We start from the raw sequence: 121,896 nt of genomic DNA, 5'->3' as shown, positions 1-121,896 counted from the left end.
TCCCCCAGCCCCTGCCCTCTTCCCATGTCCCTGCCCTCTCCCCATGCCCCTGCCCTCTCCCGCAGCCCTGCCCTCTCCCCAAGCCCCTGCCCTCTCCCCCACGCCCCTGCTCTCTCCCCCAGCCCCTGCTCTCTCCACCACGCCCCTGCCTTCTCCCCCACACCCTGCCCTCTCCCCCAGCCCTGCCCTCTCCCCATGCCCCTGCCCTCTCCCCCAGCCCCTGCCCTCTTCCCATGTCCCTGCCCTCTCCCCATGCCCCTGCCCTCTCCCCCAGCCCTTGCCCTCTCCCCCAGCCCCTGCCCTCTCCCCCAGCCCCTGCCCTCTTCCCATGCCCCTGCCCTCTCCCCCAGCCCCTGCCCTCTCCCCCAGCCCCTGCCCTCTCCCCCAGCCCTTGCCCTCTCCCCCAGCCCCTGCCCTCTCCCCCAGCCCCTGCCCTCTTCCCATGCCCCTGCCCTCTCCCCCAGCCCCTGCCCTCTCCCCCACGCCCCTGCTCTCTCCCCCAGCCCTTGCCCTCTCCCCATGCTCCTGCCCTCTCCCCCATATGCCTGCCCATTCCACAGTCCCTGCCCTCTCCCCCATGCCCCTGCCCATTCCACAGTCCCTGCCCTCTCCCCCAGCCCCTGCCCTCTCCCCATGCCCCTGCCAGATTCAGCCTGGATCTACCTTTCCCTGGCATCACATAGTCCTCTCACACTTCCAGATTTGCTCTGCTGACTCATGCAGAGCCAGAAACACCCATAGACAAGTAATGATCCCTTCCCTGGGCTCTGTTTTCCCATCTGTACAATGGTGCAATACTGGAGAAGCCAGTGGCTAAACGCCCCTGGAAACATTTGGAGCTCCTTGGAGTCTGTCTTGAGTGACTCACCAGTGCACCATCCGGAAGGGTGGTCCCAGCCTGCGATGCCCTGACGGGGAGAGGAGCGCTCCAGAGGCCTGGACTCGCCGTGTGGAGAAGCGGGCTTGGAGGCTTCTCATCAGAACCCGCGTTCTCCGCCCCAGGTTCGGCTCTGCTCCCCTCGCCGTGGCACAATGTACGCCCTTGAGACCAAGCCCCCGCCCGCCTGATTACCCCAGGGTGACACAGTGATGCCCCAGGTCCCATCCCGTGCCCTGCCTGGGGTACAGGATCGGGCCAGCCTCGGGGTGGAGGTCCCTCAGGAGAATCTGGCCACTCCTAGGAGGGAGGGGTGGCCGCTGGGGAGGGCGCTGGCTGTTCGGCTCTGGGGCCACGCCTGTGTCCTGCCTTCACAGGTGCTTTTCGCACGACTCTGTCTCCTCTGGGCTCCACCCTGCTCTGGGGAGGCGGGCTTGGAAAGAACCCCTGTTTGCAAACTGCAGGGGGCTCCAGGCTCCATCGCGACCCTGGCTGCCTGCCAAGACCACCGGCACCCACCTCCTGCCAGCATCCAGGGGCATTTATTGAGCACCTATTGTGTGTAGCTCGGCCAGGAGCCCAGAAAGCAATGTTACTCCTGTAGCCTGTGAGTGGCTGGAGGTGCCCGATGGCTTCGTCTCTCGTGGTGCCCTGGCTGTGGGACTCGCGGGCAGATCGCCCTCCCCGAGCTGGGGCAGGTCTGGCTGAGTCCCCAGCACGAAGCCTCTTCTCAGCACCTTTGCCTCTTCCCCAGAACAAGCCCGACCTGCTCACCCAGCCTGCCACCCTGCCTGGAGGGGACAGAGCCACCCAGCCTGCTGCGTGCATGAACTGGAGAGGCAGCACCTGTGGGCCCTGATTCCTGTACCTTATCTAGGGCAGCTGCAGAATTTGCGGGGCCTCGCGCAAGAGAAAAATGTGGGCCCCTCCCCAGTAATGAAGAATTTCAAGGCGGCCACGGCGGGGCAGTGAATTGAGCACGGAGCCTCGCCTGACTGCACAGGTCGCACAGGGCACAGTCCTCCATGAGCCACGAAGGCAGGCCTGGGGCGTGCCTGGCACACTGTGGCCAGCTGTCCCCTCCCCTCCCCTCCCCTGCCTTCACCTCCCGGGAATGGCATGGAGGGGGCACGCTGACCCCCAGAAGAACCTCAAATGCCCAGTGTTTCCTACCCAACACCCCCACCCCCACCTGCTGCTGGTGCCCCTTTCTCCTGCTTCTGCCCACCCTGCTGATGCCCCGCACGCAGACGCACCACACCCCTCCTGCCCCACGTGGGCCCCTAGGAGGGGTGGAGAGAGAAGGGGCAGGGCCCAGCCGCCCCTCCCCTTGCCCGCGGTCCCCTCTGGCCTCCTGGAATCAGGGCCTCCCAGTGGCACCACGGAGCCAGCACAGCAGGTGGTTGACAGGTACCACAAGGAACCGCCGGCCTGAAGTCAGGGCACCGCCAGGAAGGGGGCACCCACAGGCCCACGCTGAGCGCTTCAGTGTCTGGGGACACTGAGCATCCCGCCAGGCACAGGCACAGGCCATGGGTCCTCTGTTTTGTTCAGGCTGGCCATGCCCTCCGCTAAAATGCTGCTGTCCCACCAAGAATGGCGTGGGACGCAGTTCTGGCCACCGAAGAGTGAGCAGAAGTGCCTGGAGCTTTCAGGGGCCGATCCTCAAATGGGGCCGACTCACTGTGGGGCAGCACTTCTGCCCTTCTCTGCCTCCTTCTTCCTGGCCAGATATGCATGAGATGCCTGGAGTAGCAGCAGCCATCTTGGGCCATGAGGTGAACCTGAGAATGGAGGCTGACTCTAGAACGGCGACACGATAGGCTGGGGCGTGGTCCTCGATGACCCATGGCTCCCCGCCAGCCCTGGACAGCTCGGGCTGTGTCCCGTGAGACAGGACACTTCTGCCTTGCAGAAGGCTCTGTTGTTCTGAGTTTCTATACATGCAGCTCCAGCTGACCCTGAAGGGAAGGCAGCTGCGTTGGTCCGAACGTCCCTGCCCCCAGCAAGGTAGGGGTCCCTCCAGCATCTTGCAGGACACTCCATGGAAGAAAAGCTCCCAGTTCCAGCAAATCCTGGGTCTGTAGGTGGGTCCTCCGTATCCCAGAGGCTCCCACATAAACCAGAGTGAGCAGGGCCCTGGGAAGCCCTGCATCGGAGAGGACACTTGTTGGCCTAGTTTATTTATTTAGTTATGATTTCATTTATTTATTTATTTTGAGAGAGAGAGCGCACGCACACGAACGAGCGGGGGAGGGGCAGAGAGAGGGAGGGAGGGAGGGAGAGAGAGTTCCCAGCAGGCTCCACGCTCTGTGCTCTGCTCTCTGCACTGAGCTCCACATGGGTCTTAGGGCTCACGGACCGTGAGATCATGACCTGAGCCGAGATCAAGACGCTTAACTGACTGAGCCACCTGGGTGCCCCCTCGTCGGCTTCATTTACATAGCTTTCCCAAACCTACTTGGCCACGAAACCCTTTCTTCCAGAAACACCTAATAACAGCCACAAGGGACTGGGGATTGCATGGCACCTGGTTTGGGAAAGCGCCCTCAAAGATGCTCAGCCCACTGCTGGGTACACAGTAAGTGCTCAATAAATGCTAGGGCTGCTACTGAAGCTAGAAGTGGGGCCTATGTGACCTCTGTGGGTGTGGAAGGCGGGGCCCCGCCAACCCCCGCGTGCCTGCCTGGCCCTCTCTCTCGGCCCCCCGGGGTCAGCTCACCCCCGCGCGTGCCTCCAGGGGACACGCTGACCTCAGGGCCAACTCCCTCCCCCAGGGATGGGGGTGCCGCTGAGTCAGGCGGGGTCGCGCCGGGAGGAGCTGGCTGGCGGAGCCGCAGCGGGGTGGAAAGTGGGTGAGAGGAAGGCACTGCTTTTTCTTTGGCAGAATTTAACGGGTGCAGATTGCTCAGGCCCCAAAGCCATGGGGAAAAAAAAGAAAAAGCCCTTTGCCGCTGCTATTGATAACTTGTCTCTCTTCACGTGGTGGGTTCAAAACTAAAAATACCCTCCTCCGACGACGGGGAAGCCGAGCGCTGTCACGTTGCAGAGGAGACGAGAAGGTTGCATGGGGAAGGATCCGCTTGGGCCACGTGAGGGCCAGGGCCAGGCCGCGGTGGCCAGCGCTCTCCGGCCACCCAGGTGGCATCCTCAGAGGAGACGCCCCAGCATCCCACAGAAGAGAGCGGAAAGTGTCTCTGCAAAGGCCCGTGGGCGGCAGGGAGAGGGCTGAGCCTCGGGCCCCGCCCCGCCCCCTTCCAAGGCAAAGGCCAGGCCAGCAGTGCGGGCATCGGCACTCCTGGACGCCCAGCCCAGTTGGGCTTACGGGGTGGCTCTGGCTGCCGGCCGGCTCTGCAGCGAGCGGACAGCCTGCTCTGCTGCCTGAGCCTCGGTTTCCCCATCTGAAGGAGGCATCATCCGTGTTCTGCGTCCTCACGGGGAGACAGCCAGGAGGGTAGTGTGTGTGAACGTGCCTCCTGACGGCACAGCAGGGGCACGCGTTCCCACACATTTGGGGCTTCCGGGCACCGGGCCCACAGGTCGGCCAGCTGCTGAGGGGAGGCTGGGCAGCCACCCACAGGGCTGCTGGGTCACGATATCAACTGAGCCTCGTGCGGGACGTGGGACGGGGAGGTTCTAATTCTGGGGCGGTGAGGGACACACAGACACTCTTGGGGTTGGCCTGGTCGGAGAACAGTTCCTGCAGGAACAGGCACCCTGAAAGTTACATACCAGCCGAGCACATGTGGATGGACCCCCGGGATCCCGAGGGGACCCTGGGAGCCAAGCCAGGCCTGAGCGCTCAGGATGGAGGAGACTCTGTGACAATCCCTTGCCAGTGGGTAGGTCAACAGTAGTTGATATGGTGACCCATATGGAGTCCCACAGGGCCCCAGCCACCCAGGAACAGCTGGGCATCTGGTTCAGGGGCAGACCTGGTGGAGAGGTCTGGGCAGGTCTCTGTCTTTCTGACAAGCTCCTGGGCCGCTTCCTCAGCACAGGCTCAGTCTGCTCATCTGCACAGTGGGAATCACACATAGTATCTACTCGGTTGGCCGTCGCAGGCATGAAACTGGACAAGACATGTCACCCACTGGATGATGTCAGCCATCACCACCATCATCGCATGGCCCCAAACCCTCTGTCTCCTTTTCCGCTCCCATCTTCTGTCCCATTCTTAGAGAATTTTGCCTCTGGAATCGGCCTCTTGACCTACTGAAGATCAGGAAAAATGCTCCTGCGTTGGGTCCCAGGTGTTGTCCTCCCAGCCATCAGCCAAGAGGGGATTCTCACTCAGTCCTGGCCTCGGGGACCAGGAAGGACCAGCACCTGATCCTTGGAGCTCAGTTTATTGCATCTGTTAAAAGGGGGTAAACTGATATCCCAGCCGCAGGGCCCACCTGGGGTCAGACCCTACCCCACTCCAAGGCCAGGGCAGAGGTGGTCAAGCTCAGCCCTGGTGTGGCCCGTGGGCAGACAGGAGACTCTGTCCATTCCAGCCTCTCCTCTGGCCCTAGCTCCCCGATACCGCACTCACCCCAGAGGTCATGGCCACGGGGTGGGCCGGCAGGTTGAATCCCTCGGGGCGTGTCCTTTGCCCTAGGTCAGAATCGCAAAGCCCTGTCTTCGAATGAGGGGTGGTGGTTTCGGGACCCTGCACTGGACTTTGGCCAGGCCCACAAGGGAAGCTTTGGAGCATCTCCATGGCAACAGGCCTTGTCCTTGTCCTGGCTTGGGGGCCTGCACACACCTCCCTCTTCTGCTGGGGTCGGTTTCTTCAGGGGTAACCATGGCAACGCCTTTGTTTCGGAGGCTTGGCCCCACCCCCTCCTGGTTTCTCTCTACAGCAGAGGTTGGGAGAGCTCCTTTTCAGTCCCAGCACGTCGGCGGGCGGCAGTGACAGGACCCACCAGTGAGCTGGGCCAGTCTCTAGGATGGGGGATGACGGGATCTCTGGGCCCCACCCCTGCCGGAGACCCCATCCACTCAGTTGAGGCCGGCCCCTGCCCTCAAGGCACCCTTAGTCCTGCTGGGGGTGACCTGTCAGTACCTCCTCCTTGCTAGAGATGGGGAATCACATTCTGAGGCGGCAGCACGGAGACCAGCATTGGGGGACAGGAGGCCGGGTGGGGCATGGTGGGGGTGGGGTCCGGCTTTGTGGAAGAGGCGGCCGTGAGCGGGACTGTCTCCGTGTGCCATGTGGTCACGACTACTCTGTCAGTACTGTTGGGGGTGCAAGACCCAGTATTCCTTTGTACTCAAACTGGCTTCAGCAGAAAAGAAAATACAGTAGCTCCTGTAACTGAAAAGTCTAGGACAGAGCTTGCTTAGGGTGTAGCTGTTCCAGGTGACCCAGGACGTGTGCTCTTGCTTCCCTCTGGGCTGGCCTCATTCCCGGGCGCCACATCCCTCACGGTGGCAAGACGCCCAGTAAGTAGCTCCAGACAGCGTCTTTCTCTCAGCCGGCCCAGTTCTGGAGAGGTCTGTGGGCAGATGGGAGAGTCATTTGGCCTCAGCCTTCCTTCTGGCCTGAGCTCTCCGACCCCCAGCGGAAGTCTCAGGGCGGACCCTCATTGGCCAGGACAGGGTCACTTGCTCACCCCTGAATCAATCACTTTCTGAGCAACCAGCCTGGTTCCTGTTACTCCACTCACCCAGACCTGTGATTCAAATGGGATGAGGGTGGGAGAAACCTAGTTTGCAAAGGAAAAGCTGGGTGCTCATAGGCTCAGAGAGGTTAGTTAACTTGCCCAAGGCCACACAGCTGATAAGGATGCAAGCTCGGGGTCTGACTCCAGAGCTTCTGGGCTCAATCGCGGAGCCGCTACAGATTAGTGAGTTTTAAACAGGGGAATTAACTGCCAGGGATACGGCCGGAGGGTAAATTGGCGCAGGATTCTGGTGAGCGATGAATGGTATGCCAAGGAGGGTGGACAAGGGGGAGCCCGCAACATGTTTGAACTGAGGAAGACAGCTTTGAGAGGAGGACTCCCGCCGCCGCCCGTCCCCTGGGGGTCGGGAACAGCGGAGCGCAGAGCCACCAACCGCCCAGCACCCCCGCCACCTGACTCGCTGTTTGTAAACTCAACCCGTCCAGCCACGCCCCTTCCTCCCTCTCTCCCACCCACCTAGGGTCAATATCTGCATAACCCCGCCTCTGCCTGCTGTGACTGGCTGTCCGTGGCGTCACTCCTCCGCGCGGGCGGGACTCCCGAGGGGCAACGGGGGTTGCCGCTCCCGCAAATGATTAGCATAGTCCCGCCTCCCGGCGCGGCCCTCGGGCCGGGCGCGGATTGGGCGGACGGCCGCTGACGCTCCGGCGCCGGGCGCGGCGAGTGGAGAGCGCCGGCTGTCAGTCTGCCTGGCGGCCGGCCGCACTTCCGCCTCGGTGTCAGCGGGTCGCGGGCCTGTGGGGCGGGGGCGGGGTGGGCGGCGAGGCTCGGCCGGCGCCGGAGGGACCGCGGTCCAGGTGAGCGGCCCGGACCCCGGCCCCGCGTCGCCGGGGGCTCGGGCGGGCGTCGGGCGGGCGGGAGGCCCGGCGGGGCGGGGTGGTGGTGGGGAGCGGGAGCCCCGTGCTCACCGACCCGCCGGCCAGGCCTGGACCCGGCCCGACCCCGGCCCGACCCCCGCCGCCCGCCCGCCCGTCAAGCCCTGCGGCCCCGGGGAAACTTGGGAGGAAAGTTGGCGGCGGCGGGCGGGGGGCGGCGGCGGAGGCCCCGCGTCGCCGGGCAACCGCGGCGCCGGAAGTCGGGAGGGCCGGGGGCGCGGGCTGCGGGTCGGGGCGGGCTGGGCTGCGGCCCCGGGTCGCACACGCGGGCCGCGCGGAGGGGCAGCGTCCCCGCCGGGGACCCCGCCGCCCCGGGCGACCACCTGTGGGAGGGCTGGTGCGCCCGCGCCTGGCTCGCCGTCCGTGTGTCAGCCGTCGCTGCCCGTCGTGCCGTGGGGCGCCCTGGACCGGACACCGATGTCGCACAGGTCGGACGTGTTTCCTCTTTCCCCGCTCCCGCGCAAGCCGTCGGACTTACCGAGCGCAGCCTCGCAGAACGGGGCCTGGGGCGGTCTCCAGTCGGTACCCCCACGTGTGCGGGAGGAGAAACCAGGTGCTGGCCCGGTGTTCCCGCTGCTCCTGAGTGTGAGGGTCACCTCCCGGGAAGCCGTGCTCACGTCCCGGGTCTGTATCCTGAGTGTCAGTCCGGGACCAGCTGCCCACCTGGGCCCGCAGCTGCGCGGCAGCATTAGCCCCTTTTCTGGGACTGCCTGCCTGGGCACATCTGGAGACCTGGCCTCGCTCCCTCCGTTCATTTCTGGAATGCAGGCAGCAAGCTGCCTGACCCCTCCAACCCACTGGGGATGTGGGAGGGACACAGCCCTGGGGGCTGGTGCAAGGACGGTGTCCCGGAGGGCGTCCCTCCAAGTAGAAGGCTCTTGCTGACCGTCAGCTGGGTGGTGTTTTCCCATCTCCCCCAGCCTCAGCTCCTTCCTCTGTGCCATATGTCATTTACCTGCAGGGCTGAGGAGCAGACGACCCCATCACCCCCAAGTCCCCGGCACATAGTAGGTGCCCCAGATTATTAGTTCCCTTTCCTCTTGTTGAGAACAGGAACCTTACCGGCTCCACTTCCTCCTTGTCCAGCGCGGGGCCTGGCATGGTGTTGTCACTGAAAACATGACCATGCATGGACTGACTCTCCCGGGTAGATTTGCTTTTCCTGTCTGCGTCACATGCCCTTAATGTTAATAACAGCTCCTACCTCGGGTGGTGATACTGTGTAACAGTTGTCTTCCCAGGACTGCAGCGAGCCTATTATATTCCCTTTATTCCTGTGTTTGACATCCTTAATGTGTTCATGAGTGAGCCAAGGAGCGGAGAGGTGGGTAACTTACTCTGAGTCACACAGTAGTGGATGATGGAGCAGGGATTTGAACCCAAGTAGGCTGGCTTCAGAGTTTACACTCTTAAAGTGCCTCTCCCTATGGCCTTTTAAAAAAAAAAAAAATTTTTTTTTTTAATGTTTGTTTATTTTTGACAGAGAGAGAGAGAGACAGACAGAGCATGAGCGGGGGAGGGGCAGACAGAGAGGCACACACGGAATCTGAAACAGGCTCTAGGCTCTGAGCTGTCAGCACAGAGCCTGACTCCGGGCTCGAACTCATCAACCATGAGATCATGACCTGAGCCGAAGTCGGACGCTCAAACGACTGAGCCACCCAGGCGCCCCTCCCTATGGCCTTTTAAAACCAAAATTATTGTTTACAATAGCCCCTTAACGTTTTCTTCTGGAACATTCTACATGTGCTGTATTACAGTGTGTCAGAATTGTATTTCTTACAGCATATGCACCTGAGAGATTTTCATTTTTTTGTGAGCATGAGTGTTTATAGAACCATTTTATTCCTACTGAAATAAAGGAATTCTCCATCTGGCTATCCCAGCTTTTCCTGAAATATCCCACCTGCTGCCCAGTTGCTTCGTTGGCAGCAAGGAGGTTGATGTTCACCGCTCGGAAGGCTGAATTGTAGGAGCGGGGCGATGATGGAGGTCCGTGCAGGTCTGACGTTGTGGCTCGCAATTCAGTTCTGAGCAGACTCGCTGCATTACCGCGAAGCACGCCCAGGGCATTCCTTGTCTCAGAGGCGTTTCGGGGCATCAGACTCCCGTTTTGTCTAGCATTTTGACCAACGGGGTTATTGTAATGTTTAAAAAGTGCCACTTGACTTTCATCCTAGTGCCCTCAGCCATGCCCTCCAGGAAATGCTAGCAAATGAGGCTTGCACGTGCACTTAAAGCTGGCTGGACTGCTAACGTTTTGTTACATTCAGCTGATTACAAAAGGACATTTGGTTTTTTAGTGGGGAAGTTTTCCAACCTTTTAGGCACTCAGTACTGTCTTCAAACGGGGCTAGTTGTCTCGTACAAATGGTTTCTTTAGTATTTCTTTGAAAAGCCACGGCCTCGTCTTTTCCTGGGAGTTTGGCTGCGGCGGATACGAGGCACGTAGGGCTTACATGGAGTGAGAGCCGGGAGGACGGTGCTCCAGGTGGCTGACATGCTCCAGAGTTGAAGAATCATTCCGAAAGTGGTGGGGGCAGCAGGGAGAGCGCGGGCGGGGGCCCTCGGGCTCCAGCCGCAGCCCCTTGACTTCGATGGGGGCAGAGTTACTTCTCTCTTCTCGCGTCCGGGGTCTGTGGCTGCAGCACAGGCTCCTGTGAGGACTGTCTGTGAAAATGTAACGGAAGAGTGTCCAGTGTCATGACGGGTGCCGGGTGCCCCTCGGCTGCCCCTTCCGTTCCGGCCAGAGAGTGCTGAAGTTGGCCGTGACACAGACAGGCGCAGATGCGGTTTCGAAGTGAAGCCAGGACATCTTAGGTGGGCAGCTCTGCCTTCTGCTGAGATGAGTCACGGGGGTGCCTTCAAGTTCCGACTGTTCGCATGGGGTTGTCCGGTGCTTACGGAGACACCGTGCCTCAGCCGAGGGCCCTGGGCGCGGGGACAGCCAGCGCGTGGTCGGGGCCACTGCCGTGTCCTCCCGGTGGAGGCTGACTCCTGACTTAGTGCTCGGCACGCCGTCACGCGTGCAGCTTCCCCCTGAGCTTGGCGCACTTTACAGTTGAGTCGTAGCGGAGTGAGACCGAAAGGAAGTTAGTATGTGAACTTGACTGATCAATAACAAGCGTTAGTGTCTTGGGTGGCACTTGGATACTTTAAATGCGCTTTCCGCGCGCGGTGATTAACTTGTGTCCCTGCCGTCATTTCTTTTTCTCAAAGTGCTTGGTGTGACAGCCGCGTCACGCCCGGGTTGGGTCGAGCCCGGACTGGGAGACGCGGTGTGGAGTGCGGCCCGTACCCGCAGCTCTCCTGGGGACTGTGCGATCAATGGCCACTCGGGCAGGCCTGCGAACTCGACGGCATTTCTTCCTCTCCCTTCCAAACTCAGAAAAGAACTTGGGGCCGTTGGGCAGAACCCCAAACCAGGTCTCTCGCCTGGACCTTCAGGTTATGCAAACGTCGTGATCTTTGTGTGGAGCCAGAGTAGAAGTAAGCCTTTACAAAGGGCTGTCTTGGGGCGCCCGGCTGGACTGAGCCAGCCAGTAGGGCGTGCGACTCTTCATCTTGGGTTGTAAGTTTGAGCCCCACGTTGGGGGTAGAGAAGACTTACAAGTAAAAAAAGAGCAAGGATTGTCTTGAAGAAGCAGACGTCTGAGATCCGGGCGGCACTGCCTGCAGGCGCTGTTTGGAGACCCGGACTTTGGGATCAATCCTGGCTGAGCGGCCCCTGGCTCCACAGCCTTGGGGCCCGATGGGGGTGGGGGGTGGGCGTGTGCGTGGCGCTCTTCTGGGCCTCATCCCACCGTGCCTGGGAGTCTGTTCAAGAAACCCTGGGTCCCTGGGTGCTAGGGTCTGGGGCTGTCCCCAGGGTTGAGGCCTGTCAGCGGTGGAAACCATCTGGGCCGCTCCTGGGTGGCCAGGCCTGTCTGATGGTGAGCGGTGGATGGGCACTGGCCTTAAAAGGTGCCCGGAGACAATCTTGGTCCAGGCTGGTGCAGAGGTTCTTGGGAGAGAGCATGACATACACGAGAATGGTCTGTAGGGAAGCTGTACTGAATCCAGATTCTGGAAAAAACTGTGGCAGCCATGGGGCAGGGAAGGCTGTGAGTTTTATTGGACAAACAAAAGGCTGATCGCGAGAAAAGATCAGCTGAAGTCTGACACACTGAGCCACTGTGTTGGCCAGAAAGTGACTTCTGCCATTGCCTTAAAACCAGGGTGACTGTATGATTTGATGTCCACACTGGAACCCTTTGGTGTGTAGAGAAGCACCAGGAAAAAGGACAGTGGTGACAGATGTCACACTGTCACACACTGGACAGGGGAGAGAAGGGCCGGAGCCATGCTGTATAATCCTGTATAAGTTAGGACCAAGGACCTGTCTTCCAGAGTCCTTGACCGGGTTGGGGGAGCAGGGCAGGTCCCCAGGACAGAGCAGGGTGGGAGGGGTCCCCGTGCGGGGAGCCAGCCTCTCAGTGGTGCTGTAGGTGCTTGTCTGTGCTAGCTGTGCTTTGGGTTGAATGCCGATGCCTGTCAGGGCGGAAGGCTCTTTGGTTAGCGACGGAGGGATTTTAACCCTGGCTTCTCATCACAAAAACCCGGGGAATTTTCTGAGAAGTGCAGGTTCCAGGCCCAGCCCCAGATCTACTGGATCTGGGCTTCCGGGATGTGTGTGTGACCCGCTCCCATTGTTCTCAGGTGCCTGGTGTGCTCACTGGCACGTGGGGCCCACACGTGGGGTCATAGCCCAGTTTTGGATGCAGAGCCCTTTGGAGAACTTAGTGGAGAACCTAGTTACCTTCCTGAAGAAAAACAACGAACACAGAGTTTTACGATTTTTCCCCTTTTGTTTCTCTCTCGTATTTGGGACGTTGGTTACAAATTCATCCCTGACACCGCCCGTCCCCACCATTAGTGTTCAGGAAGTGTAGCTGGGAGTAGCCAGCAGGTCTGATATCAGCGCCAGTGAGAAGGGCGTCCCTGGAGGTGAGCGGGAAGGACGTGGGACAGGGAAGGGCAGGTATGGCAGACGGGACTCTGTGCCGTGACGGAGATGGCATCTGAAGCATCCTGCCGGACGGAGGCTGGCAGCAGGCTCTGTGGGAGTGGGGTGCCCTGAGGATGGCCGGGGCACCCCCTTTCGCTGCTCCCGCACCGCGCCCCGCATCCCAGCTGCCACGGTCGCTCCTTGCTGGTCCGCGGCATTTGGTTCTGCTCATCAAAGGCTACCAGGCAGCGCGGGGGGGCTGGCCCTGCGGACTCTCAGGGCTCTGCACGGCACCCTCTGGCGTGGTGGCTGCTCGGCGGTCTTCTGTGAACACAGACCACAGGCCGTGGACAGAGTTCCCGAGTGTTCTCACGCATTCTCTCGAGCTGCGTTGGAACCGCTTTTTTCTGGTTCGCAATGATGAGGTCGATTAAAACAAACGTGTGTACGTGAAAAAGCTTGCGTTCATCCCGTGCATGTTTGGAAACACTTGGTGCTGGGTTCTAAGCTCTTGTTCCTTGAAGTGTGTGATGTATTCCTGGCACTCGTTGAATGAGAAGGAGTTTGGTTCAATGGAGGCGGGGATCTGGAGGGGGCACAGGGAGCTAGAAGGAGTGGTCCTGGGTGGTGGAGTGCTTCACTCCCACTTGCCGAGCCAGCCGGCCGGCCCAGTCCCACCAGGAAGTGTGGCTCCCCTGCTCTCCTCCTCCGGGCCAGGCAGCTTCACCCTCTGCCTGCCTTTCAAGGCCACCCTGTTGGCCCGGAGAGCGGTGAACAGTTAGCGATTGACAGAGCATGAGAGGTTCGTGTACCTTCCTCAAGCCCAGAAGCCCTCCGTTTCTTGAGTGGACTCCTAACCCCACCCACCAGCCTTTGCACAGTGGCTGGTAAACCGGCTCGGCCGGTCTGGAAGCGAGGTGGTGCCTTCTGAGGGTGGCGCCAGTGTGTTGGAAGGAGCCCACAGCTGCCCGTCGGGGGAGAAGCCGTAAATTCTGCAGTGTCAGGAGGCCGGCTTTTGCGATGAAGATGACGCAGACCCGGGCAGGGACACACACAGGGACACACACAGGGACACACGGCTCACCCGCCGTGGCCTGGAAACGGCACTCGGTGGAGCGTCGCGTACAACCGGATGGAATCACATCCCGCACGGGTGGAAGGACGCAGAGCCCAGCGGTCAGTCCCTGCTCCCGCCCCTGGTCCCGGAGGCCCGAGTGCGCGGCGCTCCCCGGGAGGGAGGCAGACGGTCTGTGCGGCTCACCTTGTGAGACAGGCTGTGTACGCCCCAAGCAGGTCGCTGACCGCCCCGGCTGTGCGGCTGTGGGAACGGGCGGGCCGGAGGGTCCCTCAGCGGGTGGCCCGAGGCGTGTTTCCGTGACTGCGAGTTGAGCAGTGCAGGCGGTTTTGGGAAGGAGAGCGAACGGCGGGCTTGGCCTGATATCCTTACTGGCTCGCACCCGGCGGCTGGGTCTTGGCAAGGTCGACCGGCCCCGGTGCTTCGGCGCCTCCCTGCTCTGCCGACCGCCTCCTTGTGTGTGGCGGGATCCCGGGAGCTGGCCAGGGCTGCCGGGTGGGCAGCGGGAAAGGCCCCCGCCCCGTGGTCTCAGCCCCATTCCGGGGGCTCAGAGTCCCCGGCAGCCAGCGGCCCCGCGCCCGACGGAGCCCGCGAGTGCGTTTCTGGCGGGCTGGAGCCTGTGCGGGTGGGGTGTGTGCCTGCATGAATTTTTGAGGCTTTACGAAGGAGGGAAGCGGGGCTGTGGCATAGTGGGCATCCGGTGACGGGTGGGCCTCGTGCACAAAGTGGCTTCGAGGCACCAAAAGTACGAGCGGCCCCAAGCACGGTGTCCCCCCACAGGGGCGAGGGCTCCAGAGGCACAGGACGGGGTGGCTCGGGGCCCCTCACTCGAGCCTGTGGAGCTGCCTGGTGGAGAGAGCCCGCGAGCCGGGGGCCGCCCCTCCGCCAGGGCCAGCGTCCCCCTTGCCACGCGTTAGCGTCACCGAGAAGCCTTGGCTTCCCTGTTCCTGACTTCTCGCTCCCATCTCTGCCACCCTGTTCCTCACTTCCCGCCCACGGCTGATTGTCCAGTGTGTGCTGAGCCGTGCGGCTTCCACGCTCGGAAGCGACAGTGTTTCCTGCTCCGGGGCCCCTGGGGAACCGCCGAGCACTCTGGTAACTTTCAGTGTTACTGTAACGTCTCTCCAGGGGTCTCACGCCCACGGGGACCCGGGGGAGGGGGAGAGGGGGGGCTCTGGTTTGTCGCCTCCCTAGCCTGAGGCTCATCGAGTTCTCTGCACTGTGGACGGGGCATCTGTTTCTAGATCGTTTGGCCTTGACCTTAAGAGCTGGGGCCATGAGAGCCTTGCCATGAACTGTGCCCTAGAAGGTAGAGCTTCTGACTTGTGCTGGATGGAAACCCAGCCGTAGGCAGTCGGCGCCTTGAGCGCGGGCCCAGTTCCCGAGGCTGCTCTCCGTGCGGGGCCTCCCGAGTCGCCCTGGCGATCTTCTGGGACCGCCCTGCGTTCCGGCCTGGGGTCCGCGTCCGCCTCCCTCCCCGTGCCAGCGCCCGACCTTGCTCTGCAGGTCCCCGATTTCACACGGCCACACGGTTTCCTGGTGAGAATGAGCCACCACTTTGAGCCGTCAGAAGGAGAAACATTCCCCGAGGTTGGAGTGTGAGATGAGGTTTTGGGGTCCCTCCTTAGCAACAGTCCCATCGCTGGTGATAATGGCAGCGTTTCCCTTTTAGGGTGAAGCTGAGTAGGCTTAGCAGCCAGTGCGTTTGAGCTCTGTGCATAATCGTTTATTTTTTGTTTGCAGTGCTAATGTACTTTTTGCAATTTTTACAGTTGTGGTAGAATAACATAAAATTTACCATCCTAACCATTAAAAAAATAATCTCTATACCCACGGTGGGGCTGGAACTCACAACCCCAAGATCAAAAGTCGCGCGTCCCACTGGCTGAGCCAGCCGGGCGCCCCCATCTTAACCGTTCTTAAGTGTGCGTTTCAGTGGTAGTAAATCATTCATAACCGTGTGGAACCCTGATTGCCACCCCTCGCTGGCACCGTTGTCGTCTTGTAAAATTGAAACTCTGTCCCCATTAAACGCTAATCCCCATTCCCCTGCCTCCGGCTCCTGGCAGCCATCGCCTGTGTCTATGAATTTAAGCACTCCGTAAGTCCTCATGTAAGTGGAATCAGACAGTGTTTGCTTTTTGTGCCTGGCTCACTTCACTGAGCACAGTGTCCTCAAGGTCCCTCCACGTGGTGGCGGGTATCAGCCTTTCCCTCCTTTCCGAGGCCGGGATGGTCCATTGCGCGTATAAACCACATTTGGTTTCTCTGTTCACCCGCCAGCGGGTACCGGCTCACTTGCACGTTTTAGCTGTTGTGCGTAATTCTGCTGTCAGCCTGCGTGTGCAAACATCTCTCCGGGACCTTGCGTTCCGTTCTTTTGGGCAAATGCCGGTAGGTGGGATTGCTGGGTCATGTGATAATTCTGTGTTTAATTTTTGAGGAACTGCTATCCTTGCCTTGTTCCTGATCTTAGAGGAAAAAGCTTTCAGTCTTTCGCCTTTGACTGTATTTGCCGTTGGTTTTCATATTTGGCTCTGCCTAGGGGGTGGTACTGTTCTTCTATTGCTAGCTTTTGGAGTTTTTATCACGAAAATGTGTTGAATTTTCTCAGATGATCTTTATGCATCGACTGAGAAGGTCATGTGTGTTTTCCCCATGATTCTGTTGATGTGACCTATTATATCAATCAGTTTTCATATGTTGAACCATCCTTGCACTCCAGGAAGAGATCCCATCTGGTCGTTGTGTATGGTCCGTTTAATGTGTTGCTGAATGTGTTTTAATGTGTTTATTTTACTGTTATTTTGTTGAGGACTTTCGCCTCTGTGTTCTTTTTTTTTTTTTTTCAACGTTTTTTATTTATTTTTGGGACAGAGAGAGACAGAGCATGAACGGGGGAGGGGCAGAGAGAGAGGGAGACGCAGAATCGGAAACAGGCTCCAGGCTCCGAGCCGTCAGCCCCGAGCCTGACGCGGGGCTCGAACTCACGGACCGCGAGATCGTGACCTGGCTGAAGTCGGACGCTTAACCGACTGCGCCACCCAGGCGCCCCTCGCCTCTGTGTTCTTAAGGGACATTGCAGTGTAGTTTTCTCCTCTTGTAGTGTCTTTGTTTGGCCTTGGTTCAGGGTCATGCTGACCTCATAGAATGAGTTAGGAAATGCTCCCTCCTCTTCAATTTTTGGAAAAGTTTGAGGAGAATTGGTCTTAGTTCTTCCTTGGATGTTTGGTAGAATACACCAGGGAAGCCATCGGGCCTAGGGCTTTTCTTGGCTGTGAGATTTTTTTAAGTGAAATTTTTAAATTTATTTTGAGAGACACAGAGAGAGAATGTGAGCAGGGAGAGGGGCAGAAAGAGAGAGAGAATCCCGAGCAGCCTCCATGCTGTCCGTGAGGAGCCTGATGCAGGCCTTGATCTCACGAACCGGGAGATCATCATCTGGGCCAAAATCAAGAGTTGGACGCGCGACTGACTGAGCCACCCAGGCGCCCCTGCTGTGAGAGTTGATCCTTGGTTCAGTCTCCTTACTAGTCACAGATTTTGTGTTTCTTTGTGAGTTCGTCTTGGTGAATCTTGTGTTTCTGGGAATTTGTCCTTTTCAATCTAGGGTATCCAGGTGGTTGGCGTATCATTGCTCATAGTTCGTAGGCTCTTACGAGTCCTTTGTATTTATGTCGAATCGGTAAGAATGTCCAATTTTAGTTGCGTACTCTCTCTCTCTCTTTCTTAGTCTACCTAGCTGAAGGTGATCATTTTGTTGATGTTATCAGGGAACCAACTTTTAGTTTCATTGATTTTCTCTGTTTTCTCCTTATTTCCTTTTCTCCTTATTTCCTTTTCTCTGTTTTCTCCTTATTTCCTTCTTTCTGCTAACCCTGGTATTTGTTCTTTTTCCTCAGCTTGGAAAGTCGGGTTGTTGATTTGAGTTAGGTTGAGAGTTTTTGATGCTGGTGTTGGTAGCTATAAGTTTCCCTCACTTCAGCATTTGGCTTCACTGCGTCTCCTATGTGTGGGTATATTGTGTCTTCATTTTCATTTGTTTCTAAGTATTTTCCCATTTCCCTTGGGATTTCTTCTTTGACCCGTTGTTTGCTTAAGAGCCTGCCGTTGGATTTCCACAGTTTGTGACTATTCCAGTTTTCCCTCTGTTATTGATTTCTAACTCGTTGCCTTACGGGGAAAGGAGGTGATTTGCGCGAGAGTTTTTGGTAAAATCTGTTGAGATGTAATCCGTGGCCTGACATCCGGTCGCTGCTGGAGACCGTGTGTCCTGTTGCTGCTTCGGGGCGTGTTCCAGGTGTGTGCCATATTTTTGCTTGGTTTACTGTGTCAGGCGGGTCCTCTGTTTCCTTCCTCCCCTTCCATCTGGTTGGTGCCTGCCAGCACGTTTTTAAAGTGTTAGATAGGACTTATGTTAGTTTGAACAATCTAAAAATCCAGAATTGGTAATTTAACTGCAGAAGTAGGTTCAGTGCTTTCATTTACTCGTGTCCCTGTCTTTCCCTGTGAAGATCACCTCTGGGTGGCCTTGCCTGGTGTTTATAGAGAAAGAGAGATAACTCACAGGTCTCCTCTTGAGTCGACCCTGGAGAGTAACCTCCAGGGTTCCTTAGCCACTCACTCAGTCCTAGACGAGCAGATCTGTTTTCCTGAGAGAGTCGTGCAGATGGATGTGTAAGGCTTAGGCACAGGGACTTGTACAAGTGGTGGAGGAACATTTTGCGTTTTGAGCCGGGGTCCTGGACGCACGGACGGCAGTCAGAGGGCGCCCCTCAGAGAGAGCTGGGTGAGACTCCTCTCAATGAGGGGAGGCGTCTTGTGGGAAGCCGGGAGGACTGGTGGTGTCTCCCGGGCTGGTGTCCCCCCGGAGAGGCCGGGAGTGAGTATCCACTGCAGCCCGTGGTGGGGGATCACCGCACGGACGGGTCAGGACTCCCGGCCCCTTCGCCTCTCACACACCCTCATCCCATGGACCCGCTGGAAACTGCTCTGTAGCAGCGCCCACCCTGGTTACCTGCCCCTCCCCCCCCCCCCCCCCCCCCCAGCGGTGCAGAGAGGCTGCGCCCAAGAGGAGACAGGAGGACTCCTGGTGCTCCCGTCGTTGACTGGTTTTTCAGAGCAAGTCGGCTGTGCTCGCTGCGGCAGCACGGGCACAACATCAGAGCGACACTGAGGAGATCGGCGTGGCCCCTGCTCCGGGACGACCGGGTGAGCCGGCATCATCCGGGACGGCCGCCCCGTCTCCTTCCGGCATCTTCGCGAGCGAGGACCCAGCTGTACCCGATGTGTCTCAGTGTCTTGGAGCATCCTGGTGCTCAGACGGTTCTCCTGTTGCAGAGGGAGCCTCTGCAGGCCCATCCTGCATCTTGTGCCGGGACCCCCAGCTTCTTGCTGCCCTGGAGGGTTGGTTCCCAGTCCTGGATTCAGCCATTTCTCCTCCAGGGACCCTGGGTCCTTTGGGTGGCTTCTAGCGGGGCAGAGTAAGTTGCTACGTGTTGTAGAGGGGACACATTTTGTCCCAGAGGAACTGGAAGTAAGTAATAACTTCTCTAATGTGCACAGGCAACGAATCCCGGACTTGTGAGCGAGGCTTTGTATGGGTGTTTCCAGAAGCCGCCTGGTGCCTGGTTCCGCCGGTGGGAAGGGAAAAGGCGTCTCTGAGAGAGCCTTTCAAGGCAGGAAGAATGGAGGAACTTAATGCCAGTTTGTTTTCTAGTGTGGGAGCTCGTGTAGCACCGGACGGGGCCAGAGATGACTCGCTCTGGGGACGTCACCCAGTGCTGTGTCTCCACTCAAGGACAGAGGGCATGTCCCTCCCTCGGGACCGGCTGCTGCTTCACCACCCTCAGAACTCGCAGGAGGGCTCTGGGGGCCCAGATCTGTGTTAACTAACATAGTGAGATGGACTCAGCTTGTTTTTGTAAAAAGTCAGACCTTCTGGGACAAGGCTAATCTTTTGCTCAGTCTCTTCCATTTATAAAATCCTGTTCTTCCGGGTGCCTGGGGGGCTCAGTCAGTTGAGCGTCTGACTTCGGCTCAGGTCACGATCTCGCGGTTCGTGGGTTCCAGCCTCGCGTCGGGCTCTGTGCTGACAGTTCGGAGCCTGGAGCCTGCTCCGGATTCTGTGTCTCCCTCTCTCTCTGCCCCTCCCCCTCCTCTCAAAAATAAATAAACATTAAAAAAATTGTTTAAGTTGGCGTGAAACAAATACTTGAAAATCATTCTGTACATTTGCCTATAACCACCTGTTGTAGCTTCCGTGTGGGTATGTGGTGACCTTCAGTGGGACGTCTGGGGGCAGGTTTGAGCCCCAGACATGTGAGTGAACACCCAGCGAAACTGACCCGCCTTTCCACCTGTACAGTAACTCTCTCCGAATCTATCATTTCATTGTTTTCTTTTTAAAAATTTGTAATTATCTTTAAAAAGTGGAAGTACTGTATAAGGGTGCCTGGGTGGCTCAGTTGGTTAAGTGTGTGACTCTTGATCTCGGCTCAGGTCAGGATCTCACGGTTCGTGGGTTCGAGCCCCGCGTCGGGCTCTGTGCCGACAGCTCGGAGCCTGAAGCTGCTTCGGATCCTGCGTCTCCCTCTCTCTCTGCCCCTCCCCTGCCCGCTCTTACTCTGCCTCTCTCTCAAAAATAAATAAACATTAAAAAACCACTAATAACTTCAAATAATGATTACTTCTTGATCTATTATTCATTGATGGATATTTATATTATGGATGTTTTCATACTTTTTGAAATCCTGCATTTGTTAGATCACTCATGTTATTTCTTTGCTTACGTTGTAATTGAGATTGATTTCAAGAATGGTGGATGGGTATTTTCTAAATGTTTCTGAACCATAAAACTTCTGAAAGCTAAGTGTACTGAAATGTTTTCTCCCCTTAGATTTCCAGTGCCTGTTGGGTTTTCACCAGAAGGAAAGTTCACGGTGCACGATTACTTACGCTGTCGATGTAGGTCCAGTACAATGGTTCAGTAGAAGAGCCAAGACCGGGTGGCGAGGGAGCCGGGCTACGGCAGGATGAACGGCGAGGAGGAATTCTTTGATGCTGTCACAGGTGAGCGGGGCAGGAAGTGACTCAGAGGCCACGGTGTGGGAGCAGGAGCTTGGGTCCGGGTCCTGGACTCGGCCTTGGGATGTGAGGCCATGCAGGAGAGAGACGCGACGTGTCCCCCGGCGTTGACTCGCATGGACCCTATCGCAGCTGCGGGGGAGAAGCTCAGCTTTGGGCCACAGGTGATAACAAGAAGGGGCAACTGGGTGTTAGTCTTTAGAAGAGTTGCCCTGGAGCGTAAATACTGTTATTTGGATCCTAAGTGAGACGGGCAGTTCTCTTATGTTATTTATACGTAACGATCAAAGCCTCGCTGTCCTCTGTTCTAACCGGATCTTGTTTAGTGCTGCGTAAAGTGTTCCGAGGCTCGTGAGTGTGCGTGCTTCCGCGACACCTCTTACCGTTTCAGAGTTCGGCTACGTTTCGCTTTTCCTGTGACCGTTTTAAGGACTGCTGCGCAGCCTGTAGTCCGAAAGACAATAGTGTATGCCTGACGGAAAACAGTGTGTTGAGGGCATGGGGATTTGTGCGGGTGCGGGGGGCGGGAGGGGCAGGGGAGGGGAGGCTGGGCTGGGTCAGCCCGCACTGGCTCAGCTTGGCTGCTCGCCATCACCGGGAAGGAGCCCTGAGCACCTGCAGGAAAGTGACAGGTAGCCGTATGAGCCCGAAGACTCTTCAAGTTCAAGACGGCCCTCCATTCTCTGTGGTCAACAATTGGAACGTCCTTTGTCATCTGTTGAGGACTCTTACTGGTGGAAAGGGACTTCGAGAAACTATTCTAGTCCAATTCCCTCTTCCTTAGGCGGAGGAGTATAAAAATAGCAACTTTGAAATATTTCTCCAGACCAGGTTTTCAGTGACAGTCTTTCAGGTGTGGCCAAAGGGGCTACTTCCGTAGTGACTGCTGTGACTGTCCCCTCTGGACACGCTTTGCTGTGTGAATGTCTGTCTCCTGGAGCCCGGTCAGTGTGCCCGGGGCGTTCGTCACTCACCGGCCAGACTGGCCCCTCCTCCCAGACCAGGTTGATGGACCGACGGCCCGACTGTTGACTTATTCTTGTTTGAGATGCAGGCAGCAGGAGGGGCTGAGCTCAGTTACTTGAGTCGTCTTTCCTGGTCTCGTAGCCGCGGTCTTCCTCGAGACTGTGCGCCTAGGAAATGCGCTTGTTCGCCTAACCTGCACGGTCCTCAGTGACCGCTTGTGTCGTCCAAGACGTGCTCTGTGGGCCTCCTGGCCCTTGCGGGGCGACCAGGCCTCTAACCAAGAGAGCCGGCCTTGACGTGCCCTTCCCTTAGGACTCAAGTGGGCAGCTTCCTTCTGCTTGGGACCAGTGGACCTGGACCCCTGAGCGTCTCCAGACTCTGCCTGGAGACTTTTCCCCAGATTGCACCTGAGCTTTGTGTAGCCCGCCGTTTAGAGAAGCGCCCCCCACTCCCCCTGCCCCCGCCTCCCCGCACGGCTGCACTTCTCTGCACGTCTCTGAGACCCGGGACGCAGCTGTCCACGGAAATGATGGCTCACGTCAGCTCTTTGGTCTAAACCAAATAGTGGGAGACAAGCAGCAGGGCCCCAGGGAGGCACCGTGGAGGACGCAGAATCCCAATCACTTCGCCACAGGACTCACCTTCCTGTGTAATCTAAGGGGAAGTGTCTACGCCCGGCAGTTATTAGAGGAATGGCTTCGTGGGCAGTTACTTCCTCCAAGAACCGGCACTATTAAGAGGAAAGTTTTCAAAGTACATGAAAAACTTGTACAGATTAAGGGCTACGGAAACAGACCTGTTAACAGCGTGTACCTCTGGGTGATCAGATGACAGGCGATTTCAAGTTTCTCCTTTGTTTATCTGTATTTTTTTTCTGTAATAAACACGTGTTGTATGTTAAAATGTTTAAACCGTTTATGTCGCGCCGGCTTAATGTGAGAAAGGACCTCAGCAGGGTTCTCAGTGATGTGTCGCCCTGTTTTCCCGGGCGCGGGTTCGGGCAGTGATTTAGGTGCACGTTTTCCTTCACAGCTGCCGCCTGCAGCCTCTTAGCGTTGACGGGGGGTCCGTGGGGACAGGGACACACAGAGGAGGGCGGGCAGGCCCTGCAGCACGGGGGTCTCCTTAAGAAGCCAAGTTTGGACTGGGGATTAAGTAGATGTTGCTTTTGTCTCAGTGAGATCAGAGGTGACAGGCTGTTTCAGAAAATGTTCATCGTTAAAGAGGCTTGTTTTTAACGTGTCCTCTCAAAGCCACCATGTGATGAGTGTGGACACTCCATCTTGGGAACCTGTCAATATGGAAAAGTACAAGACAGGACTTTTTTGTGTATCCTCAGGAAAGTGTCGCAGCAGGTTTCTTTATATTTCGGGCCTGACGGCGTGCTCAACCCGCCTGGCCTTATGCCCTGGGCCTCCCCCTGGTCTGTGAAGTGAGGGGCCAGCGGGAGCACTGAGCTCCCTGTGAGCCCGCGTCCTCCCGGAAACGGTCACTGTCATGGCCAAGCGCCGTGGTCCGGGAGCCCCTCCCTGGTGGCTGCGGCTCACCGAGCTCTTTGTGGCTCTTTGTGGACGTGGACGTGGGGTGTGCTCTGAGCTCCAGCTGGTTCCGTGCTTGGGTTCTTGCTCATGGGTGTGAGAGTCTGGAGGTGTGTTTGCGTGGTGCAGGTTCTTGTAGCATCAGTGCTGTGGCTTGTATTTTATTTTATTTTAAAGTTTATTTTGGCGGGGGGCGGTGGCTCGCAAGCTGGAGAAGGGCAGAGGAAGAGGGAGAGAGAATCCCAAGCGGGCTCTGCGCTGCCAGGATGGAGTCCCGTGTGAGGCTCGATCTCATGAACGGAACCATGAGATCGTGACCTGATCTGAAATCAAGAGTGGGACGTTTAACCAACTGAGCCCCCCAGGCGCCCCCACGGCTTGCATTTAGAAGAGGCGGGGCTGACTGCAGACCTTGTGCAGAGACAGGACATTCTGCAGCCTAGAGGTGGGTCTGAGTGCCCGAGACGCGGCCTGCCCCGAAGGGCGTGAGCCCGGCCTGAGACCCGGGCACACCGCGCTCCCCGGCCTCCCAGCCAGACCTCAGGTGGCGGCCAGGCTGCACCGGGTGCACAGGGCACCCGTGCTGTCTGAGCTCCTGGGGAAGCCCCCAGAAGCGTTCCTACCTCCGCCTCTGCCTCGGGTTCTTGGGGACCAGAGCGAATTGTGGCAAAATGCGCCCTTTAGGAATGAAGTAGAGCTTCCGGTATTCTGCGCTCAGAGCTCCTGGAGCTGGGCTTCCGTGTCCCCCCGGCCCTGCAAAAACTACCACTCTGCTTGTGTGCAGGCTTCGATTCTGAGAGCTCTTCGGGGGGATTTTCAGAGGCAAGTCAGAGAGTCGCTGCGGTGATGTGTGTGGACTCCGGCAGAAGTAACGGGGTCGGAAAGGCCGGGGAGAGGCCCCCTCGAGAAAATGGAATTCAGAAGCACAGGTACGTCATCGTGCGCGCGTTTTAGAATCTTCCGCTGTATCTGTGACGCCCTGGCCGTGCCACAGGGCGCCCCTTCAGCTCTCCTGAGTCCCGAGCCCAGGGGTGACCCAGCCATGGTGCCCCCGGACAGCATCCCCTGGTGCCCTGTTCAGCCACAGATTCTGAGACCCGACGCCACTCTCCTTGGCTCCTGGAGGTCAGTGATGGCACTGCCTTGACTGCTGATTCCGGTCCCCGCCCCAGGACTTGCAGGGTAGACCGGCAGGAGGGCCGCCCTCCTGCTGCCCCCTGCAGACCGCCTGCCTCTCAATGTCGCACTGCCTGTCTGCCCTACGGTTTGGAAATGGGTGTTTAGAGCAGCAAGTCCCCCTTTCCTTTTCCCCACATTTCCTTTTCCTTCCGAGTTAGATTCTGGAGACGGTGACCTAAGTCTTCCCAGCAGAAGTGAGGACAAGGGCAAGACAGGCCCCGCGAGGCGGTGGCGGTGGGCAGGCGGCCTCTGTCCCCCACCACGCTGACTTGCTTTGCAGCTTGAGGGAGCCCTGCAGCCTTACCGCAGCCCCTGCTCTGGGCCCTAGACCCCAGCGCCTGCTAGATGCACGCAGCGGGGGACTCGGGCGTCCCGCCCCTGCCTGTCGGCTCGTTCTCCCGGCAGGCGTCGGAGCACCTCTGCACGTGTGCTCCGATGGCCTGTCCTAGAGTGGGTCATGCTCTGCTGTCCTCCGCTCAGCGCCCCATGAATCTGGTTCGCGCGTCGGCCTAACACCGTCCTCCTGCCCCCGCGCATCGTCGCCCGGCTCTGACATGTGGTCCCATTACGCACGTCTGGGCTCCTCAGCCCTCCCGGCTCCTGTGTCACATCCCAGTCCGGCCGCCTCTCCTGCGCCCCTGTAGCGCCCGTAACTGCCTCCACACCCTCCCCGTCTCCTCTCCACCCTACGGGCACTAGACAGATCTGAATGCACTGCCTCTGCCTCTCGGCCAGTGTCTGCGTGGTCCCCAGCGATGGTGAACAGAGCGCCTTGGCTGGGAGAGGGGACCGCAGGGTCACTCTCCTCTTGGGATGAGGGCCGGCCCTCTGTGTTCCTCTGGCTCCGGCCCCGGGGCCCGTTGTCACTGGTCCCAGCCGACAGGGGCCTCTTTGGAGCCCTCAGGTGCATCCAGCCCGTTCCCACAGCGGAGCCCCATCTGCCCTGCTACCTTGGCCCCCGGCCCCCTCCTCCTGCTCTTCCCTCCTGACCCTTGCCAATGGGTCCAGCACACCGCCCCCCAACTCTAGCTTCACAGCCCGCTCAGGCACCCCTCTTTCCCAGGTGGAATAGTGTCTCATCCCAGCCCAAGTCCTGGGAGGGAGACTGCCTAGGCCTCCCCGGGAAGCTGGCAGGAAGAGAGCCTAGAAAGGAATGAGCCTCAGGAGAACAAACTTGTGTTTGAAAGGGACTCCCGGCAGGCTCCCGGCAGACTTCCGAAAGGTTTTGTTAACGCGGCTCTGTCTTGTGCCTTCCTGGCCCGGCCTCTGCCGTGGTCGCCGTCCTTTCCCGGGAGACCCTCCAGGATGCCTGTGCAGAAACGTTTCTTTAGGACTTAACAGCACTCAGGCTGCCAGAGCAGACACGTGGCCGGTGTTTGCATCTAAAAACTAAACAAAAATGGTCCCTGGGCAAAATCATCAGTTGTAAGTGAACCTGGTGCTGGAGGGACCAACCCGTGTCACTCTGGTCGTTCTTTCATAGGACGTCACTGCCTGCCCCGATGTTTACCAGAAGTGACTTCAGCGTGTGGAGTATATTAAAGAAATGCATCGGCCTGGTAAGTTCAGAGGGACTCATTTCAGGGCCTGAAGCTGAAACATTTTCAATTCCTGGTATCTGCTGCACTGCTGATAGTTTAGGGAGATGTGCTCTGCACATTTGTAGCACGAGGACGATAAGATAGGACAGGGACACACGTGGGGTGGGGGAGAGAAAAGGCGCGAAGGCCAAGGTGTTCGCAGCCAGCAGCAAGCCTCCTGATGTGAGACGCATCACAGGGGTTTACGTTGACCCTGGCGTTCTGTGACGGGCTCACAGTCGGCTTTGGACAGTCCGCACGACGTGGGGAGCTTCCGTGGGCTGCTCGACACAGGCTGAGGGCGAGCCACGGGCAGGAGTGCGGGACCTGGGGCACAGCTCAGATGCTCAGGGTTTGCATCAGGGTTTGCTCAGAGGAGGTGGTTGGATAATCGGTGTCCCGGGGCCGCAGGCTTCTTTTCTCGTGGTCCTGCGTGACGGGACTGTCACCGTCTGGGAATGTGAGCTGTGCCCCCCCTCGGGAGGGCAGGGCGCACCGCAGGCCGTGGGTTGTACCAACAGCGTTGTACCGACAGGCACGCGGCCCTGTCCCCCGTGCCTCCCATGCGTGCTGCCACCACCGTTTATTTCTAGCCTCGTCTCTTTCAGCCCCTTTCCCAGAGGAAACTGCTTCTTTTCTCCCACTTTTTATTTTGAAGTAACTTTGGACTTCTAGACGGTTGCGGGTGGTACTTTGAGCTGTTTGCCCTTCACCCGGCTTCCCGTCGTGGTGACGTCTCATGTAGCAGCCGGGGCTCGGTGAGCGAGACGCCAGCGTTCCTGTCGGAGCGTCACTGCTCACCACGCACTTGACCTGGCTTTCCTAGTACCCCCTGCTGTCTTCGTACTGGCGGCTGGTGTTTAGGCACCAAGGGCTGGCGCGGGACGTGCTTGGCGCTCCTGGGGTGACCCTGCCCCAGGCCTCTCGGCAGACAGAGCTGGAAAGCCCAGGCGTGCCTTCTGACCCTGCTTCTGCACACACGGGCTTGTGTACGCACCTGTTTGGCTTTTTTTATGTTTTAATTTTTTAAGATTTGTATTTTCAAGTAACTGCACCCAGCAATGGGGCTCCAGCTCACAACCCGAGACTAAGAGTCACTCCAGCTAGGCGCCCCACGCGTCTCTTGTCTTCTCAAATGGCACGCTTGGGATTCTTTTCTCTTAGCAGTGTTTTCTCCTACGTTTCTGGCTGTGTGAGCAGGTCAGGTCTAGGTGGGTGTATCTGTCTGAAGATAGGTGTCGAACTTGACTAGCTCCTTGGTCGGGCGCCTGGGGGGCTCTGTCGGTGAAGCGTCCAACTTTGGCTCAGGTCACGATCTCGCGGTCCGTGAGTTCGAGCCCCGCATCGGGCTCTGTGCTGACAGCTCAGAGCCCGGAGCCTGCCTCGGATTCTGTGTCTCCCTCTGTCTCTGCCCCTCCCCGGCTTGGGTTCTGTCTGTCTGTCTCTCTCTCTCAAAAATAAATAATAAACACTGACTAGCTCCTTGGTCCTGCAGCTTCTTGTCATAAAGCGACACCATCACATTGCCTTCCCCAAGGACCCGCCGTAGGATGCATTCGGATTAACACGTGGGTCGGCGCGTCCCCGGGCTACACCGGCTCGGCACCCACGGGCTTCGCCTCTGGGGTGGCACACGGCCCTCTTCCTCCTTCGCCCGCTGGGACGGCGGCCCCGGGCTGGCCAACGGGCCGCTGAGGCAGGCAGGGCCGGGGAACACCGCCGCGCCTCGCCGCTGCCCGCCTCTCCTCGTATTTTGAAGCAGACCCCACTCGTGAATACTTTTCGTGTTGCTCTTTACCACCAGCACGGCCACCCTCACACTTCAGAAGGCCACGCGTTAGCACCATCCGCTACCCACCGGGTCCAGTCCCCGGCTGTCGGAGCACCGTGCTGTCTGTGCTTCTGCCGTCTGTGGTGTTACCTCCCTCCCGACTAAGAGCTCCTGGCGCTCGGGCCGGTGCTGTCACTCTTCCTTTATTTCCTGGGACGTTTCTGTGCCGAGAACGTGCCCTTCTGCGGCCGCCAGTGCGGTTTGCAGAAGAAAGTCAGGGTCAGTGAGTGATTCTCACTTTATCACCGTCGCCACATGATGTGGTTCACTAGCATGACCCAGCATGGCCAGTGTAACCAACTAGCTTGTCTGTGTTTCTTTTTTTTCAAACTCAAGGAGTCAGACCTCCCCGGTGCATTCCAGCCCCCGAGCCACTCCCTCTTTGGCTGCTAATAGCCTCTTCGGCTTGGCCGTGATCCCTTATAGACGAAGCTCTGGCTCATTCTGTCCCTTTCTCGTCCAGGATCTGGAGTCGGCCGCTTGTGCAGGGAGAGAGAGGACTCAGGACCACAGCTGGGCCCTAGGGGTAGGGGGTGGGCTATGAATTGCTGTTCTCGGTCTTTCCGGGGGGAGAGCTAGGAGCTGTTTGGATTTGTTTCAACGACGGTTGAAATCTGGGATGACGGGATTACGCCAGCCCCCTCGGTCGAATGTCTGTGCCTCTTGCCCCCACACCGACGATCCCAGTTTCTAACGACAGTGCAGGTGACCGATTTAGACCAGCACTCAATTAATGACTCACCTGCTCTATCCCACACACACACGACGGTTCCGGAGGACAGGACCACTTCTGCCGCCACCAGCGTGTGTGCTGACACGTGCGAGTTGGTTGCCTTTTGCGGGTCGTTTTGTCCGGAGGGCGTGTCTCCGGTCACCGTGCTTGGAGTTACCTGCCGTGGTCCCCGTCCACGTGGCTGGGCCCCCAGAGCTTGCGTGTGCTCCTTTGTTTCTTTTGTCCTCGATGTTTGGACGTTGCTTTCCCAAATTACTTTTGTTCGAAGTCGTAAACCTCAAGTCAGATCTCTGGGCTGAGGTTCCAAGAATTGCCCTTCCTGTCCCTGCCCTCACGCTGCGCTGGCCCTTCCCCTCGAGGAGACCATTCCCACCCTCCGTGGTCTGTCTTCCCGTGCCTCATGAGGGGACCGTGTGTCATCTCCTCCCTCTTTCTTCAGACGAACCAGAGGCTTTTCCGCCTCTGTTTCGCTGCGTGGTGCCACAGCCACGTGGAGCCACTGCTTAGGCTTACGGTCCCCTCGCGGTGCCGTGCCTTCTGGCCGCCTATCCCTGTCAGATGTCTGCTGTGTGTTTGCCACAGCATCTGTGGGGCGGGCTCCCGGAAACGGGGCCGCGGGACCAAAGGGCAGGTGCGCACGCGCTTCTGCCGTGGTGCCCCGTCTCCAGGCGGCCCCCTGCTGCACCCCCACCGGCTGTGGGGGCCTCTCTCTGACCTGCCCTGCCCTGCCCGTGGCCCGTGTGCAGTGCTGCTGCTCGAGCAGGCGAGCAGGCCGGGTCTCCACGGGGTTGACTTCCTTTCTCCTGACGAGCTAGACGAGCATCTTCGTGCGCTCGGAGCGGGGCGCTGGCGTGGGCTCGGGTTCCTGGGGACGGTCCCGTGGTGACGAGTCTTCACTGGCTCCTTCCAGGAGCTGTCCAAGATCACCATGCCCATCGCCTTCAACGAGCCTCTGAGTTTCCTCCAGCGGATCACGGAGTACATGGAGCACGTGGACCTCATTCACAGAGCCTCCTGCCAGCCCCAGGCCCTGGAAAGGATGCAGGTGGGCGGTGGGCCCCTTCTGGGGGCGCCAGACACGAGACTGTGGTATTCAGTGAGCATGACGCCACGTGAGTGGCCCCGTGGTGATCGGCCCGCGTGGCTCCCGCCGACTCCTGGGTGCCGTCCTGCCCTGTGCCTCGGCTCCTCCTAGGTCCGCTCGGGACCGGCCCCCCTGCCCCCCCCCCCCCCCCCGTTCCCCCCACCGCATGTGGGTGCGGCCACCCCGGCCGACCTGGCGCGGGGCCTCGGGGCCGCCCGGGCTGGGGAAGGGGGGCACACGGTTCCTGCCCGTGTGGTTTGAGGAAGTGCTCGTGCTGAGGGGTGTTTCCCCGGAAGTTCCGTAATCTCAAAACACGTGACAAGGGAGACTCGGGCCACCAGGAGCACATCTGGCGCGGAGAGGTTGCACGTCCCCCCCGTGGCCCCCCACTCACCGTCCTGTGCGCTGTTCCCAGTGCGTTGCTGCCTTTGCGGTGTCGGCGGTGGCTTCCCAGTGGGAGAGGACCGGCAAGCCCTTCAACCCGCTCCTGGGAGAGACTTACGAGCTGATCAGGTAAGGGGTCGGGGCCGCGGGCGCCCAGCACGTCCGCGCAGGGGTGAAGCGGAGCGCCGGGCTCCGGAGAGGAGGGGAGGCGACAGGCGACGGAGGGGCGCTGGCTCGCCTGGAACCCACGTGGACACAGGCCCTCATGCGTGAGGCCGGCCCACGTCAGCAGGGCATCTGGTGACTGTCACCAGGGCAGGTGCAGCTGCGGGCAGTAGCTCCCGTGTGCTGGCGAGGGGCCGGGTGGGGTTTCTGCCGGGTGGCTCCCCGTGCTGCCCCCCCGACCTGGTCTTCTGACCTGGTCTTTGAGCCCCGCACACGCCCCAGAAACGGCACGGCCTGTGGCGGTCCTGGCGGGGGCCCCACGAGGGTGGACCGGGCCTGTTTGGGGTGCTCTTTCCCGACCCCGCTGCCCGCGTGAGGTGCCCACCCAGACCAGCAAGTAAATCAGCGGACGGAGGCGCTGTGCTCCCCGCCGTCTGCTCAGCCCGGCTGGGGCTCCTCTGCGGGGCCGTTTGGGGCTCCCTCCGGGTCCTGTAGAGAGTCTGTGGGGGTGTCTTAGTAAATGAAAGCGTAACTTCAACGATAAGAGCCCACCCTTTTTAGAAGACGTGTGAGTTGAGAAAAGCGAAAAGGGAGACGTCATCCCACGGGAGACCGTGAAGGTTGTGGTCGATTTCCTCGAGGCGTGCACGTGCGTGGTCTGTCATTTAGCATCGTGCCATCGTCATTTCCCCACGGTGTCACAGGCTTTTGCTAAGTTACGCTGCCACGTTTTGTGTCTGGCGTTTGCGTGCGCCCCAGCTTGACGCACGCACCGCCCCCTTGCGCCGCGGAGTCGTGGCGGCGTGCTGTGTCGTCACGGCATCTTGATCTCAGGGAGCCCTGCGGGTTGTGCTTCTCGGGCCGTTTATTGCCCTTAATGGCCGAGTTGTTCATGATGAGAGTTTCTCAAAGGTGAGTAAGTGGTTGTGGACGGGCGGTGGGGGGTGGGTCTGCCTGAGTCAGCGCGCCGGGCGCGTGTGGCTCAGGGAAGCGTGTGCCAGGGTGTGTGTGTCAGCACTGCTTTCACACCTTTGCGGGAGGAGTCGGCAGTGTTAGCAACACAGGCGTAAATCACCTCCCACTCGGGACGGTGGCACAGATGTCCGGGTCCAGGCTCTGACCTGTTTCTGGCCGCCCGGGGCGGCCCTGCCGCTGGCCCCTCTGCGTGCCGCTGGCCTGGTTTTCTCACGGACGGAGATGTTGGCTGCCGCTCGGTGCGCGGGCACCTGCTTTCGGAACCCCGCTGCCTTTGAGGCAGCCGGGCGGGTTAGAGGCACGGTGCTGCCGTGGGGGTCCGTGCAGGCGACCCTGGGTGACCGTGGCAAGTCCCTGCTTCTTCAGTCCAGAGATGGGGGACCTGAGGCCCAGGTGAGGGAAAGACCTGCCCCGAGACTCACTGTTCAGAGGAACTTTTGTTGTGAGTTCCCAGAGAGCGCTTTCTTTATCAGCCACGCCTCTGCTGCCTCCCCACGGTGCATGTGTCCTGGTGCCGGGGTGGGTGGCTCTGACCTTGTCTAGCCACCAGGAAATTATTGGCGTTTTCGTTATTAAAAAGCACCATTAACATATTTTGAAAAGAGGAATTAAAGCTGATACGAAAGAAGTTCCAGACGACGGGAAGTGAGCACGTGGGTTCACAGACAGCATGACCCACGATCCACGACCCGTGGTGCTGACGGCCACCCCTGATCATCAGTCACTTCCAGGATTCGGCTGAGGGGTTGAGGCGAAGCCCCGGCCTGACTGAGAAACGAGCATCTTCCCGGGGCGTGCAGGCCCGTCTTCGGGTCCAGGTCGCACTGCGGCCGCGTCTGCTGCACGCGGGGCCCCGAGGGCCCTTCCGGTCTGAGGAGCTTTGTAACTAAACCAAGTCGTTCTCCAGTGTCTTCTTCCCTACAGATTGCTCCTCAACGGCTAAAAATAGCACTTTCTTTTCTTAGACAAGTATTCATTTTGTAAATTACATACCTTGGTTGGCAACCTTTTAAAATCTAATTTTTTAACTTTCCTTCCTCTGTAACGATTGGAAATTCTGATTCCAGTTAAGTTAGTAATTATGTGGTTTAGCTTTTATAATTTTTAACGACTACAACTGTAGGTGTATTCACAGTTCCGGAACAATTAAAAACTGACATTTTTATTGAAAGAGAGCATGTACTAAAAATCCCGTTTCCTGGCCCAGGAGTATCTTGGGGCATCAGACATGGCATGTCGCAGAACTTCCAGGAGCCCTAGCAGGGACTAGAGGGGGGCCCCCTTCGGGAAGGCCGCGAGCTCCCCACTCTTGCGGGTCTTGGGTGCTGGGTGCCCCTTGAGGGCTGAGGTGGCCACGTCTAAATCACTGGCTCTGGGAGTTTTCTTCTAGGCCTGCACGTGCTGGGGGCAGCGTGAGTGGAGGCCCCTCACACTCTTTCTCCCTCCACGCGGGGTTCAGATTTGCCCAGAGGCGGTGGGTGCACGTGCAAGTGTCTGTGTGGTGGGGGGGGGGGGGGGGCGGTCAGCGTCAGGCCAAGGGTGGCCTGAGAGAGCGAGTGTTGAATATTTCTGTCACTCAGGGTGGCCAGGGGCTGCGGGGCTCCCCCAGGAGGTGTGCCGAGCCAACCTTTGTCGGATTTCGCTGTCACTGATGTGCTCTCTCCCTCTTGTTTTTGTGCCTAGGGAGGATTTAGGGTTCAGATTTATATCCGAGCAGGTGAGCCACCACCCCCCGATCAGTGCATTTTATTCAGAGGGCCTCCACCAGGACTTCTTGTTTCACGGCTCCATCTACCCGAAGCTGAAGTTCTGGGGCAAGAGCGTGGAGGCCGAGCCCCGGGGCACCATCACGCTGGAGCTGCTCAAGTGAGTGCGGAGGCCGGGGGCCTGGCGGGCGCCTTTCTTGAGTTCCAGCGGAAGGGTCTTTCCCCCGGCAGATACTCCTTCGAACGGGCAACGCCTCCCAGACCCCTCATCGGGACTGGGTGTGATGTGGGCGTCTGGGACAGCCCCCGAGGACCTGGATGGCTTTAGTCACTGCCTGTGGTAGTCCTTCCGCTTGGTGACGAGCCGCACGTAGCACCTTACAACAGCCACTCTCTCCTCTGCCACGTGGTTTCCGAGGGCTAGGGCCGGGGTGGGGGGCGGCGTGGCGGGCGCTCTGGCTCGGGGTCCCGTGAGGTGGCGGGCAGGACGCGGGCCGAAGGCGGCCGGTGGGACATCTGGTTGTAGGCCCCCTTCCGTGGCCGTTGGCGGGAGGCCTGGGGGTGCTCACAGTGGGGTGCTGGCATCCACCAGAGCTGGGGACCCAAGGGGGATGGAGCCACGGTGTCTCTTAGGACCTCATCGCAGAAGTGGCCTCACCCTGACCTTAAACCCTCGTTGGTCACGAGGACCACGCTGCTTGAGGGTGGGAGGGAGACACGGATGAAACCTGGGAGGTGGGGGACTTTGAGGGGCGTCGTGGAGGCTGCCCGCACACCCATGAAATCTCAGTCCAAACGCTCCCCAGTGCGGTGTTGTTCGGACCCCTCGCAAAGCAAAAGCCCAATCTCTAGCAGTCGCGTGGACGTTGCAAAACCAGCGTAGACTCGGTCTAGGCCACGGCGTGCCGCAGGCTCCCTGAGATGCACGTCCTGCTAACCGTGGCCCGCCGTGATGAAGCACGGGGTATGATTTTTGTTTCACGTTGGCCCAGCCTGGCTGGTTGCCGGAGAATACCAGCCCCTGACCCCCGTGTACCTCAGGGCTGATGGGGTCACCAGGTGCAGTGAGGGTACCCCATTTCTGGGGAGCATGTGCGTCTTGCGGCGGTCCGTGCTTTCTTGGGGCGGGGCATGCAGAACTGAAAAGTGGCAAATCTTACTGATTAACGCATTTGAGTTTCCCCTGGAAATTTGAGGGGCCCCGAATACTTGTCCTGAAATACTTCTGCTTTGAGCGAGTCTCTGCCCTTGATCATGGCTCTTTGACACGGCCTCCCTCGAGACACGGGTCTCATGAACTTGCATCACATCCGTGGGGGTTCTTTTCTCCTTGGGTCAGGCCACTGGGGGAGGATGAGGGATACGAGCAAAGGCGTCTGGGAAGGCGTTCCAAACGGAGCTGCTCCCTGGACCTCGGGCGGGGTGTGGGCCGTGCGGCTCCCGCAGGCGCCGGCTGAAGAGGCCATTGTGTGGACAGCTTCCCGGGACAGCCTTTTCTCTTTGTCTCGGTGGTCTCCTGTTGCTTATTAACTTGTCTTGACATTTAAGTGGAAAGCTTTGTTGATGCTACAAAGGAAAGCAGAAATAAATTTCAAACAAATGCTAAATAAATAGCGGCTGTTCGAGGGAGTTCAAAGCGATATTCTACTCCGGCACAGGTTTTAAGGCAATTACGGCTTAATTCTGTCTGGTATTTTGCTTTTTAGGGTCACGCGGTGCTTTTGTTTGCTGGCGTCTGACTTGCGTGTTTTCTGGCATCTTTCACAGACACAGTGAGGCTTACACCTGGACCAACCCTACCTGCTGTGTGCACAACGTGATCATCGGGAAGCTCTGGATAGAGCAGTACGGGACGGTGGAGATTGTAAACCACAGGTAACGGCACCGGTCGCGCGCCAGTCGGGGACCGCGCCGAGCTCTAGACGCGCTTGCCGTGAGCTCGGGGACGCGCTTCCGGCCTGCTCCGGGCTGCCATTCAGGCTGTCGGGGTCCGGCGCGCCTGCGGGAAGAGCCAGGCCTGGGGGTGGCCGCCACGGCGCTGGTCGGTGGTGGCATCATCTTTGTGCCCCTGCTTACCTCTTGTTTTGGTTCGAGTCGCAGTAGTGAGTTGATTTTGAAATTTTAGATGACACTAAGGAATGATGGGATTCCCACGTGACACATCCTCAAATGCTGACCTCTGTCCACCCTCGAACCTTCCTCCTGGAAGTTCGTGACATAGCGGCTTTGTTTTGCAGCAGCTTTCTTGAGATACAACTTGCATACCGTAAAATTCACGCATTTAAGTGAGTTTCGGTGTACCTACTGAACTGTACCCTTGCCACCAGGCAGTGTCAGAGCATCTCCGTCACCCCAGAAAGGTGCCCCGCGCCCATCGCGGTCACTGCCTGACGCCCCAGCCCCGGCCACCCGGGTGTCTCGGTTCACGTTTCCCAGACATTTCGCGTCGTACGACGGAAGCCTGTGTTTGTTTTTCCCGCAGAACTGGAGATAAGTGTGTGCTTCATTTTAAACCATGTGGACTGTTTGGAAAAGAACTTCACAAGGTGGAGGGGCACATCCAGGACAAAAAGTAGGTCTGCGTCCGGTGGCTCACCGTGGGCGGCGCGTGCGCCCCTTGATGGCGATGTAGTCGTGCCAGTGACGTTTGTTCACACTAGAAAAGATTATGACTCTGTTTGGTTTAGAGAAGACGCTCCCTCGCTGGGTCTACAGAGAGACGAAGGGTTAGTTTTAAGTGTCATTTCCGGGCGGTGAGTGATCGGGGTCTGTCTCGCCCTCTCCGGAGGGAGAGAGGTCTGGGTCTGACTCCTTTGGCTAAAATGGACGTGAGGAGATGAGGTGCTCTCACTGGGAGGAAACGCTGCGCTTTTGCCAACAGAACTGAGGTGGAAGACGTGACCACGCGTCTCCTCCGTGGCGGTGTCTGCTACGTGTGGCAGACACAACTCAGACCGTGGTGGGAGCCTCCGTTCCACGGGCCGGCTCGTGGCACTCTGTGAGTTAGAGACTTTTTAAGTGTTGGACCAGAGACACGGTCAGAAGTTCCCAGTAGATTTTCCGGGGTTCTCTCTCCTTTGGGTTATTTCAAAAAACATTTTTTGTAGTGTTTACTTATTTTTGAGAGAGAGAGACAGAGCGTGAGTAGGGGAGGGGCAGAGAGAGGCGGAGGGTCGGGCGGGGACACAGAATCCGAAGCAGGCTCCAGGCTGCGAGCCGTCAGCACAGAGCCCGACTCGGGGCTGCGAGACCGTGACCTGAGCCGAAGTTGGACGCTTGACCGACCGAGCCGCCCAGGCGCCCCGACCTTTGGGTTGTTTTATCTTATGTTTTTGGCCTCAGATTTCTCACTTTTTATTCCCCAGTCAGGAAATTGGGATTTGTATAATGTCATGAAACCCCTTCCACCTCCTAAAAACTAGACATTTTCTTTCTTTTTCTTCCTTCCTTCCTTCCTTCCTTCCTTCCTTTCTTCTTTTTTTTCTTTTTTTGAAGTAGCCTCCATGCGAACATGGGGCTTGAACTCACCACCCTGACATCAAGAGTCAGGTGCTCTACCCACTGAGCCAGCCAGGTGCCCCACCTACGTTTTAATTAGAAACAAGTTTTCAGTGTAAAACGGTGGGTGCTGTTTCTTCTTCTGCTGAGTACCAGAAAGTCACCTGTTCAAACAGCCTGTCAGATGCTTTTAGACTTTAGACTCTGACCGCCATGCCCACTGAAGTGAGCCGGGGCTCAGCTCGGAGACCTTGCAGGACAGCAGCCCTCTTCAGGACAAGGGCACCGGCCAGTGCCCCGAGCAGCCCGTCCCTGGTGGTGGAAACAACCCAGAGAGAGACCGTGGTCCGGGTGAAACGGGCCTGCAGAAACGGGCCACTCCTCACTGCCACGCGAACCGTCCCGGAGGGTCTGCAAACCCTGTTCTGATTTTTTGATTTTCCATCCCAAACTGGAGTGAGCTCTTGCCTAACGCCGTGCCTCTTGGGGACAGAATATGTCGGCCAAGGTGACTAAGTCCTGAGTGAGGACTGGCCGAGTGTCCCCCGCCAGTCCCCGCGTGGCCGCTTTCCGGGCTGAGCCCGAGGCAGGGGTGCCCGCCCTCCCAGAAATGTCACACGCCTGGCAGAACAGCATCTCCAGGGGGTGCGTGGCCACCGTGCTTTCCCCACAGGAAGACACAAAAAAGACAAAAAGAAAAAACAAAAAGCAGTCCAGCGCTGTTGGCGTTGTTCCTTTTGGAGTCCGGCAGAGCGCTCTGGTGGTTGATCTGGACAGTTTCCAGAGGTCGTTAGGAAATGAAGCAAGCAGACGGGTACTGATGTGGGCATCCGATCTGTGGATATGAAGATAAAGCAGACAATGCCAGCTGAAATTGCGAGGGCTGTTGATGTGATTTGTAGGAAAGGGAAGGACACTGTCTTGGAGGTTCATGTATTTCAAGGGCAGTGGCCAGACCAGCATGTGGGTTCCAGCGAAACCTTCCCTTTTTCTCACCTTTTCTTGTCCACACTCGTGGGGGCTTGTGCCCTTATCTTCTTTCTGCTTTGGCAAATTAGGCCCGAGGGGGGACCCTCAAAGGCAGATTTTCCTCTTCGCGCCTCTGTGCAGAGAGGTTCTAACATTTACAAGGAGACAAACCAGAATGGGAGTGTACTCCACAGTCACGGTCACAATCGAGGTGCTGCCTGTTTCGATGAAGGGTTTATAATTGCTGTAAACATGGTTTTAAAAATTCCCTTTGATGGGACGCCTGGCTGGCTCAGTCAGAAGAGCACACGGCTCTTGATCTCCAGGTCGTGAGTTTGAGCCCACGTTGGGTGTAGAGATTACTAAAGGTAAATAAAAAAACCTAAGCAAAATAAAAATTCCCTTTGGCTACAGCAAAAAGAAGCTCTTTATGATCTATGGAAAATGGACAGAGTGTTTGTGGGGAATAGACCCTGCTGCGTACGAGTCCTTCAAGAAGCGGGAGAGGAGAGGCGACCACCTGAGCAAGCCGCAGCCGGTAAGGTGCTGCCCCCGGGGCGGGGGGGGGGGGGGGGCCCGAGGCGGGGAGGGCTTCAGAGTCGAGTGCGGGGGGAGTCTGCCTTCCCTCTGCTGGGCCTGTGGGGTCCCAGCTGGAGAGGATGAAGGCCTGGAATCCGCCCGTCCGTCTGTGTGCTGCTCGGGGCCTCGGTTTACCTGCGTCTCTGTGTGCAGAGGCTGCTGCCGTCAGCCGGGCTCGGGGGCCACTTGGTACGCCATGTCCCCCAGGCCTGGCAGAGCCCAAGTGCACCTACGTTTCTTTCTGGGAACGCCATGCTCCGGGTTCTTCTTTGTAAACCTCCTGTCTCCCAGCACCTCGTTAGCTTAGACCTATTAAAAAATCAAGACTGTCATGTCTGTGTTTTCAGTTCTGAGCACCAGGTAATATATTCCACAGTTGGGAAGTTTTGGCAAAGATACTTTCCCCCCAGAGCTTTGGAATACTGATGATCTCAGGGCTAAAACTAGAAGTTAGTAGCTCAAAGGAAGGGTCAGGTTGTTCGAGGTCAGAAGAGAGAGTGGGCCGGGCCCAAGGCGTCCAGCCTCCCCCAGGGTGTCAGTGGTCCGGCCCTGTGGCATCGCCTGAGTGCTGCTGGACACCTTCCAACGTGCTCTTTGACTTTAAAAAGCAAAAGGAACGTTCCATGTGAAGACCACACAGACTTGGAATGTGACATTCCCGGAGGGGTGGCTTTTGGTGCCTTAGTTTAGCTTCGTTGTCCTCTGGGTGACTCGACATGAGACAGACTTGTGTGAGCACTTGCCTGGGAGCAGCCTTCTGCAGCTCCTGGCACCGAACCCCGTGGCCCGCGGCCAGCGGTACCGAGCCCCGTTGGACGTCGGCCGGGAGGGTCCCGAGGCCGCGTCGTCATGTCCCCCCGTTCTCCCGCAGCAGCTGCGGGGGTGGCCGCTGCTTCCTTCTCCGGGTCCCGCTGCTTGGGAAATGCGAGGGTGGTTGCGTTTCGTCTTCAGATGTGGTCTGCAGGCGGGGTTCAGTCTAGAGGTGCTAAGGGTCCATGAGGTCGCCCGGTGTGAGCAGTTCTGGCGGAGGGCCGTGCTGCAGCGTGTGGGGACTGGCTCCGGCCGGGGAGGGCCGCACCCCGCCTGGCCGCCGCTGTCGAAGGCCCAGCCCCCCAGCCCCACCTGCCAGCCGGCGGCTCCCTAGGTGTTGGTGTGTGCTCTCCCCGGGGGGGGGGGGGGGGGGGCGGGGGGGGGCACTCCCGTGCTGCTGACTTCCTGCCCTCTGGGGGAGCCCCAGCACGGGGAGCCCCTGCAAAGAGAACATCACGGCATCTTCTCCCTTACCAGAGAGCCCATCTTGCCCTGCCTGACAGTCGCTCCGAGAGTAGCTGTCCCACCTGGCCGGCCGGCCCACGGTGTTCTGTGTTTCAGGACGACAGCTCCCAGAAAGCTGACGGCGATGTGGCGGATGCCGTGCCCGAGGTTCAGGAGACTGTGCAGGTCATTCCAGGCAGCAAGCTACTCTGGAGGGTCAACACTCGACCCCCCAACTCTGCCCAGGTCCGTACCCCCGACCCCCGCCCCTCTCCGCACCCCTGACCCCTGGCCAGGCGAGACCCCTCAGCGGTTCCCCGTCCCCGTGTCCGCGCCGCCTAGGACCTTGCTTCCGCAGAGTGAGCCTCCGAGGGCTCCCCGCCCTCCCGGAGCCCCAGTCAAGCCTTGGCCACGGCCTGGCCTCCCCGGGGCAAAGGCAGTGCTCCGCCAACATGTCGTGTGGGTGTGCTGCCGTGCCCCTGACACGCGGTGAGACAGGTGCCCCGCGTGCACACGGTACCTTCTCTAGGCGGCCTGCACCGACTGGGTCTCACTGAAAGGGGCTTCCAGACTGCTTTTGAGAGATTATTTTCCCGACTTGTCGGTTTAGATGCTTAAATGCATTTTGGTACTTGTGCTTGAAAATTACGCTTATAATTTATATTGCACATGATAAGCTTATTACATCCTGTGTGATAGGGTGCAGTATAGAGGGTGACTGTATAAATGTAATAATTTTGTGTAGTAACTTTTATTTTAATATCTATCATTACTTATCTCGTTCATACGTAAAACAATACGGACTACATGTGAAGTATACCTTCACTCCTATCACCCTACCAGACCACAGTAAAAAGGACACAGAACCCCCACCTACACGGACGTCACCTCGACGCAGCCACTGCTGGCTCCCAGCAGAGTGTAAAATAGTCCGACCCAACAGGGCAAAGGTGTACTTCTTGCCAGGAATTCCTCTTACAAACAACACTAGTTCCTCCTCCCTGTGGTTCGTGTCTGTGGACCCAGGAGTGGAGCTGGAGGGCCGGCAGGTGCGGGACAGTGAGGAGGTGCTGGGGCCTTCCCAGGACCTGACGGGCGGGGGGGAGCGGGGAGGGGGACGGGCGGGGCGGCTGTGGGGCTGTGTCCGCACAGACTGTGGGGCAGAGCGTGGACCGGCAGGAGTGGCCAGGACCCAGCCGCCCCGAGCGGCCTCGCTGAGCGGAGCGCGGAAACATGCCAGCGTGGTGACGGGTCTCCGCGCCTCTCCCCCCAGATGTACAATTTTACCAGCTTCACCGTCAGTCTCAACGAGCTGCAGAGCGGCATGGAGAAGACCCTGGCTCCCACGGACTGCCGCCTGCGCCCCGACATCCGCGGCATGGAGAACGGCGACATGGGTGCGCTCGCGGGCCGGTGGGGGCGGGGGGCGCCCGTGCTGCAGGTGGACAGACAGGGAGACCGAGGACAGTGCATCTCGCACTCTCCGAGGTGGAAGAGGTTTAGAAATCCCAGCCTGCTGCAGACCAGTCCCCTTGTGAATAGGATACGATTAAGTTACTAGAAAAATGAAGGACAACGCGTGCGGAACACGAGTCCCCCGGTTCTTCTTATCAGCGAAATTGGGGTAACGTTTCCAAGGTTGGACGTGTTCTCCGTCCAAAGTCAGTGTAGGACCGCATCCCAGGCCCAGGCTGCTCGCGCACCGTGGATGTCTCCGCGTGACGAGGGAGCGGCCGCTCGCCGGCTCACCCGTCCACGTCAGCCGTGCGGTGGGCCGCTGGCCAGAGGGCCGTCCCAAGCGGTCCTGGGTTTTGTGGACATAATCGGTGTCGAGTGGAGGGACTGCACGGGGCAGGGAGACCCCCACTCTCCAGGACCAGTGTCTGCACCCGCACCCGGGACTGGGCCACAGAGCCCCGAGGGTCAGGTTACACGGGACGGTCCTCTGTGGGAAGCAGCCCCCGCTGGCCCCGGCCCTGCCCTGAGGGTCAAGTCGCCCGTGAGCCTGAGCTTGCCCTTGCGTGGTGCTCCTTCCCGAGCCCTGCTGCGCCCTCCTGCGGTACAGGGGAAAGGCCTGCCTCTCCCCGCAGCCACACTGGGGTCGGGGCGCTGCTGTAGCCTCGTGACCGGGTGTGGTTTGTAGACGACGACGTTTCTGACCAGCGTGACTTCTCACCTAGGGTCTGGGGGTGGGGGCGCTGCCGCATCTGTCTGTTTCCTTCCACCCTCGCCTCCGTTGGTTGTAAGCCGGGAGCCTCACCGTCAACTCTGAGTCCTTACCCACGCCGTGTGCTTGGCCCCCAGATCTGGCGAGCCAGGAGAAGGAGCGGCTGGAAGAGAAGCAGCGGGAGGCCCGGAGGGAACGGGCCAAGCAGGAGGCCGAGTGGCAGACCAGGTGAGGCCTCGGTGGCTGGGAGAGGGCAGTGGCCAGGGCCCCACGTGCACCTGTGGCTGAGCAGAAGCTATTTTGGGGTCCCATTAACGCGGGGCCGCAGCCCCGGGTCTGGCGTGGGTTCCGTGACACAGACGGGCCGAGCGTCCCCGAAGGTGAGTAGGCACCCTGCCAGTGCAGGGACAGGTCCCCTCCGGCCCGGGCCTGGCGGTCCTGCCCACAGCGCATCTGACCCTGAGCATTCCTCTCAAATAGGACACAGTTTAAAACAAACCGTAGTCTGAGGACGACACAGCTTGTGGAAAGGCAGTGCTGTGGAAGGAATGGTGTGTTCAGCCATCGCCCTTTGGCACTGCTGCAGGCTGCTCTTGTCCACGTCACCTGCCACGTGGCACAGGTGGCCGGATAGGCCCCGGCCGGCCCCTCGTGGTAGCGTGGAGAGGGAGGGTGTGGAGAGCGGTGCCCGGGGGCATCGCAGGTGGGGACACACCTGTGTTCAGACCAGGTGAGAGGGTCACAGACACACAGAGACAGACAGAGACAGATAGAGACAGGGAGCAGACCCTGTGGGCCCGGGGCCTCCTGCTGTCTCACTGGAAAAGCGCGGTTGGTTTGTCAGTGGTCGTAATTACGTGAAAACAGCCCATTTGGTGAGGATTCAGTCGGGTAAGTACCGTAATACTTGAGCATAATTAAAAACATATGTCCGTTAAAATGTTAGTCCTAGCAAAATCTTGGGGTGCATGGGGCACCTGGGTGGCTCAGTCGGTGGAGCATCTGACTTCGGCCCAGGTCATGATCTCACACTCTGTGAGTTCAAGCCCCACGTCGGGCTCTGTGCTGCCAGCTCAGAGCCTGGAACCTGCTTCTGACTCTGTGTCTCCCCCTCTCTCTGCCCCATCCCCACTCATGCTCTGGCTCTCTCTGTCTCAAAAATAAATTAAAAAAAACCATAAACAATTAAAAAAAAAATCTTGGGGTGGCTTTGAGCTGTTCACTGAGTGTTTTTTCCAGTCCAGCTTGATGCGCTGTAGGCATTGTTTTCTAGGCCTGGTCACGGTCGCCTCCTGTGGCTGTTTTGTGACTAACATTTTTAAAACCATTTCTTTGTGCTCGGGCTTCCGACCTGATTTAAGTGTGCGCTTTCAGTCCTTCCAATATTTGGAATTGGCTTCATTCCAGAAAAAGCTTGAAAAGCATCCACCCTCCTTCATCGTCTTTAAGGAATCGATTTAAAAAATACATTGCAGAAGTAGCGATATCTGGTCCTCAGATGACTCCTACTTTGTGAGCCCCAGGTCCTTCGTCGTCTTCAGGATGCGCGCCGGCAGTCGAGGGTCCGGGGGGCTTCCCAGGGCACGTGCCACACACGTGCCCGCGGTGGCGGCCCCGTTGCCTCCCTGCCCACAGGTCGTCCCCTTCCCCAGTTAGACACACCAGGCCTGCTTCCAGGGAAGGAACCAGCACTGTGCCCGTCCTTCCCTCGGAAGCGATAGTGGCCGTTCTCCGCGAACAGCCTAGCGTGTTTCTGTGAAGGCCTTGAGGGTCTGCTGGCGAAGCCCACTCTGGGCTGTTCGCGGGGACAGCGTTCAAGAGAAAACGTGGTTAATAACTCTCAGCCGCGGCTGCTGCCCTGGGCTGCATCTAAAGCCGTGTGCTGATGCGGTGATGCCTCCCTGCAGGGAACACGAGCCAGGTTGTGTCCACGTGCTTCCTGACCATGTCCTCTGTGTTCCAGGTGGTTTCATCAAGGCAGCAACCCGCACACGGGGGCTCCCGACTGGTTGTATGCGGGGGGCTACTTTGAGCGGAATTTCTCCCGCTGCCCAGATATCTACTGAGGGGCCGGAGTGGCCCCCAGGACCGGAGACCGGACTCCGTCAAGCGGTCACGGCAGAAACCAGCTTTTCCAGCGACTGTGTCCGTGGAGACAGCACCATCCCCGGTCAAGGATTTGATTCTAATTAACTTCTGATCGCCAAACATTTTACTACTGTTCATCAGGCTTCACATGGGATCATCATGTTTTCATTAAGGGCGGAAAAGGACAATCCTCTGCTGTCCCTTCACGTGACGGGAATCAGCCCGGCTCGTTACAGCGCCCTCTTCATTGTAAAGTTCATAACGGAAGTAAGTAACCAGGAAGGGTCTTAGTTCTAAGTCCCCCCCCGCCTCCGTGTCCCTCCTCCTAACGCAGTGGCAAAGGGTTTCTGAGACTGTCGTGCATTCGAACCAGTAACAGGGGAAGACGGATCTTGAAAGTTACCCTTCGAGGAGCTTTACGGGGCCAGGGGTTGCTTCCTAGATTACGGTAATGCAAAAGTGAAGACTTTCAGAGCGCCAGATGGAATGAAATGGAAAGCTGTCAGATTCTGTATTTTTTACCAGTCTTCAATAATGTAAAGATTACTTTTAAAATATTTAAGTTAAAACTACTTGAATAGTATTTTGCCGGAGAGCAAGGTTTGCATTAATCACCAATCGTATACTGTCCGAAACGAAGCATTACCGTGACAGCCTGGGGTGGCCGGAAACCTCGAGAGTCGTGACGGACCTCCCCAGGCTGCTGCCAGCCTCGAAAGGGGCCCCGCCTCTGTCACCGGGGCTTCGTGGCCTCTGCAGGCCAGGCCCGCGTCACAGAGGGTCGCCGTGCCTACGGCAGGTGCGCCCTGCGGGAGGCTCCGAAGCAGCAGCCGCTACGGCCGTGTCATTAAAGTTACTTAACAAAAAGTAGGTGCGTGTCCATCCTAGACACATCCCTTCTGGTGGCTCTTGTCTTTCTGTAGAAGTGTCAACACCACAGGCCTCAGCGGAGCTCTGAACGGAGAGCGTCTGCTGAGCGTGCACGCACTCACGCGGCCGTATGGAGTGCTGGGTTCTCGGTGGCAGGCTGTCGTCATTGTGTGTCCGGGCTTCGACGTCACATCTGTCATTAAAACACTTTTAAAAGCGAATAGTTGTTCTGCAGCCTTGATTCTGTAGCTTTGGAAACCGGAAGTCAAGGTGTCGGGTGCAACCGAGCGTCTGCTCCACGGAGACGGGAGCGGAGCCACTGGCGACGGGCAGAGGTGTGCGAGGCTTTACGGTTCTGACGCTGTTCTGAGACGGGGTCGTGGCGCATCTGGTCGTCCGAATGGGGACCTCAGGCACCTGCGGCCGGGGGCGGGTTCGCTGTCCACGAGGGAGGGCGAGCTGAAAATGTCGAAGGGCACAGTCCCAGGACACGTTTAAAAGGACAGTATTTCGGGCAGTTTAACAACTTCTTGCAGATGAATCCGTTTCTCACTGCCACTGATAACAGGCCAACAAGGTTTGCACTTTTGAGTCTGCTGGGGAGGCCGGTTTTCAGCACGCACCGGGCCCAGGCCCCAGAGGAGGAGGGCAGGACGGTGGACACCAGAACATACGCATTTGTGGGGCCATCCTCACTTGGCTTATGGTTTTTACACTTCGGTCTCTGCAAATGCCAGCGTGTAAAGTGACTGCCTCAACTTCATCTCCCTTGGTCATTTCAGATGCCAGAGGTTTGTCTCTACTAAAGATTTTTTTCACTAGAAAATGCATCTTAAAACACAGGCACCTGCTGCCGATGCTTTTGGCCTGTGTGGAAAGTGGTGGCTTCTCAGCCACACGTTGATGTCATTATGGCTTTGCCGTAAGGACCCAGGGGCTTTCTAGAGTAATTTTGTAACTTCGACCGTCCGTGCAGCAGGGACAGTGGAGCATATGCTCCCCTAAGCACTTTGATGTGACGAGTTTGCTCCCCTCTGAGGTGAGGATCCAGTCTCGCGTCCTTGACTGGGCACACAGTTGTCAGGAGCCGCTGGAGGTTCAGCCAGGGACAGAGAGACACCACGTTGGAATATGTCTCGTGTGCGATATAACCTAATGTCACGGGGCCCCTGGCGCTGACTAGGTTTCATAGGCCACCTGGTGTTGGAGACCGACGGTCCTGTCTGGGGGCGGGGGGCGGCTGGCACGAATCTGTCCCCAAGCGGCCAGGGTCAGGACGTCACTGGCACCTGGTTGTGGCTCCTGCTCAGGAGGAGGCCGCGGAGAAGCAGGCCCCGGGCCCTCGGGGACATCACGGCATTTTGCCACCCCGGGTTGCCACTTCCTGGCACGGGTGGGAGGGACGCGTGAGGGCCCAGACGGCTCTGCACAGACACCGGGCCCTAGGAGGGTAGCGGCCGCGTGGGAGTGTTGGCGTGGAGAGCCGGAGCGGCCGCAGGGAGGGCGCCCCTGAGGAGCAGCTCCGAGGGCTTGGCCACCGCGTCCCCTTCAGACTCCTTCCACAAAGCGCGTGGAAGTGTCAGCCCACCGGTCTGCCAGACACGCGACCTGCTTTGGGGACCCGTGTCAGACCGAGCGGGCCTGGCACTGGGGGAGGCATCAAGTGCAGCCTTGGTGGCCTCTGGGGGCACTGGGCAGGCCCAGGCCCGGTGCCGCTGGCGGCGTGTCTGACCGAGCGTGACGCCGACCCGCTGGGGAGGCGCGTCCGGTGAAGCGGAGGCCGTGCCGTCTGCTTGCTGGGTTCTGGTCGGAACATGGGAGTCAGGAAATCAGAACAGGAGAGGAATGCCAGGAGGCTCCCCAAGGTGCAGGCAGCCCTCCAGGCGGCCCTGGCCACAAGCCTCCTCTCGGGACACCGGCTCTTTGGGAAAGAGTGCTCCCCAACAGAGTCGGTGACTCACCGGCTTTCCCAGTCTCACGTACGCACGAGGAGCACAGAGCATGGAGGTGCTGATAAAGTTCCCAGTTGGGAAGCACCAGTGGCCCTTCTCCTGATCACCCCTGCGTTCCGAGGGGAGGGCTGGGCAGCGAGGAGAGTTCAGTCGGCACGAGGTTCCCGCCAGTCCTGGTTTGTCCCGTCTCAATGTCTGCACTTTCAGACGTCTTCCCGAGGCCTTTCTCAGGTCCACACTGGTGCAGAGATGGGGTCCCGGATCAGAGCATGTAACCAGACCCAAGGCACACCGGTGGTCTTCCCTCCACCTGTATTACTTCGGGCCTCACTGTCTTTTGCGTGCGTGGTGGGAGGGTTTTGCAAAGTAAAAACTGTTTTTCGTGTCTCTCGTGTGAGTTTACTGGACAGTCAGGCCTTCCCTGGCTGCACAGCTCCGTCGCCCCTCTGAGAACCTAACGGTGCTGTGTCAGGCGATTCGTAAAGGCCCCGTGGTCTCTGCAGCAGGCGACGACACGCAGACACGGGCCCTTCCTTCCTTGCTGTGCACGTGCTTGGCTGGCCTGCCACGCTGTTTATCCTGTGTCAGTGTAGCTCGAAAATTCAGGCAAGCGTATGGCTGGTGAGACGGATTTATTTTTATAATAGGTCAGAGCTGTCAGTACCCATCCGTGTAAACAGCATCCACTACTCTTGGAGGTTCTTCCTGGAGGACCGAACAGATCCGTGAAGATGAGTGTTCAACCCCAGCTCCAAATACAGATTTCCTTGGAAGTGGGTGGTGGCTGACACTTGCTCTGCACTGAGCAATTTTTCACTGTCCCAGTCGTTCTGGCCTCTCTGGAAAGGACTGCAGATCGGCTACAGACGAGTCCCCGCGCACGGGTGTCGGACTGGACTGTGCACTCTGTAGGATTGGCCCCGCACACGGATTGCTTCAGAAAACTGTTTGTCATGGTGGTGGGGGCTCGGGGACACCGTGACACCATTGTGTGGGCACAATGGGTAGGTGAAGGGGCCTGCGTTCTCTGGGAAGTGGGGAGCTCTGACTGACCATTTCTCTTCTCTCCTGGGGATCAGAGCCCCCAGTGGCAACAACAGAATGCCCAGAATGCGGTGTGAGTTTGACCGGAAGGTCCGTGCTGCCTGGCTGCTGGCCTAGGTGCCCAGCAGCTACATACTTCGCAGGAGGAGGAGCTGAGTGGAGATGGTCATCCAAATAGCCATGGTGGCTCTGGTCAGAGGGACAGATGGTCCACAGGATGGCAGTGCCCTCAGGATGCCCAGGTGCACGGACAAGGGGCTCCACCAGCCTCTGCCGTATCTGATGATGGGGACCACGGAGCACTCAGTGCTGCCAGAGCCAGGCCCTAAAACCGGGCAAACAGAAAACAACCTGATTCAAAACTAGACATTTCTCCAAAGACGCACAAGTGGCCAATAAGCCCGTGGGAACACGCTCAACATCGCTAATCTTGTGGGAAATGCAACTCACGACGACACGGAGGTCCCGCCTCACACCCATTACGGTGGCAGCTGTCGAGAACAAGCAAAAACCAAGTGTTGGTGAGAATGTGGAGAAATCGGAACCCTCGTGCGCTGTCTGTGGGAACAGAAAACGGGGCAGCTGCTGTGGAAGATGGTATGACAGCTCCTCAAAAAATTAAAAATAGAATTACCAGATGATCCAGCAATTCCGCTGTGGTTACGGGCCCAAAAGACTTGAAAGCAAGGTCTGGGAGAGAGACTCAGCAGCGTGAGGCAGCATCGCTGAAGCCCGCGAGCAGCCCTCGTGTCCCCCCATCGGACGAACGGACGAGCAAGATGCAGTCCGCCCGGACCAGGGGCTGTTACTCCGCCTTGAAAAGGAGGGACGTTCTGACGCCTGCTGCCACACGGGTGCACCTTGAGGATGTTGTGCTCACTGAAATCAGCCACAGAAAGACGGACGCTGTCTGATTCCACTGATCGCATTAGGCAGAGTCGTCAAAATGCTGGAGGCAGTAGGGTGGTGGCTGCTGGAGCAGGGGACACGGGACGGGCAGCTGGTGTTTCACAAGGTGACGGGGGCTCTGGAGGTGGACGGTGGTGAGACGTTACAACATCACGATGTATTTACCACCACCGAACGGCATACTCAAAAACGTTCAGATGGCAGATCGTATGTCCCGTGCATCTTATCACAATATAACAAGATTGGAGAAAAGTTACCAGTGGCGTCCAGGGCTTAGGGAAGAGGGAGTGGTGGCCAGGAGGGCGCAGGGCACTTCCGGGCAGGGAGATGGCGGGTCCACACCATACGTTTGTCCAAACCCGCGGGCCGTGTGCACCGAGATGGGCTCTTGGCGACGCCGCATGTCCGTGGGGGCCGCGGGCTGTCACGGCACACCCTCTGCGGGGTGTTCGTGGGAAGGAGGCTGTGCATATGTGGAGAGCGATGGGCTCCATTTTGGTGAGAACCTGTGATTGCTCTGAAAAGGAACATGTCACTCAAAGGAAAGAAAGAAAAACAAAAACCCACTCGCCAAACCGTGTTCTCCGGTGGCGCCTGCTATCGCCGCACCGTCTGTCCTCTGCTCTGACGGTTCTACTCCGCGTGTTTGAATTGCACTCGCGGGAACAACGCTGTGGCTCTCTTCCTGTGTGTCTTGCCGGCTGTGCCCTCTCTGGTGACGCATCTGGGCACGTCCTGCCCCCCTCTCTAGCTGCTGCGCCCAGGCCCTGCCGCCTGGCGCAGGAGGAGCCGCGGGGGCTTCCGGCTCTGCTGGGGCTGCCAGGGCGCACCCCAATGCCGTGTTCCCCACGGCGCCCCGCGGCGGGGGCCTGGGCCATGCCTGTTTCTCATTCACATGTCACCGCGCCGGCCCCAGGCTCCACCCCGTGCTTGAGGAGACGCTCTGGTTAGTGCCCTTCGAGGCCCCGTGCTCTGCAGGGTCTGGAAAGTTCGCTGGTCTCCCTGCGGCTTCCTGTGGCAGCTTTTTAACTTTTCCTGACTTTGAACAAGTGCCGCCTGCCCGCTGGCCCATCTTCGGGGCACCCGGAGCGGATCTTCCCGTTGTTGTCTTTTCTGGCTTCCCCTGAGCTCCCAGAGGGCGGTCACGGTCACAGGCTCACAGCTGCGCCCCTCTCCCCTGTGGTCTCAGGAGTTATCAAGGTCCGTGGAGTTTGTGTGGGGGCTCTTATCTGTTGGGATTCACCCTACTAGAAACGAAATGAAGAAAAGTAAAGGTATTTAATAAAAAGACAACGAACTCATTATTAACATAAATAACAATTTTTAATGAAAAGCAGCTATATTTTCCAAAACAAAATTGGTGAGTCTTTAGATCTCAAGACAATGGACACAGAAGCGGTTGTGCTTCAGACTGTTATTACACAGGTTATACAGGAATTAAAATAATGCACCAGACCCACATGTACCAGCGTGAATAAATCTTCAAAACAAAACTACTTTCCACTTTTACACTTTTTACAAAAAGCTTTCAAACAAAGCCTGTGTATACACATCTAGTTGGTAAATCGTCAGGCAGCTCGCACAGTGGCCTTGCTTTGGTGGCGGACGGGGGTCTAGCATGGGGCAGGGAGGGTGCAGGGCTCCGTGTGCGCCCCCTTGCTAACTGCTTGGAGCCTCGAAGCAAAGTGCAGGATGGAAACGGCTCAAAGACCAGCAGGAGGGCCACCCGTCACTCATTGTGAGTATGGAGGACGGGCTTCTTGCCCTCCACTCTGAGCACACACATCAGCCTCTGGGGACTCCAGGCACAGAAGGAGTGTGGGGGACAGCCGTGCCAGCACTGTCTTCGCTGGTATGGGGGGGGGGGGGCTGGACAAGAATGGGGTCAGTAGGGGCACCCCGCCCCCCCCCCGCCCCCCAGGGAGAAGGGAGGCAGCCATGCCAGCACTGTCCTCACTGGAATGGGGGGCCCCTGGGGGAGAACAGGGGGTACCCATCTTAGCACCATTACGGGGGAAACGGGGCCGGGGGTACCGCACGGGACTTCTGTCGCCCCCGAGGACCATCGTTGATGTCGTGGGCTCTGCGTCCAGGCCCCGGAGTCCTGGGCTTTGGTTCGGTCACATACCCCTGCGGTCGTGAAGCCGGCCCTCCCCAACCCCCGGGTCCTAAGACGCCCTTCCCCTGACTCGGGGACTGTTTCCTCCACGTCCTGGGACCTGGCTTGCAGCGCTGGCCGTGAACCTGAGACGCCCCCTCGCGCCTCGCAGGTGCCGCCGCTCTCCCGCGACGGTGGGGATGTGGGCTCCAACGCCCACCGCTGGGTCGGCGCCTGCCACGCCACTCCGGTCGCCGCCGCCAGGGGCCGCCGCCGCACCCCTATGACACAGCAACAATAGGGGCCGCTCTGGCCCGCGCGCCGCCCGCCCGCGCTTCCGCCGGAAGGGGGCGCGGGGCGGGGCGGGGCGGGTCGATGGACGGCTGCCCTTTCCAATCGCTGGCGGTTCAGCGTCGGCCCCGCCCCTGACACGGCCCAGTCGGCGGCGAGAGCGGCGGGAGGGGGCGGAACGAGAAAGAACTTCCGGCGGGGCCCGGCAGGCGCTGAGGAGGAAGAGCGAGCCCGGACGGCGCCTCTCGGCCGAGTCGCGGCGCGGGCCAGGTGCGGGGGTCGCCGGGGGGCGGGGACGGCTGCGGGGGCGGAGCCTGCGCCGTTGGGGTCCCCGAGCCGGGGTCGGGTCGGCGGAGGCCAGGGGCCGTGCGCGGGGCGACGGCTGTGGGGGCCTCGGGCGCTCGGGCCGGCGGCGGCCGTGCCGGCCCGACCGCCCCGCGCGACGCGGGGGCCGCGGGGGCCGCGAGGTCGGGGTGGGCCCGTGGGCCCCGCGCGGAGGAGCCTGGTCGGCGCGGCGCGACCCCGGTCCTGGGGCTTGTCCCGTCTCCTCCCCCACCCTCCCACCGCGCTCGTTTGTGCAAGGGCGCCGGTCTGCCGAGTCGCAGCTTAACGGGCGTGCCCCGACGGAGCCCGGCCGGAGTCTCGGTCCTGTCCGAGGTGTCGGCGCCGTCTCCGCCTAGCTCACGTTGCTGAGCTTGTTCGGGGCCCCGGGCCGCAGAAGTGGCGCTGAGCGGGGTTCTCGGCGGGAAGCGGGGCGCGGTTGGGGTGCACAGGTTAATTCCGATCGTGGAGAAACCTGAGAAGCAGCTGCGGCCGCGCCCCGGCACCTGCTGGCTGCGCGCTCCAGGGAGACTGCGCCGCCGCCGCCGCGGGGGCCCCCTCTCTCCCGGCCTGGTGGCGGCCTTTCGCTCTGTCCCGCCAGTGTCACATTGGACGAGGAAGCTGGGACTTTCATGATCCTGACCGGGTTTGCTTGCTGGTCGCTCTTCCAGGATGACGACTTCAGGCGCTCTGTTTCCAAGCCTGGTGCCAGGCTCCCGAGGCTCCTCCAACAAGTATCTGGTGGAGTTTCGTGCAGGAAAGATGTCGCTAAAAGGAACTACTGTCACCCCAGATAAACGGAAAGGGCTCGTGTACATTCAGCAGACGGATGACTCCCTCATTCACTTCTGCTGGAAGGACAGGACATCTGGGAACGTGGAGGACGTAAGTGTCTGGTCTTAGGAAGCCCGCCTGGTCGTCAGGACCGTCCGGTTTTCCAGAAGCACGGGTAGCTGCTCTCACTTGGCTCTGGACACGCAGCTGCCCCGTTACGGTGGGGGTGTGCTGCTGGGATATGTGGGCGCCGCTGCTCCGGGGGCCCACACCAGCTGTTGCGCTTTGCTCACGGGCATTCGGGTCTCCCGCCCCGGATCTGTAGACTGCTCCTGTCATTGCGCCTGGGATTCGGGTGCCGTGTAAACGCTGCGCTCCACCAGCTCTCCTCCTTTTTAGCGCCGTCTGCTCTCCAGGCTCGTGTGTTCCTTGTTGAGAGCAGCGCAGACCCACTTTGAACCCACCTGGGAACGTCGTTCCCAAGACGTCTCTGTTCAAAATCCTTGAAAAGCCGAAAGGCCCCCTTCCCTGTTGAGCATCGAACCCCTCTCCCGGCCCTCATGCCCTTGGTGGGGGTGCCTGTGACCCTGGCCTCTCCACCCGGTGGTGCATCCTGTACCCCGCTCCCTCCCCCGACACGGGACCCAGCGTGTTTCCCGCGGAGGCAGTATTTGTGTGACGCTAACTCCTCCCCTGTGGCTCTCTGAAGGATTTGATCATCTTTCCTGACGACTGTGAGTTCAAGCGCGTGCCGCAGTGCCCCAGCGGGAGGGTCTACGTGCTCAAGTTTAAGGCAGGGTCCAAACGGCTCTTCTTCTGGATGCAGGTGGGTAGGTTTTGTTGGCCTGTTGTCTTTCCGCGTGGCTCACCGGGCGGTAGAGCTGGTGCTGGCCGAAGGTGACTGCCGCGGAACCTGAGAATTTCCGTGGAGCTCCTAGCGCCAAAGGCAGCGGAGCAGGGGACCTTTGCAGAGGGCACACGCTTGTGGCTGGGCTCCCGGTGCCCTTTCACGACCCGGAACTCCCTGGCACGCAGAGCGGTTTCTGGACTGGGCCCCGGTCTTGATGGCGTCGACGGGCACCCGGCCCATGATGTGCTTGTCACACACTCTTCCCCCCGCCCCCCCTGGGCTGTGAGCACGCATGGCGGAAGCAAGGTTGACCACACGCTTTCTCCTTGGCTGTGTATTTGTACAGAAACGGAGTGTTCTTTCCCAGGCTTTTCTGAGCCCTGCCTCCTCCTCCCCCCCGTTGTGTGCTTTGGGGTGTTTGGGTCAGCGCGGCAGGGCGTCCTGGTGCCCACGGCGGCAGGCGGCATCCCACTGGGCGTAACGGCCGCCCAGCCTTCGCCCACCTGTCGGCCGTTGGGCCCGTTTGCGTCTCCGATTTGTTGCAGGCGGCGTGTTAGAGAGTGATTTTCCACCAGGTTTGTTTCCCGTACAGGGGGTGGTGGTGATCGCCGTGTTAAAATCCAGAAGCGGACTTGGTAGAAGTGGGTAAACAAGTGCATTTGCAGGGTTTTTTTGCCTTTTGGGTTTCTTAACATCTTGAGTGAGCTCGCAGGTGTGTGCGTGAGCAGGGGAGGAGCAGAGAGAAAGGGAGAGAGAATCCCAAGCGGGCTCCACACTTAGTGGGGGACCGTGAGATCATGAGATCGTGGGCTGAGCTGACATCGAGAGCCCCACGCTTTGTCGACTGAGCCGCCCAGGTGTCCCCGCTTTTGCAGTTTTGACAGATGTTGCCACTTTCCTTCCCCAGAGGTGAACCTATTGCCCTCCCCCCAGCACTTTCCGGAACAAGGCAGAAAAGGCTTTCCTCTCTGTGGGCTGGACAGGCTGTGCTTCTGCCGAAGGAGCGTGAAAGCCGCTGTGGGCGAGAAGGGAACGAATGGGGGCAGCAGCCCTGTTCCACTGAAACTTCACCTGCAGACGGAGATGGGCCATGGCTTGTTTCCCCGGTTTTGCCAAGAAATGTTTCCCCAGAGGGCGCCTGGGGGGCTCAGTCGGTTGGGCGGCCGACTTCGGCTCAGGTCATGAACTCGCGGTCCGTGGGTTCGAGCCCCGCGTCCGGCTCTGTGCTGACAGCTGGGAGCCTGCTTGGGATCCTGTCCCCACCCCCCACTCCTCCACCACATGCGTGCCCGCTCAAAAATAGGAACTTGTAATAGTAATAAAAAAAAAATCGTTTCACCAGCTCTACTGCTTTTGTTTCTCCCGATTTTGGCCTTCTCCCCACTTCCTTCTGCCCTGGAGGGGAGGAGCTCTGTTCTGTCCCTTCTGTGTCCCTGGCACCCTGCAGGCCCACAGTGCACGCTCAGGGACGGAGGACTGGGTCGTGGGCACTCTGGCTCGTGGGCCTGGGGGCACTTCGGGAGGTTGTGGCTGGTGAGCGCCTGCGAGCCTCTTTATGGAGCTCCCAGCGGACCCGAGGGGCCGCGGCTGGGGCTGCTCTGCGTGCCGTGGGGTCACAACCGGTGGTTTTGTGGCTTCACGCGAGTCACCAGAAGGTTTCGTGGCTCTTAGACTGTTGTGTAAAGGGTCCGGTCCTGGAGGGTCAGAGGGCCTTGCGGGTGCACGTAGGGCGCTTTTAGTGCTTCAGTGTCCCTACCCGGAGAACCAGCGTTGCCACGGCACCGGCGATCTTGTGGGACTGCTGTCCCTGTCCGCCCTGCTGGGCCCTGTCCTCAGTGCCGTGTGACTGTGGACAGGAAACATCACTTGTCTGAGCCCCTCACCCTCGGGTGTGAGCCCCTTCGGTGGCAGGTGGGCTTTCCTGTGGCAGCTCCGGTTGTACCCCCTCCCCCCACAGGAGCCCAAGACGGACCAGGACGAGGAGCACTGCCGCAAGGTCAACGAGTATCTGAACAACCCCCCGATGCCTGGAGCGCTGGGGGCGAGTGGGAGTGGAGGCCACGAGCTCTCTGCACTGGGCGGTAACGGTCACCTCCCAGAACACGCTGGGGTGTCCGAGCACGTGGCGAGGTCTTGGATCCCTGGCTGGTTGTTTTAAAGGGACACGGAGGCGTCCCAGTTCCCATCGGTCCCCAGCCCCACCTTCCAGGGGCGAAACGTCTGAGCTCCACCCTGTCGGCTCGTGGCACTTGTGGTTTGGGGGAGAGCCGAGGGAGAGGTCCCAGCGCGCGCTCCGTCTCAGCGTCAGCCCGAGTCCCCCAGCCTCCCCAGGGCCTCGTGGGTGTTGACCCGGCCACAGGCCCGAGTCTGAGCACCTCCTGTCTTACAGGCGAGGGCGGCTTGCAGAGTCTGCTGGGGAACATGAGCCACAGCCAGCTCATGCAGCTCATTGGACCCGCCGGCCTTGGAGGACTGGGTAACCCCACGGCCCCGCGGCCTGCGCTAGGGGCAGACAGCCGTAGTTAGGGTCGCTTTGCCATTCGAGTTCTTCCTTTAGTTCCTCGTTGGCTCCGGGTGGTCTCTGTGAACACGTGTCCCTCATGCCGGCTTCCCTGGGAAGGGCCCCCCCCCCCCCCCCCCCCCCCGTTCCCTGCTGCCCCCGCTGTTGTGCCGGGGCGGGTGTGTGTCGCGCACGCCTGGGAAGCGCTCGCTGCTCCGCCAGGTTTGCAGCGCGTTAGTGTGCGCTAAGTGCGTCGTCTGGAGACCGGGACAGAGGTGCCCGGACCTAATGGAGTGAGGCAGTCGCTAGTCTGGCACCTCAGCCCGCTGTGGCCACTGCTTTCCCCTCATCCCTTGGGTTTCGTGCAGGATGCTTGGCCGGGATAGGTGGGCTCTTCGGGAGGGTGTGGCATCTGAGCTCACGTCTCTTTGCTCGCAGGGGGACTGGGGGCCCTGACCGGGCCGGGCCTGGCCAGCTTACTGGGGAGTGGAGGGCCTCCGGCGAGCAGCTCTTCGTCCAGGTGAGCCCTGTGCTCCGCCCCACCATGCCTGTGTGCCCCCAGGCGTTCCCTCGTTCGAAGGAGACCGGACATAGGAGATGGCGAAGGACAGAGAACCCCCCCCCAGGGAGGGTCCTTTGGGGCCTAGACTCTTCCGGGGTCCCAGCAGTTCCGGGACGTTGGGGGCAGGACCGATGCGGGCACCCTCAGGGTGTGAGGCCGTCCCATCGCTGCCCTCGCTCTCCCCAGCTCGCGGAGCCAGTCGGCAGCAGTCACCCCGTCCTCCACCACCTCTTCTACCCGAGCCACCCCCGCCCCTTCCGCTCCAGCAGCTGCCTCGGTGACCAGCCCCAGCCCCGCACCCAGTTCAGGTAATGGAACCAGCACGGCAGCCAGCCCAACCCAGCCCATCCAGCTGAGCGACCTTCAGAGCATTCTAGCTACTATGAACGTGCCGGCAGGGCCAGGAGGCGGCCAGCAAGGTAACACGTGCTCCTCGGGTCCAGGCTGGGGGGGTGAAGGTGCCTGCCGCCCCCTGCCTGCTCGCTTGCTGGCTTTCCGAGGCGTGGGGCCGAGCGTGTCCCTGGGCTGAGCCGCTGCCCCCCTCACCTTGCCACACCCGCCAATTTCGCAGCTTGGGCGTCTGTGTCGGCCTCGAGCCGCTGACGGCCCTGCGCTTATGTCTTAGTTGACCTGGCCAGTGTTCTGACGCCCGAGATCATGGCCCCTATCCTCGCCAACGCGGACGTCCAGGAGCGCCTCTTGCCCTACCTGCCCTCTGGGGAGTCACTGCCACAGACGGCAGAGGAGATCCAGAACACGCTGACCTCGCCCCAGTTCCAGCAGGTAGACGCTGTGGCCTGGGTGCCCCTGCCATGTGCTCGGTGGAAGGGGGCACAGCTCACCGAGCTTCAGCGTGGCTCCCGGTCACGGAGCGTCCCCGCCCCCCTCCCGGGCTTTCACCAATAGCGTGTGCTCAGGGGGCATCTGGCTTTCTTTCGCAGGCCCTGGGCATGTTCAGTGCAGCCCTGGCCTCTGGGCAGCTGGGCCCCCTCATGTGCCAGTTTGGCCTGCCTGCAGAGGCCGTGGAGGCGGCCAACAAAGGCGGTAAGTGCCCACGCCCCCACCCTGTGCCCAGGGCAGGGTTTGCTTTTCTCCTTGTAGTTTGCACGGCACAGGGCTGGCCGGCTGGGCCCTGGAGGTTCTGTGGCCCTGGGCCTTGGTGTTGATGTTTTCATCTCCTGTGCCCTCCAGTTAGCAGTCTCGGGCCGGGGTCTAGGAAGGGCGCCTCACATTTTTAAATGTACTTTAGATGTGGAAGCATTTGCCAAAGCCATGCAGAACAGTGCCAGATCCGAGCAGGAGGGCGACGGGAAGGACAAGAAGGACGAAGAGGAGGACATGAGCTTAGATTAATCATCCGCTGTGCCCAAGGGGTCGGGATTCGCGGCCGGCGGCCTCTGCGATGGCGCCTGTGGCGCGGAGCGCGCCTTCACCTCCGTTCCGCTTGCTGAGAAATAAAGGTCTTGTCTTTTACCTGCCACCTCTGGTCTTCCCGTGTGCCCAGGAGGGAGCCGGGCCGAGCGCTGCCCCTCCAGCCCTGGCAGTTCTGACTCGGGGGGTGGGGGGACAGCCACTCCAGGCGAGGGGAGCCCCCGGGCCGGCGCTGCCCCCGTGAGCACGTCCGGAGGCTAGATCGCCTCTGACTGCTTTTCTCCTTTCACAATTAAAGTCAACGCTCCGTTAAACAGAAGTAGTAACTTTTTAATTTCAGAAGCAGGGCAGATTTCTCACGTTACTAAAAATTGGTGGAGGAAAATCTCAACGAAACTGAAAGATAAAACGTATTAAAAACCCCAGTTTACAGAATTTTATCCTTTTGTTTAAAGAGATATAACTTAAAGCTATTTCCAGAAGATTCATCACCCCTAGAGCCTAGAATCCAGACAGACACAGACTTTTAAGCAGCAGAGGGCAGGGCCTGCAGGCTCCGAGGTGGGAGCCTGCCTGCCTGGGGCGGCCCTCCCGTGGACTCCAGGCCTGGGGCCCCTGAAGACTGTCCTGCACGGCCACTGGAGGGGCAGCCGCGCTAGGTGGCAGGGCAGCCACTGGCCCCCACTGCCCCCTGAACACCCACAGAGCGAGGCCAGGTGACGGGGGACCGGTTCACCACCAGGTTCCTCATGCAGCCATGGTAGGCCAGAGGCCCAGCCTGTGTGTTCGTGGGCCCTGGGGGCACAAAGGAAGATGGACAGGTTCAAACAGAGGCCAGTGTCCCACCAGCAGCGTCCCCTCCCCCAAAACCTCCCGAGCTGCCCCATCCCAGAAGATGGGGTGGAAGCGGGGGGGGGGGGGGGGGGGGGTATCCCAGCACCTGGTCCTTCAGGGGCCGCTCCCACCCCCAGGCAGAGGCCACACTCACCGGGCAGGCCCCCAAGGTGCAGAGGGGCCAGGGCATCCCCTGAGGCCACTGCCACCATGGGACCTCGGGTGCTGTTGGTCTGTGTGTCCACCGTCAGCCGGAGGGTATTCCCGCCTTTGGTCACTGCGGGCACAGGGTCCTTGTAACTGGGCTGGGAGGGGCCCGGGCTGTTTGCCCAGGGGGTCCCACTGGGCGGTCCGTGGCTGCCCCTCCTGGGCACTCCCCCAAGCACAAAGGCGCGGGGTGGGAGCTCGGCCGTGGGAGGGGGGGGGACCTGGCTCACCTGCCAGTCGGTGCCACTGCCCATCACACAGGGCTGCAGGGCACGTCACCCACGTGGAGAACTCCCCGCCACCGTCGTCTGCCCGCAGCAGGACCTGGGGCGGGGCGGGTAGGTCAGGAGAGCGTCGCTAACCCGGGTCCACACTGCGGTGTGGGAGCAGTGCCCCCACACCACCCCCCGCCCGACCTACCTCCTTCTCCCGCAGCTGCAGCTGCAGGTAGGGGGGCGCCCGGCCCCGGCCCAGGTGGAAGAGGAGGCCGGAAGCTGCCCGGGGCCGTACCTCCAGCTCCAGGCTCACGTCAAGAAGGGTGACCCCCAGGGTGTCTGGGGGGAGGCACTGTGAGGGAGGGAGGCAGGGCTGCCCGGCCTCCCCCCACCCCAGAGCCCCACTCCCTCCCCAGAGGGCTGGGGGCGCACTGATGCCCTACAGACCTGCGGTGACGACTCCCCCGCTCTCTGCGAAGAATAGGCCCTTCTCCAGGGGGCCTGAGAAGCATGGCGTGACCCCCACCACCCGTGTGGGGGGCCCCAGAGGCCGCCCATCCAGCCTGAGTCTCCTCACACAGCCGCTGAAGCCGCTGATGGCCACCTGTGGGGCACAGACGGGCTGGTGTGGGGAGGGCCCCGGAGCCCCGGGAGGGGAGTTCAGCTGGGGGGTGGGGTGGGGAGCAAGGTGGTTCTCGGGGGTGTGGGGGGGCGCTGAGGTGCTTCTCACTGGGGGCCTAGGGCTGAAGCCACTGGCAGGAAGGCCCCCCACGAAGAGAGTTCGGGGCCGGGGGCTCCCCGGCTCCCGGCGCTGCTGGCCAGGCTGCTCCCGGTCCTGGGCCCGGACCCCGTCTATCACCAGCTGGATCCGAGTCTTTTCCCACCGCACAGACACCTGGGGGCGGGAGGGGGCGTGTCAGAGTGGGAGCTCCCAGGGCCCTGCCCGTGTCCCCTGTCCTCAGTGCCTCACCATGTGCCACCGGCCAGCCCGTGAACGCCGGCGGCTCTGGACACGGAGCCGGGGCCCGGGACCTTCCGTCTGAGCGACAAAGCGTCCGTGGCTCAGGAGGAGAAGCAGGGAGGGGCCGCCGGCCGTGAGAGGGGCGGCGAGGAGCAGGAGTCCTCGGGGGGCGCGAGGGCGGACCAGCATCGAGACCTGGGACCTGGAAGCCAAGCGGCGCCATCAGCCTGGGCGGCCCCCCCCACACCCACCCCACCTGGCCCAGACTTACCAGTCCCCCGGGGGGGCCGGGACGTGGGCAAACTCTAGGTGACTGGGCAAGGGCCCCCCAAACTGGTAGGCATCTCGGGGGCTCCTGAGGGGCCGGGGTGGTGTGCAGGCAGGGTCCCGGGGGGGCTGGCGGCTGCGTCGGGAAGCCTGGGGGGGGGGGGGGGGGCGGGGTGGTCAGATGGGACGCAGGAATGCGTGGGGGCCGCCTTCCGACAGTCCCCAGCTCCGCCTCGCTCACGCTGCCCTCCCCGCGCCCTACCTTCCGCAGCGCCGCAGCCCGCGGTCCTTGAGGTGCCCGCCCAAGGGTCTGGGCACGTGGCGCAGGAGCGCAGTCTGCGGTCACGTTGACGCTTTTGGAGTACTGCTGCAGGTCGAACACACGCTGCGGACCCAGGAGCCTGAGGGGGGCAGTGTCGTCAGCGGCAGGGGAGGGGGGGGTGGCGGGGGGGGGGATGGGTGGCGGCCCCCACACCCCCGCCCGAGGCTCACCGCAGCACGAAGACATTGCTGATGCAGCCACTGAAGAAGTCGCCAGGCTCCGGCCTGCCTCCCAAGGACAGCTCAGCGGCTTGAGGAGGCTGGGGCTGGGGCTGGGGCTGGGGCTGGGGCCCGGGGGACGGCCCCTGGTAGGGCTTCATCTGCTGAAGTTGGTCATCCACATAGAGCCAGACCCTGCAGGGGACAGCAGCGTTTCCCCCACCCTGCCCTGCCGGTGGCCCTGCCGCCACCCTGTCCCCGAACACCGCAGCCAGAGGCCCCGCGGGCTGGGCTCACCCTGTGTCGTTGCTGTGGAAAGCGACATAATGGGGGGCACCGTCAGCAAAGCTGTCGCGAGTTTTCACCTCCGTCCTCGACAGCCGGAGCGTCACGCGGCCCTGCTTCAGGGACACCTGGCATAGCTCATCCTGGGGACAGCGGTCAGGTCAGTGGACCAGGCCGGGGCACGCCTCCTGCCCTCCAGCCGCCCGAGCCCCATGCGGCCGCTGCCGGGAGCGGGGGCTGACGCACCTCGGATCCTCGGTGGTAGAGCAGACCGCTGTCCCGTGTGCTGCGGAAGCCGAATCCCGAGTAGACGTGGTCCGTGAGGGGAGCAACGTGAGGGAGCTCCAGGGACAGGAAGCCGTCGCCATGGAAAGTCACGGCCCGTTGCATCTACGGGAGGAGGACGGTGACGGTGAGGGCCCCGGACACGGGCCCGGAGAGGGTGGCGCCGCCGGCCAGGGGGGGACGGGCTCACCAGCAGGTCGGCGGTGCAGCCCGCGCTCACGCCGGTCGTGTTCAGCCTCTTGAGGTCCACGTACTTGCCCAGAGCCTTGATGCCCTTGATGCAGCCGCGGATGGAGCCTCCGGAGGGGAAGAGCTGCCGCAGGCTGCGGGGGAGGGGTGTCAGGGCCACCGCCCGGCTGGAGGCCCCGCCCGCCCCGGCACCGCGGGCTCACCTGGGGGGCAGCTGGTCAGGCGGCACGCCCCCCAGGTAGTAGGCGTCCGCCAGCTCCAGCGTGTTGTCCTGGTCCACGCTGAACACGGAGCTCCTCTCCACGCGCACCAGCACGCGCTTGCGGTTTTCCGCCAGCAGGAACACCTGGATCTGCGAGGCGCCCGCGTGCGGGGGCTTCAGGGCGACCCCCCGGCCCCGCCGGCCCTCCCCCAGCCTCACCGCCCAGGGCAACCCCGGGGCCCCGCCGGCCCTCCCCCAGCCTCACCGCCTTGCTGGCGGAGGTCAGGGCCTGCAGCTTGTGTGCCAGGTTGTGGGGTGGTTGTGCCTCCTGCAGGCCGGTGCCAAAGTCATAGAGGAGGGTGAGGTTGCCCTTCCGCACTGCCAGGCACAGGAACTGGTCCTGGGGGGTGGGGGGCACGGGCAGGGTCGGTACGGGGTGGTGGGGGCAGGGTCCGTATGGGCTGGGGGTGCCGGGGAGGAGGAGCGGGGTCAGTATGGGGTGGGGAGGGCGGGCAGAGTCCATATAGGGTTGAGGAAGTGGGCGGGGCTGGGGAGGGGGGTCAGGGTCAGTATGGGGTGGGGGGTGGGAGTGCTAGGGAGCAGGGAGCAGGGTCCGTACGGGGTGGGGGGCGCTGGGGGGGAGCAGGGTTGGTGGGGGGGGGCACTGGGGGGGAAGCAGGGTCGGTGTGGTGGGGGGCTAGGGAGTGGGGAGAAAGGTTGGTATGGGGCGGGGCTAGGGAGCGGGGAGCAGGGTCGGTACGGGGTGGGGGGCGCTGGGGGGGAGCAGGGTCGGTACGGGGTGGGGGGCGCTGGGGGGGAGCAGGGTCGGTAGGGGGTGGGGGGTGCTGGGGGGAGCAGGGTTGGTATGGTGGGGGGCTAGGGAGTGGGGAGAAAGGTTGGTATGGGGCGGGGCTAGGGAGAGGGGAGCAGGGTCGGTATGGGGGGACTAGGGAAAGCAGAGCAGGGTCGGTACACAGGGGGCACTAGGGAGCGGGGAGCAGGGCTGGTACGGGGGGGGGGAGTGGGGGGGGAGGCTGGAGAGGGGGCGCAAGGTCGGTACAGGGTGGTGGGGGGAGGGGGCGCGCTGGGGCCAGGCCGCGGACGTGCCTGGTGCTGCAGGAAAAAGACGATCCCGTTGGAGGACACAAGCCGGAGCTCCTGCTCGAAACGCTTCGTGTGGCCTATCTGACTGCCCACGCTGATGCGAGCGAAGCCCGAGCCGTCCAGGTAGGAGCCATCGGTGAGCCACGGGTCCCCGGTCGCCTTGGAGCTACAGGTCAGAGGTCACAGGGTCAGCCAAGCGCGGGCCGAGCGCGGGGGAGGGCCAGGCGCCGGCCGCACGTACCGGGCACAAGGCTTGTCCACGGCCGTGTCCAGCTGGAAGGTCTCCTCGAAGTTATAGAGACTGAAAACCTCCTCGTTGAGCGTGTCCGTCTCAATGCAGCCAAGGTAGCCGGGGAAGCGGAGGGGTTCCGGGGGCTGTGGGCACAGGGCACAAGTCAGGGCGCCCCTCACCCAGCGCAGACCCCAGTGGCGGTGCCCACGGTGTAGCACGCGGGACCGCAGCCACACACGGAGCAGGGCCTGGCGGGACGGAGTGCGGGCCCACGCTCACCGTGAAGTCGCTGGGGTAGCCCCCCACGTAGAAGACGAAGCTGTCAGGGTGCAGGCTAAGCAGCCCCTGGGCCCCAGGGGCCACCGTGTCGGCCTTGGTCTCATGGACCGTCTGCTTCTCCACCGTGACGGACATGTGGCCGAACTGGAGGGTCCTGAGGGCAGAGGGGGTGGTGAGGAGTGGACCCCGCCAGGTGGCCGGGGAAGCACGGGGGGCCCGGCCACCCACCTGTCGATGCTGACTGCGGCGAACTGCTCCCCTATGTTCTCGTCCACGCTCAGGGTGGCGGGGCCCGCCTCCCCCAGGCGGTACACCCAGTGCACCTTCTGGTCGCGCAGAGCCACGCCCATGTAGTCGCCAACAGCCTGCGGAGGTGGCGGGAGACTCAGCAGGAGGGGGTCCCAGCAGAGCAACACCACCCCCCCCCGACCCCCACCGCCAACCTGGTGCCTGGCTCCGCCCAGACCGCCGTGCCGGCTGTGCCCACCCAGTACCTGGCGGCTGCCCATGTACAGCACGAAGCGGTCCCCGGTGACCTGGCCAGACGCCAGCTTTGGACTCTGGAGGTAGAACTTGAGAGCGGTGTAGGCGGCGAGGTCGGAGAGGTCCCGAGGGGCACGCAGCTGCACCCCCGAGCGCCCGTTGAACTTCATGGGCACCTTGACCTACGCGGGGGGTACGTGGCTCATCAGCGTCCACCGTCTCACCCCCCGGACGCCCGCTCTCCCCCGGCACTCGTGCCCACCTTGCTGGCAGCCCCCCGGGCTTGGGCAATGAGCTCCCGCACGCGGCCGATGTTGGTGGACAAGGCCAGGCTGGCGTTGTGCGCCCCACGATTTTCCAGGAGGCTCAGCTTGGCCAGCAGCCGTGGCAGCGTCTTCTCCAGGGTGGACACTGCGGGGAGCAGAGGGGGTGACCCTGATGGCCCCGTCTCACAGGCTCCCGGGCCACCCCCGTCGGGGGCACCGCACCCCAGGCGCCCACCTGAGCGGCCCGCGTCCAGGACCACCTGGCCCAGGTCCTGGCTCCGCAGGCCCCCGTACTGGCCCTGCCACCGCTCCAAGTTCTGCTGCATGTTCCGAATCTGGGACTGCACACGGGCGGCCGTGTCCTGGGCTCCAGCGGCCACGGCTTTGGCATGAGCGATCTTCCTGCTCGTCTCGTCTGTGGTGGGCAGCGGACAGGTGCGTTCAGAGCGACGCAGGCAAGGACCACCCTGGCTTCACCTCCCATCCGGGGAGACCACCAGCTCCCCCCAGAGGTCACGAGAACAAGCACTGGAAACACCACTGTCTGTCCTGTCCTGTCCTCTACCAGATGGTTCCTTTTACGCCAGCTTCTCAGACCACGGCCTGGTCACCCTAACGCCCACTCCCCATGGCCACCGTCCTCCGTCCCAGGGCCCTGCCTCCCCATGGCCACCGTCCTTTGTCCCGGGGCCCTCCGTAAGTCTCCACGGCCCCCATTTGCAAGCTTGCTGGCACGTTCTACCCTCGAGCAGGCAGCCACACGGTCGGACCTGGGTGGGGCACACCGGTCCTTGCCCAGAGGCCTTGCCTGCGTCCTTGGCTCCAGCCACAACGGCCGCGTCGGTCCCACCTACACCTCATGTCCTCCAACCACCCCTGTCCTCCCTTGGACATCCTTCCCGGGAGCCAGGTCCTGCCCAATGCCCCAAACCCCTGGGGGTGAAATGTCCCCACTACACACTCCCCATGCAGCCACCCTGCCCCAGAGGCAGGGTCCCAGGGCTGGGGCTACCCAAGAGTAAACACGTCCCCTGTCAGAGCCCACTGGGGAGCACAGACCAGCACGACGCCCGTGGGGGGGAGGGGTCTGTTCACCCCAGGACAAGTGGAAGGTGAGGCCAGACGGAGACCAACCTACCTGTGTCCATGGCCAACATGGCCTGTACCTCCCGGACTCGGGCTGCCAGCTGCTCCTTCTTGGCCTGGGCATCTCGGAGCGGGGTCCCGGTGCCCTGGAGGGTAGCCCGCGCTGTGGCGGAAGGCAGCCTCAGCCCCGGGAGCCCCTCCTCCCCCACTCCTGGCATGCAGGCCCAGCCCTCTCTGCCGGCCCGACCAGCAAGGATGGACCCAGACCGACGGGGAATTCTGGACACGAGGGCCCCCAGCTTGGGCAGGTGCTGGAGTGATGGGCTCGTGGCAGCCACCGGTCCCTCCACAGGCGTAATTATCCCCATCTCGTACATAAGATAACGGAACCTCGGAAGAGCCGGGCCACCGCCTGTGGGCTGCCCACACCCCAAGGGTTCTGGCAGCAGAGGGAGTGTTCCTGCCACCTTTTTTCATGCCACAGGCTGGTGTGCACACGGCCCCCAAATCGGGACAGTAGCAAAGACCCTTCCCGGGCCCGTTACAAGGTCAGGGGAGTGGTGGCCCTCTGCATGGCTGCCAGGGCAGCACGCGGACGGTGACCAGGATTCCCCCACAGGCAGCCCTCCCCCTCCCTCACACCGTCACCTACGTGAGCGGGCTCCCCAAACGTGAGCGGGCACAAAGGGCCGCCCCCGTCCCCCCGCCCCCCCCCCCCCCCCCAGCACTCACCACGGCCCAACCTCTGCTCCTCCCGGAGGACGGCCTCCACCAGGGCGCTGCTGTTGGCCAACAGCTGCCGGGCTCGGGGCTCCAGGCCCCGCTGCACCACCGTCTGCAGACACGGGGACGGGACCCGGGTCACACCTGCCTGGCGGGAGCCGGGGCAGGGGGAGGGCAGGGGCTCCTGCGGGGCTGTGGGGAGGGGCGGGGCCTCACCGCCCACGTGCGGCTCGCCTCCTGCAGCGCCTGGCCAGCAGCGCCCTCCGCGGCCTGCACAGCTTGGAGGATGCTGCCGTAGGCGTTAGCGGCCTCGATGGCCCGCTGGATGAAACGGTCCCGGTTGACTCCTTGGATGATGCTGTGGGGGGTGGGAGAGGGACACTGGCTGTGCGGCTGGGGGACCCAGACATCCTCGGGCCCTCCCTCCTGCCATCACAGCTGCCAGGCCAGCCCGCCCGCCTCCTCCAGCCCCCCACGCTTCATCCCTTCCCTGCTCCCTGCCAGGTGTGCCCTCCCTGTAGCTTATGGCCAGTTGGGGTCAGGGCTTCTGCCCAGACCTTGCGGGAAACAGCAGCCTCTCCAAGAGCCCTCCCAGACTCGCCGTGTCCCAGAGAGGACCTGGCGAGTGCCCGAGGCGCTTCTCGGGCCTCGCACCTGGTCAGGTTGAGGGCCAGCTGGTCCAGCTGCCGCGCGTGCGCCTCGGCAGCCTCCACCAGATCCACCTTGCTGCTCGCCGGGGAGAAGGCCCGCATCTTCTCCAGCAGCGGGGTCCGGGCCCCGTCCAGGTTTGCGGCCAGGTGCTCGTACTCCTGGGGGGTGGGGAGGGCTACATGGGACCTTCAACCCGACCCCCTACTCGCTCTCATGTGATGTGGGAACCCAGAGGCGTGTCCTACACGCAAAGCCCCACCCGGACCTGCCTGGGTGCCCCCAGGAGTGGCACTCACCTCCCTGGCCTGGTCCATGCCGTGCAGGCGCTCCGAGAGCTGGGCCAGGATGTTCCGGGCCGCCTGCAGGGTGGCACTCAGAGTGGCATTGTCCCTGGACAGCTCCTGCTTCCGTTGCTGGAGGACACGGGGAAGAAAAGGGTAACAGGGACAAAAAGATGGGACAACGTAACAAGGAGCTTGCAGGGCAGGAAGGTGAGCGGGAGAGGGAAGGAGAGGAGGGCCCCTCACCAGGACCTCCTCCAGGCGCTCCTGATTTTGGCTGTTGAGTTCCTCCGCCTCCCGAGTGGTGCCCACCGCCCGATTCAGGGCCCCTCGAAGGTCCATGAGGCCGGCCTCGTGCCGGGCCAGCTGGTCTCGGGTGCGCTCGGCCAGTGCCTGGTTCCCCTTCCAGCGGCTGGTCAGTTGTTCCTGTACGCGGGCCAGCACTGGCCAAGACCCCACACAGGGACGGGGGTTCAGGCAGAACTCCCGAGGCCCAGGTCCCGCCCAGTCCCCAATGCCCCAACTCAAGCCGATCTCAGCCATTCTGGGCTGACCATCACCCCCTGGGGCTCCCGGACCAGTCCCTCCCCATCCCTCCTTCTCTGGGACCCACACCACTCACGTCTCCGGGCTTTGTCCAGCTCAGCCTCAGCCGCTGCTCTCGGGGCGCCCAGGTCTCGGGCCCGCATCTCCCCAAGCAGTCGCTCCACCTCGGCCAGCGTCCGGCGCACGAGCTCACCCGACGGGGCTGAGACGTTGGCCGGGACCAGGTGGCCTGTCTGGGACTCAAGCTCTACAGGGACAGGGGTGGGGTCTGTCAAGGCCAGCCCGCGGCCCAGGCCGACCTCTGCCCGCTAGACCCCGCCTGAGCACGCTCAGGGCACCAGCACGTGACCCAGAAACGCCCTGGATGAGTCGAAAGACCCTGGCTCCAAGCCACGGCTGTGCTCGGCTGCTGGGCCGCCTGACCTCCTCACCCCCACCCCAAACCCTGCCGCCCATCTGCTCAGCCCATCCCCTCGGCTTCCTTGCCTGGCCAGCTCCTGCTCCAGGACAGCAGTGGGCTGAAATCTCCCCTCCTCCCTGACCCCTGGGCCAGGCCTGCGCCCCCCAGTCTCTTCTTGTGGTGACTGATCTGTTCGTAAGTTTTTCCAGGGAATGGGGCACCGCCAAAAGGGGGCATGGTATCCCCAGAGAGGGCGCGGGCACGCCCCACAGCATCCGCCTGCCCGCTCCTCTCCGGCCACACCTGCATCCCCTCCTGCCCCCTGCGGCCCACTCAGGCATGGCACCATCTCCCCGTCGACACAGCCAACCCTGCAGGGCTCTTCGGCACCAAGCCCCCTGGAGGCAGCACTTCCGGCTCGGACCCTGAGCACCATTCTGCTTGCCCGCCATCCCCTGCCCAGCTGGGTTCGCCCCTACCACTCAGGATGCGGTCCACAGCCCTGATGGATGCCAGCAGTGTCTGCGCCCGGCCCAGCGAGGCCTCAGTGCCGTCCAGGAGCCGGCTAGCCCGGGCTAGGGCTCTTGTGGCCTGTGGACACAGCGTCCCATCAGAACACAGCACGGAGCATCAGGGGTGAGAGCAGACAGTCGGGGGCCCTGGGAGAGGACCTCTGGAGGTCCAAGCCGCTGTGGGAAGGGGTGTTCCAGGGGAGGAGCATCCCCGGGAGCGTTGGGGGAGGGGCCTCCCCGCAGGCGTTCCCCAGGGTCCTGCCTGGCCGTCCAGCCTCTGCGTGTCCCGTCCGAGGCCTGAGCTCTGTCGTTCCAGGGCCTCCAGCTGCTGTGCTGTCTCATGGCGGGGGCCCAGCGGACTCCGGAGCTGGCTCTGGGGAGGAGAGAAGGTGAGAACCTGCGCCCTGGGAGGACAGGCTGGGGGTCCGGACTGACATGTACCTTCAGGTCAGTGATGGAGGCATTCAGCCTGTGCAGCCGGGCCCAGGCCACCGAGCTGGTGCTGATTCCGTGCAACTGCTCCCGGATGGCAGGGAGGAGGGCGCCGGCCTGCTCTAGGTCATCCAGGAGCAGCACCACACAGTGGTCACACACTGCAGGCAGCACGGGTGGGGGTGGGGTGGAGGGGGAGTCAGTATGGGGTCGGGGGTTGGCGTGGGGCCAGGGAAGGAATCGGGGGGATGGTGTGGTGGGGACGGGTCAGCCAAGGATCACAGAACTGGCACAGGAATGTTGAGCTACACTGAAAGTGACACGGTCAGTAAGGGTCAGAGGCGAGCACGGGAATCACAGGATCAACCGAGAGGTCGGCACGGACTCAGAAAGTCAGCAGGGAACTGGGCAGGTGCCAGGAAGCGGGTAGAAGATCAGGGTGGGTCCAGGGGTGCTAAGGACCGGTTGGGGAGTCCAGGACTTGGGGATCAGAAGAAAGCAGTGCGTCAGCATGAAGTTCAGGGACCCCTTGGAAAACTGAGAGAGAGTTGGGGTCACAGCATTTCTCTGGAAGTTGAAATTAGCATAGGGACTGCCAGGTCACGAGGGGCTGGGACCCACACGCCCACAGGCAGACCTGGGAGGATGCGGGGACGGGCGTGGCTGGCGGAGCAGGGCCAGAGCACAGGGGCGCACCTTCGCAGTGGACGCCGCGGTCCCCAGGCCCGTCGGGCACCGGCACCTGGTGCTGGTGACTGCAGGTGTCACAGCGCTCCCCGCTGAGCCCGGGGGGGCACGTGCAGCGGCCGGTGTGCAGGTCACAGTGGCCCCCTTGGCACCGGCAGCCTAGGTACAGAGGGGCGGGGTGAGCGCTGGCAGAAGGTGGGGGGGGGGGGGCGGCCACCCCACGGCTCCCCGGTACTCACGCCTGCAGCCCTGCTCAGGGCGCCCCCAGTGGCCCGGGGCGCACTCACGGCACTGGGGCCCTCCCGCCCCTGGCCGGCAGTGGCACTGCCCACTCTGGGGGTGGCACTCAGAGCCCTCCGCGGCTGGTCCGCAGGCACACGGGCGGCAGCCCCCACAGCTCTGGAAGCCGAAGTGTCCTTCCTGCGGCACAGACCACCTTGACGGCGGGGCACCCCCCGGCTGGGAGGCCCCGCCCCTCAGCCGCAGGCCCCGCCCCCAGCCGCAGGCCCCGCCCCCCCGGGCAGCCCTACCTGACAGCGGTCACAGCGCGGGCCTGTCACGCCTGGCTTGCACACGCAGTACCCGCTGTGGGGGTCACAGGTCTCCGTCCCGCACGGGGAGCAGTCACACCCTGCAGAAGGGTGCCGCGGCAAGAGCCCTGAAGCCCCCTCCCTCCCTCACCGGGCTCCTCCTCGCCGCCGTACTCGGACCTGAGCCCCTCGCTCCGCCCGGCCGTCCCCCCCCCACTCCATCCTACGGAGGCCCCCGCGGCGGCCTGCTCGCCGCCCCCCGCCCTCCCCCGCGGCCCCCGCGCCTACGGGTGCAGTTGCCGGGCAGCAGGGCGTTGCCGTAGAAGCCGGGGGCGCAGCTCTCGCAGCGGGGCCCGGCGGTGTGGCGCAGGCAGCCGCGGCAGGCGCCCGTCAGGGGGTCGCAGTCGCTGAAGAGCAGGTTGGGGTCACCGTTGCCACTGCAGTCGCACGGCTGGCATGAGCTGCCCAGCACCATAGGGTTCCCGAAGAAGCCCGGCGCGCACCTAGGGAGGGTGGCGAGGTGAGCGGCCTGTGTCCCTCCGCCCACCCGCACGCACGCCCACCCATACGCATGCCGACTCACGCGCGCGCCCCCCCCAGCCCCCGCCCCCACGCCCAGCTAGCTCACCGCTCGCAGGAGGCGCCCGCGTAGCCGGGTTTGCAGAGACACTGTGTGCGGCCACCTCGCAGGACGCAGCCCACCGCGAAGCTGTGGGGACGGAGATGGTCTTGTTACAGCGGTGCACCCACCAGGGGCCCCGACCCGGAAAGCCCACCTCAGCTGTCCCGGCCTCCAGAGAGCAGTGCTGACCCAACCGGGTAGGGGATGGTGACCTTCCACACTGGGCTGTAAGGGAGCGTGGCCACCAGCCGCCCTTTGGGGGGACCCTGGAGCGGCTGGCCCAGCTTACTTGTTGGAAGGCACGGCGAGGGGGCAGGGGCAGCTGACACAGGGGGCCGTCGGGTCCTCGGACCCACTGCGAACAAAGCCAGCCTGGCAGTGCTCGCAGCGGTCGCCCTCGGTGTTGTGCTGGCAGCCCTGGGGCGGAAGGCACAGGTGGGGGCGCTGACGACACAGGCCCTGCTCCTCACAGCAGGGTCTGACCAGCCCTCCCGCCAGCCGCGCCAGGGACTCTATGCCCAAGGCCAGCCGGTGCCCCGCCCAGGACACCTCCCTCCACCCGCACCCCAGTGTGGCCACAACCGCTGATCCAAGGGCCCTGGTCTCCCCGAGTCTGTGTCTCGGTGGGCTGCCCGGCCTCTGCTGGGCCCTACTCACCTCGCAGACGCCCGAGCCGGGGAGGCAGCGGTCTGAGTGGCCATGGCACTGACAGGGGACACAGCGACCCAAGAAGAGACCTTTGACGTCCCGGTAATAGCCGGGGGCACACTCCTGGGGGCAGAGGCACAGTGGTCAGGAAAGGAAGCAGAGCCAGCCCCAGAGTGCAGACGAGGGACCACGCTCTCAGGCCCTCAGGAATCCTGGCCCCGACTGGCTAGAGACATGAAGTCAGATCCCCAAAGGCATATGGACGCCCTGACTCCGGTGAGCAGCCCCCCAACGTGGGTTGGGCCGCCTCTCTCTCCTCCAGATGCCTCTTCTGACTGGGCGGGTGCTCAGTGACGAACCCCTCGGACAGACAAGCAGGTGGACGAATGCGTGAAAGGGAGGAGGCCGGGCAGGCGTGGGACGCGGCGACGCCGGGGTGGACCCGTGGAGGCAGGCGGACCAGGCAGTGAAGGGATACGGCGCAGCCGTGCGTACGGAGGGCCAGGCAGGGACACGGGTGACAGGGGAGGGGCAGACAGATCAGCCGGCAGGCGGGAGGTGAACGGGGAGACGGAACGCGGCCGCCTGCCCCCACCTCACCTGGCAGGAATCCCCAAGGTAGTTGGCAGGGCACATGCACGACTCCACGTTGCTGGCTGGAGGCCCCCCGCCCGCCTCGCCGGCCACCTCCAGCGCCACCCTGCGCAGGGAGACGGCCGAGGAGGTCTGGGAGAAGAGAGCGCGAATGTGCAGCTCCTCCAGGCCCGCCAGTACCATCATGAGCTCCTCGCGGGACACGGCGCTGTGGGTCTCCGTGTGCCGGAAGTTCCCCTGTGGGCCGTGACGGTGCTCAGCGGGGCAGGACGGGTGACTTCGGGGCCAGAACAGCCCAACCACCCGTGGGGGGACCGGCCCCCCGCCCCCCACCTCCCATGGAGCACAGACACTGCCTCCAGACGTGGTAAGGATTCAAACACACGGAGGAGATGCTTTGAATTTTAGAACAAAACGTAGGTGAGCGCTTTCTGATTCCAGAGACTGACACGTGAACGAGACACAAAAACACTAGCCACACGTGAAAAATCAAGAACTCTGAATCCGTTAAATATCTGAATTTCCGTTCACCCGAAGACACCTCAGATAGAGACCCAGACAGGCCAGGAGCTGGGAAGAGAGCCGCTGCTCCTGAGGTAGACACGGGGAGGCCGGGGCAAAAGGCAGTTGGACCCGCAGGGCCGCCGGGCGCCCCAGCAGCTGCTCGGCCATTGGGGGTCAGGGCCCCGCGGGCCGGCAGGTGGCCGGGAGCGCCACGGGCGGCCAGAGCAGCGGGTGGCGATGTGTGCGGGGGAGGGGCCGAGCTCCCGCTCCCAGGCCCCGTTTTCTGTCCCGGAGAGCGGGCACGGCAGCCTCAGGCCCCCTGGGCTCCCCTGGGCCGTACCAGGATCCAGGATGGCCCCGGGTGCCCGGACCAGCTCTGCTCACCTCCACCAGCTGCAGCTGCCCGCGGTGGACATGGCCGGGTGCCGGGTACGCCGGCTCCAGGAACATGATGCTCATCTGGTTGCCCTGGGGAGGCGTGCGGGCAGATGAGGGCCGGCAGCCGGGCTGCCCGCCGTCCCGCTTGGCGGTGCCCGCCAGCCCGCGCGGCCACACCCACCCCGTCTGGCTACCTGCAGCACTAGGTCCGGCCTGCTTTCCATGGGGATGAACACGTCTCCCCGCTGGGTCTCCGAGTGAAGTTCGTAGCGGAGGGTCCCGCCATAGGATGACACCTGGAGGCAGGGCAGAGAGACGTGACCCGGCCAGACCCTGACAGCGGGCCCAGGGTCATCAGCAACAGGGCTGGGCTGGGCCCCGGGCACCCTCACAGAGCCCCTATCCCGCCCTGGATGTGGGCACCTCACTGCTGTCCTCCCCCAGCCTCCAGGGGGTTCCTGGACACCCTCACAGTGCCGTCCCCAGGGCCGGCCTCGCTCGCTCACCTTGTCCCCCAGGTAGGAGGGTGGGGCCTGCCAGTACAGCTCAGGGAAGGCCTCGGCCCCGAGCCGCAAGTCGGCGTAGAGCAGCTCCGAGGCCGCCCGCAGCTCGTGAGGCACCACCTGCCGGTCGCTGCTCAGCAGCGTCCAGCCCTCCATGTCCACAAGCTGTGGGCACACAGGAGGGGCGCGGGGTGAGCACCCTCACGTGCCACGGGGCCCGTCCCGCACCCGGGGCCTGCCGGTTGGGGGTCACGTGTCCCCTCTGGGAGGCGGCCCTGCCCCAGTGCAGGTCCTGCTGACTGCACACCTCCCGGCGGGTGTGGGCCGAGCTCCCGCAGCGCTCGGTGGCCCCGAAGCAGAAGCAGCGGGTGCAGCCTTTTGGGTTGGCAGCGTCCAGGAAGAAGGTCCCCAGGCGGCACTGGTCACACCTCAGGCCCTGCACGTTCTCCTGGGGGCGGGTGGACAGGGCAGGTCGGTCGGCCACGTGCTGTGGGCTCGACCACCCTGGCTCGCTGTCACCCGCTCGCTGACGGGCTGGGTCCCCAGAATCGGCCAGGAAGCCCCCAGTGACCCCAGAGGAGGAGTTTCAGCGGCTGAGGCAACACAGGAGGTGGGGCATCAGGCCGTGGAGGCCACCTAGGCCCCCCCCGGCCCCTCACCTTGCAGTAGCACTGGCCCGTGAGGGGGTCGCACACGCCAGGCGTGGAGCCCGCTTCGTGGCAGTCACAGGGGCGACAGCTGGGGTAGCCGTGGAAGCCAGGGGCACAGGTGTCACAGCGGCGCCCGGCCACATTGGGTCTGCACCTGCCAGAGGAAGTTCAGATGCTGGCCGGGCCTCCCCTCCACGCTTACTGAGACCACAGGTGGCCCCCAAGGCAGCGGATCCCCAAGGTGTAACCCCTCCTCCAGACCTGGGGGGGGTGCTCTCAGTGGCAATGCCATCCCTGACCCAGGACCGACCCCGGGCCATGGTGACAGCCCCACGGCCCAGCTCACTTGCACTGGCCACTGTCCATGTCACAGGTAGGATCCGTGAGCTCCTGGACACCAGGCCCCGAGCAGTTACACTCCTCACAGCCAACCAGGGGGTGGCAGCCAAAGGTCTGGGGCTGACAGACGATGCAGTCGGGCGGGACGGTGCGAGGCGGGCAGACACAGCGGCCGGTGAGCTCATCACACAGGCGGCCTCGGCAGTCACAGGCTGCAGAGCATGGGCGTGGTGAACCCTCTGCCCCATCAGAGGCCGGGGGTCTGGGCCCGAGGACACCCCACCCCACCCTGGCCCGGTTTCGCCAAGCTCCAGGCCGCCTGGCCCAGGCGGCTCCTCTGATGTGCGGTCAGTTGCCCAGAATCGCTGTCCGGTCCCCGGACCCTGCCTGACAGCCAAGCCACGGGCTGCCTGAGGTCCTACAGACGGGGCAGCAGAGCTCTAGAACTTTCTTCTGGCCACCGTACCCACACTTCCTTCCACTGGGAAGCCTCCTTGGGATTAGGACCCTCCTTCGCCGGCACCCCCAGGGGCTGAGTTACTCACGCCTGCAGCTGGGGAAGCCCCAGTAGCCAGTGGCACAACGGGAGCAGTCACGGCCGATGACATGGGCACGGCAGGGACACTGGCCCCCAAAGGGCTCACATGTGGGGCCCGTGGCTCCCATTTCATGGCAGCCACAAGGCCGAGCCCCGTTGTTATAGAAGAGAGAGAGAGAGGAGGCTGCATCACGACAGAACTGGGACGAGCTGCTGGGGCTGGGGTGAGAATCAGGTGGTGAGGCCAAGTCCCCATCCAGAGCCCCGCCCCAGCCCCACCCACAGCCCCGCCTCCGGCCCCGCCCCACCCACAGCCCCGCCTCCGGCCCCGCCCCACCCACCGCCCCGCCTCCGGCCCCGCCCCGGCCCCACACTGGCCCACCTGACGTGGTATCCCTGGCTGGCACACTGGCTGATGAAGTCGTAGGATTTGTCCAGGGGCTCCTCGCGGAGGTAGCTGGAGCTGTAGGCCTCCTCGGGGACCACGAGCACATACTCCTAGAGCACCAAGGCCTGGTCACCTTCCCGTGGGCCCAGGGGAGGACCCAGGTTGGGGAAGTATACCAGAGCCTGCCGGAAGCAGCACATCACGAAGGGGGGCGGGGGGGGTCTCTGTGACCGGCCAGGGTCCAGCCAGGCAGCTAAGACGGTAGTGGCCGCACCACACCCAACCGGGGCCCCAGCAAGGCTGGCAGGTGTTGGGTGCCCAGTGGGCTGCTCTGAAGGGAGGTCGGCTTCTGGGGCCTAACGGACGCTTGGGGTTGTGATGCTCAGCGATAAAGAAACGTCCAGCCTCTTGGTGCCCCCCTCCCATCCTTGTCTGCCAGACATGCCTTTGCCCTCCCTCTCCATCCCTCTAGGCCTCCTCCTCCGAGAAGGCCACCCTGACCAGCAGGGCTCCAGGGGGATAGCAGGCAACGTCTTGGCTCTTAGATACCCTCCCACCTCCACCAGCCTCACAGCCTGGCCCGGAGGTCCGTGGAGCCCGCTCTCCCTGGCACCTGGCGTGGGGCTGGGCCACGCAGATGGACACACCCTGCCTGAGGTGACCGATGGTGTGATGCGTTCAGGACATCCATACCGGGAGACGCTAGCCCGTCAGGCCCCAAGACATCTGCGTGCAGACATGGCGTCCTTGGGACTCACCAGCCAGAGCCACCGGCCCTCGGGCACACGCACGGTCACGGTGAGCTCGCTGTCGGTCACATCCAGGACAGTCTGGCCCTCACACACCACCAGGGTGCGGCAGCCGTAGCCGTGTGGGCAGAAGCTGGCGTTGGCGTGACCTGGAGGGGGATGAAAAGACAGGTCGGCACACACCCTCCACGCCCCACAGACCGGCCGTGGCCCCGTGGCCTCATTCCGGGGTCGCTCCCGGAGCCACCAGGGAGGAAGAGATGGCCACGGGACAGCGCCCTGCCCACCAAGGGGCGTGCATCTGCGATGCACAAGGCGGACATGTGACCGTGCGTCAGGCCTCTCTGGCTGGGCCCGCTCACGCTATGTGAATCGGGTGTGGCCACCCACAGAGGCCGCTAGGCACGGGTCCCGAGCTCGGCCGAGCAAAAACGAAGCAGACACACGTGTGAGAACACAGGTGCCGTCGACACGTGTCCCACGGTGAACCCGGGATTACCCGCCTATGTGACAGGGCGAGCCCCGACTCTGGAAGGGAATCAAGGGAATCCGGGAAGGGGGCCCGGGGGCTGGGGCTGCCGCCTGCCCTGGGCCCTGGGCCCTTCCTCTGAGAGCGGACACCTCTCGCGATGACCACACGAGGGGCCGTGTGAAGAGACCCCCGACGGGCTGGCTCCTCGTCCGGGGGTCCGCCCCCATGGCCCGCCCCTGCCACTCACCCTGCCAGACTCGGCCCCCGCTGACGAGGACCTCCACGGTGAAGGTGGGGTGCGCCGGCTGGTAGCCATGCAGCAGGAAGGCGTAGCGGCCCAGCGCAGGCACGTGGGTGGTGAAGACCACAGTCCCCTGCAGGGAGAGGCTCCGCTGAGCGGGCGCGGGGGTAGGAGTGCGAGCTGGGCTGGAGGGTGGAGTCCTCCCGGCCTGGGCCCTCACCTGGGGGTGGCGCAGCAGGGTGGGCTCCACGTCGGGGTCCACGGCAGTGGAGGGCCGACGCTGGGGCCCTGGCGGGAGCGCGCCGGGCGTGAAGTCCTGCGAGCGGGCCAGGGGGAGGCCGGGAGGCAGCGGCAGCACGCGGCAGTCCCGCAGGATGATGGGCTGGGGCGGCTTCGGGAAGCGCGACGGCAGGCAGGTGGCACTGGAGGGGGCGCGGGAGTGAGTCCCTGCGGGCCGGCTGGTGTGCCCCGCCAGCGGTCCCGGCCCCTCCCGGCCCCGCCACCTGCTGGGCTCGAAGGCACCGTGGCTGCTGACACAGCGGACCCGGGGCTCCACGAACTCCAAGCTGAATGTCTCCGCGGGCACCAGGGTGACGCTGTGCTGTGAACAGAAGGCCAGGCGTGGACGCGCGCGTGGGACCCTCCCACACCCCGCGTCGGCCCCGCGTCCAGCTCTCCGCACCTAGTCCCTGGTTCCTCTGGCTGCACGAACACTGGCCCTCGACTGCACAGTCTAGACCAGAGCCCTTCTCAGCTCTCCTCGGGGCCACCCTCCTATCTCCCCTCCGCCATCCATCCTGTCACTCTCTGCGGCTCCTCGACCGCAACCTCCCCCTCAGCTCCAGCGACAGTATTTTGTGTGGCAAATACAACAAACGCGAGACACCAAAGCTGCCCAGGAAACCCCACAGCGGAGGCGGGGACACCTGCCCTGTGCGATTCCGGTAACAAAGCTCCAGAACGCACTGATGGGATGGCGCGGTCAGTGCCGGGGGGTGGCCACGGGGGCCGAGGGGCATCGGGGGGGGGGGGCGTGCTGCTTCCCAGCCTGGGTGTGGGGGGTGAGGGAGAGCCACGCTGGGCTGTGCACACGAGGCAGGTCTGGGTCCCCGCCCCAGGGCTGAGCATAGACGCAGGCGCCCTGATGTCAGCTGGTCGGGCGGGAGCCCTGCGGCCGTGTCTTCAGCAACACGCGTGAAACACACCAGCCCCAGAAAGCGCACGGAGGGGGTGCGGCGGGCAGCCACGGGGCTCCCTTTCCCTTTGTGAGTCTTTCCCGACATGCGACGCTTTTACAACAGCATGTGCCGTAGAAGATCCATTTTTTAAAGGGCGGGAAACGTAACACTGGTCTTGGGAGAGCGAGCGTCACCCGCCCTGAGCTTTATCGAGGGCACGTCTCCGCTCGCTCGGGGGCGTCCGCGACGTTAGCACAGCGTGATGCTTCGTGCCCAGGCAGGTGCAGGGGCCCGTGTCGCGGCAAGGTCGTCCTCGTTCTCAGAGCACGGAGGACGACCAGGAGCCAACGACCCCGCCGAACAGACCCCTGCACACCGCGATGTTCTTGCAAATCATACCAGGAGGCGCTTTTTTGTTAACATAGTTACTTTCTCCTCCTCTCCAATCCCCCGCGCACCCCCTCCCCACGAGCCGTGCGCGCACTAACGGTGGGGCGGCTGCTGGGCACCTGGGCTCCCCACGCTCTTCTACTTCTATGCCGTCTGGAATCTTCCGAAAGGCCTGAAACCACAGGGGGGCCCTGGGGCCCATGCAGGTCAGGGGTCAGGGCCTCACCAGGAAGAAGCGTGCCTGCTTGGCCGTGAGCCGGACGCTGGCCTCCGTGTCCAGGTGGAAGACCGCCACGTGGTGCTGCGTGTCCAGGGCGGCGCCCCGGCACAGGGTGCTGGGGATGGGGGCGGGGTGGTCAGCGGGGGGCCCAAGCCCTCCCGCACGTCCCCCCCAGACCCGAATCCTCTCCCACTCCCACAGACCTGTAGAGGCAGGGGTGCAAAGTGAGTGCCGCCTGCTGAGGGGCCCGCCGCGGGACGTGCACGCCTACGCCCACCTCCTGGCGGGCGTCCTCATTGGCATACTCCACCAGCAGGACGTAGCGGCCCCGCTGTGGCACAGCCACCTGAAGCTGCACGTCCACCTGGGAGTGGGGGGGACAGAGTGATCAGAGGCCCCACCGGCAGAACGAGACCCCGTGCACTCCCTGGACACCCCTGGGCACAGCCCTTACAGCCCCCCCCCCCCCCCCCCCGTCTGAGTCTGCACCTGCTGTCCTTGCCCGGGGCACTCCTCCCAGGACACCCCCATGGCCACCTGGCCTCCAACCTCTGCTCACTCCAAGCCTCCCCTGCCTTCCCAAGGCCTCTTGGCCTCAGTGCTGCTGAGTGCTTGCTGCCCGGAGGCCCAGCCTGGGTCTTCAGAGAGAACAAACGACTCTCTGCCTCCTCGCGATAAGCTGGAGGGGCAGGGGGGGGGGGGGGGGTCAGCGACACCCCATTTACAAATGAGGCTCCAAGGCTGTTCTGACTCCCGACGTCAAACCTGTGGCCTTGCCCGCACCTGTGTGCCGTCACCGCGGCACGGGCCCTCCCTCCCCCAACCTCCAGCCAAGGGCACGCCTTCCCCGGATCTTGACCCTGCCTGCCCCTCTGCGGGGTCCCGGGGACACGCACGTCACTGCCCAGGCAGGCGGCCAGGGGCGGGTGCGAAGGGCTGAGCTGCTCCGTGGGGCACGGCCAGGGCAAGCTGTTGTCACGGCGACACAGGGCCTCGGTTCCTGCAGCTGAGGGGAAGCCATCCAGGGGCAGGTGCGTGTAGAGGAGGCAGCTGGGTTGGGGGGAGGGCGGGGGACACAGAGTGCCGTCAGCAGGGACACGCGGTGGGCACAGTGAGGGTCGGGCCTCCACCCCCCCCCCCCCTAGGCCGGCCCTCACTTCTCCCTGAAGCGCCGCTCAGCAGGCCGGAACGTGCAGGCCTCGGTCACCCGCAGCTGCAGGACGGCCGCCTCGTAGTAGGTGCTGGGTAGAAAGGCCACATAGTCCTGGCGGGCGGGGCGAGAGGTAGGTACTGGGGCCCCTCCGCGGGCCCTGATCCACCCCGCTCAGCCCCCGCCTCACCAGGAGCACCCCCTCGGCCTCCACGAGCAGGGCCCAGGCGCCGGGGTTCAGCACAAAGGGCTCCCCAAAGCCCCTCTGGGGCACGGTGACAAAGGCAGGCTCCGTGCTGGGTGGGAAGGTGACAGGCTGGCTCTGCTCCGTACCTGGGGACGTGGACCGTGAGACTCCTAGTCTCAGCCCACGGGCCACCCCGGGCTGCGGCTCCCCCAGGGCACAGACCGGCCCCCCACCCACACGTGGGCCCCCAGTGGGGCTGGAGCAGAAGTGGGAGGATAGGGGGTGGGGCAGGCGCAGCTGGGGCGGGGCTGGGCAGGGCTGGGGGGGGGGGGGCGGCGGGGGGGGCAGCGGGACAGGCAGGGAGAGGCCCCCAGGCGCTCACAGTTGGTGCAGGTGGCAAACTTGCCCTCCTCCTGCACAGACACTCGCCCGTTCACACTGCTGGACCCACGGTTGACGAACCGGAAGACGAGCCGGAAGAGGTCAGGGGAGGTCACGTTCAGCCTCACCACGATCCTGGGCTGGAGGGAACGAGGGCACGGAGAGTCGGGGTCGCCCCTCCCTGGCCATTCCCAGCCTGGTCCCCCCCGCCCCCGACCCTGTCTGCCGGCCGCAGTGGGGACTCGACGCTGAGACCTGGGCCGGGCAGCTCCCCACCCACCTGGATGGGCGACATTTGCGCGTAGCCCCTCCAGCCGAAGCTCTCGAACTCGAGGGGATTGAAGCCGAAGCGCGCGGTGCGGCCCTCGGGCGTGGCCGCCTCCTCCAGCTCCAGGCGTAGGTCGTGTAGGTCAGGGAGGTAGTGGTCCCGCGCCGGCCTGGCCACGACAGGGGCGGTCAAGGGCAGTCCCCCGGGCCCCTACCGGACCAGCTGCCTCTCCGGCCCCCTGCCCTCCAGCCCCCCGGGTGGTGCACCCACTCGGCACAGGTGAGGCCCTGGGTGTTGGGGCGGCACCGGCAGGCGCCCGTCCGCGGGTCACAGCCCTGTCCCAGCGCACCGCCAACGTCACACCGGCAGCCTGCGACGGGAGGGAGCCAGGTCAGTGCCGCCCACCCCCAGCCGGCCTTGGGGCTTTTCCCACACCGGGCCCGGGCCCCTGGGGCTCGGTCTACCATCTGCAGAGAGCAACGGGGCCACAAAGCCCACTCCCACGACCCGCAGGGGCCGCCTGGGGCTCCGGACAGTCACGAGACCCCGGGGCCAACTAGTGACGTCTGCCAGGGGCACAGGAGAGAGAGGGAGGCCCCCGTGCCCAGCACCGGCCTGGCCAGGCTTTCGGAGGCTGCCCGACGAGTGCCCGCACGACAGCCAGGCCCTCCCCGCGGGACGCAGTCACTCACTGCGGCAGCCAAAGTAGTCAGCTCGGTCCAGCCCGAAGAAGCCGTCCCGGCACGCTGCGCAGGCCTGGCCACACACGTGAGGCTTGCAGGAGCACTGGCCGTCGCCCTGTGGCCGGGGAAAAGGTGAGACCGAGCAGGGAGGGTCGGGACGCGCCTGCCCCACAGCCCCCGGGCACCTCGGCCCCCAGACTCACCGGCCGGCATTCGGCGACTCCACCCAGCGTGCCCCGAGGATCACAGCTGCAGCCTAGGGGAGAGGCAGAGCGGGCCTGGACCCTGCGGGGCTAGCACTCGCCCCCCTACACCGCTCCCGTGCCCCAGAGCCTCCCCAGCACTCCGACACCCACCCCCCCCCCCAGACTCACGGGTGCAGCCCTCGGGGTTGCTGGGACTCAGCCCCCAGAACCCCGGTTTACAGCGATCGCAGCTCGGCCCCTCCACGTGAGCCCGGCACGTGCAAGGGGCCTGTGCCTGGGAGAAGAGGAGACTGAGGGTCGGAATGGGTCCCTGCTCTTCTACCCGACACCCTTAGCCCTGGAGCCCCGACCCTGCCCCGTCTCGGGCAAGTCCCTGGGATGCAGACTGAGGACCAGCCAAGGGAACCAACGGGCCCTGAGGTTGCCAAGGCGACAGGCAGCAGGAGAAGCGATGGTCTCCCTGGAGGTGACAGGCTGAACTCCACTGAGGGCTGACCTGGGCTCACCTCAGGACGGGTGTGGTCGGCCGGGGCCAGGCCGGCAGGGTGGCAGGACCCGGCTGTGGGGAGACACGGGCTCTGGTCACTTCTCAGTCACTGACTCAGGGCCGAGGGCGTCCCCGGGCCCGGCCAGGACCCACGGCTCCGTGGGAACCAGCACACGTGCCTCCCACTCACGTGAACAGGCGTGCAAACACGTGCAGGGTGCCTCTGTGCGCTGGTTCCCTCGGCTACAAAGACACGTGCCCTCCCCCCCCCGCCACAGGGAACGTGCAAACGTGTGAACACACGCTGTAGGCGCACAGAGCACGTGAACACGGCGAGGGAGCACGCGCTTCCGAGAACAATCACGTGAAAACGTGTGCACGCACTTACAAGGCCCACAGACGCACATGCGTGGCACGCGGGCCCCCACGTGAGCACAGTGCGTGAACGGCCACACGAACGCACGCGTGAGCACACGCGGCGCGTGGACGGGCGCGGGCACACAGGAACGAAGGGGCAGCTACACGGACCACGCGCCCCGCGCCGGCCTCACCTTCACAGGAGGGGAAGTTGTAGGCGCCGGGCACACAGGCGTCACATCGCAGCCCCGTCACGTGGGGCCGGCAGCTGCACTGCCCGCTGCGGGGGTCACAGGCCGCGTGCAGGGAGCCCTCGGCGGAGCAGCGGCAGGCTGGGTGAGAAAGGCAGGGTGTGGGCAGGCAGGAGGCACATGGCCGCCCACCCTCCCCCTGAGAGGACACTCACGGGCACAGTGGGGGAAGCCGTGGAAGCCGGGGCTGCATTCCTGGCAGGTAGCGCCCGTGTAGCCGGGGCGACAGAGGCACACGCCCCCTGCCCCGCAGAGCTGGTCCAGGGCACCCCGGGGGTCGCAGGTGCAGGCTGCAGGTGACACGGGGTTAGGCCCGGGGCGCCTGTGGGTGGCCCTCCCGCTCCACCCGGGGCCCCGCCCTGGCCCTCCGCTCACCGTGGCAGTCGGGGTAGCCATGGTGGCCCGGGCTGCAGCGGTCACAGTGAGGGCCGTCGAACCCTGGCCGGCACGGGCAGCGGCCGGCCTGATCACAGCCCTCGGGCAGGGTCCCCACGGGGCTGCAGCCACACACTATAGAGGGAAGGAGCACGTGGGGGCCCCCTGAGCCAGGCAGGCCACACCCTGGGCCCCACACACCCCCGTGCCCGCTGGGGTGGCCTCGCTCACGCTGGCAGAGAGGAAAGTGGAAGTATCCCGGGGCACAGCGGTCACACGCGGCCCCCTCGAAGCCCTCCCGGCACACGCAGTGGCCTGAGTCAGGGTCGCAGTCCCCATCCACCACTCCGGGGCTGGAACACCGGCAGGCTGCAGGGAGGGGTGGCCACAGTCAGAGAGGGTGCGGGCTCCGGGGGCCCGCACGAGCACAGACACGGGGCCACACTCACGCTGGCAGCTCGGGCCGTAGAACCCCGGGGCACAGAGCTCGCAGTGGACGCCCTGGAAGGCGGGTTTGCACACGCAGCGTCCCACCCGCGGGTCCTTCCGGCAGGCGTTGCCCTGGGTCCCGGCGGCGCTGCAGTCACAGTCTGGGGGGTGAGAGGGGAGTCTCAGGCGCCTCGCAGACCCCAGCCCTCCCCGCCGGAAAACCTCTTCTCTCCGCAAACTCTCCTTACGCCTCATGCGCTCATACAAGAGCGAAAGGACAAAAATCCCAAGGAGGCAAAGCCCACGTTTCTGGAAAACTGCAAGTGAGGAGATCAGGACGGCTGTAGTCCGGGTGACTAGTCGTCGCTAACACAGCTAAGTCAACCGCAGGCATTCGCCCCACCAGAGAAAACGTACAAAATCATAGAGAACATTGTAGTCTTTATAAATAACTCTGCGGGTTGGAGAGAAGGAAGAAAAGTGAGCCAAGCGTCTCAACTCACGTCTGAGAAGAGGTCGTAAATACTATTTAATTTTTGTCGCTTGTAGAAGACAATGGTTTGATATTTGTCAGAAATGGAAGGGTGACGCCGGGCCAGATGAGGAGACAAAAACGGAACTTGTGACCCCCCGAGAAGGAAACACCAACCGTGCAAAACCAAAACACGTTCTGTCGCCCAATCTGGCCAAACGCGGGAAGGAAAGACCCCGCGGGAGGAGAGGGGACACGGCCAAGAGCAGCAGCCCCGACCGAGGCCACGTCCCTGCCGGCCACGTCTCCTTTCACGAGATGAAGCTCAGAGGCCTCCGTTCGGCTCCTGAATAAAGCCAAGGGCCACTGGCACGGCACAGTCGCAGCAACGGCCTGCCCTAGACGCGTTCCCGTGGATCGAACCCACCCCCGGTTGAGACCCAATGCTTCACACCTTGCTGTAAGTAGCACAGAATGAAAATAATAGGTTCAAGAAGTGATTCCAACAGCAACAAAAGAAAGTAAAAAAACCAAAATACCGTGTGATCTCACTTATACGTGGAATCTAGAACAGAAACAAAAAAACCACGCTCACAGATACGGAGAACACGTTGGCGGCTGCCGGGCCAGGGGTGGGAGAAAGGTGTGAAGGCGTCCAAAGGCGTAAGCTTCCAGGTGTGAAAACGAGAAAGCCGTGGGGCCGTGATGTGCAGTTCACTGTGCTGGATGGCATGTTGGAAATTTGCCAAAAGACCTGAAAAGGTCTCATCATGAGGAAAAAGTAATTCTGTAATTGTGTAGCGACAAGACGCTAAGCACGCTTGCCGTGGTCATCGTTCCGCAATATGTGCAAATATCAAACGAAGACGTTGTCCACCTGAAACTCCCCGGACGTTGAACGTTAACTACGCTTCAATTTTTTTTAAAAAGAAGTAGAAGGAATGAAAGATTTTAATTCAAGGTTTTCAATATTAGGAAACAAAATCTCTCCCCCAAACTACAAAGAAAAAAACTCCAGCAGGTCTTACAGGTGGAACCTTAAGCTGTGTTTTGGAAACGCCAATAAATCAAGCAAACTTCCAGGAGAGGAAGAAAGGAAAAGAAAGAAAATGAAAACAGACAATGAGACGGGGCGCCTGGGTGGCTCAGTCGGTTAAGCGTCCGACTTCAGCTCAGGTCACGATCTCGCGGTCCGCGAGTTCGAGCCCCGCGTCGGGCTCTGTGCTGACGGCTCAGAGCCTGGAGCCCGCTTCCGATTCTGTGTCTCCCTCTCTCTCTACCCCTCCCCCGTTCATGCTCTGTCTCTCTCTGTCTCAAAAATAAACGTTAAAAAAAAAAAACAACAGACAATGAGAGAAACGAAAGGGAAGGTAGAAATCATGACAGACCGCTGCGTGTGGCTCTATACCAACTACATTTTAAAATCCAGGGGTACCTGGGTGGCTCAGTTGGTTAAGCATCCAACTCTTGATTTCGGCTCAGGTCTATACTGACAGTGCTGATCGTGCTTGGGACTCTCTTTCTCTCTGTCTCTCTCTGCCCCTCCCCTGCTCACAGTCTGTCCCTCTCCAAAACAATAAACTTAAAACATCTTGAATAAAAAACAAAACAAAACCAAAAGATGTAAGCAATTTGCTAAGAAATATAAACGACCAGAATGGACTCAGGCTGAGGCAGGAAATCAACAGATACAAAACCACGGGAGGAACGAGAACCACAGTCGAAGACTTCCAGTAAACAACAGGTGTCAGGGCCCGTGGTCTCGGAAGTCCTATCAAACTTTTAAGAAATGGGTAATTCCCGTGATTTTTAAACCGCCCAAGCGAGGGTCATTTCCCAAGTATTTTACAAAACGGATTACAAAATGAAAACAAGACGGCACACACACCAAAGAAAAACACCAAGAAAACCCTCAACCGGTCTCCCCGACAGATACAGACACAAAGGTCTGCGTTAGGAAAGACACAACAGGGGCGCCTGGGTGGCTCAGCCGGTCGAGCGTCCGACTTCGGCTCAGCTCGTGATCTCACACTCTGTGAGCTCGAGCCCCGCGCCGGGCTCTGTGCTGACAGCTCAGAGCCTGGAGCCGGCTTTGGATTCTGTCTCCCTCTCTCTCTGCCCTTCCCCTGTCTCACGCTCTCTCTCTCTCAATAATAGATAAGCGTTAAAAAAAAATTTAGGAAAGACACAACGGAATTCCTTGGACAAGAGCAGACTGCCCTGGATACCCCACCAGCGTGGCCGTCATGGAGCGCCAACCCTGGGCCACAGGGACCGGAGGGCTTTTGGGAGTCATGCTGGGGCTCAGCAAACTGTAGTCCAAGGGCTTGGCTCCCCTGCCTACTTTGCAAATAAAGCTTTATTGGAACACAGCCAGGCCCATTCACGTTCACACAGTCCACACCGCTTTCCAGCTGTGGCACACGACAGCGGGGCTCACGAGCCACGAAAGGACACCTGGCCCTCAAAATCAAAGGCAGGCCCTGTCTGGCCCTTTCTGGAAGAAGTCTGTTGACCGCTGTTGACGCCACTGACGAAGAACAGACATTTAAATGTACAGAAGAGACCGTCAAAGACCAAGCGACACAAGAGTAAGTGAGTTTAGGGCGCACCACCTCCATACGACTGAGTCAGAGGCAAGAAGTGTCGACAGAACCACCGGAGGGTTGAAACGGCAGCACAGGAGAGAAGGGTCCCCGAGACACGAGGCAGAGGACCCTGCCGGTGGAGGCACCGGCGTGTGAGCCACGCATCGTTTGCTGAGCGTGCAGAGAGCTCAGCCCCGCCAGCAACGTGGATGCCGTTACGGAAGAAAAACGCCTGCCCATCAGACTGGGACACACCATCTGCTGAAAGGCGCGCCTGATTCCAGAAAGACAAGGGGGAGGCAGTCTCTGACAGGTGAGCGTCCTGCCAGCTGGGCTGACGGTCGCAAGCAGCTTGTGTCGCTGCGGCGATGCCCTGAGCGTCCGCCGGTGCCGCTAACGTGACTGCGCTGGACACTCTTTCGTTTCAGAGAGCGGTTTGGCAACCTGCAGCCAACAATGTCCCCGAACATGCATGTCTAGTGACTCAGAACCTTCTAGGAAATCGTTCTGCAGAAATGATTAAGAATTTATGGAAAGTTTTAGCTACAGGGATGTTTATCGTAGCATTTTTTTTTTAATTGGAAAGAACCTAAATTTCTAACAATTGGGAGTGAAGTAAACGCTACATCTGTTGGGATGACACGGAACACGGAGGGACACGTCTGCAGGGCCACAGCGGCCACAGCGGGTGCAAACACAGTTACAAAGCTCATGTACACGTGGCTGTCTGCAGAAGTGTGCAGGCACACAGGGAGGTCCTGGCTGTAGGAAGAGAGCTTATTTGTAAATGGCGCAATCTCGGATATCTTTTTTTTCTGCTTTATACTTACCCATCCTTCCGGAGGATTTTTTTTTTTTTTTTTAGCACGAATATGCATTATTTGCATAAAAATACAAGAACCAAAGGGGACTCGGGTGGCTCGGTCAGTTAAGTGTCTGACCTCTGATTCCATCTCAGGTCACAATCTCACAGTTTGTGGGTTCAAGTCCCAGATCAGGTTCTGAGCACTGACCACGTGGAGCCTGCTTGGATCCTCTCCCCCTCTCTCTGCCCCTCCTCTGCTCCACTCTGTCTCTCAAAATAAACTTAAAAAATACACAAGAACCAAAAGTAAGGTGAGCACAGTGAACCCCCCCCTCCCGTGGGGTCCTTCACGGGGCTCCCCCCGCCCCACTGCTCTAGCGGAGCCCAGGGCAGGACAGGGACCTCGGGCGACACTTACTCACGATCTGTCCGGCTGGCAGCACCTGTTCCCCGGTGTGGTTGGGGGAGGAGGACGCTGCTGAGGGAGGAGACGCTGCGGGTCAGCCAGGTCGGCTCAGCACCACTGGACACGCGGGCAGGACCGGAGGCTCCACCCTGGGTCCCCCCACCTCCCAGGGCTCTGGGGACCGAGCCCTGGTCCCCCCCACCCCCCCGCCCCCCCAGGCGGACGCCCTCACGGTAGCAGCGCGGGAAGCCGGCGAAGCCCTCGGCACACGCGTCGCAGCGCTCCCCGGTGAAGTTGGGCCGGCAGTAGCAGCGGCCGGTCAGATCTTCGCACGTCCCGTCCGTGAAGTCCGACTCGCAGTTGCAGCCTGGACGGGGCCGAGGCGTCGTGAGACGGCAGGCCCCGGGGTCACTGGGCTGCCCCCCCCGGGAAGCCGGACGAGACCCCGGCCGGGCCTCCCACGGCGGGGTGGGGACCCTAGCGGAGCAGGGAGCCGGAGACCCCGGACGCCCCCGCCCCCGGAAGGCCCCACCCTGGCCAACCCCACTCACGGCGGCAAGCGTGGGGAGAGTCAAGGGGCTGGTCCGGGGCACGGAAGAAGCCGGGCAGGCAGCGTTCACAGTTGATGCCGGTCGTGTGATGCTGGGGTGGCAGATACGGGGCCCCTGAGCCCAGGCGTGCTCCCCCACTCCCACCCCCGCCCCCCGCCCTGGGTGAGCAGACTGCGTGGGGCCCTGCCCACACCCCCCTAGAGCCCCGCCCGCGCCCTAGTTCCTATCACGCCCCCATCCCACCTGGCAGTCGATGCACACGCCGCCGCCCTGGTACGCGCCGTCCAGGTTCTGGCTGGCGTTGCGCCGGTCCACCTCCGGGTCGTAGAAGCAGTCGTGGGCGTGGCCGTGGCAGTTGCAGGCTGGAGAGAAGGGGCGTGGCTGTTCACAGGCCCTCCCTGACCCCCTCTCGCGGGAACCCCCAGGGCGTACCTCACAGACCACGGGTGACCCCGGGTGTGGCCCGGCTGGGGGGGGGGGGGGGAGCCCGCCACGTGGCCAGAGCACGCGGAAGGAAAAGGCGTGTGAGCACGTGTGTGTGCACACGCAGGCACGTGCAGGGCACTCACACTGGCACTCGTTGGCGCTTTCGGTGGTTGCCGGCTTCCACGGCTGCTGGTTGAAGCCTGGGCAGCAGCGGTCACAGGAGCCCCCACATGTGTTGTGCTGACAGGCACACTGAAGCCTGTGGGGGACATGTGAGACAGGATGGGCCCCACCGTGGACCCAAAGGGACACGAGGAGAAAGATGGCAGGGGCTGTGCACAGCCCCCACGGAGGATGGGAGGAGGGCCCAGGACGCGTGTCAGGGGGGCTGGGACAGGGCACTCAGTGGCCGGTGTAGGTGGCCCCTGCCTGCAGGTCAGCCTGGAGCCCCGGGTCCTTCTTGATGGAGCTAAGCCCTCCTCCCTGTGGCTGGACCCTAAGGCCGAGCCCACAGCCTCCCTGGGCCAGCTCCAAGGCCCAGGTCTCACTCAGGAGTATGAGCTCAGCCAGATACCCCCAGGCATCCAGGGCGCCGCCCCAGGGGCAAGTGGCCAGGAACTGCTTCCTCTTCCAGCGGGGGTGGACACCAGACGGCTGGAAGCCTGCCTGCTGTGCTGGAGAGCAGCTCCTGTTGGCTCAGTGGTCAGGGGGACAGCTGGCCGCAGCTGAGGACTGAGTTTGCAGAACACCCATGCCCAAGCCCCACCCGACACACACCTCCGTCACTCAACCGAGGCGGGGGCAGGAACCACAGCTCGGGGCTGCTGATCTGGTCCCGGGCCAGCACCGCAGCTGCAGGCACTGTGCGTGTCCTGAGCAGGACCTCAGAAGCTGGTCCACGGAGACCCAGGCCTCAGATCACACGGATCCGGCCCCTCCCCCCAGAGTGTCTGCAGGGCCTTGGGAATCAACACTGCTCGCCCTCAGGGCCAGGGGACGTCTGGGAAGCCTCCGTGGAAGAGGAAGCAGGAGTGGCTGCCACAGAGAGGTGGCCCCAGGAAGCCGGTCTGTCTCCACCCCAGCTCTGAGGGTCCGTAATGTAGAGTCCGCACCTGTTGTTTGGTTCTTCCACGGTCTACACGGTCAGGGCACCAAAAATTAATGTAAAAAGTGGTACTGGGCTAGTGATACCCTGGGGTGTTTGGCAAAGGCCCTCACAAAACTACTCTGGAGTGATCGTTCCCAGTCTGGGGCCCAGCAGCGACACAACACGCAGCCAACACAGCAGATCAGCAGGACACGACCCCAGCAACTTGGGGGCAAATGGGAAGAAACCAAAAACACGAACGTTAAAGTTATAACCAAAGGAACCTAAAACAAAACTGCAACGCTATGAAAAACAGGCAGGTGTAGCCAAAGAACCAATCAGAACTTCCATAAACAAAAAATTCAATCACCAAAATTCCAGATAACGGACAGGCTACTCTCAGCTGGAGATTCAGTGACCTAAACTAACCACCTAAAGGCAGCTCAGAAAACCGATAGGGAAGCACACGTGAAGTCCGGAGACAGAAGGAAACCGTAAGAAGTTCCCGTCTATGGAACAGAATTCTGGAAAAAGAAAAGAGGTGTCAGGGGCACGGTCAGAGCCGATGGCCAGGAATGGTCCCGAACCAACAAAAACACTCTCTCAGATTCAGAAAGCATGAGTTTGAGCAAGAGAAGACAGAACCACTCCTTGACGCCACAGAGATATTCTGCAGAGAGGGTCACAGAACCATCCAGAAGGGGCAGACAAACCAGAGGGGCAACAGTGCATGGGACAGTGACTCTCCCACCCATTGAGGACACCAAGCGACAGCGAAATGCTTTCTCTGAAGTGTGAGAGACACAGCCGTCAACCAGAATTCTAGTCGGCCAAGCTACCCTCCCACCCAAGAGTGGGGACAAAACAGCCACAGACAACAGCCATCATCAGAGACCACACATTCCCGCTGGACGGAAGCACCATGCACGGGGTCAGAGCTCTTGGGCGCTGTGCCATCAGGGCCACAGAGCAGCTGGTTACGCTTCGATCTGGTCACGTATGCCCGACGCTAAGCAAGGGTCTCACCGCTACAGTAAACAGCACGGCCACCGGCCAAATGTCTGCGTCCCCCCAGAACTCATGCACGGAACCTAGCAGCCAAGGTGACAGTACTGGGAGGTGGGGCCTTCGGGGGGTGATTAGGTCTTGAGGGTGGAGCCCCCATTAGTGGGACTAGTGTCCTTACAAAAGGACCTTAAGAGCTCCATCACCCCCTCTGTCATGTGAAGACACACCAAGAACCAGGAAGTGGGCCGTCGTGGCCTCCAGAACAGTGAAAAGCGTGTTTCTGTTGTTGATAAGCCACGTGTCTATGGTATCTCGTCACAGCGGCCCAGGCGACTGACACAGCGACACAGCAACAGAAAGAAAACGTGTAACTTCCAAATCAAAGGAAAGCAGGAGAGCGAGTGAGGGGTTCTGAACAGAGCCAGGCGGGTAGTGGTGGTGGTGACGGAGATGGGGGAGAGGGTGCAGGGGGCTTGGAGATGGTGGTGGTGCAGGTGGAGGAGGAGGAGGTGCGGGTGCTCCAGGTGAAGGAGGAGGAGGAGGTGAGGGTGCTCCAGGTGGAAGAGAAGGAGGTGTAGGTGCTCCAGGTGGAGGAGGAGGTATAGGTGCTCCAGGTAGAGGAGAAGGGGGAGGTGCAGGTACTCCAGGTGGAGGAGGAAGAGGAGGTGTGGATGCTCCAGGTGGAGGAGGAGGTGCGGGTGCTCCAGGTGGAGGAGGAGGTGAGGGTGCTCCAGGTGGAGGAGGTGGGGATGGTGCAGGCCGAGGCGGGGGAGGAGGCAGAGACCCACGGGAGATGGTGGGTCGGGGCCTGTAAGGGGCAGAGCCGCCCCCCCCGGAGGAGGGCAGAGGTGTGGGAGATGGGAACAGGGAGAGCAGAGCAGGCTGGAGCTCTGGGACGTGGCATGGGGGGGGTCGGCGTCTGTGGTCTGGGGCAGCCGCCCCGTGGGCACCACCCCTCGTGCCCCACGGGGTGAGCTGAGCCCCGTCCACACCCGTGTGCAGGTGAGTCAGAGCAGATACCGACGCCTTCCCGGCAGGCAAGGGCAGGCCCGCGTCTCCTCCGAGGCCGGTCTGGCGCCCAGCAGGCGCCTCCGCCAGCTGGCACGTGTTCCCACTTGGCACCCGATCTCCCAGAGCAACTAGCGGGGCCCGAGCTCAGCAGCCGACGCTGCCGGCGAGGGCCCGAGTCGGGGCCACAGGGCCGCAGGACGGGCCGGATGGGCCCGGAGGGCCACCGGGAGGTGGGCAGCCAGCCTGCGTCCTCCGGCCAGGTGAACGTACCCTTCCCTCCTCAGACCCATCGGCCGTATCTGAGGAGGCCCGGGGCTCGCCGCTCATGAGGCCACGAACGGGGTGACGTCCCCTGCTGTCCGGGCTTCATCTGCCCCCCCCCCCCATAAGTGGGGGTGTGGACAATGGCCTGCAGAGAGCACAGCGCAGGCCCCCACCCCAAATGCATGAGGTGGAGGCTGCAGGATTTCAAGGCCAGGGAAGCGGCAGGGGCGGCCGGCTAGCTCCCCGTAGCGGGCAGGGGTCTCCACGGGCCCCCCCATCCAGACTCGGCTACACCTCTTGGCACCTCTGTCCGCCCCAGACCCGCCTGGCCCTGCAGCATCAGCCCCGCAGGGACCCCACACTGGGTCCAGGTTCGCACGTTCCCGGTCTCCCCAGAACAGATGCTCCTGGGCCCGTGCCTGCGGTGGGGGACGAGGTCAGGCACGGGGACAGCAGAGCAGGTATTATTTGTGTCCCGAGGGAAGGGAGGGGACTAGAGAACAAGGACGTGCAGTGTCAGGCATGTCCCCACGCCCGCCCGACTCCCCTGCTGGGGCGGGAGAAGCAGCCAGCCCGGAGGGCCGGACAAGAAACCCTCGCTGCCGGCCTCTGGGCAGACGGGTGTGAGCCAGGCCCAGGGCCCCCCGGGGAGCCGCACGCACGCTGCCCCCCGCTTCGCCGCGCATGTGAGCAAACCGAGGCCGTGGGACGGCAGCCAGGGCGCGTCATCCGGGGACGCGGCGGGCAGCGGCACCAGGTCTCCAAGCCCCGGAGCTGGGAAGGGGATGAGGACTGGCGGGGAGAGGCGGGCCTCACCTGAAGGGGTCCGTGGGGTCTTGGGCGTCACAGACGTCCGCGTGGCCATGGCAGACGCAGCGGCCACCGATGCTGATGTCCTTGATGCTATAATAATACTGCACCCGCGGTCGGTGAGCGCCACGGCCCACCCACACCAGCCCCAGCCCGGCCAGACCGCCCCTGGGGCCCACCGGTCGGCGTCTCACCCGGCGGGTGACGGTGGGGTCCCGCAGCGCCTTGCCCATGAGGTGGCCCAGCAGCGTGTTTGTGCGCAGGAAGCGCAGACGGATGTTGGTGGCTTTGGTGAAGTCACGCAGCAGGGGCGAGTAGGAGAAGTTCATGGCCCCCGGGCGCCCGTTCACCAGGGATACCACAATCTGCACACAGGGCAAAGGGTCAGGCCAGGGTGTGGGCCGCCACCACCAGACCAGCAGGGACCGGCCACCGTGCTGCCCCAGAGCCCACCTCGCCGTTCTCCAGGGGCACGATCCGAGAGTACTCGGTGGAGCAAATGACGTGGTCGTCCCGCGTGATGCGCTCCAGCGTCTGTGGCCCGAACCGCTCAAAGCAGTCCCTCTTGGAGGCTGTGGGAACCGGGCAGGAAGGTGAGGGCGCGGGGCCTCGAGGGGCCGCCCCGCCGGCCCCACAGGGAGTTGCTGAAGGAGCGAGGCACCTGCTGCCCCAGGAGGGCGTGGCCCTCGCCACGCCGGCCTCTCTCTGCAGAGAAGTGCCCCCCCACCCCTGCAATGGCCCTCCTCATCCCATGCTTGGGGGACCATTCCCAACTGCCCTGCCCTGTGGAGGACTCCCCGCCCTCACTCTCGCCCCCGGAGTTCTGAGGGACCCGTGGCCCAGGCCCACCCAGCGGGAGCGTCCCCATCAACATGGCCGGTCACGGTGGCGCTGGACAGGTGCGCCAGGGAGACGTCAGGGCTCCTGACCGGCTCCCATTGTTACTCCTGGAGCTGCTGGGCCATGAAGCCGGTCTAGTGAGAGCCAAGATGTGGCACCAGAGATCCTGGCACCACCAACGCCTGGACCCAGCCCGGGCCCACGTCAGGGAAAGGAACTGCTGAACGCGCACCTGCATTTGGGACCTCACGCCCGACGGCCCTGATGCGCGGAAGCTGGGCGTGAGGGCAGGCCTGGCACTCGGGGCCCCTGAGAGAGCACGGGGATGGCGGCCCACCCCAGGGGACGCCCCTGGCCAGCCCCGGCCGGGAGACTCACAGGCAAAGAACTGCCACGGCTGGTAGGTGTGGCCGAAGTCCGTGGACCGCTCCAGCACCCAGAGGTCCGGTCTCGGCGAGTTGGCGAACTTGATGAGCACGTAGGCCACGTGGAAAACCTGCGGGAGGGTGAGGTGTTGACGCCCCCGGGCCACCTCCCCTCAGCTCAGGGCCTGGACGGCCACCCCACCCCGTAAGGGGGGGCTCTCTTCTCCCGCGCTGGACGTCTGTGGGCTTGGCCCACGAGGGCCAGCCGGCTCGGGGCACAGCCCCTTGGCTCAGGCCTGTGGCTGCCGAGGCCCATGCCGGGGACACAGAGACTGAGGGTGGGAACCCCCATTTCTGACAGTCTCCCCTCCTGGGCCTGGGGTGCCTCCCTCCACCTCTGCCCCAGCGGCACATGGGTCAGGCTCAGAGTCTGCAGGCGGGCCTGGGGGCCGGGGCAGAAGGGGCACGGGGGCAGTCTGTCCACTGTCCCCAAGGCTCTGGTGGCCGGCCTGGGCAGGTGGCCAGACGGTAGCCCCAGCTCCCAAATGAGCCTGGCCTCCTCAGACAGCCAGCAGCTCCCGGAACGGGGCCCCTCTCCAGCCTCACCCCGGTCACCCCCATGGCACTCTCAGAGCTGACTCAGGACCAGCTCCCTCTCCCACTGACCGGCCCACGGCCCCGCAGGCCCCGACGGCAGGTCCCTGTGCTCATCAGGAGGCCCCGGTGGGGCAGAGGGGCTGGACCATAAGCCCTCTCAGATCTGGGCCAAGGAACCCTCGCCAGCCCAGGAGCTGGTACTTCACAGGGCCCGGGGCATGTCAGGGCGGCACCCAGCCCGGGAAGGGCAAAGCTGTTCCCGCAGAGGCTCCTAGAATCCCTCAAGCGCCAGCAGGCAGCACAGGGGCACCTCTCCTGCTCTGCCCCAGCACAACCTCACTCCAGGGAGGTATGCCTCTCACCTCTTCCTCACCAGAGGACAGCATCCCTGGATGTCCCTAAATGTCTTGTGCCTCCAGGGGCTTGGTGGGGTCCCTCCTCTGTCGACTGCTTCCCCGGCCCTGCAGCCTAGCAGGTGTTAGCCTTGATCCCCCAGCCCCATCCGACACGGGATCCACAGGGCAATCGGGACACCTCCTCGGGGAAGCCCTCCTGACTGCAGTCCACCCATGCTGGCTCCGGAGCCCCCGGTATGCAGACATATAGGGCGAGGTAACGAAGGAGCCCCTTTCAAGAGGCAGCGCCCCACGGAGGCTGGAGGACCCTTACAGGTTGCGGACCCAGCTCCTTGGGGGTGCGGCGCATGGCAGGGGGTCCCCACATCAGCATCCAGAACCCCCAACCCTGGGCCACAGTTCCCAGGAAAGGGCTCTGGCTCACTGAGAACAGCCAGGAGGCTCAGGCACCTGCCCGGCCGTGGCCTGGATGATGAGGCTGGGCCACCGAGACCCCTGAGAGGCAAGGGTGGCTGAGGAGGCCCACCCTCGCACACCAGCCGGGCGTGACTGCCCCGCCCCTGCACACACGCTTCCGGGGGGGTGGTGTCCTTGCACCCACCCGGCCTCAGCCTCCCCTATGTGCTGACGGGATGGGGGAGGGACAGTGTTTTCCAGGCCTCGAAGCTCTGAGGGCCAGTGAGCGCCTCCCCCTCCCCCAGCCCTCTGCCCCGCCGCTAAGGGAACAACAAAGCCGGCAGGGCCACTGTGCAGGCTCTGCCCGTGCAGGGTGTGTTTGGGCTCCAAGGAGACACGGGCAGGGCGGGCAGTGGGACTCGGACGGCCCCTAATCTGCACAGGGAAGGCTGGGCACTCAGGAGGGGCGGGGGGTCCCACACAAGAGCAGAGTATGCAGACAGGCCGCGTGGGGCGCCCACATCCCCACCCCAGGCGCACTCCCAGGCCCCCCCAGGTAGGCAGTGGACGGTGCACCAGCCTCAGAGGTGACGTCACCCATCAGGCCCCCCACCGTGCCCTCAGCAGGGCCCCGCCAGCACCGGCTCCCCGGAATAGAGCACTGGGGCCCCACGGGACGAGGCAGAGGCCACTTCAAGGCTGCCCAAGGCCCACAGTCAACCCCCATCAACTGAGGCCGCCGTGGTGATCCTGTGAGGGAAGGTGGGCACGGGCCGCTAAGATGGGGGGAGGGGGGCGGGAAAGTCCCAGGCCCCTGGGACACACCCGTTCCGAGTCCTGTCATTCCCAGAAGGCCTGGAGTTTTCAGAGACAGGCCCAGCTGAAGCCAAGAGCCGCCTTTCCCCGGGGAGGGGGGTGGGGGCGCGGGCTTCTTCACCCACAGCCGGGCTCTGAGGTCATCGTCCGTTCAGTGCCGCCCGCGGGGGAGGGGCTGAGTCTCTGGGGCACAGACCCCACACCCAGACTGACACCTTGGCCAGCCCTCAGGCACTCCAGGGAGCCCCGGGGACCTCAAATGGCCCCTACTGCAGGAGGGGTCTTTGTGAGGGAGGAGGGGGGCATGGCAGGTGGAGGGGGGGCCCTGGGTGTGTGTAAGGTGCCCACAGGCTGCTCTTGGGTGGGGGCGGCAGCTCGGCCCCCAGCAGAGGCCCCGAGGAAATGAAAGGTTCCCGCCAAGCCCCCTGGGACCCACCCCCGCCTTTCCCTGAGCGAGGCCACCAGGCTGCGCCCTCCGCTGGCCGGCTCTGTCCCTCCCCCAGGTCGGCGGCCGGTCGCATTTTTCCCAGCTGAGGGCACTTGCACAAATATTGATTCGAACGCACGGAGCAGGCGGGACGAGGGCAGCACGGAAACTTCCACCCCGTGCGCAGCGCCCTAGACGCGAGCAAGACCCCTGCCTCCGTCTGTTTGCCACCTCGTCACCAGCCTGTCACCCGGGGGGCCCCAGACAGCTGTGCCCAAGGCCCCAGGCTGGAGGGGACGTAGCCATGCACCCAGGCTTCCCCATCTGTCCCCAACCGGTTCTGGCTGCCAGGACCGCACAGCTGCCCTGGATGTGACCTGGGAGCAGGAGCAGACCCCTGGCCTCCCTGGACACGGCCCTCCCCCCGCCCACCCGCCTGCGGGGCTCCACTGCCAGCTGGGGCTGACCTTTCCCGCTGCCGCGAAGTTCTGTGCAAAAGGAAAAAAATGTCTTTTAAAGCGAGAGCCAAACAAAAGCCTCCGAGTTATTTTTAAAAATCTGGCTATTCCGGGGCAGGCACGTCTCCAGGACGGCAGCCAGACCTGCCTCTCGGCCGCCACACCCCCTGGCCCCCACGCCCTCCTGACCCGGGAGGGCACGTGCCCCGGTGGTGACCACTGCCTGAGGGGGGCTGGGGCCAGGACAGGAGGCCTAGAGACTGCGGTGGCTGTGCGTCCCCTCCCTGGACACAGCACAGTCGGAAGACAACCATGGCAAAGGTGCGGGTCAGGGCGCGGTGTCTCTCCAAAAGCTCCGAACGGGAAGACACCACCTGTCCCTGGAGGTGGCGGGAAGGGTGCACAGGGCACCCGGTGCCCAACACATGCTCGGTGCCAAGGCAGCGGTGGGGGGAGGGGAATGTGCAGGGGCCAGGGCTGGGGTCCGGACAACATAGGGAGGGACTCCAGACCCCACCAGGGGCCCCTGACACCCCCAGGGATGGGAGGGGGGCAGAGGGTGACAGCTGGTCAGCCACCTCTTCGGTTAAGGCGCCCATATCACTAAAGGCAGGGCCACGGCTGGAACATGGGAGTGCGAGGTGCTCACGGCCAGCGCGGCCACCTCTGCCCCGGCTCATCTCGGAGCTGGAAAGACCCAGGCCGGCCCTCACGCCCCTGTGTGGCGTGGGCCCGGCTGGGCCTGGCTGGGACCAAGCCTGACAACTCATCTAGAAACCAGTACCAGGGTCCATGGTGGGGGGGGGGGGGGGGGGGGAAGCACAGCCCCCTCCTCCCCTGCTGGGCTGGGCGGTGTGAATCACCCCTCAGTGTGTGACTCAGCCCTGGCCCTGAAGGAAGCAAGGCCCCAGGCCGATGCCTGGGACATTCCCGGGATGGGCCAGGGTCCCAAACTGTGGCCCGGTGGAGGCAGGAAGTCCCTCCTAGACCAGGCATCCGGGCTAGCTCCCTGACCTCCTGGATCCCCCCACCTTCAGGACCCAGCACCCCTGGGTCTGCACCCCTCTAAGCAGGGACCCCATCTGGAAACATCCATGACGATCAATGCCGCGGCACGGGCCCGCGAGGCTGGGCCGGGCGTGTCTACTCAAGCCCCCAACTGGGTAAATAAGCATGGCCGTCCACACAGCAGGAACAGGGAGCCTGAAAACAGGCTACACGTGGACCAGTTCCAGGAGAGGCAAGGACTGGAAAGCCACTGTCGGGACGGAGGCAGGACACGGAAACGGAGGATACGCAGAGGCGTCAGGGCCTCAACACTGCTGGTCAGGGCACCCGGTGGGCAGAGCGGCATGGGGAGACTTTCAGGGAATGGGGGGCGTGGAAGGGCCTCCGACAGGTGTGTAGGAGCCCAACGGCTAGAATGGAGTGCCCCACGTGGCTCGGCACCCCGACAGAGCTGGGCCCCAGGGGTATTCAGAGACCCCCCCCAACCACCGAGGCCTTGAAGGAGGGTTTCGGGCCCAGCCCCAGCCCAAAGCTCACTGCCCCCCGTCCCCTCCTCCCTGCAGCCTGGCCCAGGTCAGCCCAGATGGTCAATCCCGAGCCACAGGAAGTAGAGTTTATCCTGGCGGGGGGGTGCCCAAACCTAAACAGTTTAGTCTCGGTGAGTGGGGCTGCTAGTCACCGATGCATGGGGTTTGTTTACAGACAGAAAACAGGAGGCTTTGGGGGCCACCGGGGCCTGGGAGGGGAGGCCTGTGAGGTGGCAGGGAGGTGTGTGTGCCTTGTGCTGGGTGGCTTGTGTGAGCATGGTGGCCCCTCTGGCCCTGTGTCCTCTGAGTAAAGGGTCTCGTTCATTCTCGGGAGAGGGGGGATGTCTACCCCAGGGATGCCACCAGGACCCCCTCACTGTCCTCCCCCAGGGAGCCCAGCTCAAGGGGCCATGTCCGGACCAGCCCCCGCACCTGTCCTGGCTGCTGGGCTCCGTAACCAGAGCCCGGCCACCAGCCTCGGTCATACTTCCTGCCACTTCCCTTGAACAACCCCGATGACACTCCCAGGGTGCTGGCCGCATGGCCGAGTGCCCAGCTGGGCCAGAAAGCCAGGCCAGCAGGCACCCGGGGACCAGGAGGCCTGCCAGGGGAGCCCCGAGCCGGCCAGCCTCTGAGGGCATCCTGCCCAGAACCGGGGCTGGCAGGGCAGAGCCACACGGGGGACCCCAACAGCCAAAGCAGCCAGTGGGTTCTGGGGCCCTTGCTGAGGCACAAAGTCCACAGGGAGGTGCTCTTGTCCCCACTCTAGAGGAAGGAACAGCCCAGGAGGCACAGAGGCCACGTGGCCCGGCTGGGACCAAGCCCGACAACTCATCTAGAAACCAGTACCGGGGTCCTGGTCGATCCACACTGGCTCAGTTTCCCCAAGTGCCCACGGGGGGCTCACCCACCAGTGGCTACCAGCTGTGCCAAGGCTTTGTTCCTCGGCACCCTCATCGGGTGGGGGGTGGCTCCTGGCACCCTGTCTCCCCACTGTCCCCCACGGAGGGCAGACTCCTCACCCTGGCCTCACACCCTGATGCTGGCCCCAGTCCCTCTGTACCGTTACCTGGCCATACCTCTCAGGGCTGGGACAAAGGGCTGACCTGCCCCTGCCACAGGGCAAGAACGCAGCTGGGAGGGGATGAGCATCCCCACCTGAAGCCAGATCTGGGGAGTTGGTGGCAGTGGGCAGGTGAGGGAGAGGACCACTGAGGGGAGCCCCTCCTCCGTGGCCAGGCCCCAGGGGGTGTCTGGAAAGGGAGGGGGTCCACCCCACAGCGAGCCCCAGCTATCTGTGCCCAGCTCCTTAAGACCACCGGGCTTGGGGGCACCCGGGTGGCTCAGTCGGTTGAGCATCCGACTTCAGTCCAGGTCATGATCTCATAGTTTGTGGGTTCGAACCCCGTGTCGGGCTCTGTGCTGACAGCTCGGAGCCTGGAGCCTGCTTATTCCGTCTCCCTCTCTCTCTGCCCCTAACCCACTCTCATTCTGTCTCTGTCTCTCTGAAGAAAAATAATAAACATTAAAAAAAAAAAAACAAAAAAAACCACCACTGGGCTCAGGGGGAAAGGCCGGGACCCCACAGCCAAACCCCTGAAGGGGGCAGGTCATCTGAGCCAGGACCTACCCTGCGGTGCGGGCCTGAGCCAGGGCAGTCAGAACAACACCCACCCTGCCCTGGGGGAAGGGGGAGCCTCAGGCTGGCAGGAGGCTCCCAGGAAGACCCCCAGGCCGGTCACTGGGACCCAGGAAAGTGCCAGCTGTAGAGTCTTCCTGTACCCCTCCGGAGGAGGCCCAGTTCTGAGGCTGGTCAGACCAGCAGCTTGGCTCTCTCAGGTCTGAGGGTTCCCAGCCAAGGTCCACAAGGCGAGCAGGGCAGGGAGCCAAGGCCTGGGCTCCCCATGCCCTTTGCAGCCAGGGCTGGGCTCTCATAGCCTCAGTTTCTCCATCTGCAAAACGGGAAGGAGGAGGGTCCAACGGCTCCCCCTCCACTGTGAGACGGGAAAGACCACACAAGGATGCGAGTGACTCAGAAAAAGAAGGGTCAGGCTCACGAGGCCCCACGGGCCCCACTGCCTCCAGACACACAGACGCTGCAGGGATCAAGCCCCACCAGCCCCGGGCCCACCCACCATGGCTAGGAGCTGTCCTGTGGCCCACCCGCCCCCTTGCCCAGTTCTCCAGAGGCAGGAAGGCCTCCGATGCCCGATGCCAGCTGCCCCCTCCCCCTTCCCAGGGTATCCGCTCCAGATCCCAGAACAAAGGCTGCTGGCAGCCCGCCACAGGGGGTGTGCCCAGCCCCACTGCCCGCTCAGCCCGGCTTCCTGACAGAAGCCCAGCCCCACCCCAGGGCCCACGCCTCGCGGGACCGCCTAGCCCCCACGGCGGAAAACCTGGAAGCGGCCGCCCTTCGGGCCCAGCCTGTCACCCCATCCGCCCCAGGGAGTGCGCTCGGAGGGCCCTGCCCTGGGGACATCCCCAGTCTGACTGGGCATCAGCCACTCCATCACCAGGCCAGGGGGGGGCCTCGAGGGCTCAGACCTAGGTCACTGTGAGGGCCCCGTTCTAGGGCCACTCCCTAAAACACCTCCCCACCATGCGCAGGCAGCTGCTGCTCCGCCCTCCGAGCCCTCGCTGAAGTCCCCCTTCCCTACATCGGGGCACTGATGTCAGGACCTGCTTTCCATCCCCAGCCCCAGCAAGCAGGGCACCCCGGAGGGACCCAGTCACTGCTCGGTGGCTCAGGGAAGAACAAGCAATGAGCTCCCTTTCCAAGAGGGAAGGTGGCGAACTCGGGAATTTCCTCCAGAATTCCATCTTGACTGGGAAGTATCCCCAGGAAAGACATCTCTCTTCCCCACAAAGTTAGAAACTGGGTCCATGTGCCCCATCCAACTCCAAAGCACTTTATCAGGCAGTATCTGTCCTCCTCTGTCCCCCAACCCAATCCAGGCTGGCAGCCCTTTGGCCCAACCAAGACTGGGGCTTTGGGGGATCTGTCTGCAGTCAGTAAAGTCAGGGGGAGGAAGGAGGGAGGAATGAGTGGGTAAGAAGAGATATTAGTGGGTGAATGGATGGATGGGTTGGTGATGGGTGGGTGGTGGGCGGCGGGTGGATGGATGGGTGGCTGGCTGGCTGAATGGGTGGGTAGAAAACAGGAAGGAAGGGGAGGAGAGAAAGAGAGAGAAGAATGGCTAGGTGGATGGGTGAGTCAATCTCCCCCAAACACAGCTAGAAATGAGCCCTCTCCCCTCTGCGTCACTTTACAGTTGGGGAAACCGAGGTTTGGAGAGTCCGGATACACATGCGGCGAACCCTCTTGCTGGCCTGGAACCCGTCCACAAAGCAAATGTACCACCAGCCTCATCAACTCTGGCCCGTTTCACAGATATGGAGGCCACGGCTCAGGGGCCACGGAGCCCAAAGGGGCCAGAGCTGCAGGGTGTGGGGCACCGTCCAAGTTCCTCCTTGGCCCCACTCACTGCGCCTCAGGTAGACATCGTGCCCACCTGCTCTGCGGCCACCCTGGGGTGGCCATGGAGACCGGGCCACTGTGCACCCAGCTAGGGGCCTCCCTCCCTCCCCCCTCCCCTCCGCGGCCGGGCTTGTCCCCCGGAGGAGGTGAGGAGGCAAGACTATGCCAGCTCAGCACAGGTCCCCCCGGCTGACCGCGGAGCGGAGCAGGAGTGGGCTCCACTTCCCCACCCGCCCTCCCTCCCATGGACCCCCAAGGCGGTGCCAGAGAGAGGAGGACCCCAGGGTCCCACAGGCCCCTCCCAGACCCCTCCCAGAGGACAGGAGAGCACAGATGTGGTAAAAACCCAGTGAGCTGAAGGGAAACAGAGCAAGCCCCCTGCGGACTCGGGCGGCCACCACCACCAGCCCGGAGGAGACCCTGGCAGGGAGCCCATTAAAGGCGGCCGCCCCCAACCCACCCCTGTTCCGGCCCAACTCCTGCCCCTGCGCGTCGGCTGCTTCTCCCACTGGAAATGCCAGGCCACTTGTTGGGGCCTGAACCCACCCCTTCGCTGCCCACCTTCCCCTGGGCCGGGCCTGCAGGCCTCCCGGCTAGGGGCAGAAGGTATCCCAACAACGTACCCTGAATCTGCCCATGGGGCCCACCCTTCCGGCCACCTCACCACCTCTCCTAACACCATGAGGGTGACAGCGGGACGGAGGCTCAACCTGGAGCAGAGAGACCCACCAGGTCACACACCAGGACGGTGGCCAAGCCAACGCCGCGAACAGGCAGGGGTCTGGCAGGATCGGCCTCGGGGCCCAGACCCCAAGAAGACCCAGTGTTGGCTGCTTCCGGGCTTGGGCTCATCCACCTGCCCCCACTGAAGTCCCAGCGGCAGAGGCAACAGGACCGCTGGCCCATTTCACAGGCAGGACCCCAAGGCCAGGCACCTGGCAAAGCCACACGTAGAGCAGGACGCAGCCTGGGGGAGTCTGACGCAGCCCAGAGCCAGCAAGTGGGGTTCGTGTGTCACTGAGAAATGCCCGGCCCCACCCTTCCTCCTGCACAGAGACCTCAAAGGCCAAGGAGAGCACAGGGCCTGGCCTGAGCACGCACACCTAACCCCAAGGTGGCCTCACTGCAACGCAGCTATTCCAGGAATGTCCACTACCAGGGCCTCCTCCCACAGCCGCCGGCCGGAGCCAGGCTCCAGGCAGAGGAATTCCTCTGAGTAAACACCAGGCCCTCCTCCGAGCTGTCCCCTCACCCCATGACCCCTGGTGAGCCCCCTCCCCCCTCCTCCCTCCCCGAGTGCAGCAGGGATGTTGACAAACACACAGAAGGCCCCCACCCCCACGCCTCCGTCGGCCGGAGGCAAGGGGCCTGCGGCCAACAGCCACCTGTGCCCAGCCTTCCCCCCACCCCCCCCAAGTCCCCAGGGCTCTCCCGGGGCCCCACGGTGAGTTCTCCAGCCGCAGCTGCAGCGGTGGGGGTTGCGGGGGCAAAAGAGGGGCCCTACCTGGCCCAGGTCCAGGGTGACGTTGACCTCATTGTAGTGCAGTCCCCGGGACAGCGGCGGACTCTGCCACCAGCGCTCTGTGCCGTCGATGGCGTTGCTCACGGGGTGTGCCCTGTTGCTGTGTGCGGCGGTGCAGATGTCGCAGTACTGGCCCTGCGGGGACGGGGTGCTCAGATGGCCGGTCTCCCTCCGGCCCACCAACCCGCCAACCCTCGTCCGCCCGGCAAACACACACGGAGCGCCTGCGATGGGCTGGACTCAGGGCACCTGGCTCGTCGAGACACGGTCACACCCCTCCCGGAGGAAACGGGAGAGCGGCACCCTCCTAAGGTGGGAAGACCAGCGTGGGCCTCCCCGAGGAGGCGAGTGGAGTGTGCGCTCCAGGCCCCAGGCCGGGAAGAAGCAGGGAGAAACGGGAAAGAGGAGGACGTGGCCAGAGCCGGGGGGAAAGAAGGCCGGGCAGGGGATGTCACCACTACCCCCCCCCCCCCCACAGCAGGGAGGCAGGGGTCCAGGCGGCCAGGACGGCTAGACTCAGGCTGCCTCCCCAGCTCCGTCAGCAGCTCCCCCCAAGTCGGGCTCTCACCCAGAGCCTGGATTAGGGTCTCCAGAGAGACGGAATTAAGCCATTCCGGCGGCCTGTGGGGAGAGGCCCAGAGTGGAGGCGTGTGGGCAGCCGGCGGGCGAGGCCTAGACCTCCAGGCTCTGCCGCCTCTGAGCCCCTGGGACGAAGCCAGGTCACAGCACCGTGAGCCTCAGTGTCCCCATCCGAAGAGTGGGGATAACACTAGCACCTGCCTCGGCCGCGGCACGATTAACGGATCCCACGTGGGGCCCAGCAGCTGCTTCTGCCACGGTCCAGCCACCTGCCGGGGGCCTATCCTCTGGGGGGGACAGAGGCGTCCCTGTCAGGGAGGAGCAGGTGCTGGGAGCCTGGGGGCGCGGGGGGGGGGGGGGGCCAGCTAGGCACTGGCCTCAGGCCGAGTGGAGACCCAACCCCCACCCCAGAGGAAACCAGACCTGCCATCCCTCCGCACACAAAGGCCGCCCTCTGGGACTTGGCATTGACTGAGGCCCCAGAGGCTGTGTCTGGGAAATGTGGCTGCCCCACCCCTCCCAACCTCCCCGGGGGCCAGACCTTGTCCTAGGAGTTGGAGGTAGGAGCGTGGGAGATCCCCTGCTCCCCCACTCCCAGGCCTGGCAGCCAAGAGAGCCCCCAAGCCTCCACAAATTCAAGGCGGGCCCCTGCCTCTCCTGGACCCGTCTGCCCCGGGCCCGGGACAGTGAGACCAAAATGCAACGGAGCCTGGGCACCCAGCCTTCTACCCAGCAGCCTCCAGGACCCCCGGTGCCAGGTGCTCCGGGTCACCCTGTCTCAGACCTTGTTCCCGCCTGTGGGCTCTGGACCCTCATCTCCTGTCCTGTCTCAGCTCAGATGTCGCCCCTCTGCAGGGCCCCAGAGCTCTAGACCACCCAGGCAGCCAACCAGCCAAGCCCCGTACATCACCCGCCTCTTCATCCTATCACAGGACCTGAAATTCTCTGGCTACTAGCGATTCTCTGGTCACTGTCCCCTGCTCAGGGGCCCAGAGCTCAGTGGTGGCGGGACCACCGCCCAGCTCTTGACTGTGCCCCTGAGCCCGCTGCCCAGAGCGGCCACACCTAGGGGCTGGAGCAGCGGCCACCCAGAACGGTGGGTGTCAGGTCTGTGGGTGGCTCCACCGCCAAGCTCACGTGGTGACCCCACACCCGAAGCCAGGGAGGTGGGCAGGGCCACCTGGTGGGTCGATGGGCCTCCCAGAGAAGGCTGCCTGTGGTTAGACTCCCCGCCCCCAACCAAGCCTGGGAGCACCATGTGGAAGCTGGGTCAAGAGTCAAGGCAGGTCAGGAAAGTTTCTGCTCAGGCCCACCCAGAGGGTCAAGGAGAGCTGACTCTCTCTAGTTCCCACAAGAGGCTCCCCCCGCCGGCCTGCCAGCCCGGCTCTGGCTCACAGTGGGCAGCACTGGGGAAACCAGGCTCCCTCCCACAGAGGGTCCTGCTGGGAACACAGTGAGGAAACAGGAGTAACACGCCCCTCCCCGTGAGTCACCACACCGGCAGCTGAGCCCCCGACTTCCCCTGCAGGGCCCAGGGCCAGCCCGGAATCCCTGCAATGCCCACCTGAGGCCACAAGGGCCTGAATGCCAAGTTGCCCTCTGCCCGCTCCAGTGCCCGTCCTGCCCGGACAGCAGCCCCCACCCCGGGCCCCAGATGGGACGCCCCCACCAGGGGCCCTGGGGGCTGCCAGTCAGCCCCCATCCTTGGGCCTCACATCCTCCGTGACCCAGAGCCCATGCTGGCACAAGACTGAGCTCCCGGGATGGACAGAAGGTGGGGGTCGCCTCCCTGGCACCTCCTACCCCAGGCCCTCGGCTCCAGTTGGGGCCTGTGGGCGAGGCCCTATCACCAGCCCGTTTGAAGGCCAGGGTGGTGAGCAGACCCTCTGCCCTTAGAGGAGAGGGCAGAGGCACCGGCCGGGCCGGGGACTGGTCCAAGGCCACACGGCTGTTCAGCCTGTGTCTGCCAGGCCAAGTGATCTTCCCAGTGCACCTGGCAGCCTCAGAACCGGGACGCTAACCAGCAAGTGCTATGGTCGTTCAAAGGGAAGCTTCCTCCTCTTTCTCGCCTGCCCATGCACTGTGGGGGCTCACTCAGGGCCTGCTCCCTCCCGTGTGACACCACGTTTGTCAGAAGTCACTATAACTGATGGCTTCCCAGGGTCCTCAGGCTAAGCTCACACTCAGGTGAAGAAGGCTCTCGTACTGTGCCCATTTTGCAGATGAGAAGCCTGAGGCCCAGGGAGAGAAACTGCACAGCTAAGAGAAGCAGAGGAAAGAGGCTTTGACCAGGGGCCCCCAAGCTGCTCCTTTAAGCAATAAAGGCCCCTCCCTTCAGGGGTCTGGCAGCTGCCACTCTGCCGCCCCCCCCCCCCCCCCAGGTGCGCAGCGAGGAGTTGTAAGGGGGCAGGCAGATGCTCTAGAGGGACAGCAGCGAGGGCTCAGCCAGGCACTCTGGGGCAGCTCTGGAGACCCACACACAAGCTCCCTGAGACCCAGCCTCTTTGACATCAACCGGATGTGGCAGGGGTGGGGGGGTGGGGGCGCTGCAGCAGGGACCCAGGTTTCCACTGCCCACCCCAGCCCGATCCTGGCCTGGCTGTGGGGCTTCCAGCAGGTTTTCCAGGCCTCAGTTTCCCTACCTGAAATGTGGGCTTGACATCTCTTATATCAGCTGTGCTGGGCTCAGAGGAGAGCACAAGGTGGGCCCAGGAGCCCAAGGGAGGTGACGCTTCTGTCCCAGGAGGGCTCTGTGGCCCCAGAGCCCCCTCTCAGCCCCTCCCTCCCCTGGGCCAAGGGCAGTGGGCAGGCAGGAAGTGCAGGGGCCCAGCTGAGGCTCCTCCGTTCATCACCCACCCCAGCTAATCCATTCTCCAACTGCCCTCCTCCCCTCCCCCAACCTCTCCTCCCCGGACTGAACGACTCAGGTTACACCAGCCCCGGGCCCCCACTCTCCCTAAGGTTCAGCAGGGGTGTCAAGGGGCCCCCGGAGCAGACCCTACCCGCCCCTGCCCCCGCAAGGGTAACCCAGGACCCCAGCCCTCAGCTGAAGTCCAGAGCGTCTCAACGGCCCTGCTTCCCTGGTCGGGTGGTACCGCTTGGCCCATTCTCCACCTACACACTTGTGGCGGGGTGGGCATGCCTCCAGGGGGTCTTCAGGGTTGAGGCCACGTCTCCCCAGGGAGACCGAAGCCCACAGACTCAGCACCTGCGGGGCAGGGACGCTGCCCCCGATTGAGTCTGCATTTCCCATGCTCAGCTCCAAATATCATTGTTTGCTTGCCCGCCCCCCCCCCCCTCCAAGGGTCCCACCAAGTCCCTAGACCCCCAGAGAGAACTTCAACCCTCTGCAATCCGCAGTGATGGCTCTTGGGTCTGGCCCCAAACTCTAGGAACACCCGCCGATCCGCCCGCACCCCAGCCCCACCCCCACCCAGCAGGTTCCAGCCTGTCCCGGGGGAAGGCAGAGCGGGCCCACCCCCTCCCCACAGGCAGCCGCTGTGGAGGCCAAGTCCCGCCCTCGCCGGGATCCCGGGACTTGGGGACACCGGGGACCGGGCACCGGGCCCCCTCCCGCCCTGCCACGGCCCGCCCCGGGCACGCTGCGTCCCGCCTTGACGGAGGGGGACGCACACTTCTCTGGCCGGGCCCGAATGGCCGATCTGGGGTCCCTTCCGTTTCCCGAAATGCGGAACCTGGGCGTCCGTACTAGACTTGCGGGCTTCGGTCCGCACCTGGGCGCTCCCCGCCAAGCCCGCCCCAGCGTCCGGGCCCCCGCCACGCCGCCCCGCCCGGCGGCGACCCAGTCCCGGCCCGCGCGCACCTGGATGGTCTGGTTGGGGTCTCCGCCGGCCACGGGGCCGCCCACCAGCTTGCAGTAGAGGTCCTCGGTGGGGCGCGGGGCGCCGCGCGCTGGGGCCTCCTCGCCGCAGGTGGCCGACGCGGTGATGCGGGCGCCCTCGGCCAGGTTGAAGTAGGGCGGGTGCAGGCTGAAGCCGCCGCCCGCCGCCTCCCGCGCCCGCGCTGCGCCCAGCAGCGCCAGCCCGGCCAGGAGCAGCGGCACGGGGGCCCGGGGCCCCCGTGCGCACCCCGCGCAGAGCCGCGCGTCCGGCCTCGCCATCTTCCAGCTCCGGGGGACCACGGCGCCGCGGGAGCCCGGCGGGAGTGCGGCGGCGGCCGGCGGCTCGCCCCGCCCGCGGACGTCAGGCCCCGCCCCGGCCCGCCCGGGCGCCCGCGTCCCGCGCCCCGGGGAAGGGGCGGGGGAGGGGCGGCCGGTGGCCTTAACCCTTCGGACCCCGGCCCGGCCGGCCTCCCGGAAGGGGCACCTGCTGGCCCGGGGCCAGGCCGTGGGGACGCGGCCCGACCGCGGCTCCTCCCCCCCCACCCGCCCCGGGGCCTGGCTCCCGGTCCCGAGCGGCGCCCCCTCGGCCGCGGCGCCCGGCCCGCTCCTCCCAGCCCGGCGGCTCCGCTCTTGGTTTCCCTAACTTTGGGCACCTCTTGGCGGCCGAGCGCCCCCGGCGGCCCGGGGGCAGGCGCTGCGCGGAGAGTCAGGCGCGCTCGCCCAGCGGCCAGCCCTCGCGGTCTGTCCCAACAGCGGCCCAGCCCGTCCACGCCCCCCACCCCAGAACCGGCACACCGTCCAGAGCGACTGCCCCGCCGGAGCCCGGACTCTTGGTTCCCCGGAGACCCCTTGCAACCTCACCCTCTGTCGCTGGAGCTTTGGCTTTTCTCCCCTCCTACTGCCCCCCGTGTCTGCGTCATTCTGCAGGTGGAGAAAGTGCGCTCTTACCGGCCATGACTGGCCATGAGTGGGGGCCCTAAGGAAGTCCCAACTGCAGAGAGGGACAGGAAGACCCGGACCGGAGACCCCAGGCGCCCCTGGGGCGGCCAGGTCAGATTCAACCTGGCCAGCTCCCACCTGCACCAGGCTTGGCTTCGAGATATTCTGGAATAGGGAAATGGACCAAGAGGCACAGGGCACAGGTGCCCACTGTGGGCCCCTGTGGCAAAGGGAGGGTGCTCAGAGCCCTGAGGGTGCGGCGAAGATTGGCTGCACAGGACATGTATTGAGCACCTGTGGTGTCCCGGGCCGGCTGCGAGCCCACCCTTGTGCCCGGGAGGTGCCTGTGGCCTCCGCCATCTTCGGCTCGGGGCCACTCCCTCGCGCTGGGCAGGCGCTCGCTCTCTGGAAGATGCCTGGGAAATGAGACGGGGTCTAGAGGCCAGAACTCAGTTTCGGTCCCAGCTGTTTCTGGGTTTGGGTGGCTGTGGCCACTGGGTCTCCTCCCCTCGGGCTCCTGGCCCAAATTGGCCTCACGGGGAGCCTGGGGGATTGGGGGGGGGGGTGTTGCGCAGCTGCTGAGCTGGCAGCTCCCCCCATTCTCTGAGCCACGCCAGCTGGGTGTATGTCCCACGTGGGACCCCCTGGACGGTCCTCGGTGGCGGGCAGCCGGTCCTCGTGGGGGTCCTGCAGCCACAGCTGTTCCGGAAGGTCGCACTATCATCCACATCTTTCTAGCTGTCCCCGTTCTCCCGCAGACCCTGTATCCCAAGGGAGCCGGGAGGCCCCTTGTCTTCCAAGTTGGGAAACGGGCAAGGGGGATGAGGCTCCTCCGCCCCCTCAGTCCGCCATAGTTTTGTCCTTCCACCTGGGGGAGGGTAAAAAGAGGCGGGTACCTTTGTAGGAGAAATTCTGAGTGGGGGAGGAGCCGGCCCAGAGGGCGGCCGGGTGGGCGGGGGGATGCGGAGATTTCTGGGGTCCCCAAGCAGGCAGGCCAGCTCATGAGCTAATTTCTGGTCCGTTGTGAAGGACAGAAAGCCACCCCCGGGCAGTAGCAGAGTTCCCAGATGGGGAATTTGAGCTGCCCCCACCCCGGGTCCACCCCCCATTGCGGACATCACTGCACCGCACCCTGGCCCGTGGCACCCCCTTGATAGCTGGGGGTCCTGGTGGTCTGCGCGCGGGAGGCTGGGAACCCACCCCCACCCCAGGTCAGCTTCCCAACGTCGCTGGAGGGGCCGGCGGGCAGAGGTGGTGAGTGGGAGCCCTCTGAGCCTAGCGGCCGGGCCTCCCAGTCCGAGGGCATCGAGCAGCCCGGAGGGTGGCTGCCAGAGAATGTGCTGAGTCAGCCAAGGCACCCAGCGCAGGGAGGGTTAACCCAGGGCTAGCTGCTTCCCGGCAGACAGCTGCCCCGCGAGCATCTGGTGGCTGGGAGGGTCGGGGGTGACGTGGGCGGAGGAGAATGTGGTGAAAGGGGCTGGGGGAGGTGCCCACCCTCTGCCCCCACCGTGTGCCAGCTGGTGTGCCCAGGGAGGGGAGCAGCACGGAGGATGGAGGTGTCACCCCCGCCAGGCTACACACTGGCTTCTTCCAGGGCACCTCTGGGGGGAGGTGGGCAGGGCAGGGGAGGGGAGGTCCAGCTCTGCCCACCTCTACCCGCCTCTACCTCTGATACCCAAGTCACGCTTCTGGCAAGTCACCCCCAGGTGGTCCACCCATGTCTCCCGTCTTCCTCTGACTCGCAGGCCAGCCAGCCACTTTTCCTGCTTACAAGTGGGGAAACTGAGCCCAAAAAGTCCGGGGGTCGGCCAGGAGGGCAAGTTAGCAAGGAGGAGGAATTTGGTCATTCATTTTCTGCCCCCCCCCCGTTTACTGGGCACCTTTTGGGCACTAGTCCCTAATGAAGTGCCCCCTTGTCCCACTGCCCTAGCATTGTGTCACTCAGTCCAGGGTGGGCATCCCAGGGTGCGCTTCAGGCTGGAGGGGCACGGACGGACGCAGCCTGTCTTCCTCCTCCTGCGAGAGATTCTGGCCACCACCGGATGGGAGGTCCCAAACCAGAGCCCTCCCCACCCAGCCCCCAACTGTGCGGTAACTGGGCCCTGGGAGGGAGGTGGGGGCAGGTGGCAGCCTGAGGGGGTATGTCTGGCCCAGGCAGACTCCTCCTCTTCCCTGGGCCAAACTGCCCCACCCGAGCCCCTCCCCCACACAGAGCCCCCTGCTCAGCCCCATCCGCAGAGCAGCTGTGGGGGAGGGGAGGGGCAGGCCGGCACACCTGACTCAACCTGAGCCTAGTAAACTCAGGAAGCCTCTCCGGGAAGCAGGGGCCCCGGGTGCCCACTGGCTCCTCATGCAGGCGGCATCATCGTGGCCACAATCACTAACAGACGGTGGTGCTGGACCCCCCCCCCCGCCCGTACCCACTGGGCCCTGCACCCTTGGAAGAAGCTGCACCGAGAGGTGTCCCCGCCTCGCCGTGTGAGGAGGAGGCGGCCAGGCGGCCAGGCTCTGCTCCGTCGCTGGGAGAGTTTGTCTCAGCAGGAAGAGGGCTCCTGGAGCAGCCGGGCGCTGTGGTCGGGAATGTCGCGGGGCGCTGCCTTGGGAGGCCTGCTCTGAGGCCCTTCCAGGGAGCCCAGCTGGCGAGAACGTGCACCCCTTCCTCGGGCAGAGAGGCTGGGCGCGGGCACCGAGCTGAATGGCCACCGTTGGCCCTGGTCGAACCCAGTCGAGTGGGAGGAGGGACGCAGACCAGATGGGCATTCTGAGGACTCCCAGCTGGGAGAAGGCCTCGGCAGAGGGTTGTAGACCCAGCAGGACTGGGAGAGTTCCCGGTGCCCTCTTGGCCATTGCTCAGCCCAGAGCCTTCCCGTGGCCTTTGGCTGCCACAGTGGCAGCGGGCCCAGAGCTCGGGGCGTTGAAGGCCAGTGGGCAGAGGACAGGCCTGGAGGCGTGGGGGCCAGGACCCCGGGGGGCTGGAGAAAGGGCCAGAGCCGCAGCTGAGCCCCTCCCCTTAGCTAGGGGCACCGCTTACCTCCTGGGCTACCACCTGGGTCCAACCCCTCCCCGAAGGACAGAGCCAGGTGAGAGCCCTGGCATTCCTGGCGGGAGGAGGGCCCGGGGCACGCCTCTGGTCGTTCCAGAAGGAGTGGTACCTTGTCCTCCCAGCCTGTGGCCCCAGCCGGCCATTGCTTTGCTCTCCCTGGGTTTGAGGACACGTGGTTCTGGGATCGATCACCCTGGGCTGCCGGGCCAAGGCCCCTACTCTGGGAGCCTTCTGACCCCAGATCTCCAGGAGGGGTCCCTCTCTGCCTGCTGTGTGCCCAGCCCTCAGGCCATGCCCCTCACACTGCCCACTGCAGGCCTGACCTGCAGGCGTCCTCATGGTGGGAGGTGGGAGGTGCCCCGGAGGGGGCACAGACAGGCTAGGGTGTGCCCAGGGGCCAGGAGACCAGGGCCGGCCAGTCCCCCCGATCCTGGGCTCCCCCAGGAGCGTCCCCAATTAGGCTTGCCTTCTCCCCAGCTGGTGCCCTGGACAGGCAGGCTGCCCTATAAAAAGGTTGCTGACCGGGGCTGCTCAAATCAGGGACTTCGTGGCTCTCCGCAGAATGATGTACATTCAGTGTACAGAGAGTCCTGGGCCAGGGGGTCAGAGTCCGGGGTCTAGCCTGGACGTCCCCCTCCTGCAGCCTTAGTGACTCTGGGTGGGTGTGGGAGAGCCCTTCCCACAACGACGTGGAGCTGCCTGGTTTTGTGAAATGCACCGAGAGCTGGAAGGAGCCAGAAAGGTCAGCGTTGTCAGAGGCCGCTTTTCGTGGGCTGGAACTCTTGTGATGACGGCTATAGGCTCCAGGCGCCTGCTGGCCGCTGGGTGCTGGGCCCTGGGCTGGCCCTGCGCTGTACCCGTCCCCCGCTCACCGCAGCCCACCGGGCCCTGTGGAGCCAGGAGCCTCCCGGCTACGCCCCTCGGTCCAGCCGTCCTTGGTCCTCGCCCCTCTCGTGGGACTTTGGCCTCGTTACCTCCACCTGGGACACCACAGAACCCCCCACCCCTTTGTCTGGCCTCGGGTCTGGCCCCTCCAGGCACCACCCCAGAGAGCCAGTGGGCGTTGGCCCCGTCTCATTTCTTGGACTCGTTCATTTTATTAAATTAAATCGCAGCTGTGTCCTGCCTGTCAGTCCAGCCGTATCTCCAGGCCCGGCAGAGGGCAGGTGCCAGAGAGCGGCCCCGGCATGAGCTGCCCTCTCGGGTTTGCCTCCCCCGAGCCGGCCAGGCTGCGGCTCCCAGAGGAAGGCTCAGGCTCCTGGGAAGAACCCCTCATGGCTCCAGTGACCGCACTCCTGCCCCCCGGCCTGCACCCCCTCGAGGCCCGGGGTCTGTGAGCCGGAAGCCAGGGCTAGTAGGGGAGGGTGGCACCTGTGATGGGCCAGGAGTCTGCATCTTGGCAAGACACCCCTCCACTTGAGGACCCCCCCCTTGGCCTGCAGAACGAGCTTCTACAACAAGCCCCAGGCCCCAGCCTCGGGAAGGGAAGGACAGGGCTGAGCCCCAGCATCACTCTCTGGGAGGCGAAGGAAGAGCCTGGGCCGGTGATGAGGTTGCTCTTGGCACCCCAGACCCGTGCAGCTTTCTCCGGGGGGGCCCCCATCAGGGCACCTCCTAGCACCTTGCTGGGGTGTGAGGTTGGGGTCCAGGCCGTGGGGAGCACACCCCACCGCAGCGGCCACATCGGGCACCCAGGGCGCCAACACTTCCGTGGGGCCGTTTTTATCCTATCTGACCTTTGGCCCCAGTGCTCCGCCACCCCATCCGCACCACCTCCCTCCTTCACAGCGCAGACTGGGCAGCCCCGGGGGAACAGGTGAGGGGCACAGAGGGAAGGGTGGCAACCGGGGGCCCTGAGCCCCAGCCCAGGACGGGGCCTGCCCCTGCCCTCCTCCCTCGCGGGACCGGGCTCCGGCAAGCTCCTTCCCCCCCTCCATCCTTGGGGGCCTGGCCAAGCTCTGGTTCCCATGGGGGGCGGGCGAGGGCCAGGGCTCTGCCGCTTCTCCAGGAGGTGCCCGCAGACGGCCTTATATGGCCAGGAGTCCTCAGCCCAGGAGGAATCTGATCCCCCGGGAAGGGCAGGGCCAGGGCTGCCGTGAGCCAACGGCTGGGAGCGTCTCCAGCAGCCCCCAGACCCCAGCCTCCTGGGCCCACGAGCCTTCGAAGGGAGCCAGATTCGCCCGGATGCCTTCCCAACTTTGCGACATCTGGTCGGGGGCCCGGAGATAGAGGGGCGCACCTGCAGCTCCCCATGGCGTCTGGTCACAGGCAGGAAGCAGGGTCCCCTGAACCCCGCTGGGTCTGCACCCCTCCTGGGGCAGAAACCACAGCAGCCCCCGAGAGGTGGGGCCCTCTCCCTTCGAGGGACTGGCCTGGGACCAGCAGCCCTGCCCCAGGCCTCGACCAGCCAGGCACATGCCCCCCCCCCCCCAGCCCCCTCCTCCGGCCCGGCCTGGGCCCAGCCCCTCTCAGAGCAGTGGGCCCCCACCCCCACCCCGGAGCCAGGCCTCACCTCCCTCACCCTCCATCCTTTCCTCATCATGGCCTGCTCCTCTGTCTTTTCTCCCTCTCCCTGTCCAGGCTTCTCATTCCCAGGCTGTGGCTGAGCTCTCTGTGTCTCTGTCCCTTCCTCTGTCACTATCTGTCTCTGTCTCTCTCTCCTCCCCGCCCGATGCCCTAGATCGGCCAAGCTCAGCCACTCGGGCAGCCCTGGGCACCCCCACCCCCATGTGGAGACCGGGACTCTTGTCCCCTCCCCTGCTGTCTGGGTAAGCTGACCGAGGCAGGGACCCGGAGCCACGGCACCTCTAGGCCTCCCCCAAGTCACTGACTTGGGTGCGTTTCCTGAGAATGATGGGGGGGCCCCTGGGTCTGCCAAGTGCCTGCACCTCGCAGGCAGGCTCTGGGGTGGCCGCTGGGAATCACCGTTCCGTTTCCCAGAAGGGAAACCGAGGCTTGGGGAGGAAAGGAGCCAGGAAGGGCCGGAGAGGCGCACACCCGCGGTGTCGACAGCCGTCCGTCTGGGAGGTTCTCTGAAGGGGTCGCAGCTGCAGGGCCACGGGCTGGCCGGGGTCGGTGCAGTGGTGGGAGGTCTTGGGCGGTACGTGCCCATCTGTCCTGGTGCCTCTCAGACATCGGGGAGCCCTGGCCTGGGCGCTGTCCGGGGGCTCAGGCCCACCTGCCCTGTGGCCCCCACTGAGAAACGGGGTCCCTTCTCTGCCCGCCTCCGCCGAGAGGCCTCTGGGCCTGTCAGCTCAGGTTGCTTTTCGGAGGCGAGCAGCCCTGTGGCCCCTGTTGGGAAGCCATCAGCCCTCAAGCCTGGAGCCGGCCCCTTCACCATGCCCCTGCACCATGGCCCCTGCACCATGCCCCTGCCCCATGCCGCTGAACCACGGCCCCTGCACCACACCCCTGCACCACGCCCCTGAACCATGGCCCCTGCACCACGGCCCTGCACCACGCCCCTGCCCCATGCCCCTGCACCACACCCCTGCACCATGGCCCCTGCACCACACCCCTGCACCACGGCCCCTGCACCACACCCCTGCACCATGGTCCCTGCACCACACCCCTGCACCATGGTCCCTGTACCATGGTCCCTGCACCACGCCCCTGCACCACACCCTGCACCACACCCCTGCACCATGGTCCCTGCACCACGCCCCTGCGCCACACCCCTGCACCACACCCTGCACCACACCCCTGCACCATGGTCCCTGCACCATGGCCCCTGCACCACACCCCTGCACCATGGTCCCTGTACCATGGTCCCTGCACCACACCCCTGCACCATGGTCCCTGTACCATGGTCCCTGCACCACGCCCCTGCACCACGGCCCCTGCACCACACCCCTGCACCATGGTCCCTGCACCACGCCCCTGCGCCACACCCCTGCACCACACCCTGCACCATACCCCTGCACCATGCCCCTGCACCACGCCCCTGCACCACACCCTGTACCACACCCCTGCACCACACCCTGTACCACACCCTGTACCACACCCCTGCACCACACCCCTGAACCACAGCCCCTGCACCGTGCTCTGCACCATGGCCCTGTACCACGTCCCCACCTCAAGCCACCCCACAAGGCCCCCAGCACCCCAGCCGCTGTGACGAAGGAGTTCCTGCGGCCGGGAGCCCCTCTCCCCACCCGCTCTCACCCACCTGCAGACCACGGCCCCAGGACCCGCCCCTTTCTGTTGCACATTTTCCCTTTGTTCACTCAACTCTTTAAAAAAATTTTATTTCTTTCATTTCACCATTTTGTTATTTATCTTGTGTCTGGAGTCCCGTGCTGAGCAGGTGACCCTGTGGCCACAGCCTTCACTCTGGCCTGGAGGCCCCGCAGCAGGCAGGCCAAGGGGGTCAGGGCTCAGCACCTGACCTGACGCACGTCTCCAGCAGTCCCTGCTCTACGGCCACCACGCAGAACGGAAACACCAGACGGTGGCAGTGCAGCCACCGGGTGACCCGGCCCTTCCGTTGCGCAGACGTGCCAGGAGAGATGCCGGCGCGTATCTACACGGCTCCTGTCCACAAACATCGAGGGCCGCGCTGTGCACAACAGTCCCGACGTCCACGCGTGGCGAGTGCGGGACCAGGTGTGGCTCCACGTGCTGTGGCGCACGCGTCGGCCCAGAGAGGCGCAAAGTCTCGGTGCTGCCACACCATGGATGATTCCTGGGAGATGGCTTCTTTGCAGGGGCTGTGCAGGGACTGGGAGAGGGCTCGGGGCGTGGCTCGACGGCTGGCCTTTCCCAGGCATCAAGAGGAGCGTGGATGCCAAGTGGGGGCCACGAAGGCACAGCATACGCAGGAACAGCGCCCATCGGGCCTCCAGCAGAGATGGTGGGGGCAGGGATGCGTCAGGGTGCCTGCGGACCCACCACCGCATGGCCTGCCGGTCCCGTGCTTCCGGTGACATGTGGGCCCGTGTTTAGGGCCGCGGTGAACCAGAGACACCAACCCCAAACAGTGGACTGACTCAGCCTGAGTGTGTGATGCCACTGGGTCCCGTCTGCAGAGATGCTGAGTCACAGCCCCTCCTGCCCTGTCCCCCGTGCAGGCCCTGGTCACCTTGCAGGGGGCCTGTGGGCTCGCGCCCCAGAGGCACTGGGCCTCACCCCTGCACATCCTATAGGTGGCCTGACCCGGGGCTCCCCTAGGGTCACCAGTGTCTCAAATACAGCTGACCCCCAACCACGTCCCTCCACTGTCACCCTGATGTCATTCAGGGGGCCCTCCAGGATGCCCAGTAGGTGGGGGAGGCTTGGAGGTGCGCACCCAGCCAGTGTCCGAAGCCTCCGGCTCGGGTCTGGCCTGGCAGAGAGGGGTGGGCTGCTGAGAGCCCCTCCAGGATCCTCTGGGGCTGTCCTCTGCCCCAGGGGTGAAATGAAGGTGGCTGGGCTCAGCTCCAGGCCTGTCTGCCTCCAGCAGACATTTACAAACATGTGTCCTGCTCCTCCGGGGGAATGTAAACACAGGGAGACGTGCGGGGCTCCCGTCAGGCCACTGCAGGGCGGGGGTGGGGGGGTTCCACTGGGAGTCCAGTCTCCTCGAAAGTGGTCTGGGCCCCCTCTCGGAACCTGCGAGTGGCAGTGAGGGGGGCGAAGGCTGGGAGCTAAGAGCCACCCCTCCCTCGGGGCCCAGGTCTCCCGCAGCCCACCCTCCTAGCTCTGTCCTGGGCTTGCGGTGCGCCCTGAGGTCAGAGGCGTCCCCGACCCACCGGACTCCTGTGTAAATGGGGCCGGTTGTGTTTTCCTGCCTCGTTGTCGGGCCAGCCCCTCAGCAGCACCAAGCCACCCTGCGCCCAGCACCCAGGGGGCCATTAGGCAGCTGCTGGCTGGTGCCCTCGTGCCTGGTGCCGGGCAGGTGCCTAACGTGCGCCATCAGATGTGATGCCCACAAAAGCCCATTTTACAGAGGGGGGCACCGATGATCGGAGAGGCCACGTGTGACCCTGCCTGTTGAGGCTCGGGCCCCGCTGATCACGCCACGCTGGTAAGTCCTGACCCTGTCTGCAAGGGACTCATTCCCCACCTGGGAGGTTTGCTCACGGCAGACGGTGTGGCCCGCTGCTCTCCAGCGACGGCAAACCTGAGTCCCGGCAAGGCCCTGTGGCCCCAGCCCCAGGAAGCAGGCCCCTGGGGCCTGCACGGTGATCTGGGTCACTCAGGAGGCTGGTGCGGGTTGCTCCCGGACCCGCTGTATCTCTGCCGGGAGTGCACTGAGCCCCATCGCCTGCCCACCCAGGGGAGGAACGTGGCAGGGGCTTCAGGGAGCTGAGAACCTGGCAGGAGAGCCTCTGCCTTCTGGAATTCCCCAGCCCAGCACCTCTTCCCGCCCCACTCCAGGGCGCCCATCACTCAGTCCTTGTCCGCAGGGGCACTGGGGTGACCGGTGTTAAAGGCGCGGCACCTCTCAGGGCTGGTCACTACGTGGCACTGTCCTTCCTCCGACATCCCTTCCCTGACCGCCCAGCCTATGTAGCCCTTCAAAACCCTAGACCAGGCATTCTGGGCCCGAGGCCTCCCGAAGGGGCCGTCGTGGGCACCACTGGCGGCTGGCTGAGCAGCGCCCCTGGCCCGCACCCACTGGTGGCCAGGAGCACCTCTCCTCCCCCAGGTGTGATGTCCTGGCAGGGATCCTGGTGGGGGGCACAGCTCCTGGGTGGGACCCACTGTCCTACACCTGGGCTGAGATGCTTATGGCCTTCTTCCTTGGGTCACGAGCTCTCTGGGGACAGGGACCATCGGTCTCGCACACTGTAGTGCCCAGTGCCCAGCCTGGGCCCAGGACAGCTCCCGGCACCACTGCCTTGCCACTGCCACTCACACGAGGTCCTGGCGGGTGGAGGTCCTGGCGGGTAGAGGTCCTGGCGGGTGGAGGGGCCGCAGAGGCCCAGAGCGCCTGCAGAGCTGGGGGTGGGGAGGGGCGGGAGCTGGCGGCTGGCCAAGCCAGCCGGACAAGCCCGGGCCAGACCCACATGCCTGGGACAGGAATTTGGATTCCGTCACTTTCCACCTTGCCTCTGGGCCTGTTTCGGCAGCTGCTGATGCGCCCTGCTGGGGGCAGGGCCCAGCTCAGCGCCCAGGGCTGGGGACCTGCCCATCTACCTGTCTCGTCCAGCTCAGGCCCACGGGGCGTGTCGCTGGGGCACAGACGAAGGTAAGGGATGTTCTGAAGGTGCCTGCGCCTGAGACCCCACTGTCCAAGCTCCTCTCCAGCACAGAGGGCGGGTCCTGGCTGTGATCATCTCACCGTCAGCCCGCGTGGCCCCAGCCATGTGACGCTGGGGGTGGGGGAAACGTCCTCTCCCTCGGTCTCAGCTTCCTGCTCTGTAAAATGGGCTCACGGCGTTGTCATGGGGCTTCTGTGGGGCCTTCCCCAGCTGCTGGTTCGCAGGCAGGAAGCGTGAACCTCCCTCAGAAGTGCCAGGCCGAGAGCTCCCTGTCCTGGCTGCCTGGCCGGGCGCCGGGGACACCCACTCCTGCGGAGCCCGGGCACAGGCGGGCTGGGACCTGGGCAGTGCTGCAGGGTCACCCTCGGGCCCACTTCCCACGGGGACAGCAGCTCTCCGTCTCCCTGACCAGAGCGCTGCCCCGGGTGTGGCACCGTTCCATCTCTGCCCCGCTCACCGGGCTCCCAGCCGCCCCTTTCCTGTTGAGCCCTGACCTCCACCCATGGGTGTGGGGACAATAGCTCCAACCTCCTGATGGGGAAGCAGAAGGGGAGAAGGCCTAGGGGCAGGGGGACGGCGCCGGAACCCAGGCCTTTCCTAGGTCCCCCCGCCCGAGTCACTGCCTGGACGTGGGGGCTCCGTCTGTGCCTGGGGTCGGACCCTGGCCTGGGCCCCGGGGGGCTCTGCTGCCTGCGCTTTGCCGTGCTTTCCCATTGAATCTGGATCCCCACCCGGTTGGGCTGGGACGCGCTGGCCTCCGGCCAGCCTGGCAAACCCTGTGTGTCCGCGGGGACGAGCCAGCTGGACGCCCTGTGTGTGCTTCGGACGGAAGGGCCTCCTTTCCTGTCACTTGGCTCAGACCTCTGTGGCCAGCCCCCACAGGAGGGGTGGGGCCAGGAGGCGGGACAGTCTTGGGTGTCCGACCTCAGTACCCCCCTGCTGTCAGCTGGCCCCTCCAGGTGGACCCGGTGCACAGATGCGCCCCAAGCGCCTAGCTCAGCCCCCACCGGACTCCCCAGCACGTCACCTGTGTCCTGAGAAGGCCTGCATGAGCCTCCTGGGAGCTGGGGCAGAGGCGGTGGGGGCGGTGGGGGGGGGGGGAAGGGGACTGGCCCCACCCAGAGCCTGACTCCATCCTGCATGGTCATGGGGAGCTCTGCCTGCCTAGGTGAACAGCAGAGCGAAGCATCCAGCAGGTGGAACACTCAGGATTTGTATTTGTGGTTTTTATCACGTCTCAATGAAAAAAATCAAATAGAAAAACAAAATGACATATACGTAAAAGCAAGCGAAATAGTAAATGACAAAATGAAAAAAAATAAAACAAGGTAAAATAGAACGGACGGGGCGCTGGCCTGGCCCCTCCACACTCCCTGGGGCCCCGATAGGCTGAGTAACGATGCCAGATGCCTAAGCTCTGGGCCAGTTACGTTGACCCATATGGGGGGTGCCGCACACCCACTGTGACCTCCCTTGACCCTCATCAAGACCAGGGAGGGCCGGTGACTGCCTGTGTCTCTCTGAGGTCAGACGATGATCCCAAAGCCTGGGAGGCTGTGGGGCCAGGCCCTGGTTGGTGGCTCACTGGCTTGCACACTCCCCGCCCCCCCCCCCCCCCCAAGCCCCAGGGAGGTGAGCCAGGCCTGCTCTCAAGGGAATGGAGGGCAGGCCGGAGGGGCTGGTGGCTGTAACTCCTGGGCAGGTCTGGTCGGCCCTGACCTGCCGCTCACCCTGGCCCCCGCCCCGGGCCCGGAAGGAGGGTTTCCTGGTTCTGGCCGGTTCCCTTCCACACACAATGCATTTCAGACCGGTCTGGCCGCGCCTGGCCCAGAAACAGCAGCTCTGGGAGGAGGAGGGGGAGGCTCCCCTGGAAGGTTGAGCTGCCCCACGTCTCAGGGCCTATTTTACCTGTGCATGCGGGGGGTGGGGGGGGCCTGCAGGACGTGGCTGCTGCACAGACACCAACCAGCTGCTGTTGGCCGCCATCGCCCTCCCCGGGCAGCCTGAACGGGGACCCGTATGAGATCGGGCTGTCTTTGGTGCAAGCTGCCAGTCACCAGCCTACGATTCAAGCCCAACCGTATGACCTGGAACCACATTATGACAACAGTCGTGGTGATGATGGTGATGGTGATGAACACTAGCAGGCTGGGGGGTTCCTGAGTGCCGCACTCCTTCTGAGCACTGCATGTGTTAACTAGTTGAATGCAGACCACCCCAGCCCTGTGGGGTGGCTCTACCGTTGTCCCTACTTCATGGCCAGAAGGAGGCAGCTGAGTAATTTAGAGGGACAGTGCAAGCTTGACTTGTGATCCTGATGTGATGTTGACAAGTCAAGGTTATCGAGAGCACAGGTGTATACTTTTTTCTTTTAATTTTCTTATCAATTTTTTAAATGTTTATTTTTGAGAGAGAGAGAGAGAGAGAGAGAGAGAGAGAGGTCGTGAGTAGGGGAGGGGCAGAGAGAGACAGAGACACAGAATCCAAAGCAGGCTTCAGGTTCTCAGCCCGATGCGGGGCTCGAACTCACAAACCATGAGATCACGACCTGAGCCGAAGTCAGACACTCAACAGAGCCACCCAGGCACCCCACAGGCATATAACTCTTGAGTAGAAACAGGTGCACTCAGGAACCCTGGACGGCACCACCCTGCTGGACAGCTGCTGCTGAGCTCCTAGAGGCTGCCCTGGGATCTACAAAAAGGGCTCAGCCTGACTGTCTTCAAGTGCCATGTCCTCCTGCCCCCCGCTGCCTTTGTTCCACCCTGCCTCTGGCCCTTGCCCAACCTGGAGACCCCAGAGGAAGCTCAGTAAACAATTTACCCCATGGACAAGGGACCAGGGGCCTGAGGGAGATGACTCAGCCCCCTTCAGTTCCAGAGAAGTGGGCCGGGAACAAACAGGTGAGCCTCTGCCCTAGGGCCCCAGCGCAGCTGTAGGCAGTGCAGACACAGCTCTCGGACGCCCCATAGTGGCTGCCGGGGACAGCACAGGCACAACGAGGCCATCCCTACCTAGGATCTTGTCTGCAGCCCTCCCTCCCCCGGTACCTGGCTGCCGTCGGGACTACTTGCTCCAAAGTGGGACCTGGGACCTTGGACAGCAACGTTTCTTAAGAGAGTAAATCCAGATTTCCTGGGCCACAGGGTGGGGGGCACAAGTTTCTTCCCCTTGAAGAACTTGGCCTTGAGACTCTGCCCTAGAGGAAAGGATGTGCACATCCATGTGTGTGCATCCTATCAGCTTACATTTTAAAAAATTGTTCTGGGGGTGCCTGGGGGGCTCCGTCAGTTGAGCGTCTGACTCTTGATTTCAGCTCAGGTCATGATCTCACAGTTCATGACATCGAGCCCCACCCTCAGGCTCTGTGCTGGCAATGTGGAGCCTGCCTGGGATTCTCTCTCCTTCTCTCTCTCTGCCCCTCCCCCGCTTGCTCACTCTCTCAAAATAATTACATAAACATTAAACATACGTAAATATTGTGTTAAAATACACGTAACATGGGGAACCTGGCTGGCTCGTTGGTGGAGCCATGCAATTCTTGGTCTTGGGGCTGTGCGTTTGAGACCCATGTTGGGTGTAGAGATTACTTAAAAATAAAGTCTTTAAAATAAATAAATATTGGGACGCCTGAGTAGCTCAGTCAGCTAAGCGTGCGACTTTGGCTCAGGTCATGATCTCATGGTTTGTGGGTTCGAGCCCTGCATCGGGCTCTGTGCTGACAGCTTGGAGCCCGGAGCCTGGTTCTGATTCTGTCTCCCTCTCTCCCTGTCCCTCCCCTGCTCTGTTTCTCTCTCAAAAATTAATAAACACTAAAATAAATAAAGATATCTGGATATCTCCAAGCTGAGCGTGAAGACTGCTTAAGATTCTTTCTCCCCCTCCCTCCGCCTGCCCCTCCCCCACTCACACTCTCTCTTCCTCAAAAACAAACATTAAAACACACACGCAGATGTA

General features: G+C 62.9%; 3 protein-coding genes and 1 long non-coding RNA gene across 12 annotated transcripts; 2 read left to right on the top strand and 2 right to left on the bottom strand.

Annotated features, from left to right (window-relative positions):
• Nucleotides 1–3,144: 3,144 nt before the first annotated feature.
• On the bottom strand, nt 3,145–8,796 carry LOC125161633 (uncharacterized). 2 transcript variants are annotated; one of them, XR_007150701.1, is made up of 4 exons: nt 8,629–8,796; nt 8,487–8,535; nt 7,903–8,387; nt 3,145–6,360 (listed from the first exon to the last, which is right to left on the bottom strand). It is a non-coding gene; the product is annotated as an uncharacterized LOC125161633 (long non-coding RNA). The 2 variants fall into 2 exon arrangements; XR_007150700.1 differs by having other exon boundaries at nt 8,487–8,795.
• On the top strand, nt 7,196–44,359 carry OSBPL2 (oxysterol binding protein like 2). Of its 4 annotated transcripts, XR_007150699.1 has the most exons (15): nt 13,062–13,587; nt 20,385–20,557; nt 23,861–24,005; nt 25,739–25,814; nt 29,310–29,444; nt 29,899–29,996; nt 32,691–32,873; nt 34,481–34,588; nt 35,196–35,285; nt 37,595–37,718; nt 39,131–39,259; nt 40,287–40,410; nt 41,318–41,408; nt 43,144–43,535; nt 44,192–44,359. XR_007150699.1 is itself a non-coding variant. In XM_047851403.1 (14 exons), exons 2-14 carry the CDS (start codon nt 20,521–20,523, stop codon nt 43,244–43,246), a joined length of 1,443 nt encoding a protein of 480 aa, XP_047707359.1. In that variant the 5' UTR covers nt 7,196–7,346; nt 20,385–20,520; the 3' UTR covers nt 43,247–44,359. The 4 variants fall into 4 exon arrangements, 3 of the variants coding, with proteins under 3 accessions (XP_047707359.1, XP_047707360.1, XP_047707361.1); XM_047851403.1 differs by lacking the exon at nt 13,062–13,587 and adding an exon at nt 7,196–7,346 and having other exon boundaries at nt 43,144–44,359; XM_047851404.1 differs by lacking the exon at nt 13,062–13,587 and adding an exon at nt 7,675–7,852 and having other exon boundaries at nt 43,144–44,359.
• ADRM1 (ADRM1 26S proteasome ubiquitin receptor) lies at nt 43,397–56,919 on the top strand. 2 transcript variants are annotated; one of them, XM_047851407.1, is made up of 10 exons: nt 43,397–43,535; nt 51,425–51,638; nt 52,237–52,353; nt 54,335–54,458; nt 54,767–54,853; nt 55,316–55,397; nt 55,626–55,858; nt 56,065–56,222; nt 56,381–56,483; nt 56,689–56,919. In XM_047851407.1, the coding sequence occupies exons 2-10, from the start codon at nt 51,426–51,428 to the stop codon at nt 56,790–56,792; spliced, it is 1,221 nt and encodes a 406-aa protein (XP_047707363.1). In that variant the 5' UTR covers nt 43,397–43,535; nt 51,425; the 3' UTR covers nt 56,793–56,919. The 2 variants fall into 2 exon arrangements, with proteins under 2 accessions (XP_047707363.1, XP_047707362.1); XM_047851406.1 differs by lacking the exon at nt 43,397–43,535 and adding an exon at nt 50,574–50,702.
• Nucleotides 56,920–57,119: 200 nt separating this feature from the next.
• Nucleotides 57,120–108,457, bottom strand: LAMA5 (laminin subunit alpha 5). 4 transcript variants are annotated; one of them, XM_047851398.1, is made up of 81 exons: nt 108,038–108,457; nt 107,635–107,694; nt 102,336–102,488; nt 92,782–92,899; nt 92,017–92,135; nt 91,758–91,928; nt 91,570–91,667; nt 87,527–87,642; nt 87,201–87,319; nt 86,958–87,048; nt 86,639–86,773; nt 86,419–86,478; nt 82,156–82,296; nt 81,938–82,075; nt 81,707–81,841; nt 81,487–81,621; nt 81,275–81,412; nt 80,743–80,795; nt 80,405–80,510; nt 80,234–80,286; nt 80,040–80,145; nt 79,618–79,717; nt 79,360–79,516; nt 79,081–79,219; nt 78,702–78,844; nt 78,519–78,625; nt 78,258–78,411; nt 77,565–77,725; nt 77,368–77,476; nt 76,077–76,174; nt 75,794–75,995; nt 75,580–75,706; nt 74,870–75,009; nt 74,106–74,221; nt 73,731–73,942; nt 73,193–73,397; nt 72,856–73,000; nt 72,504–72,644; nt 72,200–72,361; nt 71,888–71,989; nt 71,700–71,783; nt 70,818–71,048; nt 70,227–70,340; nt 69,859–69,986; nt 69,576–69,656; nt 69,236–69,450; nt 68,948–69,048; nt 68,657–68,837; nt 68,427–68,576; nt 67,740–67,891; nt 67,561–67,671; nt 67,266–67,377; nt 66,463–66,633; nt 66,087–66,283; nt 65,856–65,972; nt 65,563–65,717; nt 65,125–65,266; nt 64,918–65,020; nt 64,238–64,348; nt 63,335–63,514; nt 63,096–63,244; nt 62,845–63,015; nt 62,579–62,715; nt 62,351–62,504; nt 62,081–62,214; nt 61,843–62,005; nt 61,001–61,135; nt 60,737–60,885; nt 60,535–60,667; nt 60,306–60,449; nt 60,072–60,202; nt 59,787–59,969; nt 59,557–59,695; nt 59,299–59,444; nt 59,037–59,229; nt 58,797–58,961; nt 58,514–58,670; nt 58,272–58,405; nt 58,082–58,175; nt 57,799–57,921; nt 57,120–57,605 (listed from the first exon to the last, which is right to left on the bottom strand). In XM_047851398.1, the coding sequence occupies exons 1-81, from the start codon at nt 108,440–108,442 to the stop codon at nt 57,466–57,468; spliced, it is 11,280 nt and encodes a 3,759-aa protein (XP_047707354.1). In that variant the 5' UTR covers nt 108,443–108,457; the 3' UTR covers nt 57,120–57,465. The 4 variants fall into 4 exon arrangements, with proteins under 4 accessions (XP_047707354.1, XP_047707356.1, XP_047707358.1 ...); XM_047851400.1 differs by having other exon boundaries at nt 86,419–86,475; XM_047851402.1 differs by having other exon boundaries at nt 108,007–108,087.
• Nucleotides 108,458–121,896: the final 13,439 nt, after the last annotated feature.

Source organism: Prionailurus viverrinus, chromosome A3, assembly GCF_022837055.1.
Source record: "Prionailurus viverrinus isolate Anna chromosome A3, UM_Priviv_1.0, whole genome shotgun sequence".
Lineage (NCBI taxonomy): Eukaryota > Metazoa > Chordata > Mammalia > Carnivora > Felidae > Prionailurus > Prionailurus viverrinus.
The sequence above is the reverse complement of the archived record's forward strand: the minus strand, read 5'-3'. Positions and strand labels throughout refer to the sequence as shown.

Excerpts from the sequence above, each read along its gene's own strand:
- OSBPL2 (XM_047851403.1), top strand. The coding sequence starts at position 20,521 with ATGAACGGCGAGGAGGAATTCTTTGATGCTGTCACAG. Across the intron at positions 25,815-29,309 it reads TAAAGAAATGCATCGGCCTG|GAGCTGTCCAAGATCACCAT; the intron begins GTAAGTTCAGAG and ends GGCTCCTTCCAG. Across the intron at positions 29,997-32,690 it reads GAGACTTACGAGCTGATCAG|GGAGGATTTAGGGTTCAGAT; the intron begins GTAAGGGGTCGG and ends TTTTGTGCCTAG.
- ADRM1 (XM_047851407.1), top strand. The coding sequence starts at position 51,426 with ATGACGACTTCAGGCGCTCTGTTTCCAAGCCTGGTGCCAGGCTCCCGA. Across the intron at positions 51,639-52,236 it reads CATCTGGGAACGTGGAGGAC|GATTTGATCATCTTTCCTGA; the intron begins GTAAGTGTCTGG and ends GGCTCTCTGAAG. Across the intron at positions 55,859-56,064 it reads GCCAGGAGGCGGCCAGCAAG|TTGACCTGGCCAGTGTTCTG; the intron begins GTAACACGTGCT and ends CTTATGTCTTAG.
- LAMA5 (XM_047851398.1), bottom strand. The coding sequence starts at position 108,442 with ATGTGGATGATAGTGCGACCTTCCGGAACAGCTGTGGCTGCAGGACCC. Across the intron at positions 67,892-68,426 it reads CCGCGGCGTCCACTGCGAAG|TGTGTGACCACTGTGTGGTG; the intron begins GTGCGCCCCTGT and ends TGCTGCCTGCAG. Across the intron at positions 63,515-64,237 it reads CATGTTGGCCATGGACACAG|ACGAGACGAGCAGGAAGATC; the intron begins GTAGGTTGGTCT and ends TGCCCACCACAG.